Source organism: Cucumis sativus, chromosome 7, assembly GCF_000004075.3.
Source record: "Cucumis sativus cultivar 9930 chromosome 7, Cucumber_9930_V3, whole genome shotgun sequence".
Lineage (NCBI taxonomy): Eukaryota > Viridiplantae > Streptophyta > Magnoliopsida > Cucurbitales > Cucurbitaceae > Cucumis > Cucumis sativus.
The window spans coordinates 14,138,324-14,255,587 of record NC_026661.2 but is presented as its reverse complement, the minus strand read 5'-3'; the positions used below and the strand labels follow the sequence as shown (position 1 = coordinate 14,255,587).

At 30.9% G+C, this 117,264-nt stretch overlaps 10 protein-coding genes, 1 long non-coding RNA gene and 1 other non-coding gene across 19 annotated transcripts; 6 read left to right on the top strand and 6 right to left on the bottom strand.

Annotated features, from left to right (window-relative positions):
* Nucleotides 1-4,371: 4,371 nt before the first annotated feature.
* Nucleotides 4,372-7,270, bottom strand: LOC101209854 (alcohol dehydrogenase 1). The gene is made up of 9 exons (XM_011660831.2): nucleotides 6,978-7,270; nucleotides 6,474-6,610; nucleotides 6,326-6,372; nucleotides 5,892-6,217; nucleotides 5,383-5,465; nucleotides 5,215-5,290; nucleotides 4,971-5,128; nucleotides 4,724-4,885; nucleotides 4,372-4,623 (listed from the first exon to the last, which is right to left on the bottom strand). The coding sequence occupies exons 1-9, from the start codon at nucleotides 7,012-7,014 to the stop codon at nucleotides 4,507-4,509; spliced, it is 1,143 nt and encodes a 380-aa protein (XP_011659133.1). The 5' UTR covers nucleotides 7,015-7,270; the 3' UTR covers nucleotides 4,372-4,506.
* Nucleotides 7,271-13,241: 5,971 nt separating this feature from the next.
* LOC116404981 lies at nucleotides 13,242-14,348 on the top strand. Of its 2 annotated transcripts, none has more exons than XR_004218008.1 (2): nucleotides 13,242-13,494; nucleotides 14,073-14,348. It is a non-coding gene; the product is annotated as an uncharacterized LOC116404981 (long non-coding RNA). The 2 variants fall into 2 exon arrangements; XR_004218007.1 differs by having other exon boundaries at nucleotides 13,248-13,494; nucleotides 14,086-14,348.
* A 3,607-nt stretch (nucleotides 14,349-17,955) lies between these two features.
* On the bottom strand, nucleotides 17,956-19,718 carry LOC101210098 (protein trichome berefringence-like 7). Its single transcript, XM_031889227.1, has 3 exons — nucleotides 18,898-19,718; nucleotides 18,527-18,685; nucleotides 17,956-18,253 (listed from the first exon to the last, which is right to left on the bottom strand). The coding sequence occupies exons 1-3, from the start codon at nucleotides 19,716-19,718 to the stop codon at nucleotides 17,956-17,958; spliced, it is 1,278 nt and encodes a 425-aa protein (XP_031745087.1).
* Nucleotides 19,719-21,997: 2,279 nt separating this feature from the next.
* Nucleotides 21,998-24,064, bottom strand: LOC101212947 (hypothetical protein). The gene is made up of 3 exons (XM_004139624.3): nucleotides 23,698-24,064; nucleotides 23,263-23,608; nucleotides 21,998-22,332 (listed from the first exon to the last, which is right to left on the bottom strand). Exons 1-3 carry the CDS (start codon nucleotides 23,856-23,858, stop codon nucleotides 22,267-22,269), a joined length of 573 nt encoding a protein of 190 aa, XP_004139672.1. The 5' UTR covers nucleotides 23,859-24,064; the 3' UTR covers nucleotides 21,998-22,266.
* A 5,792-nt stretch (nucleotides 24,065-29,856) lies between these two features.
* LOC105436143 (pentatricopeptide repeat-containing protein At3g09040, mitochondrial) lies at nucleotides 29,857-37,262 on the top strand. 6 transcript variants are annotated; one of them, XM_011660829.2, is made up of 8 exons: nucleotides 29,857-30,321; nucleotides 30,393-33,620; nucleotides 33,751-33,900; nucleotides 34,018-34,094; nucleotides 35,252-35,311; nucleotides 35,425-35,450; nucleotides 36,049-36,193; nucleotides 37,044-37,262. In XM_011660829.2, the coding sequence occupies exon 2, from the start codon at nucleotides 30,395-30,397 to the stop codon at nucleotides 33,377-33,379; it is 2,985 nt and encodes a 994-aa protein (XP_011659131.1). In that variant the 5' UTR covers nucleotides 29,857-30,321; nucleotides 30,393-30,394; the 3' UTR covers nucleotides 33,380-33,620; nucleotides 33,751-33,900; nucleotides 34,018-34,094; nucleotides 35,252-35,311; nucleotides 35,425-35,450; nucleotides 36,049-36,193; nucleotides 37,044-37,262. The 6 variants fall into 6 exon arrangements, with proteins under 6 accessions (XP_011659131.1, XP_031744514.1, XP_031744516.1 ...); XM_031888654.1 differs by having other exon boundaries at nucleotides 34,000-34,094; XM_031888656.1 differs by having other exon boundaries at nucleotides 33,751-33,905; nucleotides 36,088-36,193.
* A 12,396-nt stretch (nucleotides 37,263-49,658) lies between these two features.
* On the top strand, nucleotides 49,659-53,207 carry LOC101210351 (serine carboxypeptidase-like 42). Its single transcript, XM_011660827.2, has 10 exons — nucleotides 49,659-50,342; nucleotides 50,653-50,760; nucleotides 50,850-50,942; nucleotides 51,211-51,303; nucleotides 51,556-51,641; nucleotides 51,720-51,998; nucleotides 52,097-52,230; nucleotides 52,418-52,510; nucleotides 52,615-52,732; nucleotides 52,822-53,207. The coding sequence occupies exons 1-10, from the start codon at nucleotides 50,096-50,098 to the stop codon at nucleotides 52,987-52,989; spliced, it is 1,419 nt and encodes a 472-aa protein (XP_011659129.1). The 5' UTR covers nucleotides 49,659-50,095; the 3' UTR covers nucleotides 52,990-53,207.
* A 1,431-nt stretch (nucleotides 53,208-54,638) lies between these two features.
* LOC116405333 lies at nucleotides 54,639-54,723 on the top strand. The gene has a single exon (XR_004218536.1). It is a non-coding gene; the product is annotated as a small nucleolar RNA Z221/R21b (small nucleolar RNA).
* A 2,854-nt stretch (nucleotides 54,724-57,577) lies between these two features.
* Nucleotides 57,578-59,064, top strand: LOC101213184 (pathogen-related protein). The gene is made up of 4 exons (XM_004139625.3): nucleotides 57,578-57,758; nucleotides 58,102-58,234; nucleotides 58,316-58,617; nucleotides 58,711-59,064. The coding sequence occupies exons 1-4, from the start codon at nucleotides 57,621-57,623 to the stop codon at nucleotides 58,858-58,860; spliced, it is 723 nt and encodes a 240-aa protein (XP_004139673.1). The 5' UTR covers nucleotides 57,578-57,620; the 3' UTR covers nucleotides 58,861-59,064.
* Nucleotides 59,065-59,180: 116 nt separating this feature from the next.
* Nucleotides 59,181-64,892, bottom strand: LOC101213429 (uncharacterized protein C57A10.07). Its single transcript, XM_011660826.2, has 3 exons — nucleotides 64,036-64,892; nucleotides 63,062-63,186; nucleotides 59,181-59,810 (listed from the first exon to the last, which is right to left on the bottom strand). The coding sequence occupies exons 1-3, from the start codon at nucleotides 64,631-64,633 to the stop codon at nucleotides 59,490-59,492; spliced, it is 1,044 nt and encodes a 347-aa protein (XP_011659128.1). The 5' UTR covers nucleotides 64,634-64,892; the 3' UTR covers nucleotides 59,181-59,489.
* A 4,035-nt stretch (nucleotides 64,893-68,927) lies between these two features.
* Nucleotides 68,928-71,874, bottom strand: LOC101210596 (glycolipid transfer protein 3). Its single transcript, XM_011660825.2, has 6 exons — nucleotides 71,583-71,874; nucleotides 71,416-71,471; nucleotides 71,230-71,345; nucleotides 70,105-70,240; nucleotides 69,265-69,408; nucleotides 68,928-69,180 (listed from the first exon to the last, which is right to left on the bottom strand). Exons 1-6 carry the CDS (start codon nucleotides 71,767-71,769, stop codon nucleotides 69,145-69,147), a joined length of 675 nt encoding a protein of 224 aa, XP_011659127.1. The 5' UTR covers nucleotides 71,770-71,874; the 3' UTR covers nucleotides 68,928-69,144.
* A 17,113-nt stretch (nucleotides 71,875-88,987) lies between these two features.
* On the top strand, nucleotides 88,988-91,551 carry LOC101213663. Of its 2 annotated transcripts, none has more exons than XM_011660824.2 (9): nucleotides 88,988-89,283; nucleotides 89,406-89,452; nucleotides 89,548-89,628; nucleotides 89,771-89,824; nucleotides 89,904-89,972; nucleotides 90,677-90,739; nucleotides 90,821-90,903; nucleotides 91,006-91,071; nucleotides 91,187-91,551. In XM_011660824.2, exons 3-9 carry the CDS (start codon nucleotides 89,551-89,553, stop codon nucleotides 91,215-91,217), a joined length of 444 nt encoding a protein of 147 aa, XP_011659126.1. In that variant the 5' UTR covers nucleotides 88,988-89,283; nucleotides 89,406-89,452; nucleotides 89,548-89,550; the 3' UTR covers nucleotides 91,218-91,551. The 2 variants fall into 2 exon arrangements, with proteins under 2 accessions (XP_011659126.1, XP_011659125.1); XM_011660823.2 differs by having other exon boundaries at nucleotides 88,991-89,283; nucleotides 89,387-89,452.
* Nucleotides 91,552-92,350: 799 nt separating this feature from the next.
* Nucleotides 92,351-96,532, bottom strand: LOC101210837 (receptor-like protein kinase 2). The gene is made up of 2 exons (XM_004139694.3): nucleotides 93,376-96,532; nucleotides 92,351-92,984 (listed from the first exon to the last, which is right to left on the bottom strand). The coding sequence occupies exons 1-2, from the start codon at nucleotides 96,206-96,208 to the stop codon at nucleotides 92,527-92,529; spliced, it is 3,291 nt and encodes a 1,096-aa protein (XP_004139742.2). The 5' UTR covers nucleotides 96,209-96,532; the 3' UTR covers nucleotides 92,351-92,526.
* Nucleotides 96,533-117,264: the final 20,732 nt, after the last annotated feature.

The following is a 117,264-nucleotide window of genomic DNA, read 5'->3' as shown; positions in this document are numbered from 1 at the left end:
AAAAAAAAAACAAAAAAATCAAGCTAGACAATAAAATGAAAATGAAACGCAAATGTCATGTGCCAGACATTTTTAAAAATAGTAAAATAAATTAAAATATTTACAAGTTATAAATTTTTTTTTAATTCAGTGAATGATAACTAATGAATAGACTTCTATCACTGGCTATCCTTGTCATTTGTTATTGATAAAATCTTAAATTTTGGTATAGGTTGTAAATATTTTGTCAAATTTGCTATTTTTTACAAATTCTCCATTTATTTATTTATTATTATTGCTAACAAATTACAAGAATCACTTTTAAAAGGTGATGTGGGAGTTGCAATTACACCTCAAACTTTCAATAATAATAATTAGACCTTTAAATTTCTAAAGGTTGTTTGGTTAGGAAATGACATAGTGGGAAATAAGGAGTTATGAAGTATAGAAAGCAATTATGAAGTATAGAAGGTAGTGAACTCCTAAGATCCACAACGATTTTAACGGGAGGACGGACTCAACCAATAAACGTAAAAGTTGGGTCTTTTGAATAATGAGGTAAGTTTAAAAAAAATTTGAGAAAATGGGGTGAGTTTTAAAATATTTAAGTAAATGGTTTTTTTTTTTTTTTTTATCTTCGGTGAGTTTCATCTTTCTCTTCTACCATTTTCACTTTCTTCTTTTTTTTCCTACTCTTTTCTCTTTCTTTTTCTTTTTTGTTTTATTTTTATTGAATGTCATGCAAAGATGATTTTGGTTGTTGGTAATAATAATAGAATAATAATAAGAATTTATTTTTTTTACTATTATTATAATTATCCATAATTCATGAAAAACATTATAATTGTTTGATTTATTTATAAAATATTTTATTTTAAAGTCTATAAAATGAAGTAGTTTCAGAAAAATACAAAAAAAAAAAAAAAACACAAAGTAAACATAACGATTTAAAAAACAAAACATATCTTTTTAAAACGTTATTTTTATTAATTTGAATGTTACATGAATGAAAATATTATTAATGGATCATCTGGTAATGGTTCATTTTTTAGGTTTTTTTAGGTTATTAACGTTATTTTTAGGTTCGTTTTCGTAAATAAAACAAACTGATAACGAACGATTTAAAAAACGAAAAAAAAATAGTTTTCTATTTTTCTAAATGATCCTCTAGTAAATAATAGTCAAATCTAAATAATAATTTAACTTTTTTTTGTTTTTTAAATCATTATGTTTACTTCTTCTTTTTTTTTGTATTTCTTTTAAAAAATATTTTATAAATAAATCAAACTATTATAACTACTACTAAAAAAAGAGAAAAAGAGAAAATGGTAGGAGAGAAAGATGAAACTCATTTACCTAAATATTTTAAAACTCATCCCATTTCTCCATTTTTTAAAAAAACTTACCACATTATCCAAAGTATCGGTAAAAGGGTAAAAATTGAACCCACAAATATAAAGTTGAATTTCAAATTGTATAACTACTATAATTTATAAATTTGAAAATTCAATTTTAAAATTTGAACTCCATTTTTAATTAATATTTTTAGATGTATAATCATAACAAACAACTATAGTTTTTAGTTAGGATATGATAGCAAGCATAGACTCTTATCACACCAAAACACTAAACCATATTTGTAGCTATATATATATAAATATATGGAGGACTATCAATATCTATTATTAATAAAATTTAAATAAAAAAATTTGATATAAGTTTGTAAATATTTTATTTTATTATTTTTAATTCTCGAGTAATTATCATAGAAAAACTGAGTGTCATCTTATTTTTTCAGCTCTTCCTCCCCCTTCCCTTCCCATCACCATTTTCCCTCCCTCTTTCCCATGCCTCCCCCATTTCTAAGGTCATACATTTGTATGAAATTGAATTATTTAGAGATATACAAATAAGGACATATTTATTAAGGAGTTAGGGACACGTGTCTCTCTCACATTCTCAAATTTAATATTTTAATATTAATTTTAAAGTTTTATTCTTGATTTTATATTTTAATATTAATTTTAAAGTTTCATATTACAATATATATTAAATAATACTTCATTTCAGTTAAATTCTAGTTCTGGTCCACTAGTGGTACCCTTCTGCAAAACTACAAGGTTCGATAATTTATTTTTTTTTCTAAATTTCAATGATTTTCTAGACGAAAGGAATATAATTCTTTAAAAAGAGAAAAAAGTTCATCTTTAGATAAAACGTTGCCTTATTTACTAGCTCTTATTTGTTATCTAACAAATATTTAGAAGAAAAAAAATCTATATAAAACCTACCTTATTTAACGTAATTCCACTATTAACCAGAGAGTTATTATTATTTTTTCTTTTTGATGCAATTTTTAAATCCATGTGCTGACGTAATTCCACCGTTAACCAGAGAGTTGTTATTATTTTTATTTTTTCTTTTTGATGCAATTTTTAAATCTGTGTGCTTCGTTATTATTTTTTTTTTTCCTTTTTGATGCAATTTTTAAATCTATATATTTAGATTAAAAAAATTATGTGAAAACCAGTACTTTCTCTCTCAGAATAAAAATAAGAAAAATGTATCTCTATGAAAAATAGATTAAAAAAGTAAAAAGTAAAAAAAATGATATGAAAATAAAAAATGATTTGAAAATTGTGGGTTAGTACACAGGGAATCCACCACTGTCCTTAATTTCTGGCTCCTTAATTTCTTTTCCTATTGTTATAGATAAGTTCATTCCGTTTTTCGGATTTTTTTTAAAAATAATGTGTTTTGTGAAAATATTTTGAAAAATAAGGTTGTTGGGAAAGAAATTATAAGAATAAGGTTGTTTCCCAAACTATTTTAAAAAATAGGTGTTTTTTGAAATTGAAGGAAGTCGTATACCCCGTACACGACTTCCAAATGAAATTGAACGAAGTCGTGTACCCCGTACACGACTTCCTAAATGCACATGTCAGCACATTTGACCACTTCGCTCCACGTAGGCACGAGTTTGACCCACGTGGACGGAAGTCGTGTACGGGGTACACGACTTCCTAAATAATTGTTTTTAAAATTATTATATTTTAAAAGATTAACTATTTTTAGGGTAAAAACATTTGTGAAAGACGGATTTTTTTTTAAAAATAATGTGTTTTTAAAAAGTATTTTCAAAATTAGGGTAGTTGGAAATTTATGTTTTTGTTTAAATGTTCAACTTTAAATATGTGAAAATTTTAGTTTTTGTTTAAATGTCCAAATTTTTTGTAATTTATGTTTATTATGAACAAATTAAAAAAATAAACCAAAAGTAAACATATCATTAGTGATATCTTATAAGAATTTTGAACGGTTTTTTTAATACTTGGTTCTCTACTTTTAAAAAATATATATTATATATTGATATTATTAAGAATATTCTCTACGTCTAAATCATGTATTAGCAACTTCTAATTTATAATTAATTTAAAAAAGTTCAACTTTTTATTTATACAACTTGAAGGAAGAGGAAAGGAAAGATGAAGGAAGAGGAAAGGAAAGATGAAGGAAGAACGAAAAAGAGGAAGAGGAAAAATTAAGAGATGAAGGAAAAAAGATTTGGAATGAAGGCAGAATGAAGGGATTCCTAGGGTTTTTAAAATAGGCGAAGTCGTGTACCCCGTACACGACTTCCTGCACGCGCGACACGTGTCCACACCCTCTGAACCCTACGTCCACCCGTGAACCCTACGGTTGACTGGACTGTTGACTCGTTGTACGGAAGTCGTGTACGGGGTACACGACTTCCACCATACGCGGCAAAATGTGCCAGCTGTACGGGAGTCATGTACGACTCCAGTCAGAAAACGTGGGCCGGGTCCACGACTCCACTCGGATATCGTAAGCCCGGTCCACGACACCATTTTGATTTGTGGAAGTCGTGTACCCCGTACACGACTTCAATAACCTATTTTTGAAAATACTTTCCCAACTACCTATTTTTGTAAATACTTTTACAAAACACATTATTTTTAAAAAAAATCCCCGTTTTCCTAGGGAAAAAGTTTAACCGAATTTGATCTACTATCCTTTTCTAGTTCTCGTGCCTTTTCTTTTTTAGCTGCGTTTTTTTTATTCACCTCAGCCCTACAACATTTTTCACCTCAATCCTACAACATCAACATTTAGATAGTCAAAAAGACTTGAAAAAAATTTATAGATGTCCAAATGGAACCCATGTCCTTAGTTATTGCCCTTTATGCTTTCTTTCTCAGCTTCCATTCATCCTCATTTTTCTACTTTCTTACTTTTCTTAACTTTTCTTACTCTATCTTCTGTCGTCTCGTGTTTTCTGTCCGACTTTTTCATCCTTTATTATTTTGGTCCTCTCTTTTCTAAAATAAATAATTTTAGAAAAAACTAAGACCCTAAATAGGAAGAAAGAAAAATGAGAAATAGCTCAAATTTATTCTTTTAGATTTAAAAACAAACTGACTGCACATCTCAACTAACCCCTTCCTTCCTTATACAACACTTACACTATCATTCATCACATTATTCATAAACAAATAACACCACAAATCACTCTCCCATCCTTATAATACAGCGAATTGACTCTCCCTTCAGCATGTAATCAAATGCTTTGTTTATCTCAGAAAATGGCACTGCATGTGTTATGAACTTCTCCAATTCCAGCTCCTTCAACAAACAACAATACACACCATGTAAATCCAATCCTCAGATATCGGATGATATTATACAACACAAACCTTTAACAGAATAGTTCTTGGGATTTTACCTTCTTCAAGTACTGCTCAACAACCCCAGGAATGTCAGTTCTCGGTTTGTAGTTTCCGAAGAATGTACCCTTCAAAGTCCTCTCGTTCAGGAGATTCATTGGATGAGTTTTGAATGCATCGTCTTTGTTTGGCACTCCCACGAGTACAGCAACACCCCAACCCTGAAAGTATATGTACATATTTTATATGTTTTCATATTTTGCTTTTCTATATACAAAACAAAGAATGCAGTTCCTAAGGAATTACATCGTGGACACATTCGAATGCTGAGATCATTGCCTGAATGCTTCCAGTGCATTCGACACTCCTGTCAACTCCTCCATCGGTCATCTCCGCAATCACCTCCTGAACTGGCTTGTTATGATCCTTTGGGTTCACAAATTCGTTGCAACCAAATTTCTTTGCTGAAATTGTTGAAACAACAAATGTATTTATACATTCATTCTTAACTAGAAAGTTAAGGAAGTCGTTATGTCTAATTTGATTGTACCTTCTTCGAATCTACTTGGATTCAGATCAACACCAATGATCCTGGATGCGCCAGCAATTCTCGCTCCTTCAGCAGCCTTTAAATCCAAAGGAACATCAAGCATTAGAATTGATGAAAAAGTAGTAATCAGAATATGCAAGCATTGAAGTTGGATTATAGTAAGCTTACTGCGAGCCCAACAGCTCCAAGTCCAAAGATAGCAACAGATGAACCCTTTTTTGGTTTTGCAACATTCAAAGTGGCACCAAGCCCTACATTTCAAACCAAATTGATTCAGTTCACATTTAGCTCAAGCCAACAGTAAATTTAATACTATCACTACAGATTTAAACACCAGACCTCTGTTACTAGAGTTTTAAAGATTTAAATACGGGACCTCCTAGACCACCTTCTGGGTTAGGTTTATTGATTTAGTTCATGTTAGCTTCTTAAATCATAAAAGATTCAAGATTAAGCTAATGAGGGAAGGTAAATCTAAATCTAATATTATTAGCAGGAATTTAAACATCGACCTCTTGGACCGCTACTCAGATACCATCCTGACCATCTAACTAACAACCGATTTCGATTAACCTAAAAGTTTAAATCTAGCAAAGATAAATTTAATATTATATTATTAAACACAACTTATGATCATCAAACATGTCAATTAAACAGAGGAAAAAACTTCTCCACACCTGTGGATATGCCGCAGCTGAGAACACAAACTTTGTCAAGAGGTGCAGCCGGGTTGATCTTTGCCAGACAGCCAACATGAACAACAGTGTATTCGCTAAATGTCGAGGTTCCAACAAAGTGATGGATTGGTTTTCCATTTATAGAGAATCTTGACTTGCCATCATTGATCATAACGCCACGGTCAGTGTTGATTCGGAGAAGATCACACATGTTGCTCTCTTCCGATCTACAATGGCGACAATCCCCACATTCACCAGTGAACACAGGAAGAACATGGTCTCCTGGTTTAAGATCAGTCACACCCTCCCCTACACTCTCCACAACTCTGATAACAAACAAACAAAAAAAGACAACATCAGGTCAATTACTAACAACCTAAAACACACAAATTCAAATTGCAAGCATGATATTGAAAGAGAATCATATTCATTACCCTCCAGCTTCGTGTCCAAATATGCGAGGAAACAGAGGTGTTTGGCCCTGAAATACACAAAGAAGGCCATTTTTGAGATCCACTATCATAAAATGTAAACAAGAAAGCATGTAAACCTAATAAGACGAAAAGGGTTAAACTACATTACTTTGGCTTCCCAGAAGTAAACATCAGTGTGGCAAAGAGCAGTGAAGAGGATCTTAACACGGACTTCATTAGCTTGTGGTGGTGCCACTTCCACTTCCTCAATTACCAGTGGCTTTCCAGCTTCCCATGCCACAGCAGCTGCAACAGGAATCATCAAATTATATATCAAAACTGAGTCTTAACTGTCAAATCATCAAATTGTGCTTTCTGAGTAGATATGAGCAAGAGTAGCACTGTTCTCATACATTTAACTCTCAAAAACCAAAACCCGAGGCCCCAATTGAAAGCGATCTTACATTTTTGGAATTAACACTTGGATTCATTGTCAAATTAGGTTTAAATTTAAAAACCCATATAGTTACCTTAAAATGAGTAAAAGTAGGCAGAAAGAGAATACCCAGAAAGAGAGATGAAAGAAAGAAAGAAAGAAAAAACATAAACCCCCCATGTGAATGAAGTTGGTGACTGAAAAGAAAAGGCAACAAAAGAGAAGGAATGAAAATACCTTTGCATTTGATGACTTGACCAAGAGTGGTCGACATAACTTGAAACGATGAAAAGATAGAGACAAATTTTGAGATATGTGATATGAGTTTCAAGATGAAGAATGGAAGTGGAGCATTTTTATAGGGTGGATGAATGAAAATGAAAAAGAGGCAATAGCGGTTTTCGGCGAGGAAAGCCGGTGGTGGGGGAATACCGTGTCCAGTTTCTCGTCGCTCCGGATTCCAGGTGGCGGCTCCTGGTTTTTCTGGTCAAATGATTCTCTGTCTCCCTCCACCCTCAATTTCATCACTTTTTTTTCTTTTTTTCATCAAAGGAAGGTATTAATTGTTTATATTGATGGATGAATATGTAAATATAAAATTCATATTAGCTTTTTTTTAAGTGTCATGTTTGCATAGTATTGTTTTAATCACTAAATTACAACAAATACGTCTGAATGAGCTCTTCTTCCAATTTAAAAGTTTTAAAATACGCATCACTTAGGTAACTCAACTATGACGCCAAACTGACACTAAGGACATCAACACATTACATTCCAATATGATCACCATACCAACACATGTGCATCAGATTCAAAACACTTTAATCACATGGTAACAGTGTGTCTAAAAATGTTAACTCCGAACCAAAAAGAGATTAGACTACGAATGATATCACGCGATGCTTATAACTGAATGACTAATATATACTTTAATCAAGGGGATTTTGTCGTCCAAATTTGGACCAATTATTTAACCAAACTATCCACTAGAACTAGTCCTAGTGGTAAGACTAGGCAAGGGGCACGAGAATTTCTCAAAAAGAATTGCTTTCGACCTGGGGGATTTGATGGGTACAATCAAAAAGAAAATAATTTGACAAGGAAAATAAGATTAAATGAAAATCGATTTAAGAAAGTTTAGCTTGAGTTTGTACATCCCCTAAACACCACATTCAATCATAGAATTCTCATTAGTAAATTTAACAATTCATACTCCTAAACAATTTGATTAGAAAAGCTAACCAATTTGTCCTAGGCATCGGATTAGTGCAAATTAAACCGATGAAAAGCATATAAAGTCCAATTTACACTAATTGCATTACGAACCAGTCCTAATTTAGATTGAAAGACTAATTTTCATTCACCTATTTAGACGTTCATCGAGCTCAATCCTAAATCGATTAAAGTTAATGCAAGATCCAATTAATTTTTGCAAGCTAACCTACTAATAAAATCACATACAACTTAGTAAGAGAATTATACCTAACCAAAAGCATTTGTCATAAAATCTTCATCTGTTCCATAATATGAACATAATCATCAAAGAGAGAATTTGAACTATCAATATATTAAACTCAATTCAAATCTCACAAATACATGAATTAAAGGGAGATTGCTACAAAAATTCAAGCTAAAAGAGTACCTTAGTCTCTTATCCGCACATGTCGAACGAAGAAGAGAGGTTTAGGTACATAAAACTAGACTCAAAAGCTCAGAAAATAGAGAGAAATCTATAGTAAAATAACTAGAATCGAAGATGGTACGATTCGATCTAGGCAACGAAAAACAAGAATATAAAAACACAACACTCTAACACTAGGGATAGTGTGTGACTCAACTTCAAACCACGGTATGTTCTAAGGTAGCACCAAGACATTGCGCTTTTCGGGAATTACAATCATTATCCATGTCATGATAGAGTCATGAGGAACCTTGCTTGGTGATGCAAAGGTAGAAGTCATTGATACTTTATGACTTCCATTTTTTCCAATCTAGCTCCAAAACAACATGAATTCTACCCGAATTACTCATACCCTATAAAATAACAAAATAAGAACACGTATTGAACGACCTCAAATTAAGTGGAGCTAGATAGCACGTTTTTTATGCTATCACAATCACTAATATAAAACACTTATGAACCTCAACAAAGCCAATTCATACCATCTTTCATACGAGTTATTGTAATTGATGACCATTTTAGGAATAATAATTAAGGATATAGTAACATTTAGAAAAATCTGCCAATATAACAAAACTATCGCACATAAATTCGTGGACAGACCAATATTTACAACATAGTTAATCGATGATAGACTTCTCATTCATATAATTGAAAAGGATTCAAAATTGAAAACAAAGAAGAAAGGGAATAGAAGATAGTTGGTGGATAATTGTGCGATTAATATTCATGAAATTTAGATTTCAAATTCTAATTTTATTTTATTTTAAATCTAAATATTTTAATGGGTTGATGTGATGGTGCTTAAAAATAGGAAAATAAAATTTTTACGTTAAAAATATTAAAATCAAACAAAAAAGATTTGTATATATATTAAAAGTTAATTTGATAAATTGTTAACTAGAGTTAGATTTCGATTTAAATATAACAAACATATCTATGTTTTAAATAATACTCATATATATTTTAAATAATCTCGTACAATAATTTGATTATATATTTCCTCGTTTGTATTCTGAAAGCAGCAAAATCCGATTAGAAACTCTCACCTCCACCACTGTCGTTGCAGCTCTATCACTGTGAATGGAGTAATAGAGGAGAAATCATAAGCTCAACATCTTGGAGAACTAGCAGAGAAAAGGTTCAAAGATTCCAATCTCAAGTCTACTCTTAAGTACACCAAGCAAGCCCATCGCCTCGATCCAAATCTTTGATAGCATTGCCAAAATCCTCACTTCCTTTCAGATTCTTTGAGTCACCGTCGAGTACTCTCCAGACGATTAGTAGCAGATTCTTCAAGTGGAAGTCATTCGCTCACATCAACACAATTAAAAAACAATACAAGAAGCTCATTATTATACTCTTACATCTAAATAAGAATCCCTATTTCGATTCAGAGGAAGCTTCAAGCACATCGACAAGGTGTTTCATTTTTTATCCAATAAAATCAGGTGGAAGGATTCTTTTAGTATTTATAAAAATAAATTAACATAATTTTTTATTGTGCAATATTATCAACAATTTTTATCATATTTTGTATGTAATATAATAATAGAGTTGACAGAGACTTAATTTTATCAAAAGTTTTGGTGTAGTGCAAATTTTCAGTTTCTTTTTCAATTAAAAATAGTGTAAATGTATTGAAATCCAGACCCTTTAGTTTAGTCCTACTCTTCTAATTTTTAATAAACAAATTTTGAATAATAAATACAAATAATATGTGATTTATTAATAATATGAGATTTATTAATATTTTTTAAATAAAGAAAACTTCAATAATGTTCAATAAAATCAAATTTTATTACTAAGATTCATGCATGAACGTTTCTTTGTTTCCCATTCTTTAAATTTCACCTCCATCTTTTCAATCTCAAATTTTGACCAATATTAGTTGGTTTCTCATATTAATATTGAAATTTCCAACAATCAGATTATTCGTAATTTATAAAATTTATTGACGGAGGTTTCGATTTATAATTTAGAGAAAAAATAAAAATCTAAATAAGAACTACACAAGAAAGACTTAAACTTAGGTTAGAAGAGGGATTGACAAGTACGATTACCACTAAGCTACCTATAAATATTAAACATCAATTAGTTTTTCTTATACACCTCTAAACCTATACTAAATTTACTAAATTCACTAGTGGCTCCAACGACATAGCTTGTCTCAAATTAATATAGAGGACAAAATGGATAATATCATGTCAAAGGTTTTCATTATGACTGTTAGATCGAGTAAAGTAGTTTTTGTTAATATTTAGATTTAGGTCTATTGAACACCAATATATATATGTATATATGTAATATGATGTCCTAAAGATTCAATAATTAGTTGAGTTCAAGAGTCGAGTTTATGGACAAACCAAGTGATCCAAACTTTAAACGGCATAGATATTATTTTGATTCGAGTAAAATTAATAAAATAAATTAAAGTAGAAACTATATTTATTAGGATATAGAGTTTAGAATTTAATTACAAAATGGTTAAATTTGTGACTAAGAATGATTCTTAACATTTAAGACTTTTACTTAATTCAAGTTCACCTAAATTTTCATTTTCTAAAAATAATTTCATGGTTCTGCATGTTATCGATGGTTTGCTCCTCTAACTCAGGATTGTTGACCAAAAAACAGAAAATTTCAAATTAGTGAGAAAAAAAAACATATCAATTATTCTTGAACATTCAACAATTTTATATGAATTAATTAACATATATAAAAAAATTCATATTGTTTATATTGAGTTAAGAGTTGTAATTGTAAATACAACATAATATTATTATTGATATGAATAAAATTTAGATGAAATTGGAGAGCCACCCAATAATGTTCTCAAGAAGTACTAGAAGAAGAAGCTGCTACTTCCATTGTGGTAGAATTATTATTATGGCTGCCTCCTTCATGTTGCTTACCATGCAAGCCATGTCCATGTCCATGCTCTTTCTTCTTAACAATTTCGTCTATGTGAAGATCATCCTCGATCGTCACCACCACTGCCTGCTGCCCATGACCGACCTCAGCAACATCTTCGTGGACTTTCCGATGTCCATCGATATGGATGGCCTCTACAACTTCTTGAGGACATGACTTCTTCTTTCTCTTTTTGATAAAGCAACAAACGGCAGCTGCAACGAAAGCGACGAAGAAAAGGCAAGAGCCTAAGGAAATAAAAACGATTACAATGATTGCTGTGTGACCGTCGGGCGACGGCGGTGGAGATAAGGGCGATGGCTTAAAAGGTGGAGGCGGAGGGATTCGAGGGAGGTTGGAACTATTTTCAACGGCCATTTTTGGTGTCAACAAAGACTTCTCTCAATTAATTAAGTTGGTTGTTGGATTGGGAAGAGGTGTGAGGAAAGGTATGAGTAGATATTATGTATATTTATAGAGTTTCATTTTTGTAGGTTTTCGAGAATAAGAATTGGGACGAAAGTTTTGAAATGATGACTTGACTGTGATTCCAAGGATGGGTTTTTTTTTGGATTTCAAAACACTCCAAAATATGGCCTTTTTTTCTCTCTCTCTTTCTTTTTCTTTTGCTTATTGTCACTCACAAGATTATTATTTCTTTTATTTTCTTTAATTTTTGTAGGTAAGAATTTGCTACGCTAGTTGATTTTCATTGATATGGAGATTAAATTAGGCAACCTTAGGCTTTGGCGTTATTATAATTATAATTAAGATATAATTGAAACAATAGAACTAAGTGTTATATCTTATATTTGCATATTGTACTTTTTAGTAAGACAAAAAAAAAACTGAAATTAGGGAAAACTATTTTTAAAATAAAACAATTAACTTAATATTAAAAAGTAATCACTCATAGTGCCTAAGGGCTAGCTAGGCATGAAGTTGGCACCAAAACGCTAAATCGTGTGTTTATAAAATTAGTGCTTCAAAGTTTTGTTCGTGCTAGAATTCTGGTTGAAATAGTATTTTGATTTTTGTTTCTCATTTACAGCATGTTATTTCTAGACTGAGATATATTGATCTTTTATGCATGAGCTTTTGCTATTTTGGCCCATTGTTGTTATAAGCTCTCTATATATAAAGAGTGTTTCTTTTTTGGTAGGTTGCATGCGTGATTGAGAGACTGAGAAATTGAGTTTGTGAGTTTTTGAGAGTTTTGTGATCTCTTCTTCCTTGAGAACTCTTTATGATATTCATCTCTTTGTTGATCTCTTGATAAAGAGTTTTATTAACTCTAATTTACACAGTGGATATAGATTTCGATGGAACCACTGTATATATAAAGATATGTCTCAATATCTTTACACTTCTTCCCTCCTTTACTATTTTAAATTTAGATCTACCATTTTGATTACTAATTTTGTACAACATTTCTAATATATCTTCTTAATTTAGAAATAAATCAAAGTTTAACAAAGGGTAATAAATATATAGAAGTTCAATCCATGTTACACCGTAGTACTCTAACCAAAATATATAAATCAATAAGCTAATAAACTATGCATATAAAAACTTGTTGAGGGATAGGGTTTTAGGTCGGCATCAAATCTCATAGTGGTCTAACAAATATATTATCTTGTCTAGTGATGGAGGTTTTATAGTTTTTAGTCAAAATAATTTATAGGTTATTGGTTTAAAAATTAATAGATGTACTCACTACAACAAAAATTATATACTACGACAGTTGTGTACATCAAAAAATAGAAGGGAGGAAAAAAATTGTCACAAAAAATAAAATTCCGTGTTTTTGACAGAAAAATACGAAATTTTTCGGATAACACTTCGGTGACAATTATTTGATGTCATAGAAGTTACATAAATAATTTATTTAATAAAATTAATTTTAAATGAAAATTAAAGTCTATTAAAGATTTTCCCCCAAATCTAAAGTTAACATTTTTCCAAATCCTCATGCGAACAAGGTTATCTCCATCCGACCATCTTCATCCGACCATCTTCATCTGACCATCTCCCGGTGTCGTCACTGCCACCGCCCCCTCATGCCCGTCTCTTCACTCCAAACCCTCACAAAATGGCTTTGCTTTCATAATGATTTTCTCTTTGGAAGGAGCAGGCGAAGAAATTTTTTTATGGAGGAAGGTACGTTGAATTTGCTTCTGAAACAACATGGACTCTATTTTGATGATACCCTTGAGGGAAAAGGGCATTTGCTTTTGGAAAGTTCTTATGACTTTACCAAGTTTGAATTTACCCACCATGTGTTTGATGAAATTCCTCAAAGAAAAAAAAATCCAGTTTTTAATGTGTTTGTATATCTAGGTATGAATGAGTGTGATGTTAGTTTAATATGCAAAAATATTAGTAGTTGTGTCTTTTTTTATATATTTTTTTTTCTTTTTGGCTAAAGCTTTTGTTTGGTTGTATATGTTGATCTTGATGGGATTCTAATGAATTTTGTAAAAACCTAATTGTCTGGTATATTAACAATATCCTTCTACTTTCTTTCTTGCTTTAAAGAACTTTACTTCACATAAAAAAAATGGTAAAAATCTAGTAAAAGGAACAACAAGAATTTGGTATTATTCTTCAAGAAACAAAGGAAGAAACTATTGCATTCATATATTGAGTGATAATTCATAGTTTTTACATTTAATCTTATTCAAAACTCTTACATAACTGTACAACATCTATGATTGTTATCTTGGTTTGCCTCAAAGAATTGATTATCAGGATGCGGATGCAGCCATCCCAGCTATATCATTGGCCATGGCACAGGTTAGGGCTACGGCTGTGGTAGCATTAATTGCCAAGGATATGGCTTCGCATTGAACATTTGTTACGGTATGGGCTGAATTGTTCTAAATTTGAAATTACTGGACTAATTTGTTACTAACTTGAGAGTACATTATTGTATATTTTGATGTTTTAGGATTAAATTGTTGTTTGTATTCATTAATTAGCTATGAATATATTTTATGTTGCCTATTAGATAATCCTTGCATTACTTCTTAGTTCTTAATTATAACTTCAAAATCAAATAATTAAGTCTCCAGAAAAAGCTATACTCGAATTGACATTTTTTTACTAGACACGAGCCTTCTGTTTCTTTAGGAATTTCACATGTAACTTAAGAATTGAGTAATTGGTCAGTTGACTTCCTTACTTGTTGATGTTGGACTTGACATGCAAGAAGCTCGTGTTTTCTCCTCTGTTGATGGTTTCTCTCTTAATGTTTTTGTCATCGATGGTTGGCCTTATGAGGTAAGATCTGATTTAGGCATTTAAAAAATTTCTTCTCTATTTACTTTCTGATCAATATTTAGAAGTTCACCAGATCAATTCATTCTAACATCTTTTACTCTTTTGTTTCATTCATATGGTATATTATTCTTTATATTTGGGAAGTTGTAAACTTTATCTAATTATGACATATGATTATTAAGTAATAAAAAGAACTTGTTAACATAATCCTCATCCTAATTCATTGGTAATCTAGGAAGTCCAGTTTGGTGTTTTTTCAAATGGTTTGCACTTCTTTGTCTTCTTCATTCTTTTTAATTGTTTTTTCAAAAAAGAAATAAATTGAAAAGTTGTTTCTTCCATTTTCAGCATCTTTCCTTTCTGTTCTTGGCAAAGTGTTTTCCTTTTACTGTTAGATTGTCTGTGCTTGCTTGATTGGTTTGATGATGGACAGATGTGAGATGTAAGGTTCTCATAGAAGAAGCTAGTTTAGAGAAATGTTGAAACATGTAATTTCTATCGAGTTAAGTAGGTCTCAGACATAAGGGTGAGATGCTTAAGAAATCAAATGATTTCTTTCAAGTGTATAGCAGTAAATTTATATAAGAAAAATTGTTGTATAAAGTGCCATAAGATAACGGGAAATTAATTTATTTTGAAAAGTTCTATGACTATCATAAATGGTTTGAGTGCGAGGTTGACATGACACAGAGTTGCCTAATTTAATTTGGTTGCTATTGATCAGAATTTGTACGAATTTCTCTTTTCTACGCTTTTCCTAGAGGTGAAGACTTTTTCATTGTAATGTTTAGACCAAATTTGCCTCTTTTATAGAAAGTTGTAGGAACTATTATGTTTTTTTTACATTGAGTACAGACTAACTATTAAGCTACAATCAGTATTAAAATTTAAATGGTTTATATATATATATATATATATATATATATATATATATATATATTATAAAGAAGATCAAGTTCGGGTATTATATAAAAACGATAAAGTTTAGGGGGCTCGCTCTCCCTCCCCTACAGGCCTATACTAAATACACCGGTAATCTTGCCTCTCATACATTGTGACATCCAAGTTAGTGTATAATGAAAGTGGCGCACACACATATATATATTTGTCCGAGCATAATTTACTTTTTCATGCTATTTTATATTGATTGTGGGATCTCTCTACGCCTACATATTAGCACTAAAGTGATAGTGGAAACGATGTTGATGTCGGAGTAATGAGTTTTGTTGATTCGTCAATATATTTGAACCTCTACTTGCCCTTTTATCATGTAATGTAGATTCAACTCAGCGTGAATAGTCACAACATTCAAGATTCCTTCTATCAATCTCTCAGAATGCATAAACTCCAATGCTCTTGAAGGTCCGATCATTAATAAAGGAGTCCTTGTTACAAAATTTGACAAAGATACCATGAGCCAAGTATTATTTCCAGCCAAAATTATTCAGTAGGATCATGATATATAAATGACTTTTAATTGGGATAGCATATTTATGTAAGACTATTATTTAAAATATTTGTTGAAGTCTAACCAATGTCATCAAGTAGCTTAGCTCATCTAGTATATTTATGTGTCAACTGAGATAATCCAGAAGTACGAGGTTCAAAACCTTGAAAACATTATTTGCACGGTTGTGTTCTAAAGTTATCTAGGTTTGTTTATTATATTTTACCATAATCATTTGTATTTGTAGAGTTAAAATCTAATTACGAGTGTATATCTAGTCTTTTTATTTTTCTTTTCTAAAAGAGTAATTAGATTGCATAAGACGTTTGAATTAGATATTAGGTAAATATACTAATTTTTTGTTTACATTTCAATAATATAACCCAAATTATTTTGGTATCATTTCACGATAAAATTCAATTCATTGTCCTTTTAACTCATAACATTTAAATTTAATTTAATCCAAAGTTTATATAAATAAACACAAATATTAGTAGAAAGAGAAATCCATTGGAAACAAAAACAAAAAATCGAGGTGAATTACAATACCTATTTGATTAATGTATTTGGATGGGAATCCATGCATGTTACATTTTAATTGTCATAACTTGATCTCTTTTGATCATCTTGCTACTCTTCAATTAGATATATATCTCATCTTTGTAGCACACCTTGATTGTATAAATTGCACTTCTATTGAACGTCATGCTTGTGTAAATAAATTATTTTTTAGAATTTTATGAAAAAAAATGGTTTGATTGAATGGAGAAAATGGAATTATTAAAATTAAAAGAAAAGAAGAGAGAAAGTGGATACATATTCAAATAGGCATTGTTAGCATAAACTTAACTTAGTATCTCTCTATTTTTTGGTGGTTGACAAATGGAGTGTCCACCTTGTTTATATATGTGTAGAGAGAAAAGAACAAGAGACTTGTTTGGTTATTTTGGTTTTTGTATAATAATGTATATTTATCACAAATATTTAATTCTACCAACAACCCTTATATTTTGTAATCCTTTTTGTTTTCAAAACTATTTTAAAACATTAATTGTATTTGAATTAATACAATTTTCTTATCTATTATTTTTCTCTATTTAAATTTAATTTAACATTAATATATAATAGTTATTTATTGTAATAAATTAAAATTATTTGATTAGTTAATGCATGACATAATTAGAATTAAACAAAATTTAGAAGGTTATTTTTGTCCAAATATATTTTTAAAAGATACTCACCTTTTAAAGGTAGATTTATCTCTAATGGCCTAATGGCCAAATGCATATGTCACTCTTCGGACTTCATGTTAAAGTGAAAAGCTCTAACATTTAATGTATAATCTAAAATATGGATACTATGTACATGCATCTCATGTACTACCTAACAATTGTGATTGATTGTTTTCTAATTCAACGTAGATTTAAAATAATTTGTTTTAGATATAGTAAAATGAATTAAATATGATCAAATGATAAATACCCATAAACTATTATTATCTATTACAGGTAATTAAATACTCATAAATGTCTATTAGTGTCCATTCCATGTATATATAGATATAACATATGCTACTACATTTGAAAATATTGTCTAACCAATTTAATTAAATTTACCACATTATTCTATTATAGTTTTTTTAAAAAAATAATAGCTAGTAATATTTAATACATTAGAGGAAAGAGAAATTAATAATTTAAGTTTAAGATAACAGTTATTAAAAAATCAACAACGTAAGAAAATAAAGAACATAATTTGATCAAAGGATGGAACTCATATAGTGATTTTAAAAATGAAAATCAACAACTTTGCCCCCCAAAAAATACAAGAAATGTTAAAAGGGAAAAGGACCAAGGGGTAGATGAAGATTATGAATAATTGATTTTAGAATTCTATGAGCTAAAAGATGGTATTTTAGGAAGAAAATGAGATATGATAATTTCATTCCAAATATCAGGAAAGCCAGGAAGACACCAATGGCCACAGTCTTGGACAGAAGGATTGTCTCCCCAATTTCCCACATGAGCATCACTTCTATAAGATCCCATTGGTGTTAAATGCATAATTCTCACTGCAACTCTCTTCATCTTCTTCTCCACAGTCTCCATTATTATGTCTGATTTTTCACTCTTCTCTTTCCCTTTTGTTTCATTTAATGGTTTTTCACTCACATCGCATTGATTAGGACCTCTGCATCCCAACATTCATAAAACCACTTAACCAAAATATTCAAAGTACACGCTTAATAGATGTATGTATGATTTTTAAGTCGGATGAAAGCTAGGTTGAGATTGAAATGTTCATGAGTGTTTTAAAATCCTTTTGAACCATAACTTCTTAGCAATATTCTCAATTTAAGAAATGGTGTGATTTTGAATATTCATACGTTTATGAAACTTTGTGATTAGTTAGGTGATGTAAATATAAATAGAATCGTAAAGAGAAGAGAAGAGAAGAGAGCACCTCCAGTGAGTAGACTCAATAGTGCGAAAGAAAAGGGTAGTTCTATTGGGGTTGATATTAGCTTCTGCCCAATCAGCCCAAGTATTTAGTGCCATCTTGTATCCATCAATCACCGAAATTCCAAATTCCAAAGAGTTCCCTATTTGGAAGAAGCACCTCCTGTGTTTATTTGTAAATACATCATATTAGACCATAAAAACTAATCATTATTTGCCAATTTAGCTCTTCACCATTACATTCCCACATATACCTATACCCTCTCTTATGTCTTATGCTATATATATTGTTGATTTTGGTGTACGTGAAAATGTATAATATTATTTTAATAAACAAATAGAGAAATATAAACTAAAAAAAAATTCATAACTTACATCTCATTAAAAAGACGATTTTCGGTCCACCAACCACCAGTATTAAAAACCAACAAATCTGAATCAATCCATTGATCACTAATATCATCTACCAAATCCAATCGAACGGTCATCCTAACGTTTTTAGGTGCACCTGCAGGTACGTCATAACTCTTGTTCATCAAAAACACTGACCTATAGAAATCCACAGTGATATTGTGATCCTTAAATCTCACTCCCAAATGCCTAATAGTCTTTGTTATTTTACTCCCATTGATTTCATATACACTTTCCTTGTTCTTCACTCCCTCCATCAACATGCATACCCATGATTCCCATTGCGTTCTGCTCAACGAATCCCCCACAAACACCACACGCTTCCCCCTCAACATCTCCAACGCTTTTTCGACGTCGAACCTCGGGATATTGCACTTCTTTGGCTTCCATTGCCATCTCAAGTACTCCTTGTCCTTTCTCCCATTTTCAAAGCAACTAAAACCTCTCTCCGCAAATGGACAATCCGTCGAGTTGTAGATTGGATACCTGGAATCGTCTTCAACCCATCGCCCGTCGAAGACGTCACAATCGGTAGACTCGACAGCTGGACTGGCTTCTAGGATTTCAGATGTTACAGTGAAGTTGTAGATTTGGAGAATTTTGTGGATGTTTGGGAAGATGAGTGTGTACACACAAGCAATGGCGATGAGCAATGTAAATAGGGAAGGGATTATCCAAACTTGGTTTAAACATGAGTGAAGGATTGTTTTTTGTTTCCCATTTTTTAGGCTTTGAAGGTTTGAATAAGAAGTTTGATTGTTGTTGAAATTGTTATGAACCACCATTATATTCTTTAATTTCTCTACTATGATTTTTTTTTTTTTTAATCTTTGTAAGCTTTGATGGTTTAAGTAGAGAAGAAGAAATTTAAAGTATATGAGAGGAAGCTTATGGTTTTTGTTGTTTTCAATTTATATTTTACTAATTCTTAACTCCTAGTTGAATAGGAGTTTTGTTTAGTATTTATTTAGGAAATTAAGTTTTAAGAGTTTTACATTTTTATTTGTACTAATTAATTAGGAGTACATTTTAGTATTAGTCAAATGAGATTAATTTGAGAAACATAGGGAATGGGAGTTAAAAGTTTAATTAAATTGATCGTATTAACTTTCTAAATTTTAAAGTTTTTTTTTTTTCTTTCACATTTACTCTATACCATCATTACTTTAATGTCTTCGTCTTCCCTTCTTAATTCTCATGTTGACTTTTACTTAATTGAATTAAGAGTTTGTTAAATATTTATTTGGGAGATTTAAGTTTTAAAGTTTTAGCATTAGAAAGGAACTTATCAATGAAAATTGTGTATTTTGAAATATATCCATCCACGAATCAAAGTACGTGACATTATAAAATTTGAATGTCCTTTATTAATCTAAATATGAATTAGAATACTAATTAACAAAAGCAAATTTAGCTAAATTTGTATGGTATGAATGTCCTAAATTTGTAAGAAAATGGGAGAAGTAAAAGATACGAGAAATGATAAACTAACTAATTAAGAAGAAAGAAGAACACATGATCGACTCATAGATTGTGTAATAACTGGTAATTAAGTATATATATATACGTTCAAAATATACATTAAATAACTTTAAATTTTAATGAACTTAACAATGAAGAAAAACAGTTAATTAAACTTTAAAAACTTCCTTACAATAAGTTTCGTTTTAATTCGAAAACTCTAAATTAAACCTAATCTCTTGAATAATTTATTTAAAAAAAACTTATAATTCAATTGTATAATTGTTAATTTTCATAAATATAACAAAATTTCAAAATATTTATGGTTTAGGTAACAAAATCAAACAACTCATAAAACCGATCAATTTTAAAAAAAAATATTTCAGGTTCATCCTTCATTTCCATTATCCTTTCATTTATATATTAATATTTTCTAAGTTGTAAAAAATATTTAATCTAATTGTAAATTCTTTTGGGTAGGATCATTTTTTATGAGAAAATTTTTGAATCACTTTTATTTTGGTAACGATTAGAAAATTTAATAAGCGATGAAAAACCTATCAAAATTGCCAAAGTTGGAGTTTGGCTTTGAGTCGAGGACATAAAGGTCATTTCATATTTTATTTATTAAAGAAAAAAAGAAAAGATTTCAACTCTTTCTCCTTCTCAATCTACAATTTATATTTTCTCGTTCTCTTTTTCCTATCAATTTTCTAAAACCACGAGAGCGAGAGTCACTTCCCTTTGAAGCAACGTCATATTTTTTTTGACGTAGTTTTTAATAATGTTCAACTTCCCTCTTTGCACATTCTGCTCATGTACCTACTTTTGGATTCTAGATCATCAAACGTAGTCAAAGGAAATTCTTGCACATAAGCTCCTCTACAATCTTCTCATATTCTTCTTTTTCTTTCTTCGCCTTTAATAGTTTTGACGACGCATAAACACAACATCGACATTAGGCTATTGGCGATGCATACACAACGACGTCGGCAAACACCCTTATATTGCCGACGTGTTAACCTTGTCAAAAATTAATATGTCGGCCAAAGATCTTCACCGACGTCGTCTTGTTCCTGCATCGTCATTACCTCTTATGACTCATCATTTACGACATTCGTGCCGACATACTTATCTGCGTTAGCAAAGGCTGCACTGATGCACAATAACCTTTTAGTGACGCATTTTTGTGTCGGCAAAGCCCCGATAGCTATTCTCGACCGTGTATTTAATATTCTACTATGATTGGTTGGATGGCGGTTGCTATTGTGGCATGTACCAAATCATGTGCATGAGCTCAGTTTGACAGCATTATTCTTTGATCATGTGCAAGCTATTCTCGACCATATATTTGAACGCGCTCTCCTATGGTAGACCCTTACACAGTACAAGTTTCTTTTGGTAAATACTTGTGACTTATAATAACATGTGATTATAATGTTTTAATTATTATTTCATTATCAACGTCATATTTAAACATTGTTGATAGCATGTTTTACAATTAAACATGTTAAAATATATTTAAACAGTATTAAACATGTTTACAATCAATGTCATAATATATCACTCTTAAGAATAAACATTAATCATTCAAAACAAGGGATGATCGCTATGAAATCCAAACATTAAATTGATTCGAAATTAAACATGTTTTACAATTAGAAAATAGAACTATTATAAATACATCACTTTTCACTTATTCTAGAATCTTCAATCTCCATGTAGCCCAAACACAAATCATGACAAACTTCAATCTTTACATCAACTTAGTCCAACAATAAAACATAATCTCAATTATATCACACAACAACTCCCACCTATGATCTTTAAGCTCCACAAGGATAACAATCTTGGTGGTGTACAACAATGGATCTAATCCTCAATGTGAAATACTACCCGATTTTCTTCTCCAATGTTGTAACAAGTATGATCAACAATCTACAACAAGATACAGAAAAGAAATCATTGAAGTGATACTAAATTATTGTATTTATAATATACCTGAAAATCCTAACAAACTTGAAAGCAAAGAGATTGATGGGTTGAAAGGAAATTGCCAAACGGTCACCATATTTACAAATTAAGAAAGAACAGAGTTAAAAAGAAGTTAATGGGAGACCTTACTTGAAATTTAAACCAAACATGCTTTCGGATTGTGAATTTAATAGTCTTCAATCTCCTTAAAAGAATACAACTACTTTAATCTAAATCATCATTACTTTCTTTTCTTTAAACATGTGCAAACTTCTGTCTGGTGTTTGGAAAGAGAGAGAGGGCAAAAGTTTTTCTTTGGTATGTTGGCTTTGAAGGTTCACATAAACATGGTGTTAAAATGTTAACCCATAAGTTTAACATTTTAGGGTCAATCCATTGTAGAATCAAAATGGAGGTCTTGTGTTTGGATAACAATGGACAAAAGGGTTTATTAACACATCCATATGATAGTCGAATCAGGTTCATTTGCAGGTTTTGCCCATACTAAAATTAAAGTTCTTTTGACGGGGTAACTTGTGGAGAAGGGCATTTATGATTAATGTACAAAACCCAACCCGCTTGTGATGACCATATTTGTCGTAGATTGCATTAGGCCGACGCATGAACATCTCAAAAACTATACTTTTACTTTTGTCAGAAGTGGGTCATCAATAATCATCCATTCAAAAACTCTTGAAATAACTTGATTATACTAAATGAAAGGAACCAACAAAATCATTTGACTCGGTTCAACAAAAAAGGATCCTAATTCTTTTTTTAGATTTAGGGAAAAAGTAGAAAGAATCAAACGAAAGGCACACTGTTTGGGACCAAAGAAAAGCAAAAAGGCAGAAAGGAAGATCCAAGGACGAAGAAGAAAGAAGAGGCACTCACATTAGTATTAGTCAATTCCAAGTTGTAGAAATCTCTGGCGTTCTCTCTAAACAGAGGACCCGCATGCCATGTCCCTTTATTCAGCTTCACAAACTTGGCCCCCGATATCTTAAACGCCCGAATTTCATCCACATTGGGCGCCACATATAAATGTCCGCCGCTCTCCGACCTCAATTTCCTTCCTCCTCCTCCTCCATTGACCTCGTCTCCCTCAACAATCGACGCCTTCGCCACTCCGAGATACCAAGCCTCCCGATCCACGGAGCCCAAGCACTGCGTTACTCTGGCGTGATGCGTTATCTTGGAGAATTCAAATGGGCGATTTTCGATGTGAAGGATGTAAAACCTGCGTTCCACAGATGTATTGGATTAAGAAGCGTAGGGATAGATCCAGATTTTGATAAGGAAATGAAGAATTTGTGAAAATGATATTACCTAGGGATTCCGTTGGTGAGATCCAATTGAGCATCTTCATTACCGAATTCAGCGCGGTCGTCGGTAGCTTGGATTACTTGACCGTACTCCGCGAAGCTCTCTGCTGTTGCTTCAATGGCTTTTAGGTTCATTATTGTTGTTGTGTGTTTCATATTTTCCATTGATTCTGTGTTTGCCTTTCGATTTGGATTACAAAATCCCTAAGGAACCCATTTCCTTTGTCTCTATTTATAATAATAGAAAATATGTTATTAAAGAAAGAAAAGACGATCCGGAAAAATTGAATAAGGAAGTAAAAACGAATCGGTAGATGAAAGTTGAATGAAGCTGATAAAATGAATTTGAAGTAATTGGTGGAGAAATCGTTTTAAATTAATAAACTCCTAAAACTATTTCTAAATAAATATCACGTGCCTCAATCTCTATATTTCCAAATATTAATGTTATTATATTACAAAACAATCTTCTATTATTTAGGACACCTAATCATTTTATGGATATTGATTTAAATAGTAAAATTGTTTCAAATATTTGTAATAAATAGAGAAAAAAGTTAACTAGAGTTGAACTTCCAATCAATTATAAGTTTACTATATTTTATAAATAATAGAACTGAGTTGTGACCACGTACATATTTTTAGACTACAGTTCCTTTTGCATCTATAAAGGAATTTGAAATGTTTCCAAAAACTCAACTTTTGTATAACAAAAGTAAATGAGGTCAGGAATTCGTAACCTCCCACCATTTTTGAATCATACTTTAATTATCACATGATTTTCAACTTTATATTTATTTATATCACCAGTACTTTGTTTTAAATATTCCTACTTTATTCCCAAAAAATTTGTCAAATTAACACATGCCCACTAAATCTTTAATATATTAATCTTAATTTAACTTTGCTTGTTTATATGAAACATACAAAATTTGTTATCGACGATTTTCAAGCATAAGAATTCGAACAATGTATGGATAATTATCGTTAGCAACAAATTAAGTGTATGATACGTGGTGGAGTGTTGTAAAATTCATTTTTGTAGATATGACACTTTTAAATATATCAATAATGCGTGAATTCAAATTGAATTGCGTGAATTAAGTGTGTATGAGATGTACTCTTTTTTCTATTTCATAAATTGGGCTTGCTTTTTCATTGTCGTTTTTGCGAAACTGCGTAATTCAAAATGTATTTGAGATAGAGGGGTCGGATGCAATTAATTTTGTTATTATTATTCTTTTAACTATTTAGCCCTAGTTTTAGTGGTGTTTTGTGAACAGCAGTAGAACCCCACCATATTACATAAATAGAAATTTTCTAGAAACTTTTGAAAGAAGCATTTAATTTATGTTATGGTAAAATAATAAAAACATGGTTATCAATAGTCAAAACATTAGTTCAATTTACAAAAGGAACTGACAATGAGATGGGACATAAATAAACATAAGGGTACGTTTGGAGAGGGATTGGATTATGGAGGGTTGAATCCATCTTTGGAGGAAGGATTATCATAACCCTAGTTTTACCTCTAACCCCTCTCCTCAACCTTTTCTTAATCCTTTCTCAACAATTTCTCAACACTTGTTCATTTATTTTAAATATTATTTTTTTCTCATTTATAGTTTTTATATACATCATTCAAATTTTAATTTTTCCTTTACTCTTGAGTTAGATAATTTATTGTGAATTACACTATTAGAATTTTAAGAATTAGATAATTTATTGTAAATTACACCATTAAAATTTTAATTTAATTACCTTCAATTAAATATCTAAGGAATATCAATTCAATAAAAAAAAAATGGTACAATTTTAACAAATTACCATAAATTGATTACAACAATTAGCAAACTATAAGGACTATTTGATTAAATTAAAAATTAGTGAGAGCCGTAATTTCAACAAATCTAGAGGTGGTTTGTCTATTTTTCGTCACTCATAATGTTATTTTGGTTATTAAATTAAGTTTTGTTAAATTAACATAACAAATATTTTGTTATAGAGATGGTAGATTCATGATTTTTTATCTAATCATTATTGCATAATGACTAAAATAAATATTTTGAAAGTATATAAACCACCGTTAAAAATAATAAAAATTAAAGTTGATATTTTAAAAGTAGTCTAAAATAAACAGAAGAGAAACCTAAAACTAGATTCATGGTAATTTCCTATGAGAAAACAAAACTAGAGTTGGTAAAAGTCTTGATTGTTATTTTCTGTTTTCAAGACTTCGTAATTTTGATGGTTATTTGCACTTATTTACATGTTTATGGGTCACGTGTCACATTCATAAAAACTAATTTATTGAAACATAACGTTACTTACAAAATGTTGAAAATGAACGTTGTAGTCAAATAAATTAAGGCAACTTATTTTACAAAATCTATGACAATTTGGTAAATTAAATAAATGAAATTTGTGTTATTGAATTTAGAATATGAATTAAAAAAGAAAATTATTCGCACATAACGACTACTTAGAAAAGATTGAAAATGAACGTTGTATTTAAAGAAATTAAGAATTTTTTTTACGAAAACTATGACGATTTGGTAAATTAAATATACGAAGTTAGTGTAATTGATCTAGAATATATTTTTTTAAAAAAAATTGCACAAAGGTTGAAAATGAACATTGTATTTAAAGAAATTAAGGCAAATTATTTTATGAAAACTATGATAATTTGATAAAATAAATATACAAAATTTATGTATTACATTTAGAATATGAATTTTTTTATAAAATAATTTATCCATAAGTAAGGATTACTAAAAAATTATCTATAATATAAATTTTAAAAAATAAAAAATAAAAAATTTCATAACACTACCCATATAACTCTTCCCCCAAACATATCATAATATAACACTACCATAACCCTATCCACGTAATCCTTCCCAAACACATCTTATCATAATCCTAAGTTTATCATAACTCTAACCCTTCATAACTCAACCCTTCTCCCAAACACACCGAAAGGTCAATAGTTAAAGAGAACATAGTTGAACGTTCATATGGTCTATATCAATAGTTGTTTAAGTTTTTTTATTTTTTCCTAAAACTACCATCCCACAAAACAAAAAATCATCCAACATTTGATATCTTTACATGATCTCACACGATAAAATGGAAAGTTATGGATTTTTATGTCATATTCTCCAACTTAATTTTAGAAAAAGTATCAAACTATTAATTGAAATAGTAAAAAAAAAAAGAAATAGAGATAATTTTGATAGACTTCTATCAATAATAGACTTGTATCAATTACTATAATTGATAATATCGATGATAAACTAGTATAAATTTCTATCACCTATAGATGCTAATGAACTTCTATTAATGACTATATGAACTATTATAACTTGTAAGTATTTTGGTTCTTTTTTTATATTTATAAAAACTCTCTAATTTTACTTGATTATTTTAATATAGCAAAATAAATCAAAACAAATTTTCCTATTTATCAATAATAAAGATTATGGTAGTATATTATTTTGATATGGATTGAGACCTATGAGTTGCATTAGTAAAATTTAGTTATTTCTATTTATTTTAGAGGTATCTTTTGTATTTAATTATTTTTTAGTTTTTGAGGATTGAATTTAAAAGTGTAGATAGTTATGGAGATGCACTAATGATAGTGTTTGAAAGATAGTTGTTAGAAGCTATTAAGATAGCACCAACCTTTGAAACTAAAAAACTAACATCTCCATGTACTAATTTAGATGAACCAAGAGAAAGTTTATTGTAAAAGAAATTTTGGACCAATCACAAATTGTCAAGTCATTGACCAAATTAATGACGAAAATATAAATAATTGATTTTTTGACTATTTGAAAATTGACATGTGTATCAAATTAAAAGTGAAGACATAAATTTGAAGTCATCAAGCACTCTGCTTCCATACATCTAGCGTATGCATTCAACTGAGAGAGAATTAAAGTATCAAGAACTAGAGACTGAACCACATCGCATCAAATCAACACAAACACAACATCAACACAAGCTCAACTCCATGAAACATGTTTCCTTGGAAACCTTGTGCGAACAAATTGGCACGTCCGGTGGGACCTCTTTACCACTCATCTCTCTCTCGTCATTTCAATTGATAAATCAACAAATGGCACCAAAGATAGCCTCTTTTAAGGCTACTGCCGCAAGCGGTGCTTACATTAAAGCTGACACCCAGAGTCATTCAAAGAGGATCATGTAAGAGATACAAGGTTTTATCCTCACAAAGAAAAACGGGAAATAATTGATGAAATATCCCAAACACGAGATCGTCATCACAAAGAATTCTTTGTTCAACAACTCTACTCCTGCTTCTAATCTGTTAGAGAAAGAATCACACCTTGAAGTAGTGTTTGTGATGATGGAAAATGTAACAACTGGAGTAGCCATGACAGAGATAGAGAGAAAAATAAATCTCCTAATGAAAGTTTTTTAGAAGCAAAATCATGAAATCACTGCCTTAAGAGATCATATGAAGGCTCGTGAAACTGTTAAGTCAAGTTGACGATAAAGGAAAAGTTGCGCTATAGGAAAATCAAACGCAATAGTCCATCTCCATCGCCTCCCAGTTAGTTCAACAACTGCAGGATATGATCACAAACTATAGTTGTATTTAATTATTTTCTAGTTTTTAAGTATTGAATTCAATGATGTATATACCTTCTATTGAATAATGGAAGATACTTTTTTTTAAAAAAAAAATAGAGGAACTCCAAAAGCACATGTGCGTCGGGAGTTCCTAGACATCTCCCAACGCTATATTGACAGCATCTTCGACATTCATACAACGTCGAAAGATGTTTATGAACTCCCAACATATTTGACTCGACATGTGTCCCAACGCATAAATATGCGTCGAAAAAGGCTTTTTGATGCTTTTTATATATCTCCCGACGATTTTGTGCATCGAAAAAGCCTCATTTTACTTGTAGTGTTTAAGAAATAATTAACCATTGTACATAACTTTCATAAATTTGTCATAATAGAATTTAATCGAATATATATAAAATTGTAAGACTCACAAAATTCGCATAAGAATAATTCAAATATTTTAACAATCAAATAAGTTTCAACGCAAGCGTGACAGACAAACAGCATTAAAGACAATATTGAAAATTTATTATTATATTTAAAAAGTAATTTCAACGTATAAAAGATAAACACTACCACAATATTTATAAAAAAGAATGCAATCCAATTAAGAAAATAAATATCCGAATTAAAATTGTCATATAAAATAATATTCAAAGATATGAAAATATTAAACTAATTCAAAAAAACATCCTAATCAAATCTTTCAAAATATATAAATTATATTTAAAAATAAGGCATGATTTGCAACATTAATCTAAATAACATTTAATGAATTTACATGTAAAATGATATAGTATATTTGATGTATAAGCTAATTAAAAGTCTAAATTTTTAAAGGATGAGGTTTGTAATATAACAGATATAAGCGTGAACAAATTGAATATGACTTAGAAACTTAGAGACAAAGAATGGTCTAATTCACTTAAATACAAAGTAACATTTCTAAAAGATTTTCTTTTAAAACTCACAAATGTCTTTTAAGCCACAACTCAAAATTTAATGCTCACAGTATGAGTTTTACAATGTTATTAGATCAAATGTAAAATATAAATATATTTTACCAATCAATTTGCAAACACATAACTTTACATATATGATTAAAGTAGAGTACCCACGTTCTTTGAACTTTATGTTTAAATTCAAGAAAGATGAATGGTGGTGGTGAGAAGATAAGTGATGAATACAACAAATACATACATACGCAAAGTCACCAAAATTAAAATACTTACCGTACTTGAACAAGATTCTAAATACCTCAAAACTATAAAGAAGATTCAAGTGAATCTTTAACATGAATCAAAATCCTCCAAAATGGTGAACCTCGTGTTATAAAATAAAGAATAAACAAAAGCTAAATAAGAACGATGAAACAACCCAATAAAAGAATTGAGAAGAGAAGAAGTAGATAATCAATCAACTCAATTGCAGTAGTCTTTTATTTATACGATATGATATAGTATGAGTTACACTCTAAAATTTTATAAAATTTAATAGTACTATTTATATTTACAATAAATATAATATAAATTATTATTATTATTATTATTATTATTAAAAGAAAAAATCACGATTTGCTCATTCTTTCTCCAGTTTTGCTTCTCGCCGTCGTCCGTCAGCGTTCCGACGAAACCGAGCATCCTTCAGCGTCCATCAGGCTGAAGCGTTCTGTTTCGCAAGCCAATATTCTCGGTTAAGCCGAACATTTTCCACTCCACCGTTTCGACAGCCGTTTGTTCCAACCGTCGTCCTTCGTTCATCATCCGACGACGCCTCCGTTCGCCGCTAAGTTCAATCGTGATTCCAGTAGTGTTCGAGCCACGTCCCGTGTGTCACGAGCCGTCATCTCCTTGGTCCGAGCTGGAACGTCCGCGCCGTTTCTCTCTTTAGCTTCTCCATTTTCGTTGTGCCGTCGCGCAGTGGGTTTCGTTCCAGTCGAGACGTGAGCCGGCCCTCTTCTCCCCATGCCACGCCCAGATCTGAGCCGCCGCCTCTGCCTTGTTGTGAACTGTCGTGTTTTGTGGTAAGGGTGCAAATTGTGGATTTGTGGTTTTCATAGCCATTGTTTAAGTACTGATGTTGTATTAATTTTAGGAATGCGTCTCAATGCTTTCCCATGTTCTTCCGGACTTCTTTCATCGTTCTTTAACCCGCCCAATGTTGCCACAATCTCCACGAATTCGATTCCAAATTGCGTTTCTAACCAGCAATTGGTCAAAAATCTCAATCCGCATTCAGAATTTCTACAAATTTGCTTGCAGCACTGCTGGAGAATCCAAGCCCACAACCTGTTCGACGAAAAGCCTAAACCAGTTCTTCAAGCATTGAGTACTGCGAAAGTCATCCATTCAAAAAGTTTGAAAATTGGAGTTGGCCTCAAAGGGTTGCTAGGTAATGTCATTGTTGACCTTTATGTCAAATGCGGCAATGTGGACTTCGCTCAGAAGGCCTTTTCCCGGCTTGAGAAGAAGGATGTATTTGCTTGGAACTCAGTGCTTTCTATGTACTTGGACCACGGGTTATTTGCAACTGTTGTTCAATCTTTTGTGTGTATGTGGAATCATGAGGTGCGGCCTAATGAGTTCACGTTTGCGATGGTTTTATCAGCTTGTTCTGGATTGCAGGATGTTAACTTTGGTAGACAAGTCCATTGTGGAGTTTTTAAGACGGGGTTTGGGTTTCGGTCTTTTTGTCAAGGTGGGCTGATTGATATGTATGCCAAATGTCGTTATCTTAGAGATGCTCGCTTGGTGTTTGATGGGGCACTTAATTTGGATACTGTTTCATGGACAGCCTTGATTGCAGGGTATGTTCGAGATGGTTTCCCTATGGAAGCTGTCAAGGTGTTCGATAGAATGCAGAGAGTTGGACATGCACCTGATCAAATTACGCTTGTTACTGTTGTAAATGCTTATGTGGCTCTCGGTAGGCTTGCTGATGCTCGTAAGTTGTTTACCCAGATTCCCAATCCTAATGTTGTCGCTTGGAATGTGATGATTTCAGGGCATGCTAAGAGAGGATTTGCCGAGGAAGCTATTTCATTTTTTCTTGAATTGAAGAAAACTGGCCTAAAAGCCACTAGATCTTCTCTAGGAAGTGTTTTAAGTGCAATTGCCAGTTTATCAATGCTTAACTATGGTTCAATGGTTCACGCTCAGGCGACTAAGGAAGGGTTAGATGATAACGTGTATGTAGGAAGTGCGTTGGTGAACATGTATGCCAAATGTTCAAAAATGGATGCTGCCAAACAAGTGTTCAATTCTTTAGGTGAGAGAAATATCGTCTTGTGGAATGCTATGCTTGGAGGTTTTGCACAGAACGGACTTGCCCAAGAAGTGATGGAATTTTTCTCATGCATGAAGCGGCATGGACCTCAGCCTGATGAGTTTACTTTCACTAGTATTTTCAGTGCATGTGCCTCCTTGCACTATCTCAATTTTGGTGGTCAACTTCATACTGTTATGATCAAGAACAAGTTTGCATCTAATCTATTTGTTGCAAATGCGTTGGTAGACATGTATGCTAAATCAGGGGCTTTAAAGGAAGCAAGAAAACAATTTGAGTTGATGAAAATTCATGACAATGTTTCATGGAATGCAATAATTGTGGGGTATGTGCAGGAAGAGTATAATGATGAGGCTTTCTTCATGTTTCGAAGAATGGTTTCCAATGGTGTTCTTCCAGATGAGGTGTCTTTGGCCAGTATAGTGAGTGCTTGTGCAAATGTTCAGGAGCTTAAACGAGGCCAACAATGTCACTGTCTCTTAGTTAAAGTTGGTTTAGATACAAGCACTTGTGCTGGAAGTTCCCTCATTGACATGTATGTGAAGTGCGGTGTTGTTTTGGCAGCTCGTGATGTCTTTTATTCTATGCCCTCTAGAAATGTTGTCTCCGTAAACGCTCTGATTGCTGGCTACACCATGGGCCACTTAGAGGAAGCTATTCATCTATTTCAAGAGATCCAGATGGTTGGACTTAAACCTACAGAGGTCACATTTGCAGGTCTTTTAGATGGATGTGACGGAGCATTTATGCTGAATCTTGGAAGACAAATTCACGGTCAAGTTATGAAGTGGGGTTTTCTATCCAGTAGTGAAATGGTGTGTGTCTCTCTTTTGTGCCTGTATATGAACTCCCAAAGATTTGTAGACTCGGAAACACTCTTCTCTGAGCTTCAGTATCCAAAAGGTTTAGTTGTATGGACTGCTCTCATTTCAGGATATGCTCAACAAAATCACCATGAGAAGGCTTTGCAATTCTATCAACATATGCGATCGGACAATATTTTACCTGACCAAGCAGCATTTGCCAGTGTTCTTCGAGCATGTGCTGGAATGTCTTCTCTACAAAACGGTCAAGAAATTCATTCCCTTATCTTCCATACTGGCTTTAACATGGATGAAGTAACCTGTAGTTCTCTTATAGACATGTATGCAAAATGTGGTGATGTTAAAGGCTCTCTTCAAGTTTTTCGTGAAATGCCACGTAGAAATAATGTCATATCTTGGAACTCTATGATAGTTGGACTAGCAAAGAATGGCTATGCAGAAGAAGCACTTGAAATATTCAAGCAAATGGAGCAACAATCCATCATACCTGATGAAGTGACATTCCTTGGTGTTCTTTCTGCTTGTAGCCATGCCGGGCGAGTATCTGAAGGCCGAAAGGTATTCGACTTGATGGTTAACAATTACAAGTTACTGCCAAGAGTTGATCACTTAGGGTGCATGGTAGACATTCTTGGGAGATGGGGTTTCCTTAATGAAGCAGAAGAGTTCATTAACAAGCTTGGATGTAAAGCAGATCCAATGCTATGGTCTACTTTGTTAGGAGCTTGTAGAAAACATGGAGATGAAGTTAGGGGGAAGCGTGCAGCTGACAAACTAATGGAACTGAAACCACAAAGTTCTTCATCTTATGTGCTGCTGTCTAGCATATATGCTGAATCAGAGAATTGGAGTGGAGCTGTTTCTTTAAGAAGGGAAATGAAATTAAAGGGTGTGAAAAAGTTGCCTGGATATAGCTGGATTGAACCGGGAAGAGACAGCTCCTGTACGATTCAAGAGCCTGCCAACGCATAAAAAAGAAATTAATCAAGTCTCTAATCACTCTGTTATTTATAACAATGAAGGATTAAAAACCTTTTGTAGACTTGTTTTTATCCGGGTAAAATGAACTTTGGCCATGTTTATTTGGTCCCTGAAATTTCAAAATAGACACTTTGGTCCCTACGTTTGCTAAATACTTCTATCGATACTTTATTGGAGACCACTACTTGAATTCCTTATTGACTGATATCTTCATTGGAGAAGACCTCAACAGGTCTCTTCTATTTCTCTTTTTCTCATTCTCTTTTGGAAATGTTAATGATGTGTGTTATATAATGAGGGGTTCAGGATTTTTCTTTTTTTCTTTAACTGGAATTTGACGCTGGTGTTTTTGCTGAAGACAGTTGGGGATTGGAAGAGCCATTTTCTGGTTATTATGGTTCGATTTCGCTGGATGAATCGGCAGCTTTAAAAAAACATAGTATCGGAAAGGAATAGAAGGAGGAAGCTTAACGAGACGCTTTTTGCAGTCCGATTGGTTGTTCCGCACATAAGTAAGGTTAGATTTAATTGATCAATTCATTGCTGGTGTTTGATAAACTAGGCTAATAGCTCTCTTTTTGAATTTTTTTTTTCTCAATTAATCAATTGAGAAATTTTGGATTGAGCAGATGGAAAATCCAAGTGATGGATCACGGTTTTTGGAGGCAGTTTTAGTGGCTCAGCTTGGAACGATGCTATTATAATGGTATTTTACTTCATGAGTTTTTATTGTTTCTATAGAGTTTGTTTTAGTTTATCAGTTTTAAGTTAAGTTTGGGTTAGGTTGTTTTGCCACTGAAAGACTCTACTGAGACAAAGATGGGCTGTCAAGAACTAAATTTTATTGTTTATTTTTCAAAATAAAAGTGGTTGATGTTAGTTTTTTCTCTTAGTTTGATGTACCATTGGCTTAGTCTGATCATTTTTACTTTAATACTTTCAAGACAAAATCCACATTTTGATTTCTTTTATGTCTAGATAACAGAATCAAAGGTTCTTTTCTTTTGTTGGATGGTGGCTTGCTCATTCATTGATCATATATGCTTCTGTCATTGTGAGAAGTATGAGGAAGAGGGGAAAATAACTCAATAGAATGAAAAAACATAACCATGTCAAAAGGAGGGGGGAGAAATAAAGATCACCTAGAAACTTTTTGGATACTTATATACACTTTGAGTGAAACTGTCTCTGTTATTTGATTTAATTGTTTCTGTGTTCCAACCCACTCTAACATAGAAACATTAGAGAAATCTGCTGACTTTGAAAATAAACGTGATTTTCTAACTAATTTTTTAATTATGCCTATTCTATCTCAAGGGATTGCTTTTAGACTATTTAAGCTGAAGTAAAAACATTATTTTGAAGAGCAAATTGACGAAACAAGAGTGCCATTTGGCTATAAAGAGGAGACTTTGTCTCCAATGAAGTGAGTTATAATTGTTTTAATAGTGTTACATGTATGAAACATGTCATATTTATGCACATATTTCTTCTCCACTTTTGATCTGCTTTCATATACTTTCAAACTGATGTAGTTACTGGTAAATAATCTATTGATTAAGGCATGATATGTATATATATATATATATATTATGGAAGAGTCCTAGATTTTAGATTTACTATTGTTTGTAGAATTTTTGCTAAATAAAACATCGATTTTTTTAGCAAAGTAAGCCCTGGCAAAACTAATTGAACTCTTGTTTTTTTCCGTCATTTTTCTTGTTGAAGTTGATACTGGAACTGTTCATTATAAGAGATGTCATATAACCTTCTTTTTTATTTTTTAATTGTTACTTGTCTTTTGCCATATGCATAATCAAGATTGGTTAGATCATAGTGTTTGAATTTATTTTGATTCTGAAGGTGGTTGAGATGGAGGCTGAAATATTTAAGTCACTGGAATTTGAACTTGGAAATCCCACGGTAAAGACTTTTTTAAAACAAGTGCAATGGGTTTTCCTTCACTGTTTGTAATTGTGCAAATGTGCCGCAATTGCATGGTTTTCTAACTTATGGAGCATTTTTGTGATGTGCAGGAGATTCACATTGAGCAACTTATGAGGTAACATCCTAATTCTTTGTCAATTTTAAAGATGTCCTAAAATAATTATAGTTACTTATACCTCATTGTTAGTTTAATGAAGTGTTTCTTTTTTTTTTTAATTTCAATTGCTGATTTTTCATTTTCCTATTTTACTTACTCATTTTCCATATAATAAGGTGCATATTATAGTAAATGTGCAAATTAAAGTCTGTGGTCTTTAGGTTTCAAGTCAAGTAAAAACAATAAAAAATGCGGAAGTGTGCTATTATCCTTATTGTTTCCTCTACTATTATTCTCTGAGTACCTATTTTGATTTACTTGCACCTAATTTAGAATGGGAGGAAATTCCATCAGCCCTTGTACCTCATCTTAAAGGGCATCCATTTAGATTAGCAATATCTTTCACATGTTTGCAGGATATGGAAATAGAAACCCTAAACCCTAAACCCGAAATATCAATTATGTAAGATTATTTTTTTCTACTCTTTTGTAATCCATATCTGATTGTCTATGTATAAGTTGAGGTATTGTGTGCTTTGGATTCAGTTATCCACCATATTAACACAGGCTATTGGGTAGTAATTTCTTTTTTGTATCCTTGGGCCTTATATTTCAGGTTCGAGACACAACCTCTTATCTCCTCTTCTGCTTGCAGCTTAGATGAATCATGATTCAATGTTGATCAAAGTTCAAAATTACTTGGGGAAAGAATGTTATATATGTTCCAGCCTACTAGTGAACTTTTACCTTTGATAGACGAGGTGAGTATTGACTTTTTGGCCTAATAACATTTTTTTACATTAGGTTACAAGTTACAACTTTTTATTTGTATCATGGTTCACAACTTCTTCCTTTCCTTATACATTTATTTACATATTGCTATGTACTGATACTTATCCATAAGGGTTATATAAAGTGAATCCTGTCATACATTTTCCTTATCAAGTGTTAAATGCTAGCAACCAATTTAAACACTTTCACATTGTGAAAAAAACGGACAGTTTTTCTTTATTCAATGAATCATATTGATTCCAAAAGTGAATTGCTTACAAAGTAAAACTAGGAGATTCTATAATTTAGGATAGTAGTAGCATCAAGAGTTCATGCTTTATAGTTGAAATAAGTGAGTGGTTAGAAAGATGAATTTTATAACACTATTGTTCACTATGTACTTTTTTTTTTTCATGATATATATATAGGATTATTGTATTTCACAAAAATCTAGTTACTTTATTCTAGTCTTTTCAAGGTTTTTATTTGAATTACAGTTTTGGTTTGATTGGTCTCTTAATTGGCTATTTTGTCATTGTTTGTGTTATATCTGTTTAGATGGTTTTACCATCTTTTGTTTCTAATGCCATATTCAATCATTTTTTGTGGCATTGTTCATATTTTCTCTTTCTTATGATGCGTGTAGTAATAAATCAATGTAGACGCAACATTTACATTTTTTCTCTTTGTTTCTTTAGCTTACTTGACTATTTGGAGAATAAAAAAGATATTTGACTTTTTTTTTAAACTTTGTTGTGATTTTTTGTGATCTATTTATTATCTTAGTTCTTGATTTCAATAATTTTAATTACCTTTTTATTACTTTTCATGACTTTTTAGGTTGGTGAAGTACAATCACATGCAATGTCTAGCCCAACAAACACAACTAAATTGGAGTTAAATATGATGTTTTAATATCAACATATTTTGTAATTCATTAAGTTCATCTTTTATTTATTTTCAAATGTAAGATGCTCATTCTTATATCCTTTTTTTACAATATGAACCTTGTATGAATGCTTATTTATACATATATATTTTGATGATGTGGATAATAAATATTTATTTATTTGACTTTTAATGTTTAGCAAGATATATATAAAAAAATGGCCATATGAGTAAATACGAGAAGTTATAAAAGAGGCAATAATAGCTTTATAGGTATGAAAAGTTTTTCTTTTTTATCATGTAAAGGCTTATTATAGCTTTTGGTAAATAAATGTTTATAATTGCAGGCAAATGCTATAAATAATAACATTACATTTTAGCTATAAAAATATTTTAAAAACTTTTTGCAAATTCTATCTTATATTTTACTATCAACCAAATGCTATAAAAGGTTTGACTTTTTATAGCATTTTAAAAACGCTAATAAAAATTTCATACTTTTAATAGCGTATGTTTTCTTGACTTTTCATGAAAAGCTATAATAAATCTCTTATAACATTTTTTGGAAGCTATTGTAAACTTTATTTTCTTGTAGTGACATTATATAATCTTTGTAAAACCTTAACTTAAGTTTTGTATCTTTCAAACTATCTTTCAACGAGTATACGTCTCCATAACTACGAAGACTTAAAAGAAGAATTAAATACAGCATATACCTCTGAAATTAGTTAGAAATAAGTAAAGTGCAGTGATGCAACATATAGGTCTCAATCCATATCACTTCCTGTACGATTAAATGCAACTAATGCAACTTGCAGCTGACAAACTAATGGAACTGAAACCACAAAGTTCTTCATCTTATGTGCTGCTGTCTAGCATATATGGTGAATCGAATTAGTTGGAAAGTAAATTAAAATAAAAGCTTTATAATACACATTTTCAAATATAGTATAATAAATTAAAATATTTACAAACTATAACAAAATTTTAGATTCTATCAATATAGAAACTGATAACCTTATATCACTTTCTTTCAATACCACTTATATAGAAGAATAACAATATTTATTAGGATAAAATCTGAAATTTTGATATATTTTGTAATACTTTGTCAAATTTGTCATTTTTATAATTTCTCTCAAATATATCTATAACTTTAAATATTATTATAAAGACCAATCATCTATTTTTATTATTTTATTTTAATAGTGTAGTTTTTAAAAAGAGTCTTTTAAAAAAACATAACAAACAAAGCGATAAAATATTTACACTATATACAACAATTTCATAAACGAAAAAAACCCACAGGTCCACAATAGAAGATACAAAAAATGTCCCGTCATTATGGCTCTCAACACGCGTAATATATTTGGAAAAGGTCCGTTTAGGTTTGACTATTTTTTCCTACATGATCGTTTAGATTTGAGTAGACAAATCTAAACGTTGACTATCTTAAGATTTTATCATTTAAATTTGGATAGTCAAATCTAAACAATTTTTTTCAAAAAAAATTTATGCACTATCGTTTATATTTGGTACACAATCCTTTAAATTTAATCGTTTAGATTTGAGTAGCCAAAATCTCAATGATTTTTTCAAGAATTTTTGGTGCAGTTTAGATTTGGTACACGCTCATTTATATTTGGTAAACAATTGTTTATATTTGATTGTTTAAATTTGTCTACCTAAATCTAAATAATTTTTATTTGTACACTATCGTTTAGATTTGAATAGTACACAATCATTTAAAATTGACTATCCAATATCCCAACAAATTTTTTTCATGATCTTTTATATTTGGAACAACCAAATAACAATTTGAAAAAAAAAATACATCTTTTATATTTGGTATACAATCATGAACCAAATAACCGTTTAAAAAAATAAAAAGAAAAACTGTAAAAGAAAAAGAGAAAAAGACGATGGAAAGAAAAAAAATCACACAAGAGGAAGAGAAAAAAGACTATGAAAAGGAATGACAAACCTAGAATATTTTTTTAAAATGGCTGGTTTCATGTACACTTTCATTTTGTAACTCGGACCGTAAATATTTTACATGTTTGTTATATTTATGTAAATTAATCATTTTAAAACTTATTATTAAAATAATGTTATTCCAAAATCATTTATCAAAATATTGTTGTTTAATTATTTTTTTTAATTCTGTTTGGTAAATCGCACTAAGTTATTTCTTTTTTTAAAAAAATATGTAGGTCGAGCTAATTAAAAAAAAAAAAAGGCTAATCTATGCAACCAACAAATAAAAGTGGAATAAAGCATGCATGGGCGAGTCTTGACTATTTTTATATAAATTGAGAGTATGAGATTTATCCGCATTAGTTAAATTCATATTTTTCTAAATTATTTATATAAATTTTGACTATTTCTTATATTATATTCTCAGATTTTTGTGATGGTTGGAAAAAAATAAATACTTAGTATATTTTATTTTAATTAAATTTATTTAATATATATATGATGGTTTTAAAACAAAGGATCTGTAAAAATCTCATGCACTCTTCTTGAAGAAAACAAATAAAAACAAAGATAAATCTTTGTAAGATATATTGCCAAGAGGGAGAGAAAATAAATGAAACTTCTTACTTTTATTCAATTTAATAGTCTAATATTTATAGTCTAACAAGAGGGCAAAAATTACTAACCCACTAACTTAGTGCTTGCTAAAATTTTAGAGATAATTAAAAAAAAAATAAAAATAACGAAAACAATAAATAGAAAAATAACGTGTGAACTAATTCTTCCACCTATTTAGGAAGATCATGGCAGATTAATAGCTCATAATACATACACGAGAAATAATATATTATATTCTCATTTTATTCTACTGTTTTGTTTTTGTGTAGTACGATTGCCTTGGTTGGAAAAAAATCAATTTGAAGAAAATAGCATAACCGTCCTTCAATTTGCAGGTTTTTTTTTAACTTCCTTAAGTAATTGTATTAGCATTTTGTTCTAGAAAGTTATTGTATATGATATGTATTATGATTAGGGTTTAATTTATAAAAAGATTACATGATTTTGATCCTTTACATCGATCCAAATTTGTAAATTTGATGATGATGTGAATAAAAAATATTAAATAATAATTTTAAAGAATGAAATCAAATTTTGGCCAATTGTATTTATACGTGTATTTTTATCTGTACACGATCTTAATTTAGGTGTTAAAGAACTTTTTAGATTATGGTGGTAGTCCACCCTTCACATAAATCGAAAATCTTATGAAATGATGATATTAATTAAATAAAATATTAAATAATAATAATTTCAAAAAGCTAATTTGAAAAAATGAGAGAGGAAATAAGAGTTGTGTTGGAACGTCGAGATAAATACACTAGGTATGAATTTTTCAACTTGACAGTAGTTAACAAACTTTTTTTTATGTGCATGTTGTAATAAGTGCGCCAATTTTCAGGTATACACTTAATTTTTTAAAAAATGGGCTACAAGATCTAGTAATCATGAAGTATAATCATACATTTTTCATGTGAAAACTGAACGTCACGACTTGAATTCTAAGGGATTAAATATCCAAATATTATAGCTAAGTCCGTCCGAGCAATATTATTCGTGTAACAAGTGACAAGCCTTCGATAATTCATTCTCACATTTTATGGCGGTTTGTTCACAATTTACATGAACTACAAAAACTTCATTGAGAATTACTATAAAATATCAACTTACGTTGCATGCCACGCTCCTCAATTTCAACTTGTATTGCATGAAGATTATTGGATCACACCCCAAGTATGTCTGTCTTACATCCAGATCCATTGTTGTTGCAGAAACCAGACAGATGAAAGAGTTCACATTATCACAACAAGATGGATTGGACAAAACAAAGTGCTCAATAATGATGCTCATTCTATGGTCAACTTGGTCACAATCAACAAAAGTATACTTTGTTAACGTGACAGACACCTGATAATTAGAGCTCTTTGTGTACTCAAGATTTTCTTTTTGTTGTAAATATTCAAATATTAGTGTACTTATCATTGTTATTTAGAATGTTTGTTACTATAAACTGTAAATAATTTATATTTAATTAAAATTGACTTCTATTTACTTTATTTCTTCTGTTCTTAACGTTATAATATATGTCCTCAATGATTAATTAATAAACAAAGAAATTATTTTCATTTAGATAATGACATTAAACTCAGGACCAATCGATCCTAACATTTTATATGATCAGAACATTCATCGATCAAAAACTGTATGAGATGATCAAATTACACTGGGAGAAACTGTAGACGAGGTGAGGCAATTTTTTATTGTACTATCCCACTCCACTACAACGTGCTTCAAGATTTTATGGGATTGCCATATTGAGGTTTATCCAGTTAGATTGGCGTCCCATCACTGCACTTCTTAAGAGACAAAGAGTAAAGATGCATACAGTTCACATGTCGACTGGAGAGTGCACAATTACATTATAGAATGTTGAAATTTTAGTGGGATTACTTGGTGATGACGAGTCTGTTATCGATCAAAGCCATGATGATTGGTTGCATCTTTGACAAGTGTTACTCAATGTGATCCACCGTTTGAACAAATTAGGGGTTCAAGATTGAGTTTAACAATCAAGATTGAGTTTAACATGGTTGGTCGTAGAGTTTCCTATATTGGCTAACAATACTGAGGAGAAAACTATCATAAAATATGCATGAGCATATATTTTATAGTTGATGGGTGGGAGTATGTTCATAAATAAATCAACTCATTATATGCACCTAATGTTTCTACCGTTCTTAGCTAATTTGCATGATATGGGTCGATACTCTTGAGGTGGAGCCTGATTGGCATGGTTGGATAGACAATTATACAAGACATCAAAACAAGGTATTTGTGAAATTGTTGGACATTAATATTGTTACAAATATGAGCCGGAATGATTCCCAATAGTGGCTCCACAACTCCTACGTGTCAATGGCTATTAATTACATGAACGAGCTTATAGTTCAAAGTATGTTATTTTAATTTAATTTAGATTAGCAATAACTTTTTATACATAGTACATTTAAAATCTAAAATATTAGTTAAACAATACATATGGAGAGATTAATTTTGGGTGACCCGGTCAGCTACACATGTAGTCTCTTAGTATAAGTACATGTTTGATCTTCTTCAACCTGATCAGGTACATCATGCTGAACTTGAGTTATATGCCCCATATTATTTGTTTCATATAATATGTTGTGTTTCAGATTGTCTGGGAGTCGTACAAAATTGTCATGGATAGTTTGCCACATTTATGTACGAATGGTCACGACATATGGCAAATGGCTAGTCCTCTTATATGTTTTCACATAGAGTGTCATCATTCTAACAGAACACTTAGACATTTTGATGTACAATAAGATGTTCCACATGACTGTAATACTAAACCACTTTTATAAAACATTGACCTGAGGACTGCTGATTGGTAGAGTTGCTCATTTGGTGATATGATGGCTAAATCACAAGAGGTTTATAGCTATGGGACTTTCAATTGGGCAATTTGATATGGATGTAACTCAAGAATACGTATGTTGATACAAAAATATTACCAAGCTCTATATCACTTGATCGAGAGCTGTTGTGGGTTATTTGATACACATTTAAATATTGTCTAATTACTTTTAGTACAAATTTATTTTGAATGTTTTCTAATTTATTCTAATATTTTACAGATATCGAACAATAGTAGATTTCAGGATGTTGCAGATGATCCATAACAAATCCTAAATATATGCAACGATAACGAGTGGTACATGGAGAACCTACGTTATATGTACGATGCACCTATTGTACCTGCTCCAGTTCAAAGGAGATGTGCCCGAGTGCAAGTGCCTGGTGAATTGAAAGAAGTTGACCAACACATGGAAGAAGTACCTCTCATGACACAAACATAGAGCGAGACTAGTTAGTTAGTCCAATGATGATGATACCAACATTTGTAACGAGATATTATGATTCAGGAGTCGGTCAATCGTCAGACTTTGGAACATGATATTACAATTTAGAGGCAGGACCATCATCATCAAACTTTGGACAAGAATACTATAATTTAGGGTTCAATCCATCATCTTCATACGTGCATGGTCACGAGCGCGGTCGTGGAGAACATAAGGAATATTTGTATTACGAAGTGCCCGCAGCGATATCTGACCAACAAGATTAGCAATAACTATAAGAGAATTAGGAGAGACTACAACAACTGAGAATGAGAGTCGACGATGACGACAATCAGCTAGAAATCGTTGACGTTCAGGTTATGGAAGACATTGATTTTTTTTCAATGTGAAAAATTGTTCAAAATTATTGTGTTAGACATTCTACTTTATATTTAATTATTTTCCAATCACAAACAATTACATTTACGGTCTTCAATTAATGAAAAATAAATGGATTACAACGGTAATCCATAAATTGAGAAATTAATGTAAACATAAATTGAAAAAAAAAGTTGAAAGAAATTTCATCAATTTAAAAATACAAAGAACACATATTCTTAATAAGTTTCAATAACAATAAAATTAATTTTCATTAAAATATATAGAATTTTAATTTTAATAAAGAAAATAAAAATAAAAATTGAATAAATAAATAAACAAAGATGAGAAATGAAACTATACAAAAGAAAAATTATTTTAAAATGAAAATTAAATTCTAAAAAAACAAATAATTTAAATAAAATTAACATATAAAAAATTATAGAGATAACGGTGAGAATAGCAAAATTTAGTATTATAAATTGAAAAATAGAAAATCTGAAAAATATTAAGAATTTTGGCAAAACTGGTGGTTACATAATTTTTTGGATTTCTTTTACCCGTTTATACCCTTTAAGTAGGATAATATGTGTTTTTAGATACAATCTATTTGTCAAATAACACAAACTACAATTAATTTTGAAAAATATTAACTAATTTGGATTAACAAGATTTTCTCAATATCTCGTAAATATATGTCTTTAAATCAAATTAATTTATATTTATTTATTTACTTCATCTTTAATAAAGATTTCTCCTACAAAATTGCTAAAACATTTTCAACCGTTCCTCTTCAAATATTATGAAATCTAATCCTTAAAACAATCACAATCACTACTTCATTATTTTCAATACATAGTACTTATAATTAACAAAAAATTAGTTGTGAGAATTTCAACCATTCCCAAATCATTATATTTCATTATATTTTGATTTCAAATATTACATCATATCCTTAATTACAAGCATAAATTAAACATTTTGTATTATTTATATTTCAAGTTATTTAAAGAAAATTATCAGATAATACATATGGATAATAATAATTTAAAAATAAAGTTTTATCATCACTACAATCGTGCTAATTATGATTATACACTTATTTTGATTGATTTTTATTAAAAAAATAATTTGTTGTACCTCTTGTATCATATAATTATTTTTCACGTTGTGTTTTTTAATTATGTCAATATTCGTATTTATTTTAATTAGATGTTTTATTTTGTAAGTGACATTTTATTTCCAATCATTCTTTTGTTATGCATATGTAATCAAGAAGTACAATACATGTGTTATATCTCGATACAAATAATGAGACCAAATATCATACCATATAGTGTATTTATAAATTTTAGAAAAATATTAAATAATTTAAGATATTTACGAGATTGACAAGATTTTTCATCTCCTATAACTTATAACAAATTTTTGGATTTTTAATATTCAAATAAAATTAATTAAAATTTATTTATTTAATTCATAAAACTTATCTTTAATAAATATTTCCCCTAAAAAAATTGTTAAAAGATTTTCAACTTTCCTCTTTCCTTAGATTTCAAATAGTATGAATTCTAATCATTGCCTGAAATAATGACAATCACTTCTCCACTATGATTTTTATTTTAAATTATTTTAAAAAATATTTATTAGATAATATATAGTTATTTTAATTTATATTTCAAATTGTACACTTATTTCGATTGATTTTTATTTTTAAAAAAATTAACTTATTGTGTTACTTTTGTTAAAGAAGTATATTTTGCAAACAACATTCAAATATGATAAATGTTAACTAAAATTGCTATTTTGTTGCTAGATTTATGCTAATGGCAAATATATATACAATATTTTCAAATTTGTTATATTTTAAACCATTTATTAGATAACACATAATATATAAATTTTAATAAAAATATGAATTTAAATTTTAATATATATTTTTAATAACAATTTGAATTTAAATTTTAGGATTTAATTATGCCTAAACGACACTTTTGCAATTATTTGAATATTCTTTTTAGAAAAGAAAGAGATTAAGAGAGGGGCAACCGACAAGAGATAAACACAATATGAAAGATAATTTTTTTATTGCAAACAAGAGAGAAGAGCTCAAATGAATTTCGAATGTATGAAGAACTCACATATTTGAGTGGACGAACTCATCGATGCATATCTTGCTAAGATGTATATAAGTTTTGAATTATATGGTATAATTTCATGATTTCATCTTTATTACAATATGAACAATGCTCCCCTTTTCAACTTGAAGCTTTCAGGTATGATTGTTTGACAGGTGTAGAGCCAAACCCTTTGATTAAATGTGTCTCAATTTTGCAATTACCCATTTCAAATGAATTGTATCTTTCGGACATTGAAACAGATTTTAAATTTTGCTGGCATAAGGTGGAGCTTCCAATTAATAGTAAATTTTCTAATCTTTACGTTTTTGTGAGAAATTTTTTATGTAGCATATGTTATTTCAATTACAATGTATTTGGGGTTTAGGTAAATAATTGTACTTTTTATATTGGATAGGGGCATTTGAGGAATTGTTTTATTTATTTATTTTTCTAATTTTTATGTTTTGCTATTATAACAATTTAAAATTATTTTTGCTATTTTCCCAAAGTAAAAAGAAGTGGGCGAACGAGAGAGCGAGAAAAAAAGGAAATGGGTAAAGACTCACCCAATGAGAGAGAAAAAAAAGAAAGAAAAACGTTATTTTTCTAAATAGTTTTTAAAATGCATTATTTTGATAAAATAGTTTTTTAAAAGGGGCACTTGCAAAAAAAAATGATAAAATAGGTTATAATAATTAAGTCCATAGCACATACTTGATTATTTGCAAAAATGGCAAAAACGAAGCCCAGTCCACACATCAAGAGGCAAAATGTCACAAATGCCCCTGTTACTTATACATGTTCAATACACCTTATACACGTCTGATACACCTAATACCCCTTAATACACTTTATACTTCTTGATACACCCGATACATTTGATTGATATACTTGATGCATCTAATATTTTTTGATACACTCGATACCTTTTGATAGACACCTGAAACATTACTAATATATGTTTGATACACGTGATGCACTGCAGATATACTTCTTGATACACCTGATACATTTGATTAATACATTGATGCCCCTGATGTTTTTTGATACACTCGATACTTTTTTATAGACACATGAAACATTACTAATATATGTTTGATACACGTGATGTACTGCAAATACATTTAGTATTCTTCACTTATATAATTGATCAATTAAATGCCCTTGATATGCTTGAATTCCTACTTATACATTTGATATACTATTGATAATAATTCACTTTACTGATATGCTTTAACAATATATTGTTGATATACTTGATAATGATACATTAAGTTACACTAATGAATTGCATAAAATTTGAAAAAACGAAAAATCACGTAGTAAGTATATTAACCAACTAATACATATAATATAAGTATATCACAACACTGATATACAAAATTGAGACAAAGTAAAACCAAAACAAAATTAATATAAAACAAAAAAAAAAAACAAAATAATTTAGAATCAAATTCAACTCAAAATACACATCGGAGAAAAAAAAATCACAAATGAAGTTAAATTACTTCGATAAACAACCATTATATTTCATATTGCAATTATTGTACTATTGATATTTTAGAATTAAGATTAAGACATAAAAAAATAAACAACTTTTCTAGCATAAGAATAAACAAATAATTAGGACCTTAAAATGTATGAAATAATACATAGTATGTTAGTTCAACGTTGGATGGGTTTGATGCATGTTTTCATGTTGGTGCTTCTTTAGACTTTGGTGGAAGAATTTTTTTTTTTTTTTTCTCATTTGGTAGGTAGTGTGATGTGAGTTGAGTAGAAAATTGGATTTTGTGAGAATGCTTTGAAAGAGGTCATCCACACAAAATTCTCCTTTTAAGTGGTTTATCAAATAACATATGATATCATCTAAGTTTTAGATTTGAGATTGATACAATCATACAATCCTAAATTAGAGTATAGATTGATATTTTTCTATCTTTTTCCTACTTTAACATCATAAATTAAAATTTAGAAGTAGAGAGTGAAGTAAACAAAAAATGGGGCAATTGTCTCTCATTTAAAACTACCAAGTTATCAAAATTTTCAAAAATTAAAAAATCGACAAAATATTTAATAACCATATTGTTTGTAAATATTTTATTACATTTGAAAATACTCATTTAACTTTTATATATACATTAAATGATATTGACATTTTGGTTAATTAATATATTATTAAAATTAGGTTTGATTGCTCGGCTTTAATTTCGAAAATTAAATGCAAAATGTTTTTATTAATAAAACTCTAATAGCATTTTTGATGTAGAATTAGACACAATCCTTGGTTTTCAAGCATCTTACTTTCAATATACTACTCCCAACATTCTTACACTTTGTTTGAGATTATTGTAGCTATTCAAATAATTGATAGTAAAAATTAATTGTCATATGAAATACATTAGTGTTTGGTAAATATATATATAAAAGTATATAACAAAAGTTTGGTGAAAGATGTTATTTAACTACAATAACCAAATTAGAGGCATATATTATGTAATTATTTATAAATTGATATTTAATATAAAAATTTCACAGTTTATTATTGATCAACTTTGTACTTTAAATTACAAATTATGTATTTTTATTTCTTTACACTGTATGATTAAAAACTGTTGTAAACTTGAAAGGAAGTAAGTGTTATTAAATATTTCATTACAAGATGATTTAAGGTGAATGAATTTTGTTTTAATGTAAATAAATGATTCTTGATTTGATCGATATTATTGATATTATGATAAAAAAGTGGTGAAACAAAAACAATCAATTAGACTTTAGAGAATAAGTTAAAAATGTATATTGAGGTGATTTCGAACACGAGAAGAAACTATTTAAAAAAATTAATGAATAATTTATGAAAATTGATAGAATTAATTTTGACTCTCTCACGAGCTAATTCAAAACAAAACCTCATATATACGTCTATAAATCCTCATATATATATATATATATGTCTATAAATCCTTAAACCAAAGGAAGATGAAGAATATAAAAATAGAAAAGCAAAATTCATAGTTTACTACTATTGCATTATAAATAAATTTAATTATTTTCTTTCTATTTAGCCGAGTTATTTGAGAAAATGGTATATTTAAAAAAGAATTAGAAAAAATGGGTGATATGAAAAGTTTTTAGGGAAATGGGATAGAAATTTTAGCCTCATTTGAATGCGTCTTTTGTTTCTTTAATTTAGCCGTGTTCTCTCTCCCAATTAATTGGATTTTTTCTTTAATTTTTATATATTTTTTTATTATTACTTAATAACTTTTATTTATTTATTTATTTTCTTTAAATAAATTCATTTTTTATAAATTTTTTCCCATTATTACTTAATTGTTATTTTTTATTTTATTTATTTTTCTTAAATAAACATGTTAAATATTGTCAATAAAAGCTCAAGCAACATTCATGTAAAACGTATCTAATGGTGCAAATCCATCTCATGTCAATATAATTTTTTTTTGTCCTTATTGATCAAACTTAAGTCTTTTAAGTTGACTTGTCAAATCTTTTACCTATCTCTCTTATCACCTATTTATGATTTTTTTTTGGTTAAAATTAAACTTTCAGTCTAACTTAATAAATAAAAAGGTATTATTAAGTAAGATTATTAATTAACAATGTGATAATAATTAATAATTTATTAAGTAATAATGTAATTTTTAAAAAAAAGAAAATGCTGAATTTATCTAAGAAAAATAAATAAAACAAAAAACAACATTTAAGAATTTAAGAATTTATTAAGTAATAATGGAAAAACAAAAAATAGAAAAGAAAAGGCTGAATTTATTTAAAACAAAAAATAACAATGAAGTAATAATAGAAAAATTAAAGAAAGAAAAGAAAAAACTGAATTTATTTTTTAGAAAAATAAAAAATAATAAAAGTTATTAAGTAATAATAGAAAGATATAGAAAAAAGAAAAAGGAAAAGAAAAAAGGCAATTAAAAATAGAAATTCAAATTAGGCCAAAATTTCCACCTATTTTCTTAAATACTTTTCATATCACACATTTTTTCTAAAAAACTTTTTTTTAAACATATCCCTTTTTTTTCAAATAACCCCAATGACGTCAAATTTTCTTGTTGTACGTCATTTTCATTTCAACTTGAACGGACTTTGTTCTTAACTTACACTCAGCTCTGCGAATCCCAATTATAGAATTAGAGCCTAAATCCGCCAAAAGAAACAGATTTTGGTTTGGTTACACTTTGTTGACTAATTTCAGCATATAGTTCAAAGAAAAGGTACCGTAGAACTGGATAATTCCACCACTTACTTCCTTCATTTCACGTTTTTCAATGCATTCTTCTCACTCTAATCATCATTCCCATCTTAAGACCCGCATGCATTTAGCAGCAGAACCTCCTCACCTCATCCCCACTTCAGCTTTTACACGCAAAGCCATATCTCCCAAATGAAGATCTTGTGACTGATAACCTCCCTTTTTCTTTAAAAGTGGACACAGATTCACGTGCCCATTGGAACAGAATTTGGTTTTTTCCTGATTATAATATAAATTCCTTTGTGGGTTCGTTGATTTGCTTTGAATTAAAAGGGGTTGTTGAGTTTTGGCTTTTGGGGGAAGCTTTTTGGTGGTTCTTCTGAGATGGGTCGGTGGGGTTCTAGTGGGGTTTTGTTTCTGTTTGGTTTTCTCTGGTTACTCAGCGGCGGAGCTAAGGGGTTTCCAAGTGAAGATCTGGTGCTGCGGCTGCCGGGTCAACCGCCGGTTAGCTTTAAACAGTATGCTGGGTATGTTGACATAGATTTGAAAAATGGGAGGAGTTTGTTCTATTATTTCGTTGAAGCAGAGGAGCAGCCAGAGAAGAAACCTCTCACTCTGTGGCTCAATGGAGGTTTCTTAACTTCAATTCTCTATGTCTTTCTAAATTTCTAATCTGAAGTTCGTTTCAAATCAGTTTATGTTGCTTAGATGGTCCAAAATTTTCATTCCATCTGTCAATTTCCTCTTGTTGGGACTGTTCAATTTTGGGTTTTCTACGACAACGAGTGCCTTTCCATATTTAAATCTCATCACATTTTGAATTTTATCTGTCTTTATTTAGTTATTCAAATCATGTAATGCTAATTTTTGTTGATTATTGGTGGATTATTGTCATTAGGAAGAGAATTTGTGATTGAAAAAGTGAATCATTCTGTGGTTAGGTCCTGGTTGTTCTTCTATTGGTGGAGGTGCTTTTACAGAGTTGGGTCCTTTTTATCCCAGTGGGGATGGAAGAGGCCTCAGGAAGAATCCCATGTCTTGGAATAAAGGTAAAAGAGGTTGCAGTTGAATAGACTCTAAACTGTATCATTCAATTTCAAGTTTGAACCAAGTGACTTTTGTTTTGAATCATTTGAAGCTTCAAACCTTCTCTTTGTTGAATCTCCTGCTGGAGTGGGATGGTCATACTCAAACACAAGTTCAGATTACAACTGTGGGGATGCCTCAACTGGTAAGGAAAATCGTCGGTTTCACAATTTCAAGTGTGTTTAGATGATATACGATGTTTGGTTCATAAGTGTTTGTGTCACTCAAGACTCAAGTTACGAAGTTGAGTGTTTATCTTGTGAGTTTTGTTTACTTTATGGTTTGAGTTGTTAAATTCTGGAGGCTGGAGTTGCATATTTATTCTTATGAAATCTACTTTTGATACTGTATACCAACTTTTATAAATCATGAACGTCACCCAATTCTAAGTTTCTATAATCTGTTCGTGGCAGCCAGGGATATGCATATGTTTTTTATGAATTGGTATGAGAAGTTTCCATCATTTAAAAGCAGGGCGCTGTATCTTACTGGCGAAAGTTATGCAGGTTTGTTAAACGTGACCTACATCAAATTATCTTTTTCGGTGATAAGCAAGTGCGGTAGCTGATAGCTTATTGTATTAACTTAATTTTCTTGACTCGAAGAAGCGTAATGGAAAATGAATCTTCACTGAGTTTCCTTTAAAGGAATCAATAGTTCGTACAAAATATTTGATGAAATTAAATTCAGATTGGGAATTTCTCTTTCCTAATGTAGTTTGAACAATTGTTGTTAATAGTTTCGCTTTTATTACACAGGGCATTACATACCACAGTTGGCTATTGCTCTATTGGATCATAATGCAAAGTCCAGCGGTTTCAAGTTCAACATCAAAGGAGTTGCTGTAAGGAATAGTAATTTGATAATTCAGTTTCTTTTAGTCAAATTTTTATTTACCGTTCGTATGGGTTTACCTTTTTAGATTGGGAATCCTCTATTGAAACTCGATAGAGATGTTCCAGCAACATATGAGTATTTTTGGTCACACGGAATGATTTCAGATGAAATTGGCATTACCATCATGAGCGAATGTGATTTCGAGGATTATACTTTTGCAAGTCCTCACAATGAGTCACATTCATGCAATGAAGCCATATCCATAGCAAACCAAGTTGTTGGGAATTACATAAACAATTACGATGTCATACTTGACGTGTGCTATCCATCTATAGTGGAGCAAGAGCTGCGGTTGAGGAAAATGGTATCAACTACATCTTTGTAAACTTTATTTTTCTAATCCGTTCAAGTTGAGTGCTTCAATTGCTGTTATCTTCTTAAGTCTTCATCTAATTTCTGCAGGCTTCGAAGATTAGTTTGGGGGTTGATGTCTGCATGACCATGGAACGAAAATTCTACTTCAACCTTCAAGAGGTTCAGGAAGCCCTTCATGCTAACCGTACCAAATTGCCTTACCGTTGGTCGATGTGCAGTTCGTAAGTTATACTTGTAGAAGTATTTGTTACTTTAACCTGTATGATACTCCAAAATAGTAGCTTTTACAAAAGCAAACTCATTATTTTCAAATTAGGAAAAGAGCTCATTCTTTGCTGCTTATGTTCAACCACTATACATTGCAAAATCCATTTCAGGAACTTAACATTTTGTGAACTTGATGGACAGTATGATAAATTACAGCGACACCGATGGTAACATCAACATACTTCCGTTGATTAGAAGGATAATCGAATTTCAAATCCCAGTTTGGGTATTCAGGTATCTTTTGTTTCACATCTGAAAAATAGAAGCATGAAATCGTGTAGTTGGTTTGTTGATGTATAAGTCGTGACATGACTTTGTAAACCTAACTTCCATTGTAGTGGGGATCAAGATTCTGTCGTACCCTTGTTGGGATCTCGAACTCTCGTCCGTGAACTCGCACATGATCTAAAGTTCAAAATTACGGTCCCATATGGGACTTGGTTCCACAAAGGCCAGGTACTTTTTGCACCCTAATTGTTTTTTTTTTGTGTCTTTTCAACTTTTAAATTATTGTTTCATCTTAAGCCATGGGTGCACGTTGGCAGGTTGGAGGTTGGGTGATCGAGTATGGAAATCTGTTGACGTTTGCGACAGTAAGGGGCGCTGCTCATATGGTACCTTATGCGCAGCCATCTAGAGCATTGCATCTGTTTAGTTCATTTGTTGGTGGCCGGAGACTGCCTAATTCAACTCGCCCTTCAATTGGGGATTAGATAAGTTTTGTACACAGATTACTCATACTTCATATGCATTCTGGAAAATGGTAAAGAAGAAAATAATTAAACATTCAATCCCCCCAGTCTGGGGGCAATTTACAATGTTGAGTTATATGGTTTCTACCACTTAGTTTCTTCTTATTGAGTTCTTTGAAAAGTTGGGTATGAATTGGAATGAAAAATAAATTAATTCTCTGGATTTCTTTTGTTCGATACATCATTTTATGTTGCACTTTGTCCCATCAATTCCAAAATTATCGAACATAGTTCAACCATTAAAGCTTACTTGACTTTTGTGTCCATGAAAGTCTTCAGAATTAGCCTACATTGAATAATGCCACTTGCACTATATGTGGTGATTACAATTAAACTCTACTTTCAGTAATAAGAACTGAACGTCAAATTTTCATTTAAAAACTTTTTACAGTAAAAATTAATAGTATAAGTATTAGAGTTGGTCAACTTGTTATCCATTTAAGAGAAACATCCTATAAATGTGGCATCCCAAGCTTAGGATTTGGAAGTTGATGGTCTTGGCATTCCCCTGGCCACGCTACCTTAATCAACCTTGAATAGTTGATACATCGTTGCATGAATTCTATCTTTCTTCTGAATGAATAAAAATTGGTGCACCTGAAGGTAGACGTTACAGTTTACTAAAACCTTGCACAAACAGTTTCTATATTTGTGATTTTGGCTACTTCAACTTTACTAGGAACCATTCTATAAAAAGAGTTTTGGAGATGAGATTTACTCATGTCTGTACTTTTAATCTCAATTCCATCTCGTGTGCTAATGTTAACCTTTCGAGATCTAATTTACTTTAGGTTAGCCTTATAATTAATTTGTTGGTTAATTTAACTATTAAATATGAAATATTAACTATCGATTAAAAAGTGGATTATTTTTCGGGAATAACATTAAAATATATATTATGGGGATAAGGTTGAGTGATTTATTATGTAATTTGATATATCTTATACAAAGAGTTTGCCTATAAAATATAATTAATCTCTTTTTATAAATTAAATTTGTTAATTGATGAAAATGTTTTTGGAATTAGTGTCTTCAATTTTGAATTTTATTTAACATTTAGATTCAAGATTATTCATATTGAAGTAACTTAAAAAGTAAATGGATAAATGTTGAATATCTTAAATGTATACAATTATGTAAGCTAATTATGTAAGCTGGAGAGGTCAGTTTTAACAATTATGCAATTATGCAGCTAACTAAGAGGATTAATTTTAGCATTTCAACTAACTAAGAGGATTGATTTTAGGATTTTAAACAACACAATTTAAGGATTTGAAAGTTAAATAGAATATGTGAAGAAAAAACATAAAACCAGAAACTCAAACCAAACCAATCAGTGGTTTGGTTCGGCTCGGTTTTTTAGTAAATATTAGGGCGACTCTGGCTTATCGCTTATTACGCGTCCAACGTAATTTCAAACAATGAAGGGGTAAAATAGTAAAATGATGAAACACAAATTAGGGTTTCAACTTCGAACGCCTATATATATATAGACACAGGCGCCGTAGACATCATCAATTCCATCCCTTCGAATCATTTTCTTTTCTTTTCTTTTCTGGATTATTTTTCTTGTGAAAGTTTCTTTTTGGTTTCAATTCGATTTTTAACGATGGCAGTGATGAGCTTATGAGATTGTCATGCACCACTCTGATGATCTGTGCTGATAAGTTTCTCTAAACCCATTGATCTGAGCCTCTTCTTTCTCTATTTTCTCTCATTTTTCTTCAAATTTCCACTTTTTCTATTGGATTTTTGAGGAATGGGATTTTGATTTTGAGATGAAATTAAGGAACCAAATGATGGGCATCTTCTTCGGAAGATGCAACCATGATGCGGACCGAAAAGCTTTAAGCTACTGGGGATTAATTTTGGCCTCTGATGGTTCCTTCTTATTTATTTATTTATTTATTTATTTATCACTATTATTATTATTATTATTATTATTTCTCGTGGGACTTGAACTCTCGACCTCCTGAATGGATTTTACATATTGGACTTAGCCAAAATCTGGTGATTCTGATGGTTCCTTATTTTAATCATTCCTCAAAATTCCAGTTTAGTTTATGATCGAATTTTTTTAATGTTGAACTTAATATTGTTTTCAGTAAAATATATTTGCATGGTTGTTTTGAATTATTGTTTGGTTCACTAAGGTGGTCTTTTACAATACAAAGAAGCACGAAGTTTTGGATGACATTTTTTCTACTACAAAATTGGTGTTCATTGTTTAATCCTGTAATGGTCTTTTAATAGGAGAATTTGATTGAAAGTTGTTAAGATTCTTCCTTGCTAGGAGTATATAAGCAAATCAGATTTAGTACTTGAACCTAGATTTACAATGTTAGAGTTTGTGTTGATCGATAACCAAACACAGATTGCTTTTCCTTTGCAACATTTTTGATCTAAAGACTGGACCAATTAAAAGATTGTTTGTTTAGCCTTTCCTTGTACCAGCTTAAAACATTAACGAAGCATTTCCATGTAAGGAGGTTTTGATGTTGTACTTTCAAGTGGAGCAAAATGGAGAAAAGATAGAAGGGGAAACACCAACATTTCAATGGTCTTTTGGAACTTAATTTTTTCACCCAACAGGAAAGAGAATGTTAATCGTATCGTCATGAAATATACCACAGGAAGATCAATTGTGTGCGATGGATGAGCTACATAGAAAGGAAAAATGGTAGACTGAGAAACAACCTCTCAGTTTACTTGGATCATTTAATCTAAACTTTGACCTATGCTTCTGGAAGAAAATGTAATATTAAAATATAAAAATAATATATAAATAAATAAGAAAATTTAGAAATTCAGAAAATAAAAATTTCTAAAACTTCCACGGAATTCTCTCGTTCTTAGTGTGTCCATGCAAGAGGTGGTGGATGGATTACTAAAAGAAGATAATGTCTAATTAGCCACCAAAAATGCATCCAACACGATGTTAATATTCAATGAATATATATTACTATGATTTTCTTATGAATATATTAGTATAACTTTCGTCATTTTCTTGGATGTGTGTATTTGTCAACAACTTTTTTCTCCCACTCATTTATGCCATTAGTTTGGAACATGTGTTTCCAAACACATGTTAGGAAAACGAACTCCGCAAAAATAAATGATTCTATGAAAAGCTAGCTGATTGTGTAACAAATAAACGATCGTTTGAAGGTAGAAAGTTGAACGGTTGCGTAAGAAGGTAAACGATAGAAATTGTTTAAAAATCTAAACAATCGTTAGGTTGATAATGAAAAAAAAAAAAAAACAATACAACTCGACAATCCAACCTAACCTATATTTTGCCCTATATTTTGCCTGGGTTGAAAAATTAATATGGGTTGAGTTGAGTTGAGTCTGTCTCCCAACCCAATCTAACCCGTTTACACTCCTACTAATAATTTTGCAAAAATTAAGATTAGTTAGGAATAATAAAATAGGAAAAATATAATTTGCGAAAAATAACTTATGAATATGAATATGGCTTCTTAGCAAAAATAAATTAAGAAACATTAAAATTTCATTTAAAAAACATTGGAATTCTAAAGTAAAATTTTAAAATTAATTAAATGGGAGAACTAAGAATAAAAAATAATTCCAATTACAATATATCAACCTCCTAGAAAAGGATGGATGATAGATTGGTAAGGTTTGTAGTAATGGAAGGGTAATTAAGTTTATTAAATGAATATCATAATTAACAAAACTTAATAAAATCAATTTAAGCAAAATGTGTATTTATGTATAATATATATATAAAAAAAAGAATAACGAAAAATACAGATTATAATAAGTTACTCCTCACCCCAAATGCCATTCAAAGACTAAAAAAGTATATTTTGAAAACTCGTATACGAAACTATTGAAATGAGAGATAAAGAGCACACACCAATTTACCTAGAAACCCAAGTACCGAGAGAAAAACCATGATTGTTTGTTATTATTTTCTAATGAATAAAACAATAGGTACAAGAGAGAATAAATAGAGTATAAAATGAAATAAAAAAGGAAAAGATTTAGGAAAATAAGAAATTTTTCTTTAAAAAAAAGGATAGTTGCAAATTTAGCAATTAGATTCAAAATAATTAAGTATATAGCAACATTTTAAAAAATTTGCAAATATAACAAAATTTGTCAAATTCTATCAATGATATAAGTCTATCACCGATAGACCATATTGAAAATATTAGTCTATCACTGATAGACCATACGAAGTCTATCAGCGATAGTTTTGCTATATTTACAATTTTTTAAAATTTTTACTATATCCTTACTATTATTTGAAATGGTTATCAATTGCAATTTCCCAAACAAAAAATTACAAATAAATTGTAGTTGAAGTATTTGGTTTAGAATTGGCCTCTTTTCAATTTGACCCCACTCAAGAAAATGAACAAAGATCTATCAAAACATAGGAATAGAAATTGCTTGGATGGTGGTAACAAAGCACTATGACGTAGTCAATGACAAAAACTACTGGCCACCATCAACTTTTCTTCCATGCCCTACCAATATCACATTCACAAATCTCCAATTATATAGTGGAACTAATTAATTGAGGGTTTCACTTCAATTTTTCTTCAGTACAAGGAGAAAAAATGAGTTCAAGTGGAACTAATGAAGATCCTTATCGGTGGATATTGAATGGAGATGTTGAGAAGAACACCACATGGAAATTTGGAGCGCCGCCTAACTATGAAGCTGTTAACAAGCTTTTTGAACAAGGAAGAACTAAGGTTATCCCTCACACTTAAACCTTACCATTTCGATGCCTTTTCAAAATCTCTACTTTAGTTTTCAAATGCTCATATATGATATTCATATAGTCGTCTTTGTGTGTACGTCTAAAGTCTTAGATACACAAATTGAATGGTTGGAAAGTCCAAGCTCTAAACAAAATAGTAGTGTTCTAAAAGTTAGAAATGAAGATAGGATTCAAACCCTTCGCAAAATATTTTGAAATACTTCTAAGGTGTTTTCAAATGGACACTTTTCTAGAAAAGGTGCTGCCTAAGTTATTCAGAATTTTCTCTAAATATATCTAATCTCTACTTTTTGTGCTCTGGTGTTATTTGGAAGATTTGGCCTCCCGGATCTCTAGAAGAAGAGGTGCAAAACTTGGTGAAGAGTTGGGAAGTGGAAAATATCAACAAAGTAATACCTGAGGACTTCAAAATAATGGATCCCAACAAAGTAACTTTCAGTCTAAATGGTATTAATCTCCAATCTAAGACTCAATATTTCAAATGGCTTTTCTTAATAACTAAATTTCAAATTTTCATTATTTTCACAGGAAGGAAGCCCATCACCTTGGAGGAGAAAAGAAAGTTAGGAGGAGGGTATAATGCTTCACTTCAAACTTCTCTTCCTGCAGAGTACAGATTGTACGACCCGAAACAAGAAACAGCAGAGACATCTAATAAACTTTTCACCTCAACTTTTCCACGTGGGTTTGCTCTTGAGATCGTTCAGGTTTACACGGGGCCACCGCTGATTGTGTACAAGTTCAGGCATTGGGCATACATGGAGGGTCCTTACAAAGGGCATGCTCCTACAGGTGAATTGATTGAGTTGTATGGCATTGGGATCTTTGAGGTAAAAGAGGCAAACGAACTTTGATCTTTCATCATAATATAAAACATCTAAGTGTTCATTGGTTTTGATCTTTGGGTTTTGGAACTTTTACAGTTGGATGAGAATAAGAAGATCGTGAAGGTGGAGCAATTTTATGATCCTGCACAGTTGCTTGGACCTCTTGTGAAGGGTCCTAAGCTGGATGATTCTGCTGAGAAAGGGAAGGAACTCTCGAGCTGTCCAATGCTACAAAATTTGGGATAATGGAGAAAACCCTTTGAATGAACTCTTGCATCTATGTTGTAATGGCCAATATATCCATTAACTGTTCCATTGCTAAGGCTTTAACCAAAAATAAAATGACATGCATGACAAAGTAAGGTTTCAAGTGCATTTATATTGTTATTTTCCCACAGCAATGTATCAAATCAAATTTCTTCCAATGATAGTGTCACTTATTATGCCAGATCAAATAATCTTTGTCTAATAAACATGTTGTGTCATTATTCAGTATGACTAGATAAAACTAGGATGAGGCACATCCATAACTCTATAACTCATGAAATAATAGAATCTATATGTAATTAAGTTAAAGTTTGTAACTTGGACAAAATTTTACATTCATAATTAGTATATGGCTATAGAGTAAAACTTGGACAAGATAGTGACTATGTGGAGAATGTGGAAGGTTCTTACAATGATAGCTGCATATGTAAACACTATATCCTACCAAGTTGTCTAGTAAATGTCACATGTTTCATCTCATTATATGAAAACATCCTTTAGAATGGCATGTTGTGTGCTCCCACTAAGAATGTTAGATCTAACCTGGTTTGTTTAGGCAAAACCAATTATCCCCAGTATAACTCTGAGCAAAAACGTGTGAACAAACCTCATTTAGTCCATGGCAGGAATCCAGGATAAGGATCTGTTCTGCAATATCTGAAAAGGCCAGCAATCTCAGGACAGCCATTGGGATAAGGTATCGACCGATGAAAAGGGTCTCGTCCAAGCTTTTTGCGGTAGAGAGAACCTTGGCATCCAAAGGGATCATCTTGGAACTGAGCTCGTACCAATGCTTCGCCCTTTAGAGCAGCTTCTTTCGAAGTCATTGAAGCTGGTGTGCCGGCATAGAAAAACCTTGATTTCGGAAAGTTAATGGCAGACCTATGCAGATTTGCAAATCTCTTCTCTTTAAAATCGTAGCTTACCACCTGATATTCAAACATAATTAGTAGCACTTCTAATATTGCTTGAAAATATAACTACTAACCAACCAACCAACTATCCTACAAATTAACAACAAAAACAGACTAAACAAGAAGCTGATGATCATCATTGTTAGTAATTCAGGAAGACCTTGATCAAGGCTTTTAATATTATTATGGCTATTTCATATATATATATTTGGTTGCAATGGAACATCAAAATTTGTGGTGCTTCTAGGGAGCCTATTGATAATTGTTTGAACTTTGTAATTGCAATTGTTTTATCTTGGTGTAGATGCAGACTATGCAGTCCTCCCTTGTCAAAAGTCAAACTATAGCCGTGATTGGAAGCTTTTTTAACCTGATTGGTTTGTGCTTACCCCCACCCCAAATAAAAAGATAAAAAAAGTGGACAGTCATGTACAAATTATATAATTGAGAAAACTGTTATAACAAGGCTTAAACTACTGGATTGCACTAAATTTAATAACACAACAAAACCTCATCCTCATACCATGTTAAAGAACCACCAAACCTAAAAGTTTAAGTTAATGAATCACGGTCGAACCAACAATCTTTCCCACTGGATCTTTCAACCACTCAAACATTCTTTCTGGAATCACAGACTCGATTAGAAAAATAGATTAATAGGGTATCAGCCTCCTGAAGTTCTCCAGTCTATCAATATACTACTTACTACTTAGTCTAAGCTTATAATCCCAATATATTGAACAGCAACTTTTCTAAACCCATCAAGAGTAGCCCACTTAACACATCCTACTTCCATCTTCCCCATTTTCCACAACTAAATCCGAGCTAAACACCCAAATTCATTCCAATTTATTTCTTGCTCAATTTCCTTATCTCTAGCTTTCTACTACCAGAGAAGGTAGAATGTAGTCCATGAGTAATCCCTACTGTTGATACACGAGTACCGGTCTTGTGTACAACTGATAATTTCCAGGGTTCTTAAAGAAAAGCTGATCACCTAATGGAAAGAGCAGCAACTAAAATCTACAATGTATATAATATAGAGGAAAACGCAGAAAAATCCCATGTTCTTGGTGAGTGAAGAAAGCCTTGCCCCAGCTACGTTTTTCCTCGGCTCAAAATATATCAACAAAATCAATATTCTCTCATAAAGACAGAGTTACTCTCTCTGACTAATCTGTAATATTTTATTAGACTTCAGAGCTTTGGCTTACCCTAGGAAGTCTAAGTTTGACTCCCAAACATGGATAGCAAGAAAACACTGAACTGTATCTAAAAGAGGGGAAAAACAGCATAACTACACAAACTCCACTTGGACACCTTCTTCATAAGCAAGCTAAATCCCACAAAACCTTGCAATTAGCTACTTTTCCTTTAGCATCCTTTTATCTTATTTCCAACCGGTGGTCTCAAACTAGCCCAACAAACTTCTAAAAAAATTCCACACTTCCTCCCTAAAAAGCACATATACAGATACGGATACAAGACATGAATAAGATAAAACATAGACATGTCAAAATGCCAACTTTTCAGAATCTAAGGCACAGACACGATGAGGACACATTTATTAGGATAAACATGTTTTAAATATATATATTTTCCATACAAGAAGGAAAAGTTGAGCAAGCAAATAATTACAAAAGCGCCAAGAAACAAAGCCAAAGAAAAACATAGAATCTAACAAGAGACCAAACATCACCAAATGAACTCTCATGCCCTAGGAAGATTCTATTGCTTCTCTTGTCCCAAAGCTCGCACGAAATAGGAAACACCCTAACTTGACTGCCACAAAGATCACGCTTCATGACGACATGGCTGATGAAGGAGAAATTCCTCTTACTCCTTGCTACAACTCTGAGGTCAAACAAAGCTGCTAACCCCACCACCTCAAAAAAACTTGCACCAGAATACTATAGCAAAACCACAACTCCACATGATATGATCTAAGTTCTTGGTCGCCCTCCTGCAAAGATTACAACAAAGAGGCCGCCAACTACCAAGGAAGGTTTAGCCGAGATTTGATCCAAGGTGTTAAATCTTCTGTTCAAAACCTGCCACATGAAGAATTTTACCTTCTTGGGAACTTTCACCTTCCAAACCAAGGAAAAGAGAGAATAGAACCACCCACCAAGGAAGGATCAAATAAGCAATGGAAAAAAAGCCATAAGAAAAGGCTTTAAAAGAGTTAGGATGTCAAAGGTGGGAATCACCCCTCCCACCCCAAGGTGAAAAGAGGAGGGGGAAGAATGGAGTCACAACATCAAACATTGCCCTATTGGTTAGTGACTTAGAGGACAACAAAGGCCGAATGAAGGGGATGATGACACATTTGTCTAACCGAGGATTAAAGCAACCAAGAAATTCTTGAAGGAAGATAATAACATAGACGAGAGAATAAGGAGCAAAGGGGTCTTATAGCCCAAGCATTTGTCCCAAAAATAAGTACCCCTCTCGTCTCCAACCACAATGAGAATAAACTAAGAAAGAAGAGAAAAATTAGACACTATCACTTTCCATGGATTTCTAGAAGTGCCTCTCAATCCCTCACCGATCCACTCAAAGGGATGAGGCTCGTACAACAATAAGCTTAGGCCCTTACTAATACCATATTACTACTCCTAAACCCCACATTAGTTCCCTTACATAATACTGTAAAAAAATGTATTCTTGGTAATAAATCAACAGATCAACTAACAAATTCTCCTAAATAAATGCAATCTGTTGACAGTGGACTCACTTCATCAGATGCACCACCCAACAATTTGCAATACCATGTGACTACAATTACTCAATTAACAAAATAATCCATTGTACTTGAAAATAACAAGGGGCTTCATGAAAATTAATGCCATGTCTCCTGTACATTAACTTTTGAACTGAGGATGATTGACATTGTAGGATGAAATATTAGCGATCACATAGCATGGTGTCATAAAAGAATGAATGATCCTCTCCTCTCTAATCTATATCAACTGCTAGCAACCTCTCTTTATGTCTCAAAGATTCATGTATATGTATTGGAAATTAGGGGCTAGTGGAGCGTTTATAGCCCCAAGGTATTTGTGTAATTTATTGTACTATAGTTTTATTTCCTTTTTTGTTAGTGCTTATTATAGCCTATATATATTCTTCCCACTTGTACTCTTTTGGTTATTAGAAAATAATAAGAGCGACTTCTATCATGGTTTTTTCAACCTGTACTAGAATTTTCTAGGTATACTTTGCATCTGTCTTCTTCTCTACTTTGTTTGAGTAAAATGACTTACGGTAATGTTTTGAGGATATTTCCCAGTTAGCTCTCGGAACCGACAAATGCTGAATAGAAGATTCTCAAAGCTATCCCGCGCATGCTCCTCTGTGAGTGCTCTTGACCTCACATTCTCTTTATTTCCTATAAAGATTAGCACAATTTGTAAGATATTCATGAATAGCATTCAAATTGTGATATATACTATAGTTTCTATGATCTTTCCAAGTAAACATACACTGTTAAATGATCATATTTGACACATGAAACATACTTTGAATGACTATAACTTTACTCTAAAATAAATGGAAAAAACTCCAATTGAATCAACTTAGTATTAAAACATTCATAAATAAAATATCACCTGTCAATAAAGTCTCTATTCATTTTCATTGAGATAAAAAAAAGGAAAATTGCATCAGATGACAAAAACATTTAAAAAACAGCCCATGGCACCTCTTGCATATTGAAAGTAATTAGTGATATCAAAGGGCTATAGAAGGGTTATCAGAGGACTATCATAGGGTTATCGGTTTTTAAATTTACTACTTTTGCAATTTAGAAAATGTAGTAACTTTGGGTCCTATTATCATAATTTTTTTTTGCTGTTTTTGCAAACTCCAAAAAAAAAAGAAGGAAGGATAGGATAGAAGCAATTGAAATAGATGAAAAGTACACAAAAGGAATCTATGCAAATGAACAACATAATTGAGTAGAAAAGAAACACAAAAGAGTAACAAATACATTCCATTTATTAGTTCCTATATCAACAGGCTGCACCAAAGTTGAAAACCATCAACGATTTGTATTAAAAAAAATTTGAAAACTAGTTTAAGATCAAGAATCACACTACCAGAGGTCTACTGTAAATCAAGTAGATGAACAATACAACAAAACTTAAAGAAATAAATGAGGAAAAAATCATGTGCTTGATCATTCAGCCTATGACCACGATAGCAATAACAAGCCAACAAGATTTAAGAAATGCTTTACCAAACCATCCTTTTGATTCAGCAACAGCCCAATAACTCTGTGCCTCACTTCTGGGACCAGCATTTTTCCTAGTCTCACCACCACTAAACAGCAACAATGCTGCATCGTCCATCGCTGCAATCTCAACTCCCTCTTTAATATGTGAAATAAACGTAGCAGCTTGGCCTGGATGCTTCTGATACGATTCCAAAACCCAAGAATCTTCCTTCTCAACTTTCTCACAACTGCTACTAACATAAACCGAATGACCCGCAACCATAACAAGATTCTGAAGCTTCGCAAATGGGAATGCTTCAGAAACTACACTCAATTTCCCGTAATAATTCGCCATCCGATAATGACTTTCGTACACAGACAGGATCATAAGAAGTGTCACCCCAATTGACAAAAAGATGAACAGGACTATAACTGGGTGCAACTTGTAATAGTAGTGGATACGGTTACCAACAGATTTAAGCATTCTAACGAGATAGATTTGGGAACTTTTGGACTTGCGAATTCTTTTCAGGGTTGCTCCAGATTCTAAATCCAAGTCGCCTCCTCTTGGATATGCATTGAAGGACTTAGGACTCGGTGACCCATATGAAAAATTGCTCATGATATGACAAATCCAAGTGGTGGGATTAAATTGAACATACCCGAAAGCCAAAATTGAGAGTTTGATTCTGTCGATGAGTGATCCCTTGAACAATCATCAAATTGAAAGAATATTAGGATGAAAGGGGTAAGAAGCTGAGCAGATCTACGTGCAAGAGAGTCCAAAATTCCATGTAGAACAAACAAATCAACTTTGAAGCTAGGAAGAGGGAAGTCGAACAAAACAGAACATTAAATTTCGCACCTTTTTTCCAGGTGAAGAAATAAAAAAGTCTGCCGCATGAATAACCCAAAAATTGGTGAAAAAAATGCCAAATCACTCCGTTTTGAAAAATGTGTTGTATCAACCTTTCCTAGGGTCAAATTCAAGTGAAATTATCAAAATATATTTGTACACACGTAAAAAAGTAGTCTTGCTCTTGTTGATCTCACTCAAAATCGGTGTCGCTCAATATTGCTCTAGCCCAAATCTGATTATTGTTTGTCTCGTCCATCTCACGAAGTTGCTTTTTATGCTCTTGCTCTCGCACTCTCTAGCTCTTTCTATCTTCATTCACATTCTTCTTTTTTCATTGGAGTTAGTAGTGTCAGAGTTGATCGCATGGACATGGTGATGTCAAGACACAAAGGAAAAAAAATGAGGGAGAAAGAGGTGTGAAGCCGATTGGGGTTGATGTCCTAAATTTAGTTTTGTAGTTTGTAATTGTATTATTTAAACATTTTATTTATCTAATAAAGTAAAGTGTTTTATTTTATTTGACAGTTAATTGCATTAACCCACAAAACCAATAAACTAACATTCAAGGTTATCTTCTATAACCTCAACACATATGTCCAACATATATTTGATGACATACAAGTGGATTATGCACTTTAAATGATAACCTAAATGATTTGTAGTAGATGGATAAGATTGGATACCTTATCCTGATGAAACTACGAATACGACTTGCTTTGTAGTTGTTACAATTGTTTTAAAGTGCTACAAATGATTTGATCATAATCATTCATGTCGAGATATTAGGGCAAGGTATTCTATACAAAGAGTTTGTATAAGATAGGACCATAAAATGGATAGTCTCTCTTATTAACATTGTTATTGGTTGAGACCACATTTCATGAGGATGACCATAAGCACTTGACCTAAATTCTCAGTGAGTTGTGAACTCAAGAAGGTCCTTTGATTTGCATGGGTGAGAGTAACCTATGTTGCCAACTCAATATGCATACAATTTCTTGGATTTGTCTGATTGGGGAGCTGGAAACACATCTACACAAGAAGGAATTCACTCCTTCTTTATAGATAGAGTAATAGATAAATTGCTCTTTTAAGAGTTGATTCCAAGGCTTGAACAATGTAGCGCCACATCCTCTTCTTATGCATTTTGACCTCATTATTCTAATAAAAGAAGCTATAATAATGAGTATTTATACATGTTATCAATGTCCTATTCTTGCTATGTGATCTAGAATATATAAGATGCCTCATACTTGTTGTGTAATCTGGTATGAGATGCCCTTTGCTTGTTGTGTGATCTGGTAGTGGAAGATGCGTTAGGCATGATAGAATTGATGGTCAATTGCTATCCGGTTGAGATTACTCCACATAGTCACAACCCAACAAAAGAGTGTGGTGAACGCTTGAGCTAAGGAAATAGTACAAAGACGTAATTGAAAACACAGAGCAATTCTGCAATATGATTTAATGATGCATGCTTGTGAAATATGATTTACTCTTACTGATTTGAAAGGAATAATTTTCATATGATTTATAACTATTTGTTGATAAAGATTTGGGTCATGTAAATTGTCTAAACGTGTTGAGATAATGGGATTTGAACTCAATTCTATTGTTATTAAAATGCTTAATTTTTTATATCGTTTGGTTTAGCGAAATGATTTATAACGTGTTATGACAAAAACTTAATTATTCAATGTACTGGTAAAAGATCTCACTCACTAGACGTTTTTGTCTAATATTTCAAATCTTTTGTTTTATCTCCCTCCCTCCCTCCCTTCAGGTAGTGAGGAACATCTAGCTTTTGTCTTGCCATCTTGATCACCTAACATGTCATACATCAATCACATCATCTTGGTAGGTGGTCATTGTCAACTTGCATAACATGTAGAAGCTAGGTGAGAAGAGTCAAACTAATATTTTGATATTATGTATTATGTTAGTTTAAAGGAACTTGTACTCAATTAAATGTGCTCTTTTACCCATCATCAATGAAGTATTTGTGTTTTCTAGTTGAGCTCTCATCTTGAATTTAATTGATTGTTGCGTTAATTTTGCTTACTAGGAGTTCAACGTACCATCTCGAATGGAGATATGCATTGGGTGTCTAGGCAGTCATGCTTCCATTGATTGTAGGAAGTGATCTTGGACATGTCGTGACATTAACATTGTTTGCTTAATATTTATATTCATACTATATGAAATAAAATATATGTTTTTGAATGTAAGTACTACTTTATTGATATTATACCTTCTAATCTTCTTGTTTCTCTTGCTCTTTTTGTTCATCGTTAGTTCGTTGTTTCTTTTTTGTACCTACATATGTTAGTCGTGGTTTTGAATTACATGGTATTTCTTAAAAAATACATTCAACAAAAATAAATTACTACGCTTTTGATCCTTTTTCATTTTTATCTTCGTCCCATTCTCTTTTTTGTTTTGTTAAGTTTTTAGACGACTACGCTTGCCTGTTGATCCTCCAACCATTTGTATCGTTTTATTTCCTGTCGTAGATATTATAATATGCATATTGATACAAAATAGTTTGAGTTAAGTTATTTGGTCGTGGGAAGCAAGTTTATAGTTCTTGTTATATTAGTTATGTGGTATGCATTATTTGCTATGCATATTTTTATTCCGTTGCAACTCTTAGTGGTGCCTTATAGTCTTCTTGATTATTTTTTCATTTGGTTCTAACTATTTATGTATTTTTTTTTTTAATTTTTAAAGTAAGATTACCAAACAATTACATCAGTTTTTTTTGTCACATTTGGCGAAAGAGATGAAATGCATACCTCGTCCTTATTTGTTAGAGATATTGGTTCTTTTGTTGTCGGTTTCTCGAATCAGTTAATTTAGCAGCCATTAACCTTTCATTCACCCTTGTTCTTCCTTCACTTTTCTCTTTTTTCATATTCTTAATACTTATTTGAATTTATTAGATGGATAATCTTTTACTAGTCTTTCAACGATTCTAGCTCTATGGATGTTTCTTGGTTGAGGGAAGGTTAACGTTGATCCTCAATGGAGATGAAAAAATGGAAGGATTTGGGAGGGAATTTAGGGATTTGAGGATTTTTTTTAATGTTTTAGGTTTCTTTCTTGGAAAAATATAAAAAGGTTTTGAATATTTTGATTTGTTGTTTGTTTTAGAATGTGTGACGTAATTAATTATGGTGTATTTATGGTTTTACGATGAATGTATTCTAGGTGTGATTTTTACTGAGTAAAGCCATTTAAGTTCTTTTTGTAATAATTTTTTATTTAATTTTTCCGTTTTTTCCATATTTAGAATTAAAATAAAATTTTGCTACTCATCAAAGTAAACATTATTTTTTTTTTATAATTTTCAAGTTGCCTTTTTTTATTCAGGCAACTACCGCACTTTAATTGTTTTCTCTTCGAAATAAGAACACAAATAAAAACAGAACTGAAGTTTTAAAAAATACAACGTTTTGGCTCTAATACCAAATGATATGGAATTCCTAACAATTGAAATTAGAAACTGTTTTAGCATGAGTATTCCTAATTCTTAATCACTCAAATCTCCAAACTAATATGATTTCAACCCTAAAGTTTGTGTTAGATACAAATTACCTTAAGATCAATACCTTCCAACAAAAATAGATTCTTTGATCCAAAATTTGAACAATTTGAACACTTCCTAAATATGAAGGACGATCAATCCACCTATTTTTTTTCACAACTTTTTAAAAAATGCAAACATTAAACTCAGGTTATTTGGGAGAATTTCCCAGCTGAAAACTCACACTAAATGCAACTCAAGTTTTAAAAAGCCGTACAATATTTGAAAATAATAATTCAGAAGCCAACTTAGTTAAATCATGAAACACAATGGATGTAATTTATATAAAACCAACCTTAGATCAAACAATAATCAATTATTTTATGTAGTTAAAAAATCGACAAAAATAGGTAACAACATAATTAATTAATTATCATTTTAAAACCCCAGACATTATCCATACATAATTGATAAAAAAAAGAGTCAATTATTTTTGTCCACGATCCAAATGAACAACCATTAAACAACAAATTGAGGTGATGGAAAATGTTTTAAGATTAATATAAAATTTGAAGAGTAAGAGTCATGCAAAATTACATAATTACAAGAGCACATTACATAAACAAATATTAATCATCAACAAAACTCAAAAAAAAAAAAAAAAAATCTAACATTCACCACGCCGATAAGCATTAGCTTCAAGTAGTAGTGTTGGTGTTCTTGTTGCTTTCTCCATTAGAACGGTTAATCATTTAGACTTTATACGATCCAAGTTATACAATCTCTGCATATATAATCATAATAATAATAAAAGAAAGATAATTATAAAAGAAATTGAAAAAAGAAGTTTAGGGTTTAATTTTTGTACCAAAATGGAGTGAGCCTGTTGGAGAAAAGCCATAAGCAAAGGAACCAAAGTGTGAATGTCTTGAAGAAAGGTGCTGTAGCTATCATCATTTTCCATTATTATGTTGATGAATGTTGCTCTATCGGGTACTAGTTTCAGAGCTATCTGCATCCACTTCAATGTTAATTTAGATGAACTCGATAATGAGTCAATTCCTAATTATTTTATTTTATATTATATTGATACAAATAGATAGAAAATGATAGACTCACTGTAAACATGAAGTAGCAGCATGTTTTTCTTTAAAACGTACATAATCGAAATCTTACATATTTGAAATAATAGTCTAAATTATCATATTTGTAAAATAAAAAATAAAAAAGAACAAAAATGTAAAAGAAAATGCCACGAATTTAGAAACCCATCTTTCACAAACACATCTAAAACCGTTCATATGTCCTCTCCAAGACATCCTAAAATATACCCGACTCCGAGGATCTCTAGATGTCGAGACATTTTATAATACTACAAAATGAACATGATGGTTTGGATGCCCACTTCATAGAAATCTAGGACACTCGTGAAACAAACTATTCTCTAATAGACTTTTATCAACATTTACCTGAAATAGACTTGTATTAATTTCTATTACTGATAAACAGAAATAGACTTGTATTAATTTCTATTACTGATAAACATTGTTAGACTTTTATCATCCTAATTTATCTTGTACTATAAAAAAATGTAAAATAAAATTTACTAAAATTTACAAATAATTTGATCCATTTTCCTATATCTAAAAAGTCCCATAAAGATAATCTATAGGAAGTGTGAAAAAAAAAGTTAAAAAGAGATAATTACTTTGTAAGCAGCCAATGAAATCCAACCATGCCATGGCTTCAAGGTTAGATTGTAGGATTCTTCTACTGCTTGTTCCATGTTCATCTCTGGTTCTTCTAACATCTTCTCCAATAGCTTTGCTGTGAAATCTAGAGATCTACATGTATTCCAAAACTCATATTTCTTTTATCATTTAATAACCATACTACTTGATTAACGATTAAAACAATTTCGGTCTCATTTAATAATCATTTTATTCTTCTGTTCTTGTTTTCAAAATTTTAATCATTTTTTTTGTTTTTGTTTTTGTTTTCAAAATTTTAATTTATAAACACATACTTTCATCTAGAATAATTTTCTTCTTTTTCATTTACATTCTATCAATGATTTAAAAAAGCAAGCCAAATCATAGAAACTAAAAAGGTAACGAGTACAATAATTTAAGGGGTGATAATTCAAAGTCTATCAACGATATACTTCTATCAGGTGTAGTCTATGAGTGATAGACTACTATTGCTATAGATTCTGACAAATTTTGCTATATTTAATTTTTTAAAAAAATATTGTTATATATGTGTCAATAAAATGAATTTAATTGCTATATATATGTAACTATTCCAACTCCAAAAAGTAACTTTCAATAATTTATTATTTTTGGAAACTTGGCAAAAATTTTAACTATTGTATTTAAGAAAGGTACAATGATAATGAGAAAATATGCTTAATTTTTAAAATTCAAGATAAAAAAACAAAATGGTTATCCAACACCTAAATAATTAACTAATTTAATTAAGTGTAAAAGTGTAGTTGTATGTAATCTTATATTTAGAATATACATGGCCAATGGGAAAACAAAAGGCTACGTTTAATCCATATTAGAAATCTGTGAATGATATAAAAAGGTAATTATCATTTTGTCACACATACAAATCAATCTAAAGAATTAAGGAAACTATAGTTTGTTTTAATCTAATAAATGAATTATTATATACTTTAAACTTTGATCAAGAAAAAAGACTGACCATTTTAATCCATTAAAAGAATAAGATAAAAATAAGACTTAAATGGCCACCTCCTAAAATTAATCTGAATGATCATTTTCATAAAGTTGAATCTGTGTATAATTATTTTGCTTTTGATAATTACCGAATTAGCCAAAGGAAGGCTCTGCTGCAGCTGCTTCCGCTCCTGGCCGTCCCTTCACTTCCCTCCTTCTTCAATATCTCAACCAAATCCCTCAGTTCTTCCCCCATTTCAAATCTCTGCTACAATTATCCATTCATTACAAATGACTCTTCCCATTACTACTTAATTTTTATACAAAACACGAACCTGAATGTTCTGATGAATTTCTTGCCTTAGAACTCCCATTGTTGGCCCAATTTTATCTGCAATCACGATTGAGAACCAGATACTAGTATAGATTATTAAACGTAAACATAAGCATTACAGCTCAACTGATATGGATCTTTCGAAGTTAAAGGTTTGAAAAGACAAACCAAGAAGGCGAATGAGAGAATTGCAGAGAGAAATGAAAGGTAAGATGGGAATGGCGATGTTAGTGGTGACACTATCTTCGTCGTTATGAGTACTGCTTCTCTGACGATCTTCTCCGGACGATTCGGGTCTGAGGTTTAGGAGTTGGGAGAGTTGTTGAATTGCGGACTTGATGGGGGATTTCTCCATTATTAATTTTAGAGTTCTTCCTTCTTCCTTTTCATATAACTGTGCCGTTTATATTCTGAGCCTTTGTGGAATAGAAAATCAGAGAGAGTTGAATTCATTAATATTTATTTAATTTTGAATCATTTCTCTGCTGCGTTTCATTTTTATTTATTTATATATATATAGTTTAAATCTCAACGCTTATTCTTAATTTTTTATATCCTAATTAAAACACCTTCTCAATTGGTAGTTTTACCTTACACAAAATAACGAATTCTAACTACCATCCGCACGTTAATTACTTTGGTAATTCATAATAAATAATTCATCAATCTACACCTCCACTAATCTAATTTCTTTTGTTCTAATTTAATCCAACGTTTTTCTATATAAAAAAAAAAATTCACAAATTATTAGACTTAATAAAACAAAATTACTTAAAACACAAAATTCATTAAAGGTTTATTTTGTCAAATATTTTTTTCTCTTTCTCATTTTTTTTCAATTCTCCATTTATTTCTATGGTGTAATATATAAAATTTTAAATATACTATTTTTTAATCTTTTAAATAAAAATATATAAATTTGACGGACCATTTCTTGATTTGTGCAGTCATATTATTCTTGTATGAGATCATGGTAGGATAAACTATGGTCTTAGTTTTTAATATGTTTTAGGTGTTTTTGGGTTCGATAATCATTTCAATTTTTTATTTTTGTTTGGTCTCTTCGTTAAATTTTGTTTTACAATTTTTGTTTACTAAAAAAATCGTATGTATTTTGAAAAACAAAGTATATCTTTTACCCGTTTTTTTCCTTCAAAATTTCTTCCTAATTTTAAAAACAAATTTCTTGTTTAAGAAATAAAAAAGTAAATTATTTACTCATATTTTTTAAAAATTAATTTTTTAGTTGAAAAAGACAAATGTGTAACCAAACATGTTCTTAAGAAATTTCCGTTTCTATTTTTAAGTAAACGCTAACAAAAAAGATGTCATGCATGGATGTTAAGCAATCAACAATTAAAGAATACAAAAAAGAAAAACGTATAGTGATCAACACAAAAATATGCGTGATTGACTAATAGTGTGTTATTTAGCATTTACAAGACAGATGGAGAATAATATTATTAGAGGGAATGCGTGTTTTCTAAATACAAACAACACCCTTAAAGTTAGAGTGTATAAATTGCATTTCTCTGAATCTTAGGGTCAAAATCGTAAATAATCATAAATAAATACATGTACTAAATATGAAAAATGAAGAGTTTTCGTAACCGGTACTTGATTGTTCATAAATTTTGTTGATGAGATAAACTTTAGAATTTAATAAAAATAATCTATAAAAAAAATATAAAAACTTGAACTTGGGTATGAAAGTGGTAGAGGATAATTAGTTCATTTTTTATATAAAGAGCATAAAATTGAGAGGGGGCTTGAGTCCTCTAACATATAATTAAATAGAAAAATTGCAACAAATGACAAAGAAAGAAAAAAAAACAATCCATAATACTCTTTTTTTTTTTTTTTTGCATATTACAAATATGACAAATATAACAAAGTAATTAGATATATCGTATGGTTATCAGAAGACTATCCGTTTTTAAATTTGCTACTTTTACAACTTAGAAAATGTAGTGATAAAAGATTTTGATATTTTTGTAAACGTCCCTAATAAATATGTTGGTGCCAACAATATACAAAATCATGTAAAGAGAAAAAAAGTATCCATGCTAGATTATCTTCAAGTCCAATATTTGGTGTGAATATCAGTTACTTTTTTAGGTTGAAAGTTAGAACTAGGCGTGTTAGAAAAAAACCAATAACATGTAAATATTGATAAACTCAAACTTTTTGGATTGAGTTTGGTTCAAATAAATGAAAATTTATGAGTTTGATTGATTCATGTATTCACCTAAAATAATCAAATCCAAGCCGAACAAACCCAACCTAAACCTTTTAGAAATTAAAAAGTTTTGTGACGATGTAAATTGAAATCAAGTTGTTAATTTTAATTTTCTATAAAAGTAATTAAATCAAAAAAATTTATGCACGGACTTTCTATCTTTTTTATACTGTAAAAATGACATGACTAATTCAAACTAATCCAATGCTTTTTTTAATAAGAATTATTTGGAATGACAGAATTTACAACTTATAACAATAGGATTAGATCTAAAAAAAACTCTTCAACCTAATTCAGTTAGAAGCTCTTAATGTTCTGATAAAAGAAAACTTATATTAAAGTGTGAACTTTTTCATTTTGGCTATATATTCATCATTATTAAATGTGGCTATTAATGATAATATTGTTTTATAAGATGAATGAAAATTGTATGAAAAGTGGCATGTTATGTTCTGTTGATTTGTTGAACAGCAGAGTGTGTATAGATATACAAATTAATTAAAGTAACATGTAAATACACATATTTCAAAGTTTTATTTTAAATTTTAAAATTCCAGTTATTAAAATAAATTGCAAAATTGCAAAATAATATATAAGATGAAATTTAAAAAAAGTCAAATTCATTTAGTTTGGATTCGTAACCATAATCTGCGACAAAACTTTTTAAAATAAAATAAAATGTATATAATAATAATAATAATTATTATTATTCCAATCTTTATGTTCCTTTGTTGGAAATAACGTTCATTTTCTATCCTTTGTTTTAAGAGAATCAAATAATATAATATATATAGTTGACCTATTTTTTAATATAAAAAACGAACAAAAATATTTATAAATATAAAAATAATATAGACGACCATATGTCTATCATCATGATATAGATATTGATATATCATGATTTATCATCAATAGATTGTGATATTTTACTACGTTCAATTTATAAATATTTTAAGTTTATAAATACTTTTTTTAATTTAATTAAAAAGTTCAAATGTTTGTTTGGAAAAGGTAAAAATAATAGGTATAAAATAATATTGTTTCTTAAAAAAATAACAAAAATAGAAAATAGAAAAAGAAATATTATCAAACACATTTTTAAATATAGAAAAAACTAAACTATAAAAAAATTTGATTGTCATCTAAGTCTTTTGTTAGAGTTGTTAAACACTTTCAATTCATTTTCCCTATTTTTTACAATGTCTCTATTTATTTATCTAACATGTCCACTGTTGTTTTATTCTTATTTTTAGCTAGGGTAAATCCAAATGAGAGTGTTCTTAGGAAAAAAAAATCATAAATGAAAGAAAGTAATATTATTCTGCTCCATCTTCTACTTATTAAATAACATAATCAATATAAAACTTAATCTTTACATATTACTTTTATTATGTAAAAATAAATATTTAAAAGTTAGAAGACTAACTTGAAATGAGAAGAAAATAGATACTACAATTTATAATTTTTAAAAGATGATTATTTATTTTTATATCAATATGACAATATTGATAAAAGAAAATATAAAAAATAGAACATCATTTAACAAAATATTTATACTTTAATAGAAAAATTAGTTGTAATTAATTAAGAAGGGTAAATAATTTATCAATTTTTTTTTATTTTTGAAAAAAACAAATGAAAAAGATTAGCTTTCCCTTCTTAACAAAATCAAGATATTAATTAAGTTCTATAAAATATATTTAATCAAAAGAAAAAGAAAAGAACATCTTGGTAGCACTAAACTATATATATTTGTTTCTGTGTCATTTGAATACAAACAAACAATAAATAAATTGGTGAAACTTCATAAGATCATCTCTAGTGATACATATACATCACCCTTCTTTTTCTTATGTTATATTGGTGATTAAATATTTTAGTATGTCCAATAATATATAGTTTCTCTTTCTTGGTCAAGTGTCAATTGTCTATAACTAATTGGCATTTTTCAATTGAAATTCATATTTCAATGAAATGTATCTTTCAAAGATTTTGCTGTTGCTGTGTTGTTTGAATTTAGCTTACAATTTCTTTAGCTTATCCATTGCTTCTTTTCTTTATCATAATTTTCTCAAAATCATGAAATTATAAGACAATAGTTGTCAATGGATGTATTTTGGAATGTTTTTTAAAGTATTATTAATTTCTTTTTTAAAATTATGAAACTTGTCTTTACTTATATATATGTATACATGTATGAATGGAATACTTGAAATTGATTATACATTTCATAATTTTACCAATAATGGAATAATGTAGTCAACCATATTTTAATCAATAAGTTAAAGTATTGTTTATGTTTCTAAAATGAAAAATTAGAATAATGAAAATGTTTTCAGCCATATTATTAGTAATTTTAAGGATTAAGGTATTAAATCCTCATCTTTAAGACTAATCCTCTTTCCTCATTCAAGTTTAGTCCCATAAGCTTTTAAATATTCTATTTGTAGTCCGATTCTTCTTTTTTTTTTTAAAAAAAAAAAATATATTTTACTTTACTCCACAGACTTTGGACAAAACCCTATTTGTTCTTCTTGGTTATTATTCCCCATAATTTATTGGTTAATCTTTTAATGATTCTTTTGATCTATTCTGAAACTACATTTCTCCCACTAACTATGTCTTCTTCTAATTTTTTCCCTCTTTTTCATTCGGACATGCAAAATTATTCTGGAGGCAACCGGTCAAAACTATTGTCATCTTTGTTTATGTTCTAATTTAGCTAGAACGATTTTTAAATACAAGAAAATTCCAGAATGATAAATACTTATAATTTTATTTGTGTTTATTTAGTGATATTTTAGTATTATTAATCTCAAACGGTGGAAAGATACGACATTATAGAAAAGGTATAAAAAATAATTAAAATGGTGATTAATTTGATTCCAAAACCCAACTTAGGAGGGAAAAAAAGATGTTTTAAACTTTGGAAGTCAAAATAGAAGCTTCATCAAAGTTCAAATTCATGAACCTAAATGAGATTTAAATTTAAATTAATGAATGGTATCAAAGGAAAATTTGAAATGAATAAAAACAAAAATGAAAATAAATAATTATAATGAAGGATAAGAGAGGAGAGTACAGTTATTCCGTGCATGTATCTGAGGCTTTTGCAAAGGAATTGAGTATATGGATTTGTTTCGTCATTAAAATAGCTTAACGCTAATTAATTTTTCATTTAATTAATACTTCTCTTCTTTTTCCATATAATTGAATGCAATTATATGTATGTATGTATGGATGGAAGGATGGATGGATGGATGGCGTTGGATTTTAGCATGATAAACTCTAAACTTCTCTTCTACTTAGGATTAATTCTAATATTTAACCTTATTAATTAGCCCAACCATTCCCACCACTTATCATTTTGGTTTTCTGATCAATTGCAAAAATGTTCCATTATTAAATAATTGCAATTACATCCTCAAATTTACCTGTAAACTTCTGGAAGTATTAAAATTGGACTCTCAAACTTACAAAATGATAAAAATTGGACCAAAAAATGATAAAAATATTGAATCTTCAAACTTATATAATTAGCACAATTGATACATCTATGCAAATTTAAGAGTCAAATTTTAAATTTTGAATAAGTTTAAGGGCTTAATTTTAATTTTGAAAGTTTAAGAGTCCAACTACCCACAGACTGGTTTTTGCTTAATTAACACAAATTTGAATGTGAAGATTGTATTAAACACCAAATCCTATCATATGTGTGAGTTTTTTAAACTTTAAAAATGTCAAATATATTACATTGCACCAATGAAATTAAAAGAAAAAATTGTTGTAAATGAAAAACGAGTTGAAAATATAGATCTTATATTATATTTATCCTTATCCTTATCCAAATTTTGGATAAGGATAAATGTAGTTGTTCTTCACAATAACACTATTAGTGAATTTGTTTGAAAAATAGAAGAACGTGGCCGACAAAAGAGAAAGTTACATGTACATCAATGTGGTGTAATTAATTGTCACACATTTGACATATAAGTCAAAAAGTGAAAGAACGTGAAAGGTAGAGAAAGTTTGAGAGTAGACTCAAGTCACCTTACATGAAGTCAATCATAATGATATATTTATAAAGAAAGTTGGTCTAAGATGTTCTTTAAGATTTTTGAGTCGTCTTGTGTAACACCCCAAAATTAAGATAAGTTCTATTTTAATTATATTAATTTTATTTTATGCTTGAGTTGATATTAAGTGTTATTTTAGTTGAAATTGATTAAGTATACATGTATGTGATATGTATTTTAAATTAAGAAGGTGGATATTAGTGAAAACTGTATTGGATGTATATTTATATTTGATGATGAAAAGGAAAGATAGTTGCTAAAAAATATTTAAAGAGGAAGGGAATGGTTGATGTGAGGGAAGAGATAAAGTTAAAAGGAAGAGAGAGAGTTGATTAAATATGTATATGTAAGTATATATTTATTTGTTTGGGGAGAAGAAAATGGAAAAAGATAATGAGAAAAAGCAATAAAGGGTTATTATTATTATTATTTTTTATATAGGATTTCCTTGGAAGTTGTGCTAATTAAAAAAAAAAAAAGCTCGAAGTCTCTGTTCAACGAAGCCTGAGTGCTGCACGTCCTCCGTGTCACACCCCTTCTCGGATCATCTACACTCGTCTCAAGAGATGATGTGAAGTCAATTGATATCTCCCCCTTCTTATCGACAACAACTGACACTTAACCTTTAAATTAAATACAAGTGGAAGCTAACACACATAACTTAAACACAAACTAAGTACAACCTTTTTCATTAAACAAACTTTATATAAGTTTTATACAGGTATATATCAACCTATATTTACATGATAATAGACTCTAACTTCAATTAACCTTAACCTAAATTTGGCACACTTAAAAGACCAACTAAACATAACTTTAAAATAGCAAGACACACACAATAGTAAGATAAAAACCTTCAGCAGAGACATACGACATCAAATCAGGCTTCAATAACACAACCTCTACCTGAAAAGTGGAAATCATTTTGGAAAGTATGAGCTAAACAAGCCCAGTGAGTGATTTGTTTTGAAATAGTATTTCATAAACCTTTTTAAACAGTAAACATAAACAATAACATGAATACTTTAACTTGGTAAACATTTAGGAAACAATAAATCAAATCCTTATTTTTCTTGATCGTAACCCAAACATTTGATCCTAGGAGGTGGTAGATCAACAAACTCAATACCAACTCCAAATCTCAGAGATGAGCATCCCCAACCTTTGTTTCTAACAGGTAGGTGTCCTTAACTATGATCTTGGAGATAAATGTCCCTACCTCAATTCCTGTCCCTTAACCTACCCCCGAAGGGCTATTTGAGATATATTGGATCTGATAAAACATGAATAACATCATATGCTATGAAAACAGTGCTTTGAACCTTTAAAGAATCCTTTTGCACATAATCATGCCTTGATAAACTCATTTCCTTACAACATTTCTAAATAGTCATGCTTGAATAAATACATTAATAAAATCACATATTTTGGAAATCATTCGTAAATCAAATAATTGAAACAACATTTAATTTAAATAGTACATTACATATTTGCTTTAAGAACATGGTTTGAAATTGCTTAATACATTCATTTTTCACTCATAGATACAAGTTTAGCTCCTTGGTCTATAAATTTTTCCAATCTCTTCTTGAACTAAAATAATGGTAAATAAATCCATTTAATTCCCTTTGATCGTAAAAATACAAAAAATACCTTAGAAATTCCAAAAACCACCAAAATGGCCAAAAAATGCTCATTGACATAGGATGGCGCGTAGATGATAACTTGTAACTTATTATAGACTTTTAGATATAATAATGAGACAAAAATGCGTAGTAAATGTGCCAAAGTGCGTAACTTGTGTTGTAAATTCATAAATATTCAGAAATACACTTTACATAAACACTCATGCTTATTTCACCCTGTTTTTAGTCTTTGTTGGAATTTATGCCCTAAAACTAGTAGTTTATAGTTTAAATTATATTCTATTAAATAAAGTAGTTATAGAGGACTTATTAGTTAAATAAGAATACTATAACCTTAAATCCAATAAACTAAGATCCCGAGACTGTCTAGTATAGACTTAACCTTTATGTAAAGACATTAAACGTGAATCAAGTTCGATTATATATCACAAATGGTCTATAGTATATGAATAAGGTTGGACGCCTTATTTTGGGAACACTATGGATGCAGCCCGCTTTTTAGTTAGCCGAACTGATGTGAATCATGGTGTTCCATTTGTTCTTGAAGGACCAATTACAAGATCTAAAGCATCAAAGATTCAACAACCATTCATTCTTCATGTACAAGAATAGATAGGATTTGTTCACCATGAATTTCATGAGCTACATACTAATACAAGAGACGAAGAACCATTTAGAGATTTGAAGGTCAATGTTTTCTTGATTGAACTGGACTATGGAGTAGACATTAAGCTTTCTTGAAGCCAACAATTTGAAGACCATTTTTTTTATTATTGTATTTTCATTTGTTTTAATTTAACAAGTTAGGGTAAGTACCATTAATAGCTTAGATTTAAGGATGGTAGTTGAAAATTAGTTGTTGGAAGATAAAAAGATTAGTTAATGTTTTAAAGACTTTTGGTATTTTCATTAATTAGGATAGAACCTCTACAAGGCTATATAATGCCTTTATGCTTTCATTTGTAAACACAAGACTTTTCAATTTGAATCTCATTTTTGAGAGTTTTTCCTTAATTTGCAATTCTTGTGATATAATGCATGCGAGCCATTTAATCTAACTTGATGAAGTTTGATTGTGAAGTGACTCAATTTAGAACAAGATTTTCAAATCTTGGTTCTAGATCTTCGATCTAAGAGGTAATCTAATCCTAACTTTCTCTTGGCTGATCTAAATTAGTATAAGGAGGTGTTAGTTTCTTATTTCAAATATTCCTACTACGTTAATAGTTTGGATCTTTGGATTAAGGATTATGATTGCCTTATAATGAACGACGTGATCTTAAATCATTCATATAGAGACATGTAAGTGGGGGCATCCTTTGTAAAGAGTTAACATAAGACTGGAACCATGAAAAATAGTCACTTTTATGTTATAACACTGTTGACTGTATAAAACTGACTATTTCATTTAACGATGACCTAGGTAACTTAATCTTAATCCTGAACTACCTATGAACTTCTGTTCATAGGAAATTATTCTTAGGTATGCATAGGTGTTGGTAGTTAAGCGACGCTGGCACAATAAGCCTTGCATTTCAAGGGGTAAGACCGAATGGATGACTAGGGACATAAGGTGCAAGATGGAATTCCCTCCTATCCGTTTTATGGTTAGTAGATAGATTGTTTTATTAAAGACTGAATCCAAGTCTTGAACAAGGGGTCTCACCCTCTCATTGGCCCAAGAGGGATTCTGTTTATAGGTTGGATCTTAAACCAATTGTTCAATAGTGGATCAGTAGGAATTTAAGGAGCAAGATGTAATCTCGAGGGTAAAATGATATTTTGACCTAATCCATGTTACGAACAACATGTGAAAGATTAACTTATTGATCATGGTTATATCAGATGGACAAAAATATATCTATAGTGAGGGGAGTGCAACTATGAGACTTTAGTGGGATGACCCGTTAGTTAACGAATAATGATTAGCTCGGTCTAAAAGGGTTTAACAAGTTAATCTTGGATCGTTGGAACACATGAACTATAGATCCATTAGGTTCCTCTACTAGCTCATATGGAATTAACTTAGAACAATATGTTAGAATAATTCAAATTGTTCGAATTAAGTAAAGAGTGAGAAACTGACGAATATGTGATATAGTCATCGACTATAAGTTTGATATAGTGCATTATATTTAAATATGATTTAAATATTTAAAATATGAATACAGATTCATATTTGAAAGCTCGAAATTGATGAAAATTGTCAAAGTTGAAAAATGTCAAAATGTTGACTATTGACTTTGAAAAGTCAAACTTTGACCGACTTTATATTCAAATGTGATTTGAATTTTAGAAAAATGAATGCAGATTCATTCTCAGGAGATTGAAACTAGTCAAGACAGAAAAAATTGTAAGAATTCAAAATGTTCAAAAGTCAAAATTTGACTTTTACTTGATTGGTCAATTGACGATATTATCCTTGAACTAATGTTAGTGGAAAAATAAAATTTTTTGTTGAATAATCCCACTAAAACTTAATAGGATAGGTGACTAAATAAGATGAAAACACCTAGTCCACTAAGTTCTATTGTTAGTGGATTATTAGGTGTTGAGATTTAAGAAACTAATTACATGTAATTAGCTTATTTAAAGGACATTTTTCAATTTGGTGGGGACTTTTGGAAAAATTTTGTTTTTATGAATTACAAATTTATTTCAACCTAATTTTCTCTTCCAAATTTCAAACAAAAATTCCTCCTCTTATTTTCATTCCTCTCTCTTAGTTCCTTCACCTAATCGGGTCCCACAACCTGGTTCTAAATATGAAGAATACCGGGTCAACACTAGTAGTGGTTTCCGTTTGAGTTCGTGAGGAGATTACTGAGGAATTGAGAAGCTACGAGGGTACATATTTTCTTTAACCCTTTGCATTTAGAGTAAATAGATCCATTTTTTTTCGCTGCACATATATCGTATTCCTTCAGTCTTAACGCAAGATTTGAACAAAAGAAGAAGCTAGTGAATCACAAAGGAACTCGCATGAAGACTACTAGAGAAGACATTATCAGCAGGCTAGAAGAGCTTCGCTAGAAGACAAAAGTAGTAGATGGAGTTGATGTGACTTGACATAGGCGGCTTTCAACACTGACATGCCTAGAAGAATAGAAGTTTCCTGCTCGAATCTGCCTATAAAAAGGACTCCACCCCTACGAAGAAGAGTAAGTCTGTATGGGCCATATAAATGCTTGAATGAGCCACAAACACATATGGCCTGAATGGGCTAAACCCTAGAGAGTGGTGGAAAGGAATAGTCTTTCCACTGTCTGTATATGCTTTTCTTCCTCTTCTTCGATTAGTCAATGAGTGAAAACTCGAGGTTCGAGTAGAAAAGAGTTGATCTCCCTTTTCCTCTAATTTGAAATATCATTTCTATCATTTTCATTTTTGTATTTCGTTGTAATGTATTTGTTCATATTGTACAATGGCCGAAGGTCTATATTTTTTAATACATTACATGTTTATACCTTTTCAATTTGTCAATGTGTTATTTGTAGTTTAGGATCTATGATAGATTCTTGATAAGAAGCTTAGCTTATAATTCTTATCGCTTTAGCTGGACTATATTCATCACCTGACCAGTGTTTATTGCCAACTACTCGAGAGAGCAAGTAACAAGGATATGACTAATGTGCTCAAGGAACTCCACCTTGGTGAGATAACTTCCATCATTTGTGTTCCAAAAGGAGAACAATTGTTGGTGTTTGGCGTTGAGAGGTTGTCACTCTTAAAAGAGAAGCTCTATAAGTTTTGTAAGTGAACTCTTCTAGATATACCTTGCTTAACCAAACTTAGTCACTTCCATCCTGAAAGACAAACAAGTGTGGCATTTAAAGACACCAAGAGGTGCTCACCTTAATTATAGATAGTTAACTAAGTTATATCGCATCAAGGCTTTTATATTGCTTAATCGCCTAATAATGCATAAATGTTCCTTCACCCATTCTTTATATACAAGTTAGTTTACATTTCCATTTCACCTTCATCCTATTCTCCTTTTACAGATTCTCTAGTGTAGATAAGTAGATATAGTTAAACATACACTCATTACACTGTATAGATAATTCTTTTATACCGACCAATTGGAGAGTAATTCCTAAAACTAATATTGTGATATCAATTCCATGTGTTCGATCTTGGATTACCCAAAAAACCTATTGTTTGGCTTAAACTTGGACAAGTAATAGAAAAAATTGTACTCAACGAGGACTTAGCAATTACATGATGAAGAGGTATATAGTGAACATCTAGCATGCGATCATCATGTAGAATTAAATACTAACATATGCAACAACACTATTCCCTAAGTCCAAAGTTAACCAATCAAGTCAGTAGACATGGGAGGTAGGGGTTTGGCCGCCCACGTAGGGCTTGCTAAGTCTTGCCGCATGCTAATCTCATGCATAGACATGTCGCATGCCTCACTTGGATGAGTGTCTGGCGTCTTACATGCCCCCTTGCGCGTAGGACTTGTCGTGGTACCTTGTGTGCAGGTTATGCATGTAACACAAGCCAAAATACACCACCAACCTCTTTTAAACTCAACCATCACTCCCAAATCACCTAGCAAAGCTTATCACTCGCCTAACCTTTAACACTGCCCAGAAATGGATTTTCATTTAGTAACTTAACTCCATTTTAAAACATCATAACTAAAATCAAGAACTCTTTTGAGAAAAAATTCTTCTACAAAGTTTCTTGAAATTCACTTAAATTTCTTACCTTAAATGTTCAGCCAAAAACTCCACAAGATGTGTTCTGTGGCTTTCAAAAAGTGAACCTTGCTCGATTTGCTTTGAAATTACCTTCTTCTCTTTCTTCAGCTTAAACTTTAACCTTCTTGCCTTAAAATTGACCGGTAGCCCCAACTTATAAACTAGACTCAATTTGGAAAATTTTGAGAGTAATATGAGCCAAAACATACGAGTAGAAGGAGAGAAATGCTTCCTTGAAGTTACTTATATATAGTGGTCCTTGAATGAACCTTTATTGACACCACCTGCTTGCCAATATTTAACTTAAGCATGCAGAGGACACCTGTAAAGCACTCACCAACTTGCTTAGGTTGACCACCTTTTCATATCTCGCCCAAGCAAAATATCTAAGAGTTCAACATCAAGAAAAACGCAGAGGAAGTTGTAGATTTGATAATAGAATCTCATTATTCTCTCCTACTCCTTTTCCTATTCTAAGAAGAAAAGAGAGTTACAAATATCTAGAAGAAAATAATTTTTTTTAAAGAATTCATCAAGAAAAGAAAGCCAAGACTTTTGCTCTGCAAAAAGAAAAGAGTTTCTCTCAACTACCTATAAACTTTTTCCCATCCTAATTGGTTCCCACAAACGAATCTCATCCCAGAGGATAGGAAGGTCTCCGACGTGTGATGTCCCAATTTGGTGGTTTGCACATCCAGAGACGTCAAGAAAAGTAAGTTCTCTATATCTTTTATTTAGAATTTTGATTCTAAATTTTTGCCAATGTTATGGTATTTTAAGATTTTCAAATTAATTTGAGAAATGGTTCTGTAAAATTATCCGCTGTCATAGTGCTTTTGTCCCTTCAAAACTAGGTTTCCCAAAAGGTGCCTTTCAAACTAACTTAGTAGGAACCCTGTTTTATAAATATTAAGCAGTTCTTAATTAATGCATACATCCACAAGAACACAAGTAAAGATGAACTAATTAACATGCTTCTAACCATATTAATTAATGTACGATTACAACTTTATGCAACACTATTTTGTTATGGTGTTTCTGGCATTGTGTATTGAGCATATAAGTCGTGGCTTTCTAGGAATTTAGCGAATGGAGCTGGACATTGTCCATTCTCATCATATTTTCTATAATACTCACCACTTGTATTAGATCTTAAGATTTTCACATTTCTATCTAATTGTATTTCAACTTCATTTATAAATACCTTTAAGGCATCTATTGTTTGAGATTTTTCATGCAACAAATAGATATATCCATAACTAGAGAAATCATCAATAATGGTGATAAAATACTTTTCTCTATCAAAAGATAGAACATCAAAGACCCACAAATATCAATGTGTATAATTTTAAGAAGTTGTGGGCTTCTTATGACTTCTTTATCAACTGTGTATTTTGTTTGGTTTCCTTTAACACAATCCACACAAATTCTAAGGTCAGTAAAATCCAAATCTATAAGAATTTCATTTTTTATTAATCTTTTAATTCTTTCTTTGGATATGTGACCCAAACTTTTATGCCACAAAGCTGATGATTCATTAGTTTGACCATGTTTAGTACCAACATTATGATATAGGGTTAACAAACTCTCAGTAAAAAAATTATCAAGCTTTAATTTATATAAGCCATCACAAAGAATGCCAAAGCTAATAAAAATGTTTTGTTTGAATAAACTAAAATACTCATTCTCAAATTTAAAGTAATAACTTGAAGTATCAAGTTTGGATAATAAATCAAATTACAAGAAATAGAAGGAACATAAAAGGTATCAAAAAGGTCTAAATGCTGTCCAATATCTGAAGTTAAATGATAGGTTCCCACAGCTTCAACTGGAACTTTGACTCTGTTTTCCATAAAGATGAATCTCTCATTTGGGTTTGTGGTTCATTCGGATAGTAAAGAATCCCTGCATCGTATTGGAAACATGAATCGTACAACCAGAATCAATCCACCATGTATTATAACGAACTTCAATCAAGTTTGATTTGAAACATACTAAATCATTGCTTACCTTTATTCTCGAACCATGTCTTACATTTTAGACAATCTTTCTAATAGTGCCCAGGTTTGTTGCAAAAATGACACTTATCCTTAATTTGTTCCTTTTTGTGGATTGGGGCATATGACTGTTTTACCTTTAGTTGTCCATGATTACCCTTTCCATTTTGTTTTCCAGGTTTCTTCCAGCCCCTTTATGATTCATGAGATTGACAGAGTGAATTACTGGTTTCTTAAGCCTCGCTTCCTCTTGAATGAGCATACTTCGTAATTCATGCACATTCCATTATCTTTCAGAGTGTTATAGTTCATGTAGAATGGACCATACTTTGAAGGTAAGGAATTAAGGATAAACATTACCATACAATTCTCATTAGCTTTCATTACTATGGTTTTTAATCTTGCTTCCAAGTTCGTCATTTCAAATATATGCTCATGTATAGTGTGAGAACCATCAAACTTGATGGTGGCTAAAGTATGAATAAGTGTTCCACCAAGTGACTTATCAACCGACCCTAACTGAGAACATTTTTCTACAGATTTCATAAATTCCTTAGCATCTTCAGTTTTCTTGATAGACTTAGTATTGTTTGTTATAGTCATTTGCATACACATTAAGCTCAATCTATTTGATCTTTTCCAAGCTTTAGCAGAAGTAATTGCAACAGGTTTCTCACTTAAGAGTGCCAAATCAAGAGCCAAAACTCTAACATGGAATCAGATTCGTTCGCACCAGTAAGAGAAATTGAGTCCATTAAACTTGATTATAAATGTAGCATGGGAATAAAGAGAAACGGGAGCAGATGCTGCAATTACAAAATAAATATGCTTATACATCATTGCTTTGAGAAATAAACTTAAACATACAACATTTATTCATATAATATTAAATAATCATTAGCTTATACATTAACATTCTTTTTTAGAAGGCACAACTGTTGCGATTTATGTCATAAAACCCTTAGATTGTAAATATAATTCATTGATCGTTATTAATAAAGTGTTATTATTGTAATAATTGTTATTAATCATAATTAATTTTGTCTTAATAACTCAAATCCAATAAACTAGTATCCTAAGTTGTTTAATGAGTCTTTAACAATATGTAAAGACATATGGATCAATGTTCAAGATCAACTTAAAGAGTCTATAGTATAGGGATAAGGCTGGGTACCTTATCCTGGTAACACTATGAATAAGACTCAATTTGTATTTGATACAAACACAATGATCCAACGTATTTGTATTGTTGACATGCGAGTGAGGGTATCCTATGCAATGAGATTGCATAAGATCGAACTGTGAAATAGTAACCACTAGATGTAACTCCGTTAACTAGCTAGGTTTCTATTTCATTAGGATGACCTAGGTAACTTAGTCTTAATTCTGAGTGTATTATGAACTCCTGCTTGCGAGAAATTGTCCTTTGATTTGTATTGGTGAGAGTGGCCAAATCGCTGACTCAATAAGCTTATCATTTTGGCGACAAGATGAAATTCACTCATTTCTTACTTTAGGGTAAGTAGACGAGTGTTCCCTTAGATGATGTCTTCAGGTCTTGAACAAAGAGCTCTACCCTCTCTATGGCACGAGAGGGGTTTCTGTTTATTAGTAGGACCATAAACAAGTTGTTCATTAGAGGAGCACTGACATTTAAGAATTAGAGGTAACCCAAGGGTAAAACGGTAAATTGACCTAGCTGGTGTTAGGAACACTCGTGAAGGACTAACTTATTGTTATTGGTCTATATCCGTGGACACATAAATATATCTACAGTGAAAAGAGTTCAGCTGTGAGTCTTTAGTGGAGTGTACACACGGTTAACAAATATTAATTAATGTGGTTAATGAGTTTAGCCAATTAATTTTAAATCGTTGTAGCTTCTGATTTGTAGGTCCATTAGGTCCCCTTCCTAGCTCATAAAGGGTAATGAGATTTCTTTATATTGGTTGTAATTTGAAATTTATAAATTTACTTTAGAAATTAATTTAATGTATAGTGATACATTATAATATAAAGTTTATCGAACTTTATTATATAAATTAAATTTTGGATATGATTCAAAATTAATTTACGAGAGAATATTTGAATGAGTTCAAAAATTAATTCATGTTCAATTAAAGCATGATCCTTTTACCTAATGGGCCTAATAAAATAATAGGCCTAAAAGAGATAAAATAGTATATAATGCATATGAGTCACGATAATAATATTATATTAAAATAAATCTAAGAGAAAGATCCCACGTACTTAGATAATTGATTTTTTGAAATATATCTGGAGATTTTTTATGGTTCAACCGATCTTGTGGTTAATACTACTCAATTTTTGTAGGTTTTAAACCATAAAAAATTATATGATTAATTGGAGAAGCCCTTCACAAGTTTTATTATTATTTTTTAAAATTGTAATTAGTATTACAACGAACTATATCTATCTAAAATACATTGATCAAAATTAATATTTAAAATAAAGGGTTTTTTTTTTTTTAAATAGAACAAATTGGCAAAATATTGAACAATTTTGAAAACGGAAAAAGTGATTAATTGACATACAGCGCACATAATATATTTGAATAGCCAAACCTAAACCAGTTTTTTGTTTTTTAGCCAAATCTAAATGAGTTTTTTCAATATTTTTTTTGTACACAATCATGTAGATGTAACTTTTTTCAAGATTTTGTAGGGGTTTACATTTAACAAATCAATATCCCAAAAAATTTTATTTACCACAATCTTAAACCAAGTAACAGTTTGAAAAAATATTAAAAAATGATGAAAGAAAGAAAAAGATGATAAAAAGAAAAAAAAACTTGAAATATTTTTAAAAATGGTAAATAAAATAAAATAAAACTAAAAAAGAAGCGAAAATAAAAGAAAATTAATAAGAAAAAACTTTGAATAGATTATTTGAGTACGTTATGGGTTTGGAGGCAACGGCCACGTAGTGCCCTGTTCGAACCTTATCGACAATGGCCACTACAGCTTCTTCTTCAAGTTTTTCGTTAATCACCGTACCATTTCTTCCCAACCCGTTTCGACAATCAACCTCAAAGATTCAAATCACCCCATCGCCACGCTTCTGCAAAATGAGGTTTCAACCCTTTGTTCTTCCAAGAAGGAGAAGCCTCATTCTTCGATGCGCTCGAATCGAATCCAAAGGGCTCTCATTAGGCTTCAGAGCTCCAAATTTTGAGGTACTTAATGCCAATTCTGTAGCTAAACAGTTGAATTCGAACCCCATTTTCAGTAGTGACTTTTTTTTTTGTTTTTTTTTTTTTTGTGGGACAATTGGTTTAGCTTCCTGAACCTCTTACAGGCAAAGTATGGAAATTAGAAGATTTTGAACCCTATCCTGCTTTACTGGTAAACTTCGTTTGCGTTTTTTATGATTATTTTGTGGTCTGTTTTAGTGTTTTAGAGTAGTGTGTTTGTTTAAGTATCTCTTCATTTGTTTGCAGGTTATGTTTATCTGCAATCATTGCCCATTTGTTATACACTTGAAAAAAGATATTGTGAAACTTTCAAATTTCTATATGAAGGTATAAAGGATATAGTCCTTGTTTTCTTTGATTTTCTCATTACTTGCTTCTGAGTTCTGTGTGTTGTTACAGCAGGAACTTTGAAGTTCATACAATAACTTATACCATTTTCATTCATAAATGCCATACTCTGGTCTTACAGAAAGGACTGGCTGTTGTAGCCATATCTTCAAATTCTGTAACTACACATCCACAGGTTCGGTTAACTTCGTATTGGAATTGGTAGTTTTGTTGATGAATTGGTTAATTGTCAGACTATGGAATCTCTGTGACAGGATGGACCAGAGTTCATGGCAGAAGATGCAAAAGCATTCAGTTACCCATTTCCATATCTATACGATGAAGTATGATTCTTTAGAACTTGATGCTATCATTCTTATTTAGTCATTACTTCCCCAAAATAATTTGATTCTGGGCATGATTTTTAGATACAAAATGTCCTGTGATTGTGTAGTTTTAGCATCACTCGATCTTGCCTTTTCCTTTCAAGTAATGACGTTGGATTTTTAGATACAAAAGCACGTGCTTATGGATACTGCATGCACATTCTAACAGAATCTACAATCCAATAGACTGTAGGCCTGCATTTTGTATCCACCATGCAAAACCATTTGATAATTGTTCTAAATATTGTGGCTAGAGTTTATAGATTATATTTTGGTTTCTTCAAGAATAGCAATAAAATTACATTGTTGAGAGAATTATGAGGGGCCAAAGGCATTCTATTGTATATGTGTTTACGTTGAGAAGCAGTTGAACACTAGTGTAACTTGTAGTATTCTATATTTAAATCTTGAGGGGGTGTTAGGGTCTCTTTGTTTGGCCCATGGGGCTCATGGGCCCCACAAATAAAATAAATCAATTTCATGCCTTATTAACTCCTACCGTGAAGTTTGGAAGTTCATAACTCCCTATACTTCACAACTCCACCCCTTGATCTAAATGTCCTCTTATTGTTTATTCACTTTAATTTTACAACCTTTGTATCAAGGAATTCCTTCCGTATTCTCGTTTGAAGCACTGATATTAACAGGATGTATAATTACAGTCACAGGAGGTTGCAAGGGATTTTAGTGCAGTTTGTACACCAGAGTTTTTCCTGTTCAAAAAGGTGATCTAATAAGTTGCTTTGTTCATTTTTAATGTAAATGTAACTAGTATACTTTAAGTGCAGTGTTTAAGTATGTAACAGGATGGGCGTAGGCCATTTGAGCTGGTTTATCATGGTCAATTTGATGATTCTCGGCCGAGCAATAACAAGCCTATCACTGGGAGGTCAGTGTGATGAGTATAATTTTCAGTATTTGAACTATAGATTCACACTGCAGTTGTTTGAACTTTGAAGTTAATAACCATATTGTTTGATAATTCTATTAGGGATTTAAGTTTGGCATTAGACTGTGTCCTCAGTGGCCAACCAGTGTCTTCAGTGCAGAAACCCAGGTCTCCTTTCTGATATTTCATCAACTTTCTGCATTTGTTTCTTGCTATCATTAATTATTAAATTACATGTAATGTTAAGCTTTAACCTAATTTTTACTTAAAATTTTCTTTTCAGTGTTGGATGTAGCATAAAATGGCATCCTTAGATGAGCTATGATCACTCCTCTCATTTTCTGCAGCCTGAAGGTTAAATCTCTGAGCAAAGGCATTTGATGCAGCACACAGTTTGTTAAAGCCAAGCCAATTTCATCATTTGAATCAGTTGATCCATCCTACCCCTGTGATGTTTTCTTTTCTTTTCTTTTCTCGTTTACAGAGATGTTTCCTTTTAGATTGTCAGGGCTACATAAACTAAAGAGAAAAAAAAAGCTATGGTTTTGTTCTTTCTCAGCCATGTGTATTTATAATTTAACTGAGTGTAATGTCCACATCTTTTATGCAATATTTAAGAAATAAATTTTTTTAGTCTAGTTGCTTTCATTTCCTTGTAGCAGAGGATCAAACGATAATGCAGAGAGGCAGAGAGCTGTATTTTGTAGTGGATGTTGGTTTATTGAAATTACAATTAGAACGAAACTTCCAATTTAGAATGTTACTTGCATTTGCTTTTAACTGAGAAGACAGAAAATTTGAGGTGAGAAATATGAAAAGCCAGTGATCTGTGGAAACATATAATCCGTTTAAATGTTTGTCTCCTCCACACTTTTTGGTATGACTTTGTCACATTTTCTTGTTAAATATACAACTTTATTCAGAAACTTATATCCTGTCGAGGTTCAAACATTCAGTAGTAGTAGTAAAGATCTTTTTTGCCTTCCTATAGCTGTTGCGTTTGATAGGTACGGGTAAACAGTCGGTGGGCCAGCATTATTTCGGCGTCACATGGCTACAAGTTAATGTATTCTTTCAAGATCATGGCGCATGAGCTTTCTCCTTTTCTTTTGCACATATTATTGTTGAGATGGAAACTACTAAAAGGATGGTGGTCCAAAATGGCTTCTTTACAGCTTGATCTTTATTTGTCTAAATGCCAAAAGCTTGTCTTTCTATGATGTCTATTTGTTGGTTGAGCTGCCCACAGACAACTCAGTTGGTTATGAAGGCAAAAACTTCTTTTCTTGGTCCCCCTCCCTTATATAGGTTACACCAGCTGCCACCAAACTTATGCTTTATGAAGTTTTCTTGGTAAAATAACAATATGTTTCATTCCCTTTAGCTTATACATGCAATGGGAAATACGCATTGGGACCTGCATCAGAATGTAACAAGCAGGAAGTACTCGATATGAAGGAGAGACATTTCAAGCAGAAGTACAGATTCAGCCTTGCCATTATTACTGCTAAATACTTCAAATCTATACAAACAAATGTCATAATTGAAAAGGAAATAATCAGTGAGCTGAACTGTTCTCCACCTTTTTTCTTTTCTTTCTTTTTTTCCTTTTTTCTTTTGAATCTATGGTACTGCAGAAGGTACAGCTCTAATTAGAGGCTCAGATGATCTAGAAAAACTGGAACAATGAACTGCAGCTTTTGGATTTGTGATAGCTCCTCTTTCCAACGAATTAGGCTTCTCATACTCTTCACTTTCATGCTTGATCTCCTTGAGCATTGCTGTAACATCTTTCATTGTCGGTCGATCCTCTGGTGAAGTATTGACGCAAAGGAGAGCCACGCCGAGTACTTGAAGCATCTGTTGGATTTGGGTTCCTGACCGTTGGAGTAATTGTGGATCAAGAATTGCTGTAAATTCGTTCTTTCTATCTCGTAGTTCTTTGTTAACCCATGTGACAATGTGGACACCTTCTGGGATTGTATTATCTGTTGGAGGCTTCCCTGTTAAGACCTCTAGAAGCACAACACCATAACTGTACACATCACTTTTCTCTGTTATCCTCAAGCTGTACCCATATTCTGCATTGAAGTTGTATATGAAATGAGTTGTATCTTGTTTTTTTCTTCATTTTTTCTTTTCCGAAGAGGAGGAATCAAATTTCTGACCTCGAGGTTGATAGTATAGTTAATATACTATGCATTTGTTTAGTTTTTTTGCTATTACTCTTTATGATGATAAGTATTTATCACTGTTAATTGTTTGTGCTAATGCCTCAATTAAAACAATTGAATAACATGTTTATCTAGCTAATTATTATTAGGGTAATTAAGGTAAATCTGTACAAATGCTCAAAAATAAATGTTTTCAAGTACTTGATCGGGTAATGTTTATTCCATGACATTGTTTCCAGATTTGAATTAAATTTTACTGCTATATGGAAGAAAATAGTTTCAAGCTTTTGGAACTTACCTGGAGCAATATAGCCGTAAGATCCAGCAACTGCATTGGAAGGTCTCGAACAGCCTGAAGAATCAACAAGCTTTGCCAGGCCAAAATCAGCAAGAACAGCTTCGAATTGTGATCCTACTAATATGTTGTTTGCTTTAATATCACGATGAAGGATGGGAGGTATGCAATCATGGTGTAGATAAGCCAAACCATGGGCAGCTCCCAATATAATCTTATACCTTGCATCCCAATCCAAGAATGGCCTCTTATCATGGAGCAGTCCAGCCAAACTTCCATTACTTATGTAATCAAATAAAAGCAGTCTAGTTTTGCCATTGTTACAGCAACCAAGAAGCCTAACGATATTTCTATGTCTTATGGATCCAAGAATCTGAACTTCAGCTGAAAACAAATCTCTTTCAGGAACTTCACCGTTCTTTAAAGGCCATAGCTTCTTCACTGCAATGACTTGTTTTGCTGGAGTTTCCACACGATAAACTATGCCCGAACAACCCTTTCCAACGATGTTTGAGTCCGATAATCTTGTAATAATATCATTCACAGAGAAGCTAAACTTCTGAAATGGAGTGAATTCCCAATCCAAGTCGTCTTCATGGCTGCTCTTGATGAACCCTGTTCCGCGTACTTTTATAAACAAACTCAACACAATTAGTACAAAGGATGCAGCTGCAATGATACTAAGAAACACGAAAATGATGAGATTTCTAGATGTCTTCCTGCCATGATCGTTGCGATCGGAGTGGCAACTGTTTCTTTCAATACATAGATTTTGATTTCCAGCAAATGCAGAGGCAGGAAGGCCTTGGAAGAACTTGGTATCAGGAAGAACACCTGAGAAGTTGTTGAATGAGACATCAAGAGAGACAAGATTGTCAAGATTTCCCAACATTCCCAGATTTCCAATGAGCATGTTATGAGAGATATCCAAATTAGCAAGTTTGGAGAGATTTGAAAAGCTTTGAGGGATATGACCAGTCAAAGAATTTGAACTCAAATTCAAAAGAATGTCTAGTTCTTGAATGTGACCAATCTCAGAAGGGATTGAATATGAGATTCTATTACTACTTAGATCCAACAACTGCAAATCTTTACAAAGACCTAATGAAGAAGGAATTGAACCAGTAATGAAATTTCCCTTCAGAATCAATTTGTTTAGAGATGAAAGCTTGCCTAAATTTTCAGGAATGGCGCCAGTTAATCTGTTCATGGAGAGGTCCAACACATTGAGTCCTAGAAGAAAAGAGAAGGACGAAGGTATATTTCCATGGAGTTCATTTCCATGCAAATCAACCATTTCCAACTCAGTACAGTTACCAATCTCCGACGGAATTTCCGACTGAAATCGATTTTCCGACAACTCTAGAAAACTCAAACCACGAAGAAGCCCAATCTCCGACGGAATTCTCCCGGTGAAGTTATTCGATCCGAGTCGCAAACGAGTTAGACCAGTGCAATTCCCTAAATTCCGAGGAATTTCACCTGAAAATCGATTGGATATCAACAAGAATTGGCTTAAATTCTTGAGATTAAACAGAGATTCCGGAATCGGTCCAGTGAGAGAATTATGAGAAAGATCGAGTGCTTCGAGTTTCTCACAACCGGAAAGTTCCGCCGGTAGGTTTCCAGTGAGTTGATTCTGCCAGGCGAAGAACAGAGAGAGCTTCTTCAATAGGCCAATGGACGACGGAATTTGGCCGGAAAATCTGTTGTTGTCCAATTCAAGTTGCTTAAGAAACGAAAAGTTCCCGAAAAACGAAGGAATGTGACCGGAAATCTCATTCTCAGACAGAAGCAGCTCCTCAAGAGCAGTTAATTTGGCTAAAGAAACAGGAACTTCACCGGTCAAAGCATTCAAAGAGAAATCAATAACTACAAGCCCTGTTCCATTCCCAAGAGATTCTGGAATCTCTCCACTTAAATTATTCTGCCATAACAACACTCTTCTGATATTCATCATATTCCCCAACTCCTCCGGTATTCTCCCGGAAAGTTGATTCTGATACAAAAATAAATTCTCCAACAAAGAACAGTTCCCGATTTCCGGCGGGATTTCTCCGTTGAGATTCGCAGTATAAACAGAAAGCGTTTTCAGATTCTTAAGCCCTCCAAAGCTCCTCGGAATCCGGCCCGAAATGCCAGTATCTGCAAGCCCTAGGAACGTGAGTTCTTCACACTTGGAAATTTCATCCGGAATTTCGCCATGAATGCCTTGATTTCCACCTGCACGAAAAATCTCCAACGCCTCCAACCTACCGAATTCGGCGGGAATCTTCCCAAACAGTAAGTTATCATACAGTTCGAGCCGTTTCAACATCGAACAGTTCCCAATCTCCGGCGGAATTTCGCCACTGAACGAGTTGGAATTCAAGGACAAGAACTCCAACTTCGACATCTCCCCAATCTTCGCCGGAATCTTACCAGTCAAAGCATTGAAACTCAAATCCAAGACGATCAAAGATGATAAATTACCAATTGCTGGTGGAATCTCCCCAGTGAGATTGGCATTGGACAAAACAAGTTTAGTGAGTGAGTTGAAGCTAAGAAGCTGCAAGGGAAAGGTAGTTTGAAGATTAATGGAAGAAATTTCAATTTCGGTAACAAACCTATCGCCAGAACACTGAACATAATCCCAACTGCATGGATTCTGATGGGTTAAATCCCAAGATGAGAAAAAAGTAGCAGAAGAAGATGAATTGAAAGTTGAAAGCCATGAAAGCAGAGAGATACCCTGTTGGTTGAGACCAGAAATTGATGGTAACAACAAGGAGAACACAATGATTGAAACAGAAACAGAAACAGAAACAGAAACAGAAACTGAAATTGGTATCACCATGATGACATTGTTACATAAACTAATTTGGAAGATGGAACAAGGCACAAAAAAATTCCCTCGCTTTCTTCTTAAACAGAAACATAAATGAATGAAATCTCAATCTTCATGGCAACCATTTTGTTCATCTTGAAGAAAAAGTTGACAGAAAAAACATTGATTTGCCATTGGTAACATGCACATTGGCAGATACAAACAAGTGTGGGGAGAGAGATGAAATTATGGGTTTTATTTATTTAAATTTAATTTTTACCATATATATTTTGATTCCTTTGAAGCTTTGTTTTGATTTTACTGATTGATGGGTATGTGAGTGTGGGTAGAACTAGAAAGTGATGCAGAACAAAACACCTTCACTACAAACTACAATACTCATCTACCTTCCAATTTCATTTTGGTTCCTTCGTCTTTTAATCAAATTTTAAATTCAACCCACCAGTTCTTTTATTATATATTTGAATACATTATTTCTTTTAAACTTAAACCAAAGTTGAAATACATATATAAACCAGACACAATAATAGAATGGCAGAAGTATATATTTAATTCAATACTATTTTTATCCTCTAATTTATCAAGTATATTTTTTAAAATATTAAGAAAGTGATGTTTTTTTCTTCTTTTTTTCATTTTAGAAAGATTTAGAAAGTGATAGTTTTAAGTATAAAGTACCTGCCTCAAATTTGGATACATACCATATAGAACTAATTTACAAGTACAACACATATCATTCATCCATTAATTGCAATAATTTATGTTTGTATTTTATAAAATAGATAACTGATTAAATATAATTAGAAAACTCCTTCCAAATATACACAACCACACACACACATACAATTAGAGAAATTATAGTATTCTATTTAATAAGTTCCTAAATTATTAACTTAGTGTCATTCCTCCAATCTTTAAGTTCTCCTCTAACTCGTGAGGTTGTAACATAGACATTGAGTATGACATTTTTCACTCCAGTTAGAGTGAATCTGTAATTGAAAATGTGCCACCTTATTGGTATATACATATAACAACTTTTAATTTTTTAAAGTATTTCATTGTCATACTTTTACGTTTAGTATCAAGATCTCTTATTCGAATATGATCTCAATTGATTCACGTCTCTTTGAAAAATTTAAAATTGATTGATAGAACACTCAAAAGACCTTTTCTTATGGATGAGTTTGATCTTTTGTGATGAGATGTTCGCCCTTACAAAAAATCAACCCGCATCTATAACACTTTTTAACATTCTAAAAATTATATTAAATTTCCAATATCAAAGTATAACAAATTATTATGAATATATGAATATATAACAAGAAAGTCATCCCCAATTTATATTTTTCTAAAAATAATAATTTACTCAATTTTATTCTAACAATTTAAAAAAGAATATATGAATATATAGCAGAAAAGTCATATCCACATCCACAATAAATAAATAAATATAAAATAAGAATATATACTCTATTTTATTCTAACATTTTAGAAAAATAAAATAAATTAAATACAAGTTAAATTGCTTTGGATTTGGTAACAAGTTGGCTAATATTGAAACACAATCGGAGCATATAATTCATCTTATTAATAAGAATGAAAAAAAAAAAGAATAAGAAGTATATGTTTACATACTATAACACAATTAATGTAGATACGAATTATGATGTGATGATCTCCAAACATGTTAAATCATATTTCCATCAACAAATTATCATTTGAGTGACTGCTTAAACCCTTCAAAACTTATATTCATGATATAGTTAATTGAATGATCATCATTATTCATCTTTCTATTAGTTTATCATATCCATAGAAAGGTACAATTTAATAACTTACTTTTTATTTATTTTTGGCTAAACCATGAATGTATACTTTAATTTGTCTCATGCCTTTGTCACGCTTCAATTTCAATATATCCCTACCTACCCAATGACAATTATTATTTTCTCTTTACTTTTTTTTTTTCTTTTGAGAAATTTTCACCGACCGAAATAAAATGTCAATCTATTTACAAAAATAGCAAAAGTAAATAACAATGGTAGACATATAGATAGACTTTTATCAACCTTTATTACTAATAGATCTGTATCAGTTTTTGTCAATAATAGTATTAATAATAGATTTCTATCACCTATACATATTTGTAAACATCTTTAAGAAAGAGGTGTAAAGCCATCACATACCAACTCTCTTACATCATCTACTAACCATCTTTAACTTAACTAACTGCTTGGAAGATAATCTCCCGAATTTATAAAATTACTTTGACTTAACATAGTAGAAAACTTATATATATATATATTACTTTAAAAACAAATGTAATAAAAAATTGTTTAATATAGCTCAACTGTAATAAATTCTTACATACTGTACTCTACTCCTGACAATCCGTACACACAAGTCCACTGAGAACCTTGACAAACTTTGACTTGCTAGATAAATTGGCTGACTAGCAGTGATAGACTCAACTCTAAGACCATGATTATTATCTAGGAAATGAACACATTTTAAAAGAATATGTTAAAAGACACGGTGAATTACTATCTTTAAAATAGGAAAATCGCTTGCGTTAACATAAATCTTGAAAACTAGTAGCGGTATAAACTTTATTTTCCAGTTTTCTTAAACCAAGCTAGCATTATATTTAAACATAAATACAATAGTTATATCAAATCACCTTATTACTCTAATACACATCTGGCCACATTGTAGTAGGGGCTTGTGCAATATTGCCAACATCTTAATTGTAATCTCATTGAGTGAAAAACCATGACATTAGTGGCTATCTTTAGCGTTGTGGTACAACTTCTCTAAAACTAGGCATGTTATTGCAGAGTAATCGGTACAACAACGATCCTCATTGAAGTGGAATTGTTTCCATCACAACAGTGACAATCTCTCTATGTGCACATGATAGCTATCTCGAAAGGCTTAAAGTTACTTCAAAATATAACTTTTCTTGAATGACTTAAACTTATCTTTAGGTACCCAAGGTATAGAGTAATCAAGATATAGAGTAATGTAAAAAAAAATTTAATACTTATATAAAAATAAATTGGCTTACAAACTCAATTTGCTTAATATTCTGCTTAGCATAAAAAATCTCATACTTGATTTAGTAATTCTTGATTTTGTTTATCTTGTACGAATTCTTAGAAAACTAATGAATTCATGATTGGAAGTAAAACCATGCTTACCAAAACACTTTTAATAATAAAACATGCTTTCCCTTTATACTCTGCAAAATCTTAATGTTTGCTTAAGGTATTTTATAAATTCTCAGACTTGTTCTCATAAACTAATTCTCATGCTTAAGAACTTACTGTAAAAGAAACACATTTGTTAAAAATCATGCTTAATACTTATAGCTAGCTTGCATAGAACCCTTTACATGAAATTCATGCTTTAATAGAAACTTAAATTTTTATATCACTCATGGGTTTAAGCTAAATCCCTTAAGTCTTGTAGTCTTGCTTTATATCTTCTTGACTTGAAATAGATGAGTTAATTAAATCTTGACCTTATAAATATCAATCTTAACATAAAAATCTCCAAAATGCCAAAATTGGCTCTTTGTGTCATTGACACTACTGCCCAAGCACATGGCTAGCTGGTGGCATGGGGTGCGCACGCACAAGCCATTACATTGGCCTAACGGCATGTCACTAACCTCCTAGGCAGCCTACCCATGTTGCTTTCCCATGCCCTTGCACTCCACACCTAATGACAACACCCAAAACGCCCAGCCAAGCCTAAACTAACCTTACAGTGTGCGTGTATCCTTGCCTATCATGCATTTGCTGCTTCAATCTGCCTTGTCCTTGCAATGCTGCCTACTACAAGCGTGCTAACCTCTGCCAATAAGAATTCCTCGCTAATCTAAAACGTCTTGCTAATGCACTCAATTGCGTACACTCCCTCGAAGCTGCCATATTATTTAATAAAAAAATCAGAGGTTTTCAGTTCTAAAGTTTATATCTTATAATCTATTCATAAAATAGAAAAACTTCCTTCTAAAAATGTGTTCCTTAACCTCTTAGCTAGCTTCTCTCAAAATTTCAGATCAAAACTTCAAGTATTCTATAGGTGTTACACCCCGCTCCAAGGACTATATTCAATGAAGTGAAGGTTTAACCACTTAGTCATTCTATGTGAGGTTCACCGAGATCAACGCGTTGAACGCCTAATCAGCAAAATATAGGATAACACAAGAAAATCAACACGGGTATGGAGACAAATGAGAAACGAGATTTCATTGATCAACAGACAACAGGGTATATTTGGTACATGAGACGATTTTTCATTTTATTACAGTCCACTAAATACATTTAACACCACTCTAACTATGATATCCTATGCGAGTTGACAGTGGTCATTATCGAGTGATGCGTTCAAAGGGTACAGTAAGTGATCAAGACTGCAAGTTGAAGCTGGATATCCTTCCCTACCTAGGGGGATAAAACAAAACGTTGAAGGGTTAGACAAAAAACGTCTAGTGAGTGAGATCTTTTATCAACATTTTTAATATATCAAAATTGTGTCACAATGCATTATGAGTTAATTCGCCAGATTAGGTGATGTATATCGTGTGAGTTTTAGTAGTGAAATATATGTGCGATACTAATCATTTTAAAACATTGGGAAACTTAACACAATTCAAATATCATCGTCAGACGTTGTAATTACATGGAAATTAGTCATGACTCATGCATGAAGTTCAAATTGCATAGAACACGTTTTTATCAATTCATCGTATCAACATCACGCAAGATCATTTTATATAGTTAATTACATATTTGTACCCTTCCTCAACTCAAGCATTTACTACACTCTTTTGCTGAGTTATAGCCATGCATATTAGTCTCAACGCATTCAACAAGTCCATCAATTCCATTATGCATAATGTGCTTCCAATGCCAGATCACACAACAAGCAAATGGCATCTCATACCAGATCACACAACAAGCAATGAGCATCTCACCAAATCACACAGCAAGTATGAGACATCTCATTCAAGATCATATAGCATGAATACAAAATTCTATTCAAAATCACACAATATGAATAGAGCATCTCATCCTAGGTCAGATAGCAAGACTAAGATATAACTTTGCATAGGGCACTGAGATTATCTTATTTGAATAGTTAGCAAATTTTTCACATTTTGTAGAAATCGTTGTGCATACAACGTACAAAAAGTTTGCACCCTTCTTTATCTTCCCACAAAAAATTTGAATAATAATGTCCTTGTCATGCAACATAAGGTAGAAAAATGTTTACCAGCCTTCCTTCCACTAAAAATACTTCTCTTATTTTTATAGTAATACACAAGCATTTGGAGATACAAAAATCATAAGAAAATCATATGGCTCATGGCTTGAAAAGAAAAAATAATTTAAACACATTTTAGAAATCCTTTTTATATTTTAAAACTCTTGGTAAGATAGACCACTCACAAACACAATCAATGGGCTCCTCAACCTAGTTCCTTGCCTAGAAGCTTCATTGTATTTTCTTGAAATATTTGCGGAATGAAGTCATGTTTTGGATCTATGAGCACTTACGAAATCTTCTAGCTTTTCTTTTACGGAAGCTTAGGGTGAAAGCAATTCCAAGATGACTGGAATCACTCTATTTATAGGCCTTTTTGGTGAGGTTTCACATATTGGAATGATTACTTCTGATGGTGGTGGGAAGTGGTTCAATAATAAAATATCGCATGTATATGCCATAACCTTATCTCGGATTCCAGTTTAAGCGACAAGGTCAAATCAATCGTCGACCTCCATACATGAGCAATGATGTCATTTATTCCTGGTGAAGTAGGCTAGCATTGCAACGAGGGTTCCTCCCAAAATCTCCTTTCTTATTATATCATACTCCTTATCGCCTAGGCCTTCGCCACGTAGAATCTCATCGCATAGAGGGTGCTTGAGTTCAAGGTCTCACAATAGGCTAGCCTCTGATCATTGAAGACTGCTTTGAATTCCTTCGAAAACTAACCTTGTAGTAATTCCCTCTAATAGATCATCATCTTCCTCAAATTTTTTTCTTCCAACATCTATATTTAAAAAATTGCACTCTTCAAACTTTCTTTCAAAATTGAAATCACTTAATTTGCACTAGACAAATGAAAGCACTCTTCCGTAAATAATGATGTTAAATCTTAACTAGTCACTTACAATCCACTTAATTACTTAATCATTCCAAGCCTAAGCCTTACCAACTTATTTTAAACGTCTTGCCTCTCAACCAAGGTTGTCTAACCCTTCCTTGAGCTTACCACATAGCCATGCTTGCATGGACATGCCGCCTATCATTCTTTGAATTGCCTAGCACACTTCTCCTTGATACCTACATTCTAGCTTTAACTAAGGGCGCATAGTTTACGGCGCATTTCATATGGTCAAAACACCTAGCTCCTTTATAGAGCATATATAACATTCCTGATTCTGCCTAGCCTTTGCCTAAGTGTGCCATTCTTTCTGCCTATGACCCACCCTCTTGGTCGCTCCTAGGTGATACTTAGCCTTCAATTCTCCTTAAATACTTGGTCACTTTAAATGTTACTTTGGCTTCCTATAGCCTACAGTTGGTCACTTAATATTTTTAACTAGCAATGCACTCTTCTTTCTCCTTTTGGCCGCCTAGCAATGCACCTTATGGCCTTTAACTATACTTGATCTTGACTGGAGATCTCATGTTCATGGTGTTAAGTATAACTCAACTGTACTTGGTCTATCTCCTATACCACTTAGCTATCGTCAAGCCCTTTTGATTTTTCTTACTAATGCCACCTTAATAAATGATATAATAACATTATCAAGCATATGCGCCAATAAAATACTAAAATAAAGAGTCATCAAAGTTAGGGCTTACAATTCTATCCATGTCAAAATTATTGATAATTTCTAAGGTGGAATAATGTGAACATTCAATAGAAAAAGTTTGATTGCATTTAAAAAAAAATGGAATCTTGAAAATGTAAGCTTTCATGCTAAAGGAAACAAAACTCACGCCAATTCAAATTTGTGCTTAAACGATATAAAAATTCGATGAAAAAAACGTTTGAAAAAAGTTAAAACAAATGTGTAGCTTCTTGAAAATAAAAATTTTGTATTGTAAAACAAACAAAAGCTCACATTCGTTTCAATTTTGTGGTGAACTTATACATGAGATGTGAATTCATATACAATTCATATGTAGTTTGGAAACTATACAATTCATATAATCAAAACAAGACCAAATACTCAATAAAAGCAGCTTCTAGACCAAAATACATATATTTCATTTTTCTTTGCTCCAAACTTATTTGATTACAAAGCTCAAAGTTTTTAAATGAAAACTAAACATTTGTTCTCGGTAAGAGTATCAACATTGGAATCTAATAGAAGTTAAAAGAAATAAAAATTTTGTTGGAAATAAAGAGCCTTTGTTGACTGTTTATATCCCACGTGGTATTTTAGAATTTAGTTTATTTTCTTTTTTTATTAGCGCTTGCTAGAGCCTATAAAGTTGTCTTCTTTTATAATTATCATTGTGTGTGAAAATAATGAAAGTGACTCTATTGTGGTTATTTTTCATGTTATAAGGTTTTTCACGTAAATCTTGGGTTTTCTTTTCTATCATTTAACAAGGTATCATAACATGGTTAAGAAACTTTAGCCGCCATTGACAAAAACCAACCGGTTCAAGATAACCCTAGTTCTGCATCACTCTTGCTTCAGCCACAACTATCGTAACCACCGCTGGCCACTTCCGTCGGAGTCATCGATTTTTCTATTGTTGTCACTTCCACTACTTTCTAAGCTGTAGTTGACCGTTATCTTCCGTCCTTTTATATCCATCCAATTCTAGCACCACCACAACCCTTTAACGGAAAAAAATCCTAGTCGAAACATACACCATGGAATTGAGATTAGTGAGTTGTTCGTCTACCATATAAGTAAATTCCCTATTGTGAAAACAAACTTCTTGCAACAACCGAGTCTTCTTCATCATGCATCGCCCTAGTTATGAACGTGAAGGTTTGGTTAGTTTAATTCGATAATGGTACAACAACAGTTGACTAATAATCTTAAGACAAGTTTTTACCAACAAATCACCACTCTCAGGGAAGTCCTAGGTACTTCCACAAACCTAAATTTTAGTATAATTAACTTTGACATTCCTTTGAGTCTACCGATGTATCTAAAGAATATGGTAACCTCTTTCCTTATTTTAACTCACTACTACAAAAAAATGGACTACTTGATGTTGATAGAGTGTCAAGTAAATCTATACTTGATGTTTTAGAAAGCGTTAAGTAATCAACTGTCAAGTATAGTCTCATTACTTGATACTAAAAAAACATAAAGTATTATATTTCTTGACGTCATTTTCTTTTCAACTAAGATAACGTTGATGGTGTGCTAATGACAATCACTAGAAAAGTAACTCAAGAAATGGTGTTGAAAGTTAGTTAGCAACAATTGCAGAAATTGTTTGGTATACATTTAGTTTGCGGTTTTTTTGCTTTTGAAAATTAAATCTGTTCTTTTAAAGGAAACAAAAAAGCTTTAAGATTGTTTTAGTTTTAAGAACATGGATAGAAAATATGTAATAAAGCGATAATTTTAAAGGTTAAATGATAAAGGAGTGTTTTATTAGACTCAATTTTTAAAAACCGGTTTACGTATCCAATTTTTATACCTCACTTGTCATGTCAATTAATGTAAATCATATTGCATATTATGGAACATATACATTTTCATATTTATACATGAGCCATCACATCATTAGTTTCCATCTTATTTTAACATAATCAAAATCTTCAAATATATTTTTTAAACAAATTTAATTTTTAAAATTAAATATAGTATACTTTTTGGAAATTTGGAGTAATTGTTTCAACCTTTTTTTTTTATACTAAATACCCATAATTAAAAAAAGAAAAATCAAAATTTAAAATTTTGGAGGAAACAAAAGAAAATGATAGAAACATGAAAGTACAAAGTTAAGTATTTATCTTTTACATATATAAATAAAAATCTAAAAAAATAGGTTAAAAAGGCATTTATAAAAAGAATAGCAAAAAAGAATGAGTATACATTTGAAGGTGAAAAAACAAACAAACATAGATATGAAATAACAGAAAGGCCTACAGCTTTAACATGAGTGATGTTTTATATATTCTTAGAAAAAGTTAAATTTAAAAAAAGAAAAGAAATACAAAGTGATAAAGATATATGAATGTGTATTTGTGTGGTTATGCAAAAAGTTAGTGAATAGAGATTGCTTATCTACTTAAAGCAAAGAAAGCCAAATGGTGAAAATGACAAAGCAGCCTGCCAAGTGCCAAGCATAAAGGCAAAATCATGTATCCTACACTAAATGCTTAAATTTCATTTTGGTACCAACCCTTCAAATTTTGTTTTCTTTCTCTATCTTTTAACCTTCTTTTTAAAATATTTTCCAGCATTTACACCACCTCCTGCAGACCTCTACTAATACTTAAGAAATTCGTATAGTATTAAATCTAAGTCAGTAACCACTTTTTTCTAACCTATTCTTTCTCAGTCCTTTGTCCAAACTCTCACCTTTCATTTATTACTAAGTTAATTTATAATGGCTTTCTAAAATTTCTATTTTAGTTTGTGTCTTTTAAATTTGTTTTTACTTTTATCTTTCAATTTTCAAATCAATTATTTTTGTCTACGAATTAAAAAAATTAAGAAAAATATCAAATTTTAACTTTAAACTCTCGACTCATATTAATTTAAATCCTAAACTAATAGTTATATCGAATGAGCTCCTGAACTTTCATAAGTGTATCAATCCAAACTTTTAACTTTCATAGTTGTATCAATTTAAACACTTCAATTATAAGAGAAGAAAAGAAAAACATGTAAAACGCAAAGAAGTAGAGAGAAAAAAATAAACCCTCAATTTATGTTTAATTTGGATACATTTATAAAAATTGAGAGTTTAAATTGAGAATTCAAATGGACGATTACCCAAACTTTTGCTTATAATTCTTTCATCGTCCCTTGAATTTGTAGAGTACTAGAGGTATATAAGTTAGTTGGAAGATATACATAAAAACGTTGTTTGATATCCATTTTATTCTTTCCTTAAAAGAAAAATTAAACTCATGCATGACAATCATTGGGTTGTTTACTATTTTTTTCCCCACAAATATGATTTCTATATAATACAATAACTTTCACTAAAATATTTAATATGATAAAGAAAATGTATGATAATTAAATCAAGGAAGGTTGTAATTTTCAAAATCTAAAAACTAAAAACCAAATTGATATCGATCTAACTATCAAATATTTGGAAATAGAATTATGAGAGGAAGCAAAATAAATTTATTTTGTTGGCATGGCATGAACTTAATTTTTCTGAAAGTGGACAATAAAATAATGTAGATGAAGATCAAATTTTGGACCAAAAAAGATGGTGGCAAATTACTATTTGCTCAAAGTAATAGATATGTATATTGGTGAATGAAGAAATATGGTAAGAACTCAAAATCATATATTGAATTGATAAAGTTGGTCCATCAATGCAAGTGAATCTACGTAGCTCTAAAGGAATGATTATAAAGAAAAGAAAAGAAAAGAAATTATAAGAAGAAACATGAGAGAATTGAGAAGGGGGACCCATTATTTTGCGATTCATGCACCTTCCCTTCACCAAATCAAAGAGGGGAAAATCAACCAAATCTTCCCCCCATCATATTTGTTACCTATGTATGTTGCAAAATTCTCTTTATATCATCATGTACTCAGACCATCTTCTTTGTATTTTTCCTTCCACTTTATAATTACTAACTATTTGTTTCTTATTCAATCTTCACTCACAGATACTCATCTATATTAATGTGAAGAAAATTTATAGAATCAATTTAATTCAAATATTTCTTTATTTCATTTTTATAAATTTAAAATAAATAACTATGCACACTTCTTTACCTAAATTGTTAATTAATAATCCACGCTAACTTTAATATCTATATATCATATTTACAAAAACAACTTTTTAGATTCTACAAATATAGAGGATAAATAACGCCCACAATAAAGATTTTATGAAGTAATACATGCATAGTGAATGAGTTTTTTTTTTTTTTTTGTCTATTTGATGTTTAAGATATCAATATTTATATTTTTAACCTTTAACTTTTTATTTTGAATATTCACTTTCCATGTTAATATTTATTAATCAGTTTTTAGAATATTAAAATGACATTGACTAATTTTTCATTACCATTTAAATTAATTAAAAAACTATCACACACATCATAATTATTTTGAATTAGTTAATTGAAAATCAGTGTCAAATACTAAAATGTGAAGTTTAATTAAAAATGATATAATAATTAAAATAAAATTAGAATCAGATAAAATGTAGGATAGATTGAAAATAAAACTCAAAACTCAAACGTGGTAAAACTATCTATTGTATTAGACCCATTCATTTTTAAAATTTGTCTAATTAATTATTATTATTAACTTTTAGTATAAGCTTAAGTGTCTCATAAATTAAGAAATTGTAATGTTGAAAAATTTTAAGAACTCTATTGCATTATATTATTATTTCATATATTCTTTAAAAATCTCTTAAATAATATATAAAACACAAAAATTTTGAAGTTTAACTAGGTGGTAATTAAGTTGGTTGTTCATCTGGTTGCTAGCTAGTATTAGTATAGTTAGTAATGATAATATATAATTTGATATGAGATTATACAGGTAGTTAAGGGGCCATATACAAGAGAAAGAAAAGGAATAATGGGAAAGGGGAAAACAAACAAGAAGAAAATGAGAAGAAAGAAAATGATGACACACGAGAGGAGTAGGGTATATAAAAGATGTCTCCATTTCATTTTGAAATGGAAACAAATTGGGATGTCTTTTACTTCCTCCATTGTGGGTCCCCTGTGCCTTCTTCTTCCATTCTTCCCAGGGTTGATCGTCACACCAAATTTTATTTTACATCAATTTACATATAACTCAACAAGTTAAGATATATGTCCATATCAATATGTTAGAAGTAAAAAAGGTTATAAAAGTGGATCGAGTATGCATGCTTGGAGATGTGTTACTTTATCTTTTTATCTTAAGGAGATGAGAAATTTTTTTTTTTTAGTTTTTATCTCTAGATTTTTTGGTCAGAACATTTTTGGTTATTTTATTTTCAAGACTAATTTGTACTTCTAGACTTGGTCGTTAAAATGATTTCAAATGTCAAACCATTAATTTTATTGAAATAATCTTCAAGAAGTTTCCTAATCATTCAAGATGTTTCTTGGAACACAATTAGAGACTATCTTATATTTTGTCAACATCAATTTGTGAGTTTACATTTTTCACATTGTGGAAGACTGAGTTGTGACACACTTTGATTAAAGTGAATTTAGAGTCATTAGACTTGCTTGACACACGTACTACATGTCATGCATCACCCCAATTGTCATGCCCTACGACCAGATGGAGGGTGGCACACCTAGATATTCATTGTGTACTTCTTGCAAGGTAACGTGCTAAAAGTCTAGTAAGCAGAACAACTATTTACTCATGTGTCTCTTAGAAGGACTTGAGCCTCAGTGACCATCACATCTTTAGTACTGCATAAACAACTCCAAAATTTTACACAGCAGAATGCCTAAACTCTTTTCTTTATTAACTTAAAACTTACAGAAAGTATAAATTACAAATTACACTTTGCTTTGCATAAAGTAAACCTTCTAGTCTTCTTGGGTCCTTCTTTCTTGCTTTTCGCCACTAACACTGCTTCTTGTAGAGGGTAACTAGAGGTGTGTAGGTGACTCCTTCCTCGACCACCTAGGTTGTCCAACCACCTTTCCTAACAAACAACGTTTGGGATACTCTTTCTCTGACTCAGTTCCTTGGCTCTCTAGCTCACCGGGTTAGGCCTTCACCTACCTCGGTATTGCACTCGCTTGCCTTCTGAGTCAGACCATCCGAAATAAGGAGTTGTTCGCTTACCAACCGACTCCTCAGGTTGTAAAACATATTTCCAATAAGAAACATTTAAACATACCTTTGATAAAAAAAAAAAAAAAAAAAAACCATGCAAATTCCATGATTGAGATTTGTAAAATAGCCATAAATTTATTTCAAAACATGTCAACTTATCCATACCCAAGTAAACTCACACGAGAAGAAATTTGGGCTTTATTGTTGGTTGTCAACCGATATCTTTGCGAGTGTTATTAAAAGCGTTTATTAATGTCGCTTTGGCATTAATATCGGTTTAAAAACGACATTAAAGACCTCTTAATTGTCAGTTTAAAAATGACAATTAAGGCCTTTAATGTCGTTTTTAAACTGACATCTCTGATAGTGTTATTGAAGGCCTTTAATGTCGGTTAGTCTTTGATATCGGTTTAAAAACGACATTAAGAAAACCTTTGATGTCAGTTATAAACCATGAAAGAGGCATTTAATGTCGTTTTTAAAACGACATCAAAGCCTTGTTCCTTGATCCATTTTTTCAAATTTATTTTATTAAATTATTGTATTATTGTCTATTTTTTTATGACACAAAATAGTTAAAACTGACGTTATGTCAATAATGTTGTTTAGAAACTATAATATTTCTCTTTTACTGGAATATATACAAAATCAAAACTTAATATCTTGTATATTTACATATATAACTTACTCCAAACACAAAGAAAGTGAGAACTTTAAGTATTACACTGATCATCCTTTGCAAAAAATAATAATAATACATTGAGAGAGCAATAAGCTCCACAAATAGCAAACTTCAAGATCTTGTCACAAAGATGAGGGCCTGACTAATTGTACTCGCAACCATTTTTTTCTGTTGCAGTCATTCATTTAGTGATTGCTTACCGTGAAAGACATCAAGATAAGATGACATCCACCATAAACAATTAAATTTAAGCAACAAGAAACATCAGTGCACACCAGTTCAAATCAGAAGGGAAAGATAGGTTTTTCATCAAAGGAATATGCACAATCACAACATAGTTCTAGCGACTGAATACATTACACTTTCACACTTTTGAAAATAAAAGTGAAGCAAATCTACAAGAAATGCTACATTTTAATAAAAGTAACAAGGGCAATGGTATACCTTCATCTCATTTATGTTACATCTCAAAATTTGAAAAACCTTTCAAATGGAACATTCTCTTGAAAATTCAATAAGCTCAATAAAAAATAGGACAAATATAGAAGCAAAAAAGAAGAGGGTAGTATATGATATGCAAGTGCTTTAGAACTAGGAAGAATCAGTGTTCACCTTTTCCACCAGATACACCAACAAGATCAAGAACTTGTATGTATCCCGGAACAAGAGGTCTCGGGTTCAAATCTATATTTTAACACAAAATCAAATTTGGATCATATTCACGTAAATAATAATTAAATCATTGTTTGAAATCATATATTACAGATTGTCATCAGAGAGAACTCATGAAAAACTAGTTATGCCAAACATTTATTCACAAATCAAATTCAATTATCGAAAAAGTACCACCCAAATCCAAGCCATCCTTTTTCGAAAAACTATTCAAAGTCCTCAAAATCTTCCATTTTAAATACAACACCTTATGGGCATCAATAAACTCATACTACAGCGCCAATTAAAAACATGTTGCTAATATAGCAATATTCTGTGACACATTTTTTTTTATTTGTTATAAATTATCTTTTATTGGCAAAACTTACTTGTGCCTTTAAAACTTTGTCACTGGACAATGAATTTTCTTGTAGGATCATGCTTGTCATTACTGGCATTAAGGACGACAGACAAAAGAGTGTTGGATTAGCAAATGTGACTTGCAGACAGTAGATAGGGGAGAGACGACTCTTAGCTAGTCATGCTGGTGAGGGACGAGTTTTGAGGTGACGTCAAAGAAGAAAGAAGGACAACGTAGATTGGCTAAATACCTCAAATCAGGCACGAAAGAGCTAATGAACGAGAGAGATAAAAGCAAACGACAGTTGTTCAGTGGTCAACTAATGGAAGGAGTGGCAGTGGAGGGATAGACAAACGAGAGATAGTGATGCAGTGAGTGATGATAAGGGGCATGGTTGTGTTAAAAAAAAAAGAACTACATACTATATATTCAAAGAAGAAGCTCTAATAATATTGTTCTCCTTCCGTTTCACATAGATGTAGCCCAACATACTATTAGTAAACCACATATTATATATATATATATATAAATCTCTATACACTTTTTTATTCAGTTTTTATCGTTGATTTGCTAACAAAAATAGAATTTATTAGCAGAATAGATGAAACCCTCCATAATAAAGATTTATTTTTACCATATGGTTTTTGACGTTGGGTGAGGACTAGTGGGGGGCACTGGGACTCGCTGGCTTCCTAGTTCCTACCTCTGTAGAAGTAGAAATAGTAGACAATGCCAATTTTCCAAGGAAACCTATGGAATATTTTGAATGGGAGGGGTTTGTTAGAAGTAAACAAGATAAAATCACAATACAAATAAAAGCAATAAAAAAAAAAAAATCAAATCTTAACAAGATATTCTCATCAATTCTCAAGGTGGGTCTCATTAAATCGCAACTTTGTAATTCTTTTTCTTTGTAAAATTAGATGTAATATGAAGCGTGTAATAGTGCTTTGAACAAATTGGTCAAGGATGTTTTTGATAAATATATGAGTATTAAATGATTGACTTAATTTATATAACTAAGATACACTAAATATTATCTTTCTTTCTTTATCTCCTATATAATTTATCCATAATTATCGTATATGGTTTAGAGAATTGAAAAAGGGATTAAATTTAAGATTTATTATAAGCTCAAAATTTAAATTAAACATTTCAAAACACAAAAATAAAATTATACAAACTCCACTAAAATGTATATTTTTAGTTTTAACCTCCTTATATTAATGAGAATATTTAATATGCATAAAAAGCTATCCATCCTCAATAAATATTTGAGAATCTATTTTAATTGGGTTTTTAGATTAATGCATTTGTCTTTCTACCTTTTATCTCTCTCCACACAATCCTTTGTAATCCATCTAATTAACTTAACTATTAGAATGTGAGAAAACACTATTTTTGGAGTCTCTTTGATTCATTTCAGTCTTTTGCTAATACAACAAATATTAGTTTTAGATTGGAATTCGTTTATAAATAATATTATTTGATTGTATAAAGGTTTTGGCAGTGCACAAAATCCTTGTTTTTTTTTTAGTATATTCAATGTTTGGAGAGTAAATTTTATGGATAATTTTTCTCTTTTTAGGGTTATTTACTTATTTATACATCTTAATTGTTGCTGTTGCGTAGAGGTCGTCAACATTGCTATTCTACCATGTCGAACGATGTATGAACCGTGTTGCCCTCCTAGATAAGTATATAATAATTTTCACATGTTTTATAGCACACACTAAATTAGAGATCACACCTTGATTCTTTGCTTCCTAAATAATGGGGTTAAGCATAAATTGTGGTTGCTATATAATCTGTTAAATTTTGTTTGTGAGAGATAAAATTGATTCTACCAAAATAGTCATGTAGTACATAGAAAATACAATTAATTAAGTTAATATACTCTTATCTGGCATTACTACACACTTAATTATTATCTCTAAAAGTGCTACCTACGTTGAAAACCAAGTCTCATGATGGTTTACCTGTTAATCTAAATATTTTCAAGAGAATATACTGATGCACACGTTAAAAGGAATAAACATGTGGTACAACATAAAGATTATTGAAGATAAGTCGGCAAAGTCCCTACAAGAAGCAATTGCATATCTTCAAACTCAAAATGGTTTCAATAATTAAATTAGGAACTTTATGGAAACGCGGCTAAATATATTAATGAATAAATAGTATAAGAGAATGTCTGAAAGGCTGTAGTTAGTGATACAAATCTATAATAACGTCCAAACTAATTGATTTAAAATGTCACACATTAAATATGTGGGGACATAGATTGATTAGATTGGGACACTCAAATCTATCTTACACATTTCATCAAATCATAAACTTCTAACCCTTCCTATCTTCACATTATTAATTTCATTTGTTATTATCCATATTTTTTCTTATGCTTTATAGTAGTTTCATTTCATTAATGATGAGAAAATAATTTTTTTTTGAATTTAATAATAGTACATGGTGAAAGAAAAAAAAAAAGTCTAAACAATTAGGTGAAAGATTGTGTTTTTAATTCAACAGTTCAATGAACACTCGTTCACTAATGACACGTTCCTTTGAATGAATGTTAAGTTGGTTATCAATTTTTTGTATAGAAGTTTAAGGGGGCATTTGGTAAAAAACCCGTTTGAAGTCGATGCTTAGAGCACGTTTGATAACATTCTCTTTTTTTTTTCTTCTGTTTCTCCTTCTTTTGTTTAATCTTTTATGACAACATGAAACAAGACTATGTTTTATAACTATATACAACATTTTTTATTAATGGTATGCGTTAAAGTTTAATTTGAAATATTATTTCTCATTCAATTAATTTCTCTTAAATGATATTGATTCGAACTCTGTTCGATTATATTATTATTTATGTAAATTTAGTAGTTATAATATAAATAAATATCTTAGTAAAAAAAATCTATAATATAAAATTTTAACTCGTTTAGATGATATGAAAATAATAAATTTAAATTTAAAATAGCATATGGCAAAATTTTAAATTTTAAATTTAGAAAGTATTTAAACAAACATATTCACAATTTAAATTGGAATAAATAATATATAAATTTAAATATTGAATAGTTTATAATTTAAAATTAAATTAAACATATAAATATAAAAAAAAACTAGCTAAATAGAAAGAAAATTTCAAATTAGATATAAATTTTGAAAATAAAACAGTACTTTAAACATAATTCAAAATTCAAAATTCAAAATTAAATTAACATATAATTATGAAAAATTAAGATAAGGAAAAAATTTAAAAATATTAGAGTGCTAAACATTATATGGAAGATTAAAAAAAAGAGAAAAATAATATTAAACATATAAATATGAAAAATTAACAAAGGAAGAATTTTTTTTTAAAAAAAAAGTTAAGAAATAATAATAAAAAAAAACATTAGGGTTGGGAATTGAACTCAAGCCCTTTATCCGAAAAGTGAAAATAAACATATGTCTCTCACACCGAACCAACTAAAAAAATTAAAAATATATAATGAATAGAATAAAATATTATATGAACAAAATTGGGAGAAACTATTTCAGTTTTGTAAATTTTGTGAATCAGTAACAGAAATGTTTATCGAACAAGTCTATATTTTAAAAAATAAGAAACAGAGATATGAAACAAAACATTATCAAATGGATCTTTAAGAAACCTGAAAATGGATGCACAATTTTAAATGTTGAATTTCTAGCAATATTTTTTTGGATTGAATTATTAACTTGATGTTATAATAGTTCAAAATTTTCATTTTCATTTTTATAATGTAGTTAAATTTAAAATTTTAGATGGAGATACGTTGTTATTTCTCTTTTTGAAATTGATGGAACTAATAAAAGATTATGAATGTACTGTTGCATACCATATTGGGAAGGCCAATGTTGTAGCTAGCGTGTTAAGCAGAAAGAGCTCAACCAAAGAAAGTAAAGAGAGGATGGCTTTACTAAGGGAATTAAGAGGTTGCGAGGCAATCTTAAACATAGGGTCAGTTGAAAATTTGACGGCACTGTTCCAAGTTAAGGCCACACTTGAAGAAGAGATTGTTAAGACACAAACTAAAGATCCTGTGTTAAGAAAGTTAGTTGAAGAAGTAAGATGTGATAGACGGTCAGATTACACATTTAGAAGTGATGGCACGTTGATTAAGGAAAGAAGACCTTTTTTTTTTCTTTATAGTTTTTTCCCTTTTTTCACTTGTCGTCATCACCAACCCACCGAAATATAATGTGCAAACTATGTTCATTTTGTTGTGGATTTTTTGTTGATTGTGTAAATTTTGTTTTTATTGTTGATTTTGTTGTTATTGATCTATTGTTATTGCTTTTTATGTTTCCGGTCCTCCCTTTCGATGTCGTCGCCGCCCCTATCTCTTCTGGTTAGTTATTTTTATTTAAGTTAGATTTTTGCTCTAAAATCCTAAATCTTACTTTTAATTTTTCCTTAGCTTTGCTAATTTTTCCATTCGTTTGCTTAGACACCGTTCTCGATTTTACAAAAAAATATAACTTTCATTTAATAATGGAAGATTTTTTTATAAAAAAAAAAATAAAGGATTTCCCAACACACATATATAGCATTGGGAGATCCTTTACCTACTCATTTTTTCCAACTCCGATCCCGACGTGGATTTATACGTCGAAAAAGGATTTTTCAACGCTTTTTCATATATATTTCGATGTCTTTGTGCATTGGGAGACATCTATTTTCTTGTCGTGCACCCGATCTTACTCCTGAAATGGAAGGTTTATTGGGCTAGCACTGATGAGCTACCCTCGCCTATGCAGATCTAAAGATAATTCTGTTTGAACAGAAGTTCATAATTATATAACGCAGGATTAAGATTTAGTTATCTAGATCATCAACGGTCAAAATAGTCAGTTTTATACAATCAACGGTATTATAACTTAAAAGTGACTATTCATCGTTTTAGTCTTACGTAAACTTTTTACGTAGGATACCCCTACTTCCAAATCTCTACATGAATGATTCAGGATCACATCGTTTGTACTAACTACAAAGCAGACTGCATCCATAGTGTTCACAGAATAAGGCGCTCAACCTTATTTATACACTATATAGACTATTTAGGCTATATACTCGAACTTGATCTACATTTACGTCTCTACATAAAGTTTAAGTCTACACTAGATAGCCTTGAAACATTAGTATATTGGATTCAAGATTATAATATTCTATTCTCACTAATAAGTCCTCAATAACTATTTTATTGAATAAAATATAATTTTAAACTACAAACTACGAGTTTTAGGACATAAGTTTCACCAAATGTGGGATATTACATAGTTATTTTTCTAATTGTAAATATTTGTTTATTTTTTCTTTCCCATATATAAATTTATGAATATATATAAATTGTAAATATTCTATTCCCATATATAAATGTATAAATGTGTAAGTTTAAATATAAATATTATATGTAGTATAAAGTATTGAGACATTGCATCAGATGACAAAACCATTTAGAAAAAAAAATAGCCCATGACACCTCTTTTTTACATATTACGAATATGACAAATATAACCAGTAATTATCATAGGGCTATCGAAAGGTTATCAAATTACTATCAAAGAGTTCTCGACTTCTAAATTTCTACTCTTGCAATTTAGAAAATGTAGTAACATGAGCCTTACCATACATTTTTTGCTGTTTTTGCAAGCGTTTCTAAAATATTTATGGCAACAAAATATATCAATTTTTGTTTATATGTAATATTTAAAATTAATGATAAGGTCAAATCCATCCATAAAATTAGCCAAATCTTATTACTGAAATTAGTTGAGAATTTAAGACATTTGTGTAAATATGCAGCCATATGGGGTCTTTTCTATAAATTCTTCTAATAAATTTCACTCTGGCCATTCATCTTAGATGATGTTAACTCAAGTCCAATTCAATTATATTCACGTAAATGTGTAAGAACAGTTGCATTGGATAATATTTTTAGAACAATAATTGTATAATTTATAAACGATTAAATTATAAGAAATGTTCAAAAGTTTTATAGTTTGGGTAAAAAATGCATCTAAATATTCAAAAAAACGTTCAAGAATAACCTTCTTATTAGTTTTGTATAGATTATTAAAAATTTATTTAAAAAATACTGTTATATTATTTAAAAGTTTTGAGAGTTTAAACGAGAATGGTGATGAATAGCAAAATATTAAAACTATTTATAAAAATAACAAAATTAATTTTTTCTTTGTTATATTTTATAAATAGTTTTAATATTTGTCCCTTTAAAATATTCTCTTAACAGGAAAAGAAAAAGTTAAAAAATATCACTTTTGTTAAATAAATAAAACTTTACATAGTAAGATTTATTTACTGTAATAAAAATAAAGAGAATAATTGAAG

What these genes read in the sequence shown, in the direction of transcription:
- LOC101209854 (XM_011660831.2), bottom strand. Translation starts at nt 7,014, where the DNA reads ATGTCGACCACTCTTGGTCAAGTCATCAAATGCAAAG. An exon ending in CAGCTGCGGCATATCCACAG is followed by an intron (nt 5,466 to 5,891) that starts GTGTGGAGAAGT and finishes TTTGAAATGTAG; the next exon opens with GGCTTGGTGCCACTTTGAAT. An exon ending in CATTCGAATGTGTCCACGAT is followed by an intron (nt 4,886 to 4,970) that starts GTAATTCCTTAG and finishes ATATACTTTCAG; the next exon opens with GGTTGGGGTGTTGCTGTACT.
- LOC101210098 (XM_031889227.1), bottom strand. Translation starts at nt 19,718, where the DNA reads ATGGTGGTTCATAACAATTTCAACAACAATCAAACTTCTTATTCAAAC. An exon ending in AATCGTCTTTTTAATGAGAT is followed by an intron (nt 18,686 to 18,897) that starts GTAAGTTATGAA and finishes AAATAAACACAG; the next exon opens with GAGGTGCTTCTTCCAAATAG. An exon ending in ATTGAGTCTACTCACTGGAG is followed by an intron (nt 18,254 to 18,526) that starts GTGCTCTCTTCT and finishes GTTGGGATGCAG; the next exon opens with AGGTCCTAATCAATGCGATG.
- LOC101212947 (XM_004139624.3), bottom strand. Translation starts at nt 23,858, where the DNA reads ATGGAAAATATGAAACACACAACAACAATAATGAACCTAAAAGCCATT. An exon ending in CTCACCAACGGAATCCCTAG is followed by an intron (nt 23,609 to 23,697) that starts GTAATATCATTT and finishes TGTGGAACGCAG; the next exon opens with GTTTTACATCCTTCACATCG. An exon ending in TGGAATTGACTAATACTAAT is followed by an intron (nt 22,333 to 23,262) that starts GTGAGTGCCTCT and finishes ATCTTGTTGTAG; the next exon opens with ATTGTTGATCATACTTGTTA.
- LOC105436143 (XM_011660829.2), top strand. Translation starts at nt 30,395, where the DNA reads ATGCGTCTCAATGCTTTCCCATGTTCTTCCGGACTTCTTTCATCGTTC.
- LOC101210351 (XM_011660827.2), top strand. Translation starts at nt 50,096, where the DNA reads ATGGGTCGGTGGGGTTCTAGTGGGGTTTTGTTTCTGTTTGGTTTTCTC. An exon ending in TACTGGCGAAAGTTATGCAG is followed by an intron (nt 51,304 to 51,555) that starts GTTTGTTAAACG and finishes TTTATTACACAG; the next exon opens with GGCATTACATACCACAGTTG. An exon ending in CGTTGGTCGATGTGCAGTTC is followed by an intron (nt 52,231 to 52,417) that starts GTAAGTTATACT and finishes CTTGATGGACAG; the next exon opens with TATGATAAATTACAGCGACA.
- LOC101213184 (XM_004139625.3), top strand. Translation starts at nt 57,621, where the DNA reads ATGAGTTCAAGTGGAACTAATGAAGATCCTTATCGGTGGATATTGAAT. An exon ending in AGTAACTTTCAGTCTAAATG is followed by an intron (nt 58,235 to 58,315) that starts GTATTAATCTCC and finishes TTATTTTCACAG; the next exon opens with GAAGGAAGCCCATCACCTTG. An exon ending in ATGGCATTGGGATCTTTGAG is followed by an intron (nt 58,618 to 58,710) that starts GTAAAAGAGGCA and finishes GAACTTTTACAG; the next exon opens with TTGGATGAGAATAAGAAGAT.
- LOC101213429 (XM_011660826.2), bottom strand. Translation starts at nt 64,633, where the DNA reads ATGAGCAATTTTTCATATGGGTCACCGAGTCCTAAGTCCTTCAATGCA. An exon ending in TGAATCAAAAGGATGGTTTG is followed by an intron (nt 63,187 to 64,035) that starts GTAAAGCATTTC and finishes TAATCTTTATAG; the next exon opens with GAAATAAAGAGAATGTGAGG. An exon ending in AATATCCTCAAAACATTACC is followed by an intron (nt 59,811 to 63,061) that starts GTAAGTCATTTT and finishes TTTGAATATCAG; the next exon opens with GTGGTAAGCTACGATTTTAA.
- LOC101210596 (XM_011660825.2), bottom strand. Translation starts at nt 71,769, where the DNA reads ATGGAGAAATCCCCCATCAAGTCCGCAATTCAACAACTCTCCCAACTC. An exon ending in GCCTTCCTTTGGCTAATTCG is followed by an intron (nt 70,241 to 71,229) that starts GTAATTATCAAA and finishes GAATACATGTAG; the next exon opens with ATCTCTAGATTTCACAGCAA. An exon ending in AACAGGCTCACTCCATTTTG is followed by an intron (nt 69,181 to 69,264) that starts GTACAAAAATTA and finishes TTATATATGCAG; the next exon opens with AGATTGTATAACTTGGATCG.
- LOC101213663 (XM_011660823.2), top strand. Translation starts at nt 89,059, where the DNA reads ATGGCCACTACAGCTTCTTCTTCAAGTTTTTCGTTAATCACCGTACCA. An exon ending in CTGTAACTACACATCCACAG is followed by an intron (nt 89,825 to 89,903) that starts GTTCGGTTAACT and finishes TCTCTGTGACAG; the next exon opens with GATGGACCAGAGTTCATGGC. An exon ending in AGTTTTTCCTGTTCAAAAAG is followed by an intron (nt 90,740 to 90,820) that starts GTGATCTAATAA and finishes AGTATGTAACAG; the next exon opens with GATGGGCGTAGGCCATTTGA.
- LOC101210837 (XM_004139694.3), bottom strand. Translation starts at nt 96,208, where the DNA reads ATGGTGATACCAATTTCAGTTTCTGTTTCTGTTTCTGTTTCTGTTTCT. An exon ending in TTACGGCTATATTGCTCCAG is followed by an intron (nt 92,985 to 93,375) that starts GTAAGTTCCAAA and finishes ACTTCAATGCAG; the next exon opens with AATATGGGTACAGCTTGAGG.